General features: G+C 36.7%; 1 protein-coding gene across 2 annotated transcripts; it reads left to right on the top strand.

Annotated features, from left to right (window-relative positions):
- The first annotated feature begins 76,955 nt into the window (after nucleotides 1-76,955).
- Nucleotides 76,956-132,766, top strand: LOC145686050 (uncharacterized). 2 transcript variants are annotated; one of them, XM_081758932.1, is made up of 8 exons: nucleotides 76,956-77,149; nucleotides 90,328-90,848; nucleotides 92,800-93,335; nucleotides 96,689-96,870; nucleotides 98,551-98,717; nucleotides 114,477-114,644; nucleotides 127,953-128,363; nucleotides 130,058-132,766. In XM_081758932.1, the coding sequence occupies exons 2-8, from the start codon at nucleotides 90,395-90,397 to the stop codon at nucleotides 130,156-130,158; spliced, it is 2,019 nt and encodes a 672-aa protein (XP_081615058.1). In that variant the 5' UTR covers nucleotides 76,956-77,149; nucleotides 90,328-90,394; the 3' UTR covers nucleotides 130,159-132,766. The 2 variants fall into 2 exon arrangements, with proteins under 2 accessions (XP_081615058.1, XP_081615060.1); XM_081758934.1 differs by lacking the exon at nucleotides 76,956-77,149 and adding an exon at nucleotides 77,214-77,234.
- Nucleotides 132,767-137,619: the final 4,853 nt, after the last annotated feature.

Here is a 137,619-nt window from a genome sequence, read left to right as displayed (position 1 = left end):
GTCTACATCCAGTTTATGACATTCTGAAGTTTCGTGTATACTTAATTTCTATTTAGCCTTCTTCCAGTTGCAAAATCCTACAGTAGAGAAAGTTTTAGTAAATCCATGGTTTTAGTAAGAACTTTTTAAAAATTGTTTTTCAAGATGTCCATACAGTAAAAACAGAAAATGACGTTAATTTTGTTTGGATCGACGTTCAGCCACGGAAGGAACCAAGTTGGTACAAATTTCAATGTTCGACCTTTCAGACTGTTGTGGAAAATTTGTAGATACACTAAGGTCTAATTGGGCTTTGAAAGGTTCGAAGGGTGGGGAAAATCTGAACCACGTGGAGATTGAGAGGTTTCTTCTATAGACACTGATGGTGATGGTGACCAGCGTTGCCAGACTCTCAGCTCGGAATTATTCCAAAACCTGATCGAAATTATGCTAGATTCGGTCAAATTATGCTAGATTCTCATAATTACTAATTCAAGAGTTCTTAAAGAAAAACAATCTCTAACATTAAAAATAACAACTCAGGATGAAGAAAAATATGTCGTATAAATGAATGCAAAGTGTTTGTTTACCTATTTTGAAAGAAAATGACCTCGCAGTCTAAGGATTAAAAAACTCTGGGTGGAACTTAAAAAAAAATTGCATCTCTGGGGTGGACTGGGCCAAACACATGGCGAAAGGCCTTTGAGTCACCTGTATATGTGTGCTATATGTTTCATTTTAACGTCAAGAAGCTACCGTCTTCAATAAAATTCATTTTCTAACTCATTTTCAGAAACATTAAATTGTTTTTACTCCCACGCCCCTTCTCTAAAGGCATCGGTAAAGCGATGACCTCCGGCCGTTTCAAATTTGATACGAACAATAAGACTGCCTGTATGGTTTACCGACTGTATGAATCAATGGGAGAGGATACATTTCTGCCGTTCTTTTTCTCCCCACAACCAACTTCTTTCTTATCTACAGGTTTTGCAGCTTTTTGATAAACTTACTGAAATTATGCTAGATTTGGGCAGGATGCTAAAAGCAAGATGCTAGATGCTAAAGACAAGCAAATTACGCTAGATCTAGCATCATTATGCTCCGATACAAGATTTGAATTTCCATTGTCATTTTCAGGTTGTAATCCATCAGCTGAACTATCATTTGAATTAATTTTTCTCTTCTTTTCTTCAACAATGGCACTGCTTTAGCCCACGTGTTGTCTTCTTTTCTTTTTGTTATGGCAAATTGATCCATTTCAAACAATAAAACAACACTAAACAGAAACAAGAGATGAAAAACTTCACATCAACGTTACATTCACAGTAACACATAAGCACAGCTGTCTAAATAACGTTACTGTTGGAGAAAACACACTGCAAAACACGTCCTTTCTAAAACAGTGGCGCACTTGCGCACAGTCCAGTTGACGAAGTTCAACAATACATTAGAAAGAACACGTTACCCGCACACGAAGAAAAATTTCTTTTTAGGCAGGTTTTGAGTTATATTTCCGAAGCTAAACAGTGTTGTATGTCTTCCATCGATTGTCCAGGTTGGCACAATAATGGTGGTACTTTTACACGAAGCCGATAGAGCAAGAGTCGGTATATTAAATAAATAAATAAGTAATCATTCCACATTTTCTCTTTTCTCTTTGTAATACTATAAGTGCAGAGGGGGCCGCGGTGGCTCAGTGGTAGAGTGTTCACCTCTGGTACTTGGGGTCCCGGTTTCAAACCCTGCTCCCGCCAAGTGAACTTTGTGGTGGACAATCACCGTGTGCGTGGGTTTTCTCGGGGTTCTCCCGTTTCCTCCCACTTTCTTCATTCCACTATTTCATTCATCTCTCATCATCACTGTCTCCTTTAGCCTAACCGGCTTAATCGTGGGACGTAAAACTCAAAAATTTCATTTCATATTTGCTATAAGTGCAGAGGGAAAGGAATCTTTTTAGATAGAAAACGACATTTTTTTTTCCTTGCAGCTATCGCTTTCTTGGAAGGCTAAAGATAAAATCTCAAGGCAGAAATATTTGAAACTGAGCATGAAATTTTTGATAAGTACTAAGTCAAATTCGAAATATTTTCGCCTTGGAACCAAGTTGTAAATCTTTTACAAAGCGGTAGCTTTTCAAAATGAAAAGACACATTAAGAATTGCGTACTTTCAATTAGAATATTCTATTTTCATAAAGATACTAGCTCACACACACAATTAATTATAATGTCAGTGATAGGCTATATGGTGTTCATTGGGCCAAACACTCCAAACAATAAAGATTCATCTTACACTGGAGAAATAGTTATGTTTCGTTTTTCATTATTATTTGACCATGAAACAAATGCCGGAGAAATATACAAATGTGCGGTGTTGGGTTGTATAACTCGTTGAGATATGATGCTTTACTTTTTAAATTTTCAATACTTCCGCGTACTCCTAAAAATGTAATAATAAAGAAATAACGTCCATTTAAAAAAAATATTCAATTATAACTGAACATCTTCACAAAATTTGCAATCAATGAGTGAAAACGGCATCTTTCCACAGCTTGTAGTTTCCGAGATATCATTGTTTTCTCCCTAACATTTTCATACATGCTGAACCTACACTACATACAGATCACTATATCCAGATGGCCATACAACTTTATGGAAGTGATTACCGTCGCAAACATAAGCAGAACAAGACACTGATGTCTCACATGAAACTTTAGCTTCAAGAATTGGTATTATGCTAGCCTCGTTGGATTTTCGCATCACCCGCCATCAAACAGCGATGGAGGTGCTTGTGAAAGTTCATAGGAAAAGCACTGGTGCAATTCTCCTGTTTTTATGAGACACAACATTCGGTTAAAGACTTGCAACTGATTCACTGGAGTGTTCTCTCCTCGGACGTTGATGTGTCACTATTGATAGTGACATCAATTTATCTCGTCGATGCAATTGAAGGGTGAAGACTTTTTTCCTGTCATAGCTGACATAGCCTTCTTAGTACATTCAACTGCCACATCACAGTTCATAATATCACCTCGGACAATTCCACAGGAAATTTACAAGAGTTAATTGCTTGCAGTCTGAAATGGATTATGTTCAAATAGCCAATATTCAAACTTCTAACAGCTGTTCTGTCATGTCCTGTACGAGATTCTACATGTTGATCTGATTTTACACTGTTCATACCACTAAAAAGTGCGGCAGTCACTGGAGTGCAAAATGGTGAGGACATTGACCCTCTCGTAACAGTATTTTCTTTGAAACCACAGCCTGTAAGACTTCCGGAAGTCTTCATTGATTTCACTAAAACCTACTCGATGATCATGCCAGTCTTACACCTGACCACTGTCTTTTTGATCGACGAACTGTCAAATCACCACCAGAAAAGGATGAATGTTCTTCAGTTGAAGCATTTTCTTTCAGTTGAAGCATTCCTTGCAAGTATAGATCTGCATTTTTGGCATAAAGTATGTGACCTGCAACATGGAAATGAGGTAACATTTGACTTACAAAATATAAATGGCTGTTCCAGTCACCGGTCTCACATTTAGACGCATTAAATCTACCTGATGAAGATACTGAAGCCAGAGTGACACTTATTAGTGCACTTCCGGCTGCTGATATATGTGCAATATTACCTGTTTCAATGGTGAGAAGATATAGCACAAGATAGTAAATTATTTCCTTTAAATACTTCCATTCCAAAGTTTTGGAAAGATGATGACAGGGTTTCATCTATGGGTTTATGATGAACTGCTACTTTCGAGACTGTTGTTTGTGTTAATATATGTGCACAAAGAGCTCTTGCATATCAATGTCCTGACAACATTTTTAAAATAGATGATTTTGCATATATTACCTTCTACAGTCCCTCAACACTACTACCAGACATTATATAACATACAGTTTCCAGATAGAACATTAGGAGGTGAAACCATCCTAGCCTAATTACTACATTCAAGAGTTCGCCATTTTGCTTAGAAATTTCAAGAATATCGCAAGCTTTGAAATGTAGAGGTTGGTCAAATGTTACAAAACACTTGTGAACACGATTTTTACAGAACTGGGGCGCAAAGCATAGTGCACAGTACAAAACACTTGGATTAGACGGAGGCATTTTTATAAATGGTACCGGAAAAATAATTGAAATGGAAAACTCTTTTTATTTTTTTCTATGAACTGCATGAACACACGTCATCCAGGGAACGAATGCGAGCTTTTAAAAGATGTAAGTCCACAAGAAATCAAGAGCGTTTCCAATTGAAAAAGAGTACGGTTCAAATACATTGAAATTCGAAATATCTTTAATGCTTATTGTAGGCTTCTGACATGTATGCCAATTGCTACCTACAAAGGAAAATAAATATTAACGTTTTGTACAAAATAAATAACACTCTAGGAGTCCAGTTGATACCTAAAGAGAAGTGAGCATAAATTAGTCACTATCAAAGATAATGCACTAGCAAAATACAATCTACAAACAATCTAGTATACCTGAGATGAAATTGAGACCGACTTTTGCTGTAAATGTAACAAGAAGCAAGAAAAACACAACATTATGCTATCCCATCAGTATGCTGACAGCCATGTTTGATTATCCGCCACGCCATATTGGATGAAGCAAACGTGGGAGAGGCGGAGACTTTTAATATGTTGTTGGGTTTACCTTAAAGAATCCGTATGCAAAGTATCAGAAATTCAACAATTATGTCCCAGTTTGGCTTAAAATTATGCCAGCTATACTGAACTATTTAGGACTTGTGCCCCGAAATGATTTTTAGGACTTCTGCCGTTTAAGTCTTCTGCCGTTTAGAACTTGTGCCTTTTAGGACTTCTGCCGCGTCCCCACCTATGGCGCAATATCTTAAACGCCTTGGAAGGGGCAGGTAGCAACGGCAGTTTCAATTAATATGCATTTGTGGATACTATAAAAGAATTTCGAGTGGTACTTTCAAAGTCCCAGCTACCAGAAAGTAAACGAAGGAAAGCCGAGGGGACGCGGTACAAGTCCTAAAAGGCACAAGACCTAAACGGCACAAGTCCTAAAAATCATTTCGCGTCACAAGTCCAAGCGGCACAAGTCCTAAAAATCATTTCGCGGCACAAGTCCTAAACGGCACAAATCCTAAAAATCATTTCGCGGCACAAGTCCTAAACACCAGAAGTCCTAAACGGCACAAGTCCTTAACGGCACTGGACCTAAAAATCTCTTGTGACGCTACCATCGCGTCCGTGCCAAGAATACTGTCAATCTGTTAGTCAGTTTTAGATATACTGTTTCATATTACAGAACCTTAGTTCTTACAGGTAATTTGTATAAATACATATTCTATAGTTCTGAAATAATAAATAAATAAATGAAACCTATTGTCCTTTCTTGCTCTTTCCATGATATATTTCTATGGTGACAAAATTTTAACTTCCTACCAAATGTGATTCCCAGATCTCACATAATGTCTTTCTTTATTTCCACACCATTGACCTCATATTAGTAACATAATATTGTATTTTAGTTATGTACGTCATAAATTTTGCTTTTCTTGTGTTGTTTTGAAGTAAATTATTTTTACACATATATTTATTGTATTCAAGTCTTTCTGTGGCAAATAGTTGTCATACTCGTAATTAACTACTCCTTACTCGTTATCATTATTAATAATAATTTAGTATTACTAACATAGCTGTTACCGTTGGAATCCAATACGTTCATAACAGTATTGTGGCAACTATTTACTATTGAAATGCTTTATCGAATATTTAATTAAGTCTGTAGTTTGTAGCAGGGGTGGCCACAGAAGTTAATGGCTTATAGCCCATAGTGTGTCACTGAAATTTTAGAGGATATTTGTAAAGCAACTTAATTGAAATTAATGAGAAACTTAGATATATATATATTTAGAGTAAATTTATTTAATACAAGAACATTACGTTTAATCAATGCCGCAACCATGGTTGGGGAAGGAATGTATTAAAGTACGAACCATTGAAATAGTGTAGAAAAGTAGCTATTTCTTTTCTCTCTCTCTCTCTCTTTTTTTTTTTTTTAAGTTTCCGAGTTTCGCGTCCTTATACAAATTTGTGATTACGAAGAAGGGATTCGACTTTGTAAGATTGCCAGATTGCCAATGGCAAGAAGAAGTGGACCGAAGTGAATGAAATTGTGCACAGATACTGTACACGTAAAATGAGGGAATACGTGTTACGTATTTTCCTAGAAAAAACGGCTGGGTGGGGACGGAACCCTCCAAACCTTTGATTACGAAATATCAAAAATGCTCTAATAACAGTATGTCAGAAGTGCCTAAAGGACATGAAGAACTGCAAGGAAACTTTGTGTAGGGACAATACACAAAAAATAAACTAACACAGTTTTTTTTATTTTCTTCGGAAAACGGTTTTAAGCTTAAAAGCACCACTCAAAATTTTAAAAGTTGACGCCCGAAATGCAAGAAGAAGTATACCGAAGTGAACGAAATTATACACAGATATTGTAGACGTAAAATGAGGGAATACGAATCACGTATTTTCCTGGAAAAAAAAGAAAGGAAAAGAAAAGAAAGAAACTGTTGGGTGGACCGAAGCGTTGTGTGGCGGAAAGAGTGGACCGAAGCGAATCAAATTCTGTGTAGATATTATAAATGTAAAATAAGACCTTTCGCGTTCAACAAGTGTCTCCATCCGATTTCTTCAAATTTGGCTCATCCACAGTAAGCACAAACAGTATAGCGTATTTTATAGTATTTCGGGAGGCGCCTTTCATCTTACAATGTTTTCCCGCATAAAGAAAAACACGTGTCAATTTATTTTCTGTTTATTGTTGATGTGCCAAATTTGAAGCAAATCGGATGCGGACACTTGGGAAATCTGTTTACATCTACACACAATTTCATTTGCTTTGGTCCACTCCTTCCTCTGCTACTACGATAATTTTTTTTTTTTCGGAGGGGGTCTTATCCCCAAAACTGTTTTTCCGCACAAACTAAAAACACGTGTTCATTTTATTTTTGCACAAAGTTTCGTTGCAGTTCTTCATATCCTTTAGGAACTTCTAACGTACACTTATTTGCATCTTTCATATTTCGCAATCAACAGTTTAGAAGGTCAGTCCCCACCCAATATTCTTTTTTTCTTTCTTTCTTTCTTTCTTTCTTTCTTTCTTTCTTTTTTTTTTTTTTATAAGGAAAATACGAAACACGTATTTCCTCATTTTACGTCTACAATATCTGTGCACAGTTTCATTCACTTCGGTCCATTTCTTCTTGCCTTTCGGGCGTCAACTTTCAAAATTTTTGGTGGGGACTTTTGCTCCCTAAAACCGTTTTTCGCATAAAATTAAACAAAACTCATATTCGTTTATTTACTTATTTATTTGTTTATTTATTTATTTTGCGTATTGTCATTACACAAAGATTCGTTGCAATTCTTCATGTCCTTTAGGTACTTCTGACATACTGTCATTAGCACTTTTGATATTTCATGATCAAAGGTTTGGAGGGGCCGATGCCCCACCCTACCGTTTTTTCCAGGAAAATACGAAACATGGGTTCCCTCATTTTACGTCTACAATAACTGTTCACAATTTCATTCACTTCGATCCACTTTTTCTTGCCTTTCGGGCGTCAACTTTCAAAATTTTGGGTGGAGATTTTTGCCCTCTAAAACCGTTTTTTTCGCAGAAAATAAAAAAAAACACAGATTCGCTTATTTTATGTGTAATATCTATCTACCAAACTTTATCAAAATCGGAATGTTACCATTGGGAAGTGTTACATGTTGGTATTATATGTAAGTGAATTACAAAGAAGTTCTTCTTCAGTAGGAAGAGGGTAAAGCTTTTACTTGAAACAGTACTCCCTGCTTGTGTAGTTGCTAGCGTGTGTGACTTGCACACGGGATCTCAAGTTCGATCCGCATTGAGAGTTTATTATGCAATATTTTTCCTCAAATTTACGAGTTCTGTATATATTTGGCACATCTTTAGAAAAAATAAAATTTCAAGTGTTGTGGAATTTATTAATGTACAAAAAATTGACTGTTTAATATAAACATGTCTCCATATTAGAAATTTTAGTTTGGAGTTCATGATTCATTCCCGTTCTGCCTAAAGGCCCTCCAGCACTTTGTAGAAAATATTTTAAATGATCTTATCTTTAGGCGGAACGGTAATTTCCGTTCTGCCTAATCTTCGGAGACAGGGAATTTTATGCTGGAAGGATTTTTAAAGGAAAATGTAGCACCGAAATACTTGACTCCTAGCGTGTTTTTATGCACATCGGAAGTCATGTAGGTGCATATAATGGTTGTAGTAACGAGAGCAGGGACAAACCCCAAGTGATAAAAAATCCAAGAAAAATTCTGGTAAGGTGGACAAAATCCTGTGGACATCATTATATGAGTATATGTTTGATTTACCAGTGCTCGCCCTATATAATTATAATTTCCTTCAATTTTCATATTTTGTTTCTTTTAAAATACAGAAAACCCAATTAAACTTAATCCTAAAAATGTTATAATAAAAGGGTAGATCGGCTTTATTTATTTTCACACACTCCCACATGAAAAGTTCTGGGTACTCCTATTTATTATACATTTAATACATTTGAAATACGTTGAGCATGTTATTGTTAGGACCATTGATTTTAATTGTGAAAACTAACTGTGATGTTATGTGATTATTTTTAAACATTCATCTTCATGACGTAGCATATAGGAGTCTTATTTTGAGCGTTGTATAAATATTTATTTATTTTAATTCTGAAATACTGATCAAGATGTTTTTTTTTTTTTTTTTTTTTTTTTTTTTTTTTAGCAAACATCAAAATGTGAAATATAGTCTATACTTACTACAGACGTGTTCAAATTGTTGGACTCAACATTCAGTTTCTGAATATTTTACAGTTCTTACAATATTACAGAAAACGCCTTTCAACTTAGTCCAAATTACTGTTCTGTAACTCTGATCTAATTTCTTGTGGTCATGGCACATGCTTTTCAATATCAATTAAACAAATGCGTATGTGACATTTAAATATAAATGCTATACAGTGTGTGTACCTAAATTGGAAACAAAAAATGAAATGGAGTACTTACAAGAAAATGATCTCTCACACAAAGATTATTATTTTGTATGAAACCCGTTATTCTTTATTAAGGCTTTTGGCATGCTATATATATGTATGTATGTATGTCCCGCTCCCCCTCCCTTTTGTTGTGCCGACAAAGTGAAATTATAAAAGACATCCTAGGCTCGAACCTCATCTATGTTGAAAATTTGATTGAGATCGGTAGGATGGCTCAAGAGGTATAATGTAACAAACATAGTCATTTAATTTTTATATATATATATAGATTTCCAAAGCATGCATTAGAATTTTTCTTGTCATTATTTTAATATTTGGTCTAGGAATTAATTCGTGCGGGTGGACAAGAGATGGCGCAACGAACGGAGCGTCCCACAGTTCCGTGTATCCACACATGTGTTGCAAACCCCTGTCATCGCGTATCGTTCGTAGTATAGGGCAGTGGATTAAAGCGTCAACAACACCAGTTTGTAGTTAAGTGAACATGGCGCAATTTGTGCCTGATAAAGTGTTTTTGCGGGGTGTCCTGCTGCATTACTTTAACATGCAGAAAAGTGCGACTGAAAGTCATCGTGTTTTGGTGGAAGTGTATGGTGACCATGCTCTAGCTGAGCGAACGTGTCAGAAGTGGTTTGCACGGTTTAGAAGTGGTGATTTCGGCTTGGCAGACCAAGAGCGAGCTGGACAGCCAAAAAAATTTCAAGACGAAGAATTGACAGCATTGCTCGAGCAGGATTCGTGTCAAACGCAGGAACAACTTGCAGCAGCATTAGGCGTTGATCTCCAAACGCTTGAAAGCCATGGGAATGATTCAAAAGATGTCACATTGGGTTCCACATGAATTGAAAGACAGAGACGTTGAAAGACGAAAAACCATTTGCGAATTGCTGCTTCAACGACAGAGCAGAAAGGGGTTTCTGCATCGAATTATTACGGGTGATGAGAAGTGGATCCATTACGAGAACCCTAAACGAAAAAAAGCCTGGGTGAAACCAGGTGAACCAGGTCCATCACAACCAAAGCGAGATATTCACTGTGCAAAGGTTATGCTGTGCATATGGTGGGATATGAAAGGTGTGGTGTACTATGAGCTGCTGCAACCGGGTGAAACTATGAATGGAGAACGTTATCGACGACAATTAATGCGTTTGAAGCAAGCTCTGGTCAGAACACGACCAGAATGGGAGAACAGACATGATAAACTTATTGTTCAACATGATAACGCTCGCCCACATGTCGCAAAACCGGTCAAAACCTATTTAGAAAATGTCGGATGGGAAGTTTTACCCCACCGCCGTATTCACCAGACGTTGCTTCTTCGGACTACTACTTGTTCGATTGCATGAACAACGATTTGATTGGACAGCGGTTTACTTCTTCAGAAGATATCGAAACATGGGTCTCTGACTGGATTGCTTCCAAGGATGAGGACTTCTTTCGCCACGGAATCCGTACATTGCCTGACAGATGGGCGAAAGTGGTGGCTAGCGATGGACAATATTTTTCTTAAGGTATTTATGTATTTTGTGTTTGTACTACATCTTCAATGTGTGCGTACCAACCGCACGAATTAATTCCTAGACCAAATATAATTATGTGTTATTAATAAATATATACATATAGTAACATATAGAACATTCTACATTGAAGAAATCGTCGTGAAGAGGTTTTATCCTGACGACATTTCTTCCCAGGCGACACTACGTCTCGCTTAATTTAGACCAGGCGAGATTCTGTGTCGCGAGATCATTACAACGAGGTTTTGGTCAGGAGAGATATGGATTTGGCGATATTTTGGGGCTCGAGGTTTTGGAAGACGAGGTCTTGGCCGGCGAGATTTTGGCCCGCGAGGTTTTGGCCAGGCGAGGTTTTGGCCCCGCGAGATTTTGGCCCGCAAGGTTTTGGGCGGCGAGGTTTTGGCCAGGCTTTTTTTTTTATGCCTCCACTTCCCCCTGCCTTGGCCGATTACTTTCGGACTTATTTATGGCAGACGCAACTGCCTCTTGCCTTTATTCTCTCTCTTATACTTGATGTTTCTTTATTATCTCCCTGTCTTTTCGGCTGTCAAACCCCAGCAGATTGAGGTGAGGCACATTTCTTTTCAGCATGGCACCTAATATTTAAAACCATGCCCTTATATCTCTCTCTCTTTTTTTTTTTGTTTGTTTCGGTCACGGTCACGGTCACGGTCACGATAATGTTGAAGTTTTATGCAGAGTATCGGGCCAAAGCCCCTGACTCTATGAGTAGAATGAAAGAGATCAAAATACAGAGGTACAGGTGAAAAACTGGGTATTACTATTGAGTTGGTAAGTATGGTAGGCTACATCTGCAACTGTCGCAGAGTGGCTGATGGTGACTTTAGGCGAGCTTTATAGAGTCATTATATGCGTGGCATGCGATGGACGTTCCGGAGAGCGCATTCGGTGCCGATATTAGCAATAGCTGGGTTAATATGCCTGGGTAAAGTACGCCAGAACTTATGGTGGAGATGGCGTAAAACTTCTCTAACAGGGGGAAGCTCTAGATCTTCCAGAATTTGGCGGTTGAGAGTATATCTGTCGTGACCAGTGATGATACGGCCGGCTCTAGTTTGCACACTTTCGAGTGTCTGAAGGTGACTGTATGAGGCATGTTGCCAGGCAGGGCATGCATAAGTAAGTGTGGACAGGACTATCATCTTGAATATGTGCACTCGGGCCTCATGAGAAATTGAACTGCAGCGAAAAATTGGATATAATGCTGTGATTTTGCGTAATGCTCTTTGCTTTATGTCCTTGATGTGCGCAGCGAACGTTAACCCACGGTCTAATATAACTCCCAAATATTTAGCATGTGTGGCGTGAGGAATGTATGCGTTCTCATATATTAGATTTCGACGGGTGCGTATACGTCTTCTACTGTGTATAACAGTACAACTTTTGTCGGTATTTACTTTAATCCTCCAACGCCTGGCCCATTCCTGAAAACTGTTCAGTTGACGTTGCATATAGATGTAACACTGTATAAGTGAACTGCTTCTTATGAAAAAGGCGGTATCGTCGGCGTACGTTGCTAAGAAGCAATGTGGTAGGGTTGGAAGATCGGCTGTATACAGATTATATAAAAGTGGTGAAAGTACAGCGTCCTGTGGAACACCTGCTTTAATTGGTCTGGATGAGGATTTGACACCATCAATAGGAACATGAAATTTCCTGCCAAAGAGGTAAGAACAGAGTAAATGCAGAATACTATCCGGAAGACCTTGGTCGTATAGCTTATATAATAGTCCTGCTAACCAGACTTTATCAAAAGCTTTTGAGACATCCAGGTACACACCAAGAATATGTTGTTTTCTGTTGAAGGCCACAGTTAAGTGATCTACTACTCTTACGAGTTGCGTAGTAGTGCTATGTTGAGCACGAAACCCAAATTGGGGGAAGGGTAGAAGATCACTATTGTCGACATGCTGTTTCAGTCTCCAGAGGAACACACGCTCAAATAATTTACTCAAATGGGACAGAAGACTTATCGGCCTATGATTTTCTGGAAGCAGCGGATTCTTTCCAGGTTTGAGGATGGTGATGATACGTGCTTCCTTCCAGGTCTTTGGGAAGTAGCATAGTTGAAAGATGGCATTAAATAAATATGTCAAAAAGACCAATAATTTTCGGGTTGGGTGTTTTAGTATCTCACTTCGAATCCCGTCAGGCCCAGGTGCTCTTTTTGCAGGCAGACACTTGATATGGCGTTCTATTTCGCGTGGTGTTACTAAGGTGATGTCATGTGTAGGTTTTTGATTACTCATGCGATATAATGTGGTTCGGACATGCTGTCGGAAATAGGGCTCAAGAAGTGCTCTATTGGGCTGGAATTGTGCTTGCAGAGAGTCAGCGAATATGTCCGCTTGCTACTGAGGGTCTTGAGTCAGTCCTTGTGGTTCCTGTAGGACTCTTGCTCTGGAAGCATTTGAGGAACGTTGAAAGAATTTGGAGTACGTCCAAATTTTACGATCATTTACGGTGACAATTCTAAAAGTACTGTTGATTTTGTCGCTGAGTCAGCATCTTGAGCTTCCCACACAGTTTATTCCACAGAGTCTTGTATGCAGGATGAAGTGTGTGCTGCCATCTGCGTCTAGCCCAACGTTTTAAATGAAGATAAAGTTGCAGATGTAGACTGTCGCCTTGACCTGTGTATGTTGGAGAGATTCTGGTAGTGGAGCTAGCTGCCTCCGCTGTACGAAGTGCTAATGTAATGTGAGAAACTGCTTGGTCGATATCCTCGATGGTGGCGGGCCGATCTCGTAGGTCGATCATAGTGTTTAGTTCTTGTTTAAATACATCCCAATCAGTTTCTATTTTCTTGAATATAGGGGCAGAATGGGCGATGCTTCTATGTGAGACGTGAAAAATGACTGGGTCGTGATCAGATTCTAAATCCGAAATAACATAAGGATGGACAGTAAAAGACACATCTTTGTAAAGACCGACAGCAAGCACATCGGGCTGTCCGCCAAATTTTGGATGATGAGTAGGATCTGGTGGAGCACTGATGATGAAGTTGGACGTGAGTAGTTATTCGTGTAAAGCATCTCCAGCAGTGTTTGGAGTAATGGAGTTCCATTCTCCATGCTTAGCATTAAGATCTCCAGCTAAGATGACTTTTGGCCCCAGGAGAGCTATCACATCAAAGTCTGTGGGTTCTAGTTGTGTGGCCAGGGACCTGTACGCAGTGACCGATATTAATGAAACTCCTGGAGTTATTAACTCAACAGCAAGTGCCTCCAAAGTAAGTAAGGGTGGTATTGTAATCAATCTGACTGGGAATGCCTTTTTAACTATAAGTAACAACCCTCCTTTCTGTCTGCCCACTCTATCCTGTCGGTACACAATGTAATTTGGTAGGCGCCAAGTAGTGATTCGAGCAGTAAAATGTGTTTCCTGGATGAACATGACATCGACTCTATGTTGGGTTAGAAATCTGATAAGCATATGTTTTTGTCCCTCTAGGCCATCTGCTTTCCAGGTAGCAAGGATAAGTGTGTGATGCAATACGCTGGATTTAGAAACAGCCATCGTCAACCATTTCCGCTATTGTTTCTATTACTACTGCAGCCTTGGAAGCTGAGTCTGCAGCTTGTCGGAAACGAGTGATACCACGTTTGATATGGGTTAATATTTTGCGGAAAGGTAAACCCTTGAGTAAGGAAAGAACGGACTTTAAGTCGAGGTCTTCTTTAGAACTATCTTGAGGAAGGGCAGTAAGTGGCAGGGTGTGGGAAGAAGTGGAAGCTTCAGTATCTTCGGTATTTGTAATCATGGGTTGGATAGTGTCAGCAGCGGGAATTGAAGGTTCCTTTGCTGATGGTGTATAGAAACCTCGTTTGGTTATATTCTGTTGTTTCTTTGGCTGCTGTGCCGGCAATTTGAGAGCTTCAGAGTAAGATTTAAAGACTGGACAGCCACCGTAGTTTGCCGGATGATCTCCCTGACAGTTTGCGCAATTGGCAGGTGTGGATGTGTCTGTTTTACTGCAAGACTGCGTGAAATGTGATTTCTCTCATTTGAGACATCTCGGATGGGCTTGGCAGGTGTCTTGCGAATGTCCTAAGCGTTGGCACCTGTAACATTGCAGCACTGAAGGAGGTTTATATGGTTCAATTACGACTTTGTAATGTAGCAAGGTATTAACTGCGTATATCTCTCTGACAGCTGCGGTTCTTTCTAGAGCTACCAAGAACAGGGGCATCATTATTTTCTTGTCATCAGTCTTGCTTTTACGAGACATTTGGTGGACGCTGTTTGGTTTGTACCCCAGTCGGGAGAATTCTTCCTTCAGGTCGTCTAAATCTGTGTCGATAGGTAGTTTTCGGACATCTATCTTAATAGGTCGTTCGTTTTTTGCTACACCTGTGGCATATTCAGTCTTCGTTTGCTCGCAATAGGTTTTGATGGTATTATAGTCATCTTTGTTGGACGCTTGGATTCGAATGCGCTCCTTATTTGGCTGTGCTAAGGGAGGCTCCTTCAATGCCCGTGACAAGGTCTTTATAAAAGTATATGTATTTGTAATGCCGTATATGAAAATAGGAGGAGGCTTATGAGTGGGCGGCTGCTTTGGTGGAGCAGTAATATTGCTGGCATTAGCATTATCTGCTTGGTTGGAAGACAAAACATCAAACCTGTTGCTGACTGGGAGAGGCGGATAGTCTGCCTTGTTGAGGTTTTCCAATGAAGACCTACGTCGCTTTAGTGTTCCAACTACTGTAAAGTCCATATCTTCATGCTTATTTGAAGGAGACGGTTGTGAGGCACTTGATTGCTTGAGTGTATTTGGTTTCGATTTGAGCTCCCCTGGAATGGCTGTTTGCTTCTTCTTGTCCAAGGGCAGAAGAAAGTCTTCTGGTTTGTATGTGGCCCGGATTATTTTGCCCCTGGTAGCAGGAATCTTGATCGATTGCGATTTTTTCTCAGATTTGGTGGATGTCTTCTGAGAAGCCATCTTAATTGTGAGAGTGGGGGATGGCGCCAGCTTACAGGAAGGGTAGTGGCGTTCCCAATAAGTTTTATGACCTTAGAGCAGTGCTCTAAGTTTTAATTTGCCAAGGTGCTTTTCCTCCGAAGAGGAAGCACTACTAATCGTTAGCCGGTAGAGGTGCCAAAGTCGTCAATGAGGTTTTAGGTATCTCTGCCTCCGAAGAGGAGAGTATCAAAATAAATCGTTAAGCCAAGAGAAATAGCAAGGTCGTCAACAGATATTATCAATTTGATGTGTCTACCTCCGTGGAGGGTTAAAAATAATTCGACGGTTGTTTCCTCAACCTCAAAGACGCAAGTAATCCAACCGTATATACGAAGATCGCGATTTAATTCAACCAATGGGGATGGAAAACCTAAGTGACTAGTTTATTTTTCTCCGCCAGCTACGGATACCCTATTTTTTTAATTTTTTTTTTTTTACCTGGTTAGAGATTCCAAGTGGCCAGTTCGGGTTTGTTTGTTTTATTTTCCTTTATTTAACCTTTTGCATGCAGAAAATAACCTGAAAGAAGAAAGAAAATAATTGATTAATACATAATATAAATGATTGGGAAGCAGCGCATTCACCACCCTGAAAAGTAAAAATTTAAAAAGAAAAAGATAAACAAAACACAGTGTAAAAAACAACATCTTCTCATTTGGTGTTAACTGTCTTGTAGTTTCTTCTTTCTTCTTTGATTCTCTAAGCTTTTATTATATGAGAGCTCTCATATGTGTTTGTTCTCATATGTGTTTATTACACTAACACGCAGAACACTGACACACACACACACACAATGTTAATAGGGGTTATAGAAATAAAAATGACAAATAAATAAATAAAAAGAAACGTAAGTTTGTACTATAGTTCTGGGTGTTTGCCAGAACTTTAAGATTGTTTCTATTAGAATTTGATTTGTTTTGATTTAATTGTATCTTTTCAAAGTGCTATTTGTTCAATTACCTTCTTCGTTGGGTTCGTTCATTCCATAGGTTTCTCACTATATGCTCTGTTATTTTTTGAAAGTTATCGAATTTTGTTTTATCCTGCCGTAAGCTAGTCCAATCTTCATCACTAAGTTCATCTCTGAGATTCTTTATTTCTTCACTAGTTACGTAATTTTCACAATTCCATATTATGTGTTCAGGTGTTTGGATTTCTCCACATGAACACATTTCGTCATTTTCAATATTTAATCTTTTCAAATGTGTTTTGAAGGGTCCATGTCCCGACAGCGCTTCCATAGTTTCCTTCTTTATTTCACCAATTCCTTTCCTTACTTTGATAGTTGGTATGTATTCTTTGAGCTTTTCTCCTTTTGTTGTGGTGTACCATTCCTTCTGCCATTTTCTTTCTATCAACATATTTAGTTCATCTTCGTTGTTCGGATTTGTACCTAGAATCTCTATTATTTTTATAGTTTATTATTTGTTTTCCATCGTTTTACAGCTTCTCTTAGTATTTGGTAGTGGATTGGTTCTTCTAGTGCAAGCACCTGTAAGGATTCTATCGGTAGTGTTTTGATTATTCCTATTGTTCTAATTATAACTCCTCTCTGAACTCTGTTTATTTGTTCCCTTAATTTTTTATTTGCAAATATTCTGTGAGCCCAGATGCTGGCACAGTATTTTACTCTTGGCATTATTACAGCATTGTTGTACGTTTGTAGGGTCTTTTTGGGTATCTTATAGTCTTTTCTTGCAATTGTGAGTATTTTATGTGCAACTTTCTTTCCTTTGTCAGTTACGTTTTCGACATGTTTAGCATAGTTCAGTTTATCGTCAATCCATACTCCCAAATACTTGAATTCTTTCACTCGTTCAATTTTTTGGTTGTTAATCTTTAATATTGGATCTCTTTGTATAGATTGCCCGAATATCGTGTATTTAGTTTTATTTCCTGATAGTTTCAGTTTATTTATTTCGCACCATTTTTGAAGCGTGTGTAAGACTTGGTTCCCTTTCCTCTCAATTTCGTCTCTTGATCGTGCTGATACGACTATTGCGATATCGTCTGCATAGCCGACTACTCCTTCCGTATCTTCCGTAATTTCCAGTGTTTTTAGGCATGGTTCGATAACGATGTCCCACATCGTTGGACCGCATATGGATCCCTGTGGACATCCCTTTGTTGTATATGTGGTAACGTTATTATTTGGTGCCTTGTAAGTGACCTGTCTTTCGTTGCAGTATTCTAACATTAGTTGGTATAGTGATTTAGGTACTTTAATTTTTTTAAATTGTTTGAAAAGTGATGGCCACCACAAATTGTCAAAAGCTCCACTGATATCAACATAGATTACTACCTGGTACTTGTCTATTTTTCCATTTTCTATTAATTCTAAAAGCCTCCTTATAGCTGTCTCCGTACTTTTCTTCTTCCTAAAGCCATGCTGTAGCTTATCTCTTTCTATGTTTCGATATTTGCTAAGTCTGTTAGTGATTACAATTTCGAATATTTTTCCTATTATATTTAAGAGACAGATCGGTCTATACGCCTTAGGATCATCATTTCTTTTATCTTCGCTCTTTTTTATTATCACTAAGTTTGAGTGTTTCCATATTTTAGGAATTCTTTTCGTCTTGAGGCATAAATTGTAGAGTCTTGATAGATATGGTGACCATGTATCTGCATTTTCCAGGAAAATTTCTGATTTTATCATGTCTGGACCTGCTGCTTTCTTCTTTTTTAACATTTTTATGTAATTACTTATTTCTTGATTGGTTGTTTCTTCCATAATTTCGTCGTTTATTGGTAAAATTTTCATTTCTTCCCTCATTTATTTGTGCACCTCGTCATCGTCTTCTTTTTCGCCCTTGGGTAAAAGTTTTTCCATTAAAAATTTTATGGTGCTTTCCCATCCTTCAGTAAAACTTCCGTCATCTTTTCTTAAGGTTGAGAGAGTTGTTGGCTTCTTTATTTTCTGACTAATTATTTTATATGGTTCACCCCAAATGTCTAGGTTAGTATTTTCTTTAAGCTAGTTTTTCCAACTATTTACTTTCATTTCTTTTATTTTGTTTTCATATATTTCTTTTGCTTCCTGTATTTTCTTAGTCGTATTTGTTTCAATTCTATTTCCCACGTCTCTTGGTATAATTTCCTAGCTCTTCTCGTTTCTAGTTTTAAGTCTTTTAGTTCATTATTCCAAAAGGAGTTGTTTTTATTTGATTTTCCATTTAATGTTCGTATTTTAGTTGAACTTTTAATTGCTTTAATTATTTCAGTTTCCAATGTTTTAGCTATTTCATCAACATCGCTATCGTCTTCAATTTGTTGCAATTTAATTGTCTCCCAAAATTTAGTCCAATTTATTCGTTTTGTGTTATATATTACAGTTTTATCGTTTTCATTTAGATTGTTAGAATTTGTTTTGCTGCTTAACTCGAATAGTATTGCGTTATGATCACTTAGGGTAGCCGCGTCTAGTACCCTGCAATATGTTATTCTGTCGCTGAGTTGCAATGTTGTTAGTGTTATGTCTATGTTTGATTCACCCCCTTGTCTACTACTGTACGTGGGCGGATGACCTTCCTCATTTATTACTACCAGATCATTTTCTGCTATCATTTCTTCTACTTTCTGTTCTCTTTCGTCTGTATATCTACTCTGCCAAATTGGAGATTTAGCATTCGCGTCAGCGCATATAAGTATGTCTTTGTGTTTGTAAGTGTCACAGAATTTTCTCATGGTATTTAAAAAAGGTTCTATATCTAGACAATACTGACAGTAACAGTTTAATATCATAATATCTCCATTTTGTGATTTAAGTTCTATACAATTTGTCCATGGGTCACTAAACTGTTTTAGATTTAGAATCTTGTAGTTTTTGTTTCTGTTTACTATCACTGCCATAGGTTTCTCTCCAATGTGGTTTGAGTTTGGCTTCCCTCCTCGTGTGTTTTGTTTTTCACCTGTGTTGTTTATAGGTTTCTCTCCTGCGTCCACTATTTCTGTTTTTCCCATTACCGTTAGTTTTTTGTTTTTAGTATCGGGTTCTTGTATTAAAATTATGTCTACATCTTCCTTCTCAGCGAGTTCTTTTATCTCGTCCATTACTGTAATTAACCCACCTACGTTTATCTGCATAATTTTTATTCTTTCATCCTTCCTCGGTTCATCCATGCTTGTGGTCAGGGGTTATATATTTTAACGTGGGTGTGTGGCCACTCTGCTCTGTGGTCAAATACAATACGTCCAAACAGTTTGGCAAATTCCCTATACACTTTCTCTGGGATTATAAGGTGCACTATGCATGTATTTGTATCTTCTAAATCAATGAAACCTTCCTCTTTGTTAAAACCTTTTCTATGCTACTTATTGGTGTTGATTCTTCCAACCAAATTTCGAATTTGGTTATGACCAGGCGGGGTTTTGGCCAGGCGAGATTTTGTCCTGCGAGGTTTAGGGCCGCGAGGTTTTGGTCCACGAGGGTTTGTACCCAAACCCAATCAACAAATCGATACAAGAAAACACACTGACAATAATCACAGCATAACATTTTTATTATAAGATTTCAACATTAAATTTTCCGATTTTCTAAAATGCTCAAAATGGTGTTGGTCAAAAAACTATTCCCAGTACCGGACAGATTACTATAAATATCAAAGCGAGGAGTGGTGTAAATGATATGTTGTAGTTATGAAATACAATTTATTTGCTATGTTAATAGTATTACATAATTCAGTTCTTACAATATTAGCTGACAAGATGAGCTATATCCTCTATTAGTACTTTCGGTTTAAAAGTATGAAAATTGAGTAGAAAATTTATAACCGCTTTCCGTAGTCTGTCCTCCGTTGTCCTGTTAATGAGTATTTTCAGGAGACCTGGATTTACCTGGTTAAGACATTGAAGGACATCTTCAAAAAGGGATTACAGAATTTTTTCCAAATTGCCCGCCGGTCTCAATAACGAGATGAGCATTAAGCACCGAGAGGTTCGGATGTCTCGTCTCGAAAACCTCACGGACGATCAGTCACTCAGACCACAACGCACACAAACATTACTCGTACATGTAAAAAAAAAAAAAAAAAAAAAAAAACACATGGAAAAAATGCTACTATGCTTATTTATTAAAACACTTAAAAATAAATAATATAGGAAAGAAAAACACTCAACACTGAATATTTAATTATTTTCACTAATAAAATCACACTTCGCTTTTTAGTCCTTTTGTCACTTGTAAATATATTGTATATATGTATGGAAGATTATAATTAGGATTTCACTATAGATACTTTTCTCACACCATTAATGCACATGGGGAATTAGCACTGTGGGGACGACACCGGGATAATCTCACGAAGTAACTTGTGGCTGCTCCACAAATAAAAAAAATTGACGTTAGCCTCTAACAAAAACAAAGTAGAAAATTGCCAAAATTGAATGAAAATGTCGGAGGGCGCGTTTACAACTGACACGCACTGGGTTTGCGAACATGGGACTTCACTGATTGGGGTAAGCCGTAAGATACAGTACGTCCTTCACCGGCTAATTAGCTTGTGCCCCTGAACATAATGTTATGCTGGATGCCACGGACGTGGTGTCTTCTTGGCGATACAAAGTAACACTCCTCGAACTCAGAGGTTCGAGATACGAGCTGCACTGACCGATTGGTCAATGTTGGCAGTTCATTCCAAAATGCACTCTGGTTAAGTCACCTGGATGTATATGCAAAAAGAATATAAAAAAGAATTGACGTTAATTTTTAGTCCATTGGCCACGACGCACAACACATTGCGATGCCACCCTTGTGAACCTGCCCCCCCCCACCTCTCGGTACAAACGATTTCCGCATATCAATAAAAAGTAGTTCGTTTGCACCGGTTTGTACCACAAATATTTTTGTACTGTACTGCAGTATGAGAAATTAAGAAAACAAAGTGGGGGCCAAGTTCACGTAGCTCCCACAATGTCCTAGAACGATTTAATTGGCTCATTTGAAAGACTTTCGTTTGTACCGGATTGTATCGTAGTTTGTTTCGTTTGTACCGTTCTGCATTATGAAAAATCAACGAACAAAATGGGGGGGCCAGATCAAGCAGGCCCTCAAATCACGACTTAATACACCGGGTACACATGACTTTTGTATGTCATATGAAAGTACTTGGTTAGTACTGGATTGTACCACAATGAGTTTTAGTTTAACCATGATAGATTATGAAAAATTAAGAAAACAAAATGGGGGGCTGTATGAACCTGGCCCTCCACCACGTTGTACAAACGATTTAGTTTGCTTATTTGAAAGATTTACGTTTGTACCGGATTGTACCGTAGTTTGTTTCGTTTGTACCGTTCTGGATTATGTTAAATTAACGGAACAAACTGGAAGCCCAATTGAAGCAAACATTCAAATCAAGTTTCCAAACATAGGATACATATGAGTTTCGAGAAATTTGAATTTGTCATAGCAGGTGAACCTGAGCCGCACATCTTAGTTTACTTTCTAATTCGAATCAAAACATCACCAACAATTTGTACCCAATATGTACCAATTTATAGCATCAAAGTTAGAATTTGTACCCCCATCAATTTCGAGAAATTTGAATTTTTGATGGCAGATCAAACTGATCCACAAAACATACTTTTTTAATTCGAATGAAAACGGTACCAAAAATTTGTACCCAATATATGCCAATTTTTACCAGCAAAATAAGAATTTGTGCCATTACCAGGTTGTAGACATTTGAATTTCTGTTGACGGGTCCAGCAGGAACGCGCTTCCTTTTCTTTCCAATTCGAACCAAAAATTTGTACCCAATATATACCAATTTTTACCAGCAAAATTAAAATTTCTAACCACACAAATTCCGAGAAGTATGAATTTTTAATGCTGAGCTCAGAAGTTCAAGCTGAGCTGGACAACTTATTTCCCTTTCCAATTCAAACCAAAAAGCTACCAAAAACTTGTACCCAATATGCACCAATCTGTACCATAAAAATTAGAAATTGTACCACGTATATTTTTTGAGAAAATTTAACTTTTGTTGGGAAGCCAATGTGGACAGCACAACTCATTTTTCTTCTCAATTCCAATTAAACCGGTACCAAAATTTGTACGCAACATATACCAATTTGTAGCACCAAAATTAGAATTTGTACTACCACCAATTTCGACAAACATGCATTTTTGTTGGCGGATCAAACTGGCCCGCACAACTTATTTTTCCTTCGAATTTGAATCGAAACGGCACCAAAAATCTGTACCTATTGTATTACGAAAATTACAAATTGATCCCCCATGAATTTCGAGAAATTTTAATCTTTGATGGCGAGTCAAACAGGCTCACACAACAATTTTTTCTATTCAGTTCGAATGAAAACAGTACCAAAAATTTGCAAGAATTTTTACTCCCACCAATTTCTACATATTTAAATTTTTGATGGGTCACGCTGGCCCGCACAACTTGTTTTTCTTTCCAATTCAAATCGAAACGGTACCAAAAATTGATATGGAATTTGTACCACAAAATTTAGATTTGTAGTCCCACCAATTTTGAGAATTGTGAATTTTTGATGGCGGTTCGAACTTACCCACATAACTTATTTTTCTTTACAATTCGAATCAAAACGGGACCAAAAATTTGTACCAGATCTGTACCAAGTTGTACCACCAAAATTAGAATTAGCACCCGCATCAATATCTAGAAGTTTGAATTTTTGATGGAGCATCATGCTTGCTTGGACAACTTATTTTTCTTTCGAATTCGAATCAAAACGGTATCAAAAAATGTAGGCAATATTTACCAATTTGTAGTATCAAAATTGGAATATGTATCCCCACCAATTTCGAGAAATACGAATTTAAATATGCGGGTTAGACTGATCCGCACAACTTATTTTTCCTTAAAATTCGAATCAAAACTGTACCAAACACCTGTACCCTATATGTACCGATTTGTACCGCCAAAATTAAAATTTTTACCCTCACCAACTTCGAAAAAAATGAAATTTTTTTACATATAACGGGTGAAGCAGAGCCGAACAACTCTTTTTCCTTCCAATTCGAATCAAAATGGCACCAAATGTTGGTACAAAATATGTACCAATTTGTACGACCAAAATTAGAGTTTATACTCCAACCAATTTCGTGAAATTTGAATTATTGTGGTGGAAAGAGTTCTCCCGCACTGTTTCTCTCATTCTAGTTCGAATCAAAATGGTACCAAAAATTTGTATTCTATATGTACCAATTTGTGTTAACAAAATTAGAATTTCTACCCGCACTAATTTCGAGAAATTAGAAATTTTGATGGCGGGCCAGGTTGATAACAAGCTGCCCGGACAACACATTTTCTTTCCAATTAGAATCAAAACGGTACCAAATATTTGTACCCAATATGTACCAATTTGTACCACCAAAATAAGAATTTGCACCCCCACCAATATCGAGAAATTTGAATTTTTGTTGGTGGTTCAAGCTGGCCTGCACAACTTGTTTTTCTTTCCAATTCTAATCAGTAGAGTATCAAAAATTTGTACTCAATATGTACCAATTTTACCACCAAAACTAAATTTACCCCCGTTTATTTCGAGAAATTTGAATTTTTGGTGGTGACGTCAAGCTGGCCCTCACAACTTATTTTCTTTCCAATTCGAAAATGGTATCGAAAATATGTACCTAATATGTACCAATTTGTACCACAAAAATTAGAATTTGTGCAGCTACCAATTTTGAGAAATTTGAATTCTCAATGCTCGAGCCAACTTGACGTCGAAACTTGGCTCGCGCAACATATTTCTTTTACCAATTCGAATCAAATTGTTACCAAAAATTTGTGCCAAATAGATATCAATTTGTGCCATCTATAAACACCGAAGACAAAATTATTTGAATATTTTTCCAAATGTTAGAAAGAATAAAGGAGAGCATTATCACAAAAGGTAGGCGATAGATTAAATAGATAGCATTGGCATTTGTACAATTTGGTTGGGGGAGAGAGAGTCAAACATCTACATATGTTGAAGACTCCAAAATATTTATGGGTGGGTGATTTTTTTTCTCCAACCATTTGTGATCATGGACAATATTAATTTTTATTACAGAACTCATTCAGAGGATCAGTTCTGTGAAGTCGTTTCCATCCACTCATATCTCGGTTTCGATAACAGTCTAAGTTCTAATTTTGTTTATACAAATTTTTACAAATTCAGTTACCATCAATAATACACTCCAGAGTTAAAACGTTTAATGGAAATAGTCAAAAATTCGTTTGCGAAGTGGTGATGTCAAATTTTAAAAAGTACGATTCTGATGTTTACCTTGAGATCGAATAGAGCCACATATTTGAGTAAGCATTTCAAATTTATTGAATTGGTGCAGGTACAATGTAATATTTTTTTACAATTTGTCTAAAAATTTTTTAGACAATTTTTTATATGAATTCTGAATAAACCTTTGGCCTGGAAGAGTTGACTTGGTGATAAATTGGCCGTTCGTTGAATAACAATTTCTTATCTTTATTCGTACATGATTTTGCTCATGCAAGTTATAAGAAAATTTTCCGTTCCGTTTTTATGAATTGCGGGGAAGTTTGGTTGCACATTCTCGTTCGAATCGAATACTATTTTGATTCAATACAAAAAAATGGATTGCCGTGCCCAGGAAGATTGCAATGAAAAATGAAATTTCCAGAAACTGGTAGGATTGGAAATTCTAATTTTGAGAGTACAAACTGGTACTTACTTGGAACAAACTTTTGGTAACATTTTAATCCAAATTCGTAAACCAAATGTGTTGAACAAGCCAAGTTTCGACGTTAAGTTGCCTCCAGCATTCAAAATTCAAATTTCTCCAATTTGGTGAGGGTACAAATTCTAATTTTGGTGGTAGAAATTGATACATATCAAGTACACATTATTGGTACCGTTTTCATCCGAATTGCAAAGAAAAATAAGTTATGCGGGCCAGTTTCACCCGCCACCAAAAATTATAATTACTAGAAATTAGTGGGGGTACAAATTCTAATTGCGGCGGTACAAATTGGTATATATTGGGTTCAAATTTTTGGTGCACTTTTGATTCGAATTTGAAATAAAAATAAGTTGGCCGGCCAGTTTGACCTGCCATTAAATTCATATTTCTTGAAATTGGTTGGTGTACAAATTCTAGTTTTGGTGATACAAGTTGTTACATATTGGCTACAAATTTTTGATACAGCCTTGATTCGAATTGGAAAGGAAAAGGTTTTGTGCTCGCCAGCTTGACCTCCGAACAAAAATTCAAATTTCTCGAAATTGGTGAAAGTACAAATTCTTATTTTGGTAGTTGAAATTGGTACATAATGGGTACAGATTTTTGTAAGGTTTTTGGTTCAAATTGGAAAGAAAGTGTTTGTGGGTCAGTTTGACCCGCCATCAAAAATTCAAATTCCTTGAAATTGGTGGGACTAGAATTCTAATTTTTGGGGCAAAAGTTGTATACATCGGGTACAAATTTTTGAACAATTTTGATTCAAATTAGAAAGAAAAATAAGTTGTGGGCAAGTTTGACCTGCCAACAAAATTCTGCTTGACATAACCTGCGACGCTTCACGATATTTCTTGGGATACAAATTATAATTTTGGTGTTACAAATTGGTACACATTGGGTACAAAATTCTGGTACCGCTTTGATTTGAATTGGGAAGAAAAATTATTGTGCAAACCTACTTGACTCGGCATTAAAAATTCAATTCTAGCGAAATTGGTATATATCGTTTACAAAGCTTTAGTATCGTTTTCATTCGAATTGAAAAAAAAGATGTTGTGTAGGCCAGGTTGACGTCATACTGGTCCTCCATAAAATTCAAATTTTCTCGAAATAAGTAGTGTGTACAAATTCTAATTTTGGTGATACAAGTTGGCGCATATTGGATAATTTTTTTTGGTACCGTTGTGACTCGAATTTGAAAGAAAAATAGTTGTGCGGCTCTGCTCCACCCGTTATCAAAAATCCAATCTTTTCGAAATTGATGAGGGTAAAAATTTTAATTTTGGCGGCACAAATTTGTACATATAGGGTAAAAATGTTTGGTACCATTTTGATTTGAATTTTAATGAAAAATAAGTTGTGCGGGCCAGTCTAACCCGCCAACCTAAATCCGAATTTCTCGAAATTGGTGGTTGTACACATTCAAATTTTGGTACTACAAATTGGTAAATACTGGCTAAAAATTTTTGCTACCATTTTGATTATTATTCGAAAGAAAAATAAGTTATGAGTGACAGCTTGACCCGCAATCAAAAATTCAAACATCTAAGTATTGGTGGGGGTGCTAATTCAATTTGGTGGTACAGCGGTGGACACTTCTAAATGGTACACCTTAGCCGTAAATCTCCATATGGCTGTACCATTTAGAAGTGTCCACCGCTGTACAAATTAGTACATAATTGGTACAAATTTTTGGTCCCGTTTTCATTCGAATTGTAAAAAAAAAAAAAAAAAAAAATGTGCTGTCTGGGCCAGATTGTCCTCAATGAGGTTTACGCAGCCCCCAAATTTTGTTTTCTTAATTTTTCATAATCTATTATGGTTAAACTAAAACTCATTGTGGTACAATCCGTACTAACCAAGTACTTTCATATGACATACAAAAGTCATGTATACCCTGTGTATTAAGTCGTGATTTGATGACCTGCTTGACCTGAGCCTCCATTTTGTTTCGTTAATTTTTCATAACCGAGGACGGTACAAATGAAACAAACTACGGTACAATGCGGTACAAACGTAAATCTTTCAAATGAGCCAACTAAATCGTTTGTACAACATGGTGGGGTGCGGGTTCACACAGCCCCCACCCCAATTTTGTTTTCTTAATTTTTCATAATCTATCATGGTTAAACTAAAACTCATTGTGGTACAATCCGGTGCTAACCAAGTACTTTTATATGACATACAAAAGTCATGTGTATCCGGTGTATTAAGTCGTGATTTAGGGCCTGCTTGACCTGGGCCCCCATTTTATTTCGTTAATTTTTCATAATGCAGAACGGTACAAACAAAACAAACTACGGTACAATCCGATACAAACTAAAGTCTTTCAAATGAGCGAATTAAATCGATCCTAGGACATTGTGGGGGGGGGGGCGTGAACTTGGCTTCCACTTTCTTTTCTTAATTTCTCATACTGCAGTATAGTACAAACAAAAATATTTGCGGTACAAACCGGTACAAACGAACTACTTTTTATTGATATGAGGAAATCGTTTGTACCGAGAGGGGGGGGGACAGGTTCACAAGGGTTGCGATGCCTTGAGTGTGGAAACATTTAGATAACGAACTCGCAAAGCGATGGTTGTCGTCGTTAATGATGAGCAAATGCAAGACCAAGACCAAGACCGGGGTGATCTTGGTCTTAGTCTTGGTCCTGCACACCCAGTTTAGTCTTGGCCTTGGTCTTTCTTGCAAGAGTCTTCCAAGTCTTGCTTTTAAGAAATCTTATGCTTTTCATAGGTAAATTTCATTCTGGACTTAAGGGATATTCAATTCTCCTTAAGGGATAATCAATTCTACAATGCTCCAATAGTAAGGAAAATACAATGTACGATACTCGTATGTTTCTAAATGTAACATAATTTATCTTCGTGTACGATAATTAGAGATGCAAAAAAGCCGGCTTTTTTTGAATCGATGTTTTTTTTACATAAAAAGCCGGCTTTTTTGGGAAAAAAACGAGAATTTTGGAAATTTTGGCTGTTTTCATTTTCATGATTTTTCTATCTAAATAGCTTTCTTATAGTATATTCTATAGTTAGATAAGAATACCATGACCTAAATGCCATATTTCGCTCTGAAATTCACCATCAATATGGATGGAGCACATGTTTTACAAATTAAAGCTAACATGAAGAATGTAGTATTTGAGGGCAATTTTAGAGGGTATTTAACTTTATTTTAACTTTTGAGTTATCGACATCTTTTTTCTTCTCGAGATCATTTTAGTTTGTCATCCGTGTTTCATTTCTAAGAGCTTAGTACTCTAGCTTCTAGCGCCAAAGTTAAACTTGCCCGTCTTTCTATTTATCCGTCAAAGCGTACGTTTTTCCAGGGCCGCCCACAGGGGGGATGTATGGCGCAAGTTGCGCCATTGAGAAAAATTTTGGGGGGGATTTTTCTCTACTTTCGAACTAGCAATTTTACTGTCGGAATAGCATTAAAACACGATTTTGAAAAGCTAATTTTCAAAAATTTTCCGGGGTGAACCCCCTTACCCCCTGCTTCGATACTCGATGAGTGAAGTGCCGCGCAAGTAGCCGTATGAAAGGAAAGGTTGGTTCGTTTTAAGAGAGAAGGGCCGCCCACAGGAGGGATGAATGGCGCAAGTTGTGCCATCGAGAAAAAAATTGGGGGAATAAAAAAATTGGGGAAGAATTTTACTCTAATATCGAATAAGTAATTTTGCTGTCGTCAGAATAACATTGGAACACGATGCGATTTTTTTTTAATCTCGAGAATGAATCCCCCTACCCCCTGCTTAGAAACTCTATGAAGTACCACGCAAGTTGCTATATAAAAGGATGGCGCCAAGTTCTGTTGAACAACAGTTACAAACACTCAAGGAATCACTTTCAAATTTAGATTTGAAACTTGCCTATGTTGTCTGTTGAAAATTATAAAGTAGTTTGACATAATTGTGAGCTAGTGGTGACCATACAGACAACAGACAAGTTTCAAATCTAAATTTGAAGTGAGCCAGTGAGTGTTTGTAACTGTTGTCCACCAGAACTTGACGCCTATTTTTGTGATTTCAATTCTTTTTAAGGCCACTCGTACTTGGCTCTTTTACAGGAATGTTTTTTGTTGGATATCACTTCTTTTTGTAGGCTAATTTCGAGGATAACATTTTCTTTTGGTATCAAACTCAATAACTTGTAACTTGCGTCTTACTTTTCATGTACAAGGGAATTATATCAATATTTTGTAAAGAAAAAAATAATACTACTAATTGTAAAAAAAAGAATACCTGGCCATACACAGTGTGTAGAAGTTTTTATACCCTTCAATATCCTTATAGAACATATTTAGTATTGTGCACTACCAAGACTACTAATAAAAGTAATGCAATTTTATAATTACTACTGCCCCTACTACTACTACTACTACTACTACAAGCATTCTATAATACTACTACAGGAAATAAAAACAACAAAAATAACAATTACTAGTACTATAAAAACTACTGCTACACTGGGCAATTGTTTTTAGAGGACTTGAGTTTTGAGTCGGGAAGAGATTATTAGTTTTGGGGGGGAGTGCGCCATCAGCTTTGGGGGGGGATGGGCACCCCTGCGTTTTTCAATATATCCGTCAAACCGTACCTCCAAATTTCTGTTATACTGTAGTTGTGAAGTGATTTAGCAATAATTTTCCGGACACAACCTTGAATACCAATTTATACAAATAATCAGAAGCGGATTTAGAAAAGTACTTTAGGAGGGTTTTTTCTGATTGTTTCGTTTTCTAAAAAACTCCTAATTTTATTTGGGAGGTGCTTGAAGTTTATGAGTACAGGCATAACTAATATTTCGTTTCGTTTATATGTTTTGCAATAATATTCCGGATACAACCTTAAAGATCATTTTATACTGAGAATCAGTGGCGGATTTAGAAAAGTAGTTTTGGAAGGGTTTTTGTTACTAATGTTTAGTTTTTCTAAACATTTGTAATTTTTATTTGACGGTAGCTGAAAGTTTATGAGTAAAGGCATAACTAATAGATATTTCGTTTGTTGCAGACATTCCGTAACTTTGGGGTGCAGGCTTCAGTCCGAAAGACCGCCCCCCTAACCTTCGTAAAACTGTCACTGCTGGTAATTAGTAATAATAACGATTTAAAAACAATAAGAAAAGAAGTCGGCCAATTCACAGAACACGCACTATTTCTACTTCACAGATGGAATGAAGAAAAGCTTTGTCAGAATGGTCGAATGCTGGATTGAATCCCGGACTTCCCGATAGAAGCGCAAAAGCTAATCACTCACTCATGTTTGTTGTGCAGTTGTATTTAGCTTAACTTAAATATATTCCGTAGTCCTTTTTTGGGGGGCGGGGGGAGTTCCGTAATGCTATGTTGAATCCCTCTTGTTGAAAATTCAGAAAACTTGAGGATTGGGTAAACCATGATGGTGGTTATATAAAACTTAACTGTAGAATTTCAAGTATATACAGAACCAAAAGCTCTAGATGTGCAGCTTTTAAGTGTATCATATAAATCTAAGTATTTCTCTTATGTTTTATTTTAATTTTATTTTGTTTCAAAAAGAGGATATGGAATATTTTGAAGTAAAAATACTACATACAATTTTGCTAATTATTTGTGTATTTTTTAAAAAGAAATGTTTACTTTTAGGGTTGGCTGGTTTACCCCAACTTTTTTTTAATAACTGGTTTAAACAAAAAAAAAAAATAATAAATAAAAAGAACGAAATATGCGAATCGTGTGAACTTCATGGTGACGTTTCCAGATATCAAACCACCTTCAATAGTTTTATTTCCCTTTCATCTTTTAATCAAGGTGTCCCATGTTCAATTCTCGGTCGACCCATAACCCTTCTTTCATGCGTAAACCAAGTAGTGGTTCAGATGTCAGTTTAAGCGAAAGTCTTCTCCTTGATAACCTCGGTATTTCGTAAGGATGTTAATCCTAAACATACGAAACGAAACCAAATTGTATATTCCTGCATGCCTAAATGCCTGTTGTTTTATAAAGAAGCCAAGATTGCTTAAATATATTGATAGAAATTGGCAAAATTTATCGATTGCCTACGTAGCTTCCAACATCAGCTTGGATTGGACTTTCAATGATATCTACGCACTAAATTTGTAATTTAATACCTCAGTTTTAGCGTACTGATTATGATACGTTGACCTTGAAATTTTATATGCAAAGCAATAACAGGATTTTTCCGTTATTGTCTTACATTTCAAGTAATGACGGGATTTTCCCGATGGTTAGGGCGGGAGCTTCTCAATTTAAGAAATTTACTGACCGGACTTCTTTAAGCTTATGGGAGTTCTTCCGGCATAACCGCACTGTTGCATAATAACACCAAGGCGAAACAAACTTATTTCTGTGAATATGTAATACAAATACATAAAGCAAAGAATCTAAATAAAAAAAAACTGGTTTAAACCAAAAAAGCCTGGTTTAAACATCCACCCCAAAACGAATTTTTGGCATTTTCAAAACAAACCATGGTTCGTGCCAACTCTGCTTACTTTTGTATATAGGAGGTTGAAAAATTCTTATTATATACATTGGTTAATCCTTTGGAATTCATAATGTAAATACGTTGAAGAAAAATCGTTTGAAATATCTTTTCGAAATTCATAGTTTATTTTCGAGGTTTTATATTATTATCAGCATCAACCACTAATTAAATGACTTTTTGTGTTATAGAGAAGCAAAACAAAGTCTGCTTTATCAATTTAAAGCAGAAATTTGAAAATAGCCCAAAATTTCCCAAGCAAAAAAGCGAAGCAGAAAAAAAACGATTTTTTCCCAAAAAAGCCGGTTTTTTTCCGAGCCCTTGCATCTCTAATGATAATAGTGTACAAAATAAGTGATGACCTTTATTTTTTTATTGGGTACCCACGCTTCACTACTTATAAGATAAATCACGACGTTTCATAAAATTTTTATATTTTTTTTTAACATGTCCAATACTCCACTGGTTCCCAAAGTGGGAGGCTACCCTGAGACAAATGAAAGAAAATCAAAACGGTACAGATTATTGAAATACCATGAACTGCAAAATTATTTTTGCACTCTAAAGGCATCAGATTTTTCTTTTCAACCACGATTAGCTAATCTTTGTATTAAAGAAACTTATAATTAAATGTTGAAATTTTGTTTTACTGATTCCAATGGGGCAGAAACGTGGACATTACGCAAAAGCGGTGGAAAAAATTGCACGCTTTCGACACCTGGGCATGGACAAAAAAGGAGAGAATTAGCTGTGTTGAACGGAAAACGAATGAGAAGGTGTTAGAAATATTAGCAGTAGGAGAAAAAAGAATATTTTTAGATATTGATAAGAGGAGAAAGAGGAACTGGTTGGGATATTGACTGTGGAGAACGTAGGGTATGGTGAACGGAAAGAGAGATAGGGAGCAAAGGAGATTGTAGTTGAAGGAAGGTATTAAAACAGAAAATTGCTACCGGCACATTAAGACAAAGAGACTACCTGTAGCTGAGGACCACCGTACATCGAGGTTTCTCAGTTGCAGCAAGCAACCTAATGGCAGAATAGCTTTGATGATGATTACGATGATATGTTTAGCATTCGACCAAAATGGGAGAAAAAATTAAAATAATTATTATAATTGAAACTTAATATTTTAGTATAATTTGAGTGAAAACTAAAAACGACTCAACTGTCTGTCTTTTCTATAAACTCAAATTGTATAAATACTTTTGACCCATATTAGAAACATCAAACTACATGTTATTTAAAATAACTGTACAAAATGTCTCACTTGTGGATATGGATTTCTAGCATCAATTACCCACTTCGTTGGGTTAAATTTAAAATAATAATAATAATATGTTTCGTTAATCAATCACTTTCTATTATTACTAAAGCGCTTTCTGATATCGGTCATTTTCGATTATTTTTATATTTCTCTCCCCTCCTTCTCCCCAAGTTGCGGGGCTGAATTTGGGTTTAAACGGCATCAGAAACGCCACTGTTCATGGATTCGGCACTAATATCGGTCATTTTTAATAAATTTACGTATCTCTTCCTCCCTCATATTGCAAGGCATGACATCGGAAGTGTCACTGATCATCTCAATGGCTTTGAAAAACATGAATTTGACATTGATAATAATGGCCATTTTCGATCATTTCTATATATCTCCTTCTTCCCCCTTCCCAAGTTGCGGTGCTGAATTTGCATTTAAACGGGTTCGGAAGTATCATTGTTCACTTTAGCGACCCCAAAAACTATGAATTCTACACTAATAATTTTCCATCATTTTTAGATATCTCCCCTTCCGACGCCAAGCTACGGGGCATAATTTGGATTGAAACAGCATCGGAAATGTCACTGTTTATCTCAGCGATCCCCCAAAACTATAGACTCCAATCTTATTGGTCATTTTCGATCATTTTAAAATATCTCTTCTCTCCCCGGCCCCTGAGCTTCGCCGTCAAAGTGATATGACAGAAAGCATCGCAGGTCCAAACGTCATCTATCTTGAAAATGTGATCGTGATCGGTTGGATGGTTCAAGAGTTATTAAGTTTTATTTATTTTTGTACACTTCCCCTTCCCTCCTCCACCCCTAAGTTCTACCATCAAAGTGATATGATAGAAAACACCCCAAGTCCGAACCTCATCTATGTTGAAAATTTCATTAAGATCGATTGACTGGTTCAAGAGTGATGAACTCACAAAGACAATCATTTATACTTTTATTTATTTATTTATTTATTTTTTACATATATCTCCCGCCTCCCCATCCCCTATGTTGCACCGTCAAAGTAAAACGATAAACATCGTGCCAGGCCTGAGCTTCATCTATGTTGAAAATTTGATCGAGATCGGTCGGGTGTTTCAAAAGTTATTAAGTTTTATTTATTTTTACATATACCTCCCCCTCCCCTAGCTTCTACCATCAAAGTGAAACTATAAAAAACTTTCGAGTTCTGAACCTCATACATGTTTAAAATTTGATTAAGATCGGTCTGGTGGTTCAAGAATTATTAAGTCACAAACTTAGTCACTTTTATTTTTATTTATTTTGATTTTTGTATACCTCCCCCTCCTCCTCCTCCATACGTTGCTCCTTCAAAGTGAACTGACAAATAACATTCCGGGCCCAAACCTGATCCATATTGAAAATTTGATCGATCTCGAGCAGGTGGTTCAAGAGATTAGGAGTCACAAACATAGTCACTTTCAATTTTATAATATAGATTTACTGTTGTAGTATAATGTTATATCGCTCAATCCTCGATGTGCCGTATACCTAAAGAGTCTAAAAGTTATATTGATAAACAATTATTCAACGTATAAGCATCCGCCCATGAAATCAAACTTGCAGTCAGATGCACTAAGGCCGTGTCCAAAAGTTCATAGTGCGCACTTCGAGGATGCACACTCGAAGTCTACAAATGGAGTGCACACTAAATAGTGTACACTTCGTAAAATTAGCTTTTGATCACCACTTTGTTACAGCGCGTCGTTGTGGTGGAATATGGAACATTGATAACAAAAGAAGGGAGAATTTCGCGTACTAGAAAAAATTAACATGCTTTTTTTCTTTAGATGAATGACTTGCCAGTTATTTTAAAGATAAATATACCGCACAGATTGACAATATGGGGTAACCATAAAATGACTTAAGAGTTTCTTTCATTTTATGCCAACAGCTTCAGCTTTACCGTGCCTGCAAATATTTGTCATTTTGGGTCTTTCACGCGCAGATTAACAAGAGCGGACCGTAAAGGCGTGTGCGCGTTGTCTTATGTGCACAATAAACTCGTAACAGCATAAAAAACACTAACAGCATTGGCGATATTCTACTTTATTAGGCATGCTTGCGGAGGGAATATTTAATAATCTCCCGAAAGAAGAGTAGCACTGGTGGCTAGGGCGCTGACGACACTTTTGTGAAGCAGCTTAGGAATTTTATTGCAAGTGAAAGTATACAACTTACAAGAGAGTTACGACACCGAGAGGAGCGGTATTTACAATAATGTGGCTCAAAACTACTTTGGGAGAGAGATCATATTGAGTATAATTGCTTCCTGTACGGTAGATTATACAACAATGACACTATAATTGTTGTAGTTCTAATGTATTCTTTCAGTTCAGACATACTGATTGGACTTTTTCTACCATATTGCGCTAATATTGAAGTTCCTTAGATGTTATTATTCACTGTGAATTTATTGATTTTACCTGCAAATCATCGCAATAGTGTCTCCGTATTCTTAATCTACAACAAAAGTTAACACATAGAAGGATGACAAGGAAAGAAGTGGTAACAACATGAGGACCAAAATTACAGGAAAAAGCTATTATGTCGCTATGAAATACCAATTTATAAGGATAATGTATACTCAAGGTGGATAACCCTAATTAAAGTAATATGGTAAAAATAACAAAAATGTAAGATTACTATCTTACAAGCTCGCTTGAATGGAGTTCTGTACATTGTATACACTTCAACATTTACGTGCACTTTACTACGCTTTCGGCGCCCTACATCTCTCTTGAAATATGCTCGCTCTCTCTCCTACATGTATTTTTTATTTCAGAAAGGGGCGAATTTCAGAACTAAAGCAAGTGAATGAAAAAGGCACAAGACCTAAACGGCACAAGACCTAAAAATCATTTCGCGGCACAAGTCCTGAAAATCATTTCGCGGCACAAGTCCTGAAAATCATTTCGCGGCACAAGTCCTTAACGGCATAGAGTAAGCGGGGGTAAAAATCCGCAATTTGGTGTTTGAGTTGCGCTGGAGGCGAAAGATATAACGGCAAAATAACGAATTTCGCACAGAAGTATAAGTGAACATTCCTCTATATTTTGAAGCCTCCTAATTTAGTACTTAATAAGATACACCAATTTAAAAAAGAGTGGACAAATTCGGACTTTTACTGCAGTATAGGGGGCAAAAGTCCTATCGCAATGGGGTAAAAGTCCGCTGAAATACACGAAATAGGAAATCGACATATTGACATTTTTAATGAATTATTTTTTTTTTTACAAGAATCTTAAGATAAACAAAGAGCATACGAAGCATGAAGTGATTCTTCGCATTAAAAAAATAAGTTATACTAAGCAAAAAGATTAGTTTATCTCACTTGAGTAAAACTCAATAAACATACAAAGTATGGAGTTATTCTTCGTATTGATAAAGTTAAACTAGGAAAAAAAAAGAAATTATCCCACTTATTTACGAATACCACAAGAACACACGAACTATGGATTTTTTCCTCTCGTATTGAAAAGTTACACTAAAAGAAGAAATTAGGCTATCCCAGCTATTTATTTAAAAAAACACAAAAACATACGAAGCATGAAGTTATACTAAAAGATAAAATAAGTCCTCCTTACTTTAGAAAAGCTCAATAGACACACAATGCATAAACTTTTCATTTCAACAACAAAGTTAGAGTAAAAGAAGAAATTATGCCATTTATTAAGAAAAGCACATAAACTTATGAAGTAATTAAAAAACCAGGCTTGGGTCTAGGCATTTGTCACATACGAACTGGCCTCCTTCATAAGCTGTGCAATCATGATGCCACCATTCTTCGCACGAATTACACATTATCCAGTCCTCATCCGGTGGATCGACATATTTGCCTTTACACAATGGGCATAAATATTCCAGTACTTCTGAAGTTAAACTTTCAGCGGATGTAAACAATTTCTTCCGTGAGGCTGACTTCTTAGGACCCTTCTTCTCTTTTTCTTCTCGAACAGTACCAGCTCTTTTTGTAGTGTTTCTAATAGCGAAGGACAAATCTCTCTCAGCACCGATGAACCAAATGACTCCAAAAGCACTTTTCACACCTCAACAGATGGATTCAGCAATACAAACAGTTATGTGTTAGCACTACTGACTATTAATCCTAGGCTCTGTTTACACCGCTGAAATGCGAGTAGTGCCCTTGGTGAGATCGGTGCACTAATCAGTGTTGAGCGTGGCTTGAACAAATCCAAAGATCAAACTCCATACAGGCCTACATAGCTTTAGTTAAGCTAAAGAAAGCCTACGTAGCAAACGAATTTAAATAGGTGTACTGTGAGAAACTGGAATTTAAATTTAAGAATAAAATTATTTACAAATTTAAGAGCTGGGGCAAAAGTCCGCGTTCGGATTCTTGCCCCACTAAAAAATCAGACTTTTGCCCCATTCGCATGTTTCAATTATAATGAAATGCTGACTTCATAACTGATGCCGGGAAAAGGGAAGGTAGTGTATATTGTTACTCAAGAAGTGTTTTCATAAGAAACAGCAATAAAATAAGTCGTAACTTTTCCCACGGACTGTAGTACTATTTCCCAGAAAACAAAATATTACTTCAAAGTAAGACAAAATATAACTTACCTCATTGTACTAATATCACCGCACACCTTTACTAACATGGACAGTACAAATTTAGGTCTAGTGCCTATATTTTTAGGACTTATGCCGTTTAGGACTTGTGCCTTGTCTAGGACTTATGAATCATCCCCATAACGAAATGACCGTCCGGCGGATGGTAGAAATGAGTAACCACTCCTTTTATTGATACAACTAACTGCTAGACACAGAAGAAACGCAAGTAAACGTTCGTAAATCTGGAGCAGTCTAGATCTGAGTAGTGACTTGTTTTGTTGATACGAAATTGAGGGAGAAGATTACTCCAGTGTAGTTACTCCGATTGTCGAGCAAGACTTCTCAGGAATAGTTACTTATTTTTATTGATATCACCCATTTTGTAAATTTTTATTGATATCAAACGCGGAGTAGTTACTCGGCTCGAGAATAGAAGTGTGGTTTCTCCAAAAGGCGCGGCTTCTCCGAGGTCAGCCGAGACGAGTAGTGTTCAGTTGTCTTTTTATTGATATCAATGCGAGTAACTACTCCAAAATTGGGAATAATGAGTAACTTCTCCGTTTTATTGATATCACTCAATGTCTTTCGTGATGTATGGTTGAATGAAGCACTCATTTACTTTAGAAACGATCGAAATTGAATGCTTACTTGAGTTTAAATACATAATAAAAATATTATCTTGTCCCTATTTTAGAAGTTAATAAATATTATATGAGAATTGAAGGGACACGATGTTGCACACCATTATCCCAAAATAAACCACGGACACATCGTGGGTTTTTTCGGGGTATTCCCATTTCCTCCCACATTTTCATTTCTCTAATTCTTCCATCATCATTCATTTGCCTTAATCATCATCTTCCTTAGTCTTAAAGGCATAATTGTGGGACGTTAAATTCAAGGAAGCTTTTATTATTACTTACTTTTTGAATTCGTTTCTAATTACACTATTACTAAGTATGTATATTAATGTAATCGAAAGAACGCACTGACAAATTTAAATGAAAGAAATATGTTGGACAATTTTGGTAATAAGAATTGCTTTCATTGCTTTTGGTAATATGAATTCCATTTTTTCAATGAATTGAATTCTTTGTTCTGAGTAAAGCATTTAAAATCAAGTTTAGTAATTCTGAATGTAATGAATACTGTATATGATCATGCAATGATAAATTCATCGCCGTTATTTTCCCCATAACTATATGATTTATGCTCTCATCGGAATTTAAATAATGTTATCAAAGTGAAAAAATCATTGACGCCCCAAAGCCGAGAGGGAGAGGGGTGAGTCGCTTTCTCCGTCACTGGCAATATCATTTCCTTCTTGTAGAACTTTGGAGCCGCAGTTGACTTGGCTATGCCGATGAGTTTATTTCACTTTTCATCTGTAATTCAAATGAATCATCTAACGAAGCATGTTGTCATTTGTTCTGTCTGTATATTTACAGTGAATATACGTGCCTTGATATAATAATCATGTCTCTTCCGTCTATCCATACGTACAACTGGATTCCTAAGGAGGTCGACAATGCAAAATGCCTGAAAATTACTGCTTTATTCGTTAGTTCATATAGAGCAGTCTCTCCTGCCACGAGATATCAATGGAAGTATTCATACAATACGTAAACAACTGTATTGTTCTAACTCGTCTGATATTTTATATGTATACCTTAAGAGAGCGCGGAAAAGGATATAAACATCCGGTGACATACGATAATTAATGTATAGCTAGCTGTCAACAATATAGCCTAATAACATAATATAAAATATTTCTACTTATAAATATGCGTCTTGGACTCTGCCCTTACCAACAAAACATATCTAAATGATTTTCACTATGCTAATGGCCATTAAAAATGCTTTTTTCCAGGAATAATGACAATACGCTAAGAAACTGGAATAACAGCTTCCGTTCACAATACATTTCAAAATAATAGGATCTATTCAGTTGGGGCGTGACATCTTCACATTGCGACCTTTCACTAGCTTTGAATTTTGTGCAATTTTTGTGCGTACGAGAAAAAAATATTGTACATTTAAATTGACAAAAGAGAGCCAAAACAAAATTTAATCCATTTTGATCACCTATACTGTGACATCTACAAATTCGAATTTTAATTGGTTTAGAATTTATGTGGCCTATCCTATTGTAACACCAAGACAAAAATTTGTACCATTCAAACAAACAAGGGAAGGTCATTTGAAAATTTGGCCAATTCCATCACTTTCAATACGACATCTTCAAATTCGAATTTTAACTAGCTTAGAATTGTGTAGCCCCTACTACTTTTGTATATACGACTCGAAAAGTGCATTACCACTTGCTTTTCTCCTTTTCCTGCAATAGTAGGCAACCGAAAAGCTCGGAATATCTGTTGCTTGAGAACTCGAAAGGCGTTGGACCAAACCTCAGTTCTGTTACAAATATATCAGTGAGGCAAACTGCAACAAAGAGAATAGAGTAAATTGTTAAGAATTGTAAAAATTAAGCTTAGTTTCGTCACCCAAAACAAGTCTTAGGGGCCCACTATGCCTCGCCACTCCAAGATCGATATCGAAAATTAGGACAAGGATATATCGATGTTGGTATATTTGCGATATCGAATGTTGATATGTGTCAATATTGATATCCACGATATCGATATATCGCACATGCGTAGATTCGAGAAATGACGCTTGGAATATACTGGAATCACTAATCAAAGTCTAAATATGTTCTTGCATTCCGTATCCAACGTTGACGGGGGAGGGATGAACCCGAACAAACATTTTAAGCCAAAAAAATTTGTAAAAATAAAAGTAGTTATACTTCCTTCTTAATAGGAAACTATTACTGTAATTTATCTTTTACCTCTGTTTCAGATTTTCATCAGAAATCAGAGACAGTCCATATACTTTACATAGTATAGAAATATACTCTATGATTTTCACAACTAAGCAAATAGGGATGCGCACGAGACGAGTCGAGACAGAATTTTCCTGACAAAATACGAGTCGAGACACAGCTCTTCCAACAGAGAAGAATATATTTGTCGAGCGAGACATCACTTTTACAACACATTTTCGAGACGAGACAGCCTCAAATCTTGTCTCGTGCGCATCTCTATAAGCAAACCGGAAGATGAAATTCTTGTGATAATAAAGTGGAATGTTTTACAAAGTAATCATAATTCATTGTTCTTATTTCTATTCGTAATTTTGACACAGACTCAGAACTACAAGATTAATACAACTAGAAATGAAAGATTTAATTCCTTTTTTCTCTCACACTAAAAGAGTCTGCATTTAGCTGAGATTGTCATTTTTTAAATATATAAGTCCCCTACCCCGGGCTAATTCTGGCTACCAGGGTTTCGAGGTAATCGGTGCCGGAAAGTGTAAAGTTTGACTCTCAGATCTCGACAGTTTGTTAAAAGAGATTTAGCAATTCATGTTGTTATTTCTTCGTTACAAAACACTTCTGATTGACTATATTCATGGTGAATTACTGAACTTATACACTCCGCAAAAAAAGCGACACCTAACACCTTGCAGCTAGGCCATCCAACATATACTTTCTCCCCAACAGCACAAGTACATAGCAGGCATATGCCTATCATGTTTCCTCAGTACATGGGAATGTGTTCAGAATGTGCCTTATATACTTCTGAGAAAGAAATAACATGTATTACAAGTGATAATCACAGTCTGTCCGTCCCTAGGGATATGCCTGACATGTACCTAGGGAACGTGCCTAGTATGTTCTAAGTATGTTCCCCATGCCGTAAGCGTCAATGAACCACAAAATTACTCCCCCAAAATATCTTAAACCACCTATATGCGTAATGTGTTTACATTAAGGTTAGTCTAAACAACACTTTAAACAATTAAAAAATGTAGGGCTACCCTAGGGTGGGCGCGAACCACCAACCTTTGGATTACTAGCCGCGTGCTCTTCCAACTTGGCCACAGAGACGATGAAAAGAACGTCGCTTGTAGAGGGATAAATTATTGATGTCTTTTGCATTCGGCTAATAAGAGTGCTTCTTTACCGCATATATTCGACCATAACCGTTTGGAATCAGAAAAAAACTGCTCGCCATGTAATTTTATAGCAACTCGACGAGTGTCTACTTTATTTCATGGTTCTTCAATATTCACTTGCAAATGATCGGCGACATTTGCCATCTAATAAAGTTGATGCGTTTATTGCTTCTAGTACACAATCGCTTAGAAAAAGAAGCAACAAAGGTATCAAACGTGGGAGATGAATTTAGAACACCTAAATGGCGAATGCCTAGCACATCTTGTGCTGTTAAGTTATCTGAAACAATACGTACCGAAAGGACGTACTTAGAACATGACAGATATATGTCCCAAGTGACAACGTAAAAAATGACTATTAGAGTGCGAAACTGAGCCAGGTATATAAATGCTATATTTGTGGTACGTAGTTGCAAATATCAATTAGGTGTAACAAGTGCCTAAAACTGTAGGTAGCTGAAGTACACACTTAGCACATGAATATCATATGTGCCAAGTGTCGGGTACCTAAAAAGTAGCTGGGATACCTAAATGGCACATGCCTAGCACATCTTGTGCTGTTAGGGCTTATCCCACAATCGTGTCTGGTGCAGAGACCCCTCTCTCTCTTCCTTTCCTATCTCCCATATTAAAATCAGCAACAATATGAGCACAATTTTAATTTCAAAATATGCATTATTAGTGTCAGAGAAGAGAAAGAATAAAAATGAGACGAAACGAGATTAATAAGTTGATGTAGAGAGAAACTTGAACATATTTCATTGAAATATAAAACCAATAGATATCTGTTAGAGGCACGGAAGTGAGACAGAGAGAGAAAAGGAGACAGAAGAAGTAAAAGAAAAGGGATCACAGATAAAAATATTGGATTTAAACGTAGTAAGAAAATAATCTAGCATTATAAAGTTCCGTTTCCAGAAATCCAACAGTAATGTTGAAATAACTTTTTTTAAAGTTTTTGTCAGAACTATTCAAATAAATACGTAGAGAATGTTTGAAAAATTCATTAAATCACTTTCAAAATGAATACCAAACTTGGTGATGAAATTAAGTACTAAATTTCCGTTGAAAGTGAAAAGTTCCGAGACACATCTAGGTTCATGCCAAAACTTTAACACACATTCTGTCTCAGCGTGGTTTGGTTGCAAATTCGGTAATGTTCATTAAACGTACAGATCTGAAATACATTATAATAAACCTAGTAGGTAGCGTAGATCATACCTTCCATTTCAGACTATTAATGCAAACTGACCCAAAAACAAAAAGAAAAAGAAAACATAGGACAGAAAGAAAAATTGAATGAGTTCTATCAAAAAGACCCTACATTAAAAATCGAAATTGTATCATAATGAAAAGTTACAAATGTTTAAAAGGAAAATTGCATGTTGGTTCCTTATAGACGTAGCAAATCTTACATAGTTCGCATTTCATAGGTGGGTAGAACAAATTGAAGAATTATAGGATGTAAACGAATTTTGTGTGAAATTAATATAAATAAAATCTCTCTTGAAATAACCCAAATAGGGGCCATCTTCTAGTCATTTCTGAACATTTGTCTGTTCCGAATATCCACTCTCGATTTCACCTATTGTGAAAATAACGTTGTAATTCGCAATGATAGAATGAACACACTAGGGTTTAAACGGGTCATCGCAGTGACACTATGATTTGATTGAGACTCAGTAACCCAAAGAAAAAAGAAAAAGAGACTTTACATATTTCCTTGACATAGAATATGTATTTGTATGTTGTGTGTTTGAGAGAGAGTGAGAGAGAGAGAGAGAGAGAGAGAGAAGAGAAAGATGCAAAACATGATAAGGAAACGTCAAAAAAGATGGATAGAGAGAGAGAAAGATAGATGAATATAAATATGAAAACTACTTATCATTACTCCATATGATGAAGACTGCACACACTGTTTATTCGGAATCTTGCGTTGTAACTTCACTATCCAACGTTGGTAGCGAATGTTTTATGAGGAAAAAAACATAGTACCTGATAGGGATTCGAACCGAGATTTTCCCTGTGGAAGTCTAGGACGGTATCAATACACCAACGATTACTCTATCCGAAACATATTTAACAAAAGGTGTAGTGTTTCTTTCTAAGAATAATAACATGAAAAGTGGATACTACAGACCAATTAAGTGTTTCGAATTGCCCTAGTAGCCCCCATAGTTATTATTTGCCCTTTCCCAACCAACATTTGTAAATCGTCTCTATCATGATACAGGTGTTTGCTTCCACATTGTTACGGATTGCTTGTTTAGTATCTGAAGTCATTCTTCGATTCTTCACGATCACTTTGTGGAAAAAAGGACCTTTATATTGATCAATATTCGAACCTACGTTTTGAACCTATACTACTATTAAGTCCAGGACGTTACCCCTACCCTACGCTGCCACCTGAAACTGTAACTCAAAGATTACTTAGTTCAGTTCTGCTCTTTGGAACGAACCAGCTTCTTTCTGTAGGGTTATTTACACCAAAGTGCACGCCGAAATTCATTCATTCGAGGACCTGAAGAAGACAAATTAGTGCCCAGAATACAAAAAAATTTTTTTTATATTCTGGAAAACGTAGTTTTATATTACTTGACCTACACTACAGTCCAACTTGTCTGGGGAGTCGTTGCTGGCTGTGGACACTTGGCCTCCTGTTCCCCCTCTGCCATTGTTATTGTTCTTAAATTTTCTATTACTCAGGGCATCGCTAACGTATTCTTAACGTATCGCTCAGGCATCGTAACATCAAGAATAGATTCTCCAATTAAAAAGAATGAGATGAAAGAAATTAAGTAGATAGATTATTCGTAAAGTACAAGACACTCTTAATAATTAAGTTTACACTTACAAAAGCTGCAAATTCCTATGCACCATACACATTTCAATATTTTTAGTACATGATAGGTCATGTAAGATGTAACATCGGAAAGACAGTTCTTCCTCCGAAAGTTCTTTCTGCACTGCGATGAAGTATATCAATCAAATACGTGTAGCTCTGCTTCTTACGAATTCTAACAGTGTTCTTCTAACTTAAACGATGTACTTCGATTTTTTCGTTGTTATTTGATTGTTGATTATTTTCGTCATTCAACTTTGAAAAAATACTCCAGAATTCTCCAGTCTCTTTGGGGGGTCACTCTTTCACCACCCTACACCACATTCAGTTGTGTATTAATGGAATCTATCACAAAAACAATGAACATTCTCTCTTACCCGACTTCTATCCGACACTGTTTTCGAGTTACAGCTGTTTTTGAATTTTTCCGACAAATTTCGGCTGGTCATGGTGCCGAAAGGAAATATTTCTACACCCAGATTGGTCTATACTTTTCGTCTTATCTTGGTGTCAGGAATCATATCCCAAACATTGTCGATGTTGCTTTAAAATATCCTATGTATATAGAAAAGGGCCTCTTTATTTTGTCTCTAGTATCCACTGCATAGGCTTCATTAAAATTGGTTGTGAGGTTTTTCGCCTCCACAAACAGGGTACAATATTGATGTTGGAGGGGCACTTTTACTCCCTCCTATATCGCAGTTGCCGATATAAAAGAAATTATGATCTCTTTATTTTGTATCTAGTTTTTACCAAGTTCCATTAAAATCGATGTATATTACCTGCTTACCTTCCCTTGTTAGTACTGCTATATCCTTACTTATTTGTATATTATGAGAGTGGATCAAAATGTAATGACTTCTGTGACAAAAAAAAAAATAAATAAATATTAATGGACATATAACAGCAAAAGCTATTACATGTCATAACTTGAACTATCCTCTACACAAAACTACCGTTCAACATAGTCTTTATGATGATTTTGAACATATTTGCGCCATCGTCGAACCCAGGCATCAAAACCGTTTTGGAAAAATCCATGAGTTTGCTTCCTGACCCATGATTTTAAAGCTGTTTTAGCACAAACTTTGTTATATCCCAAGTCAGCAATTATTCCTTTTACAGAAACATATGAGACTTTCAATGCATTAGTAACATTCTGAACTGTGATGCACCTGTCTCTTCGAATCACTTAATCAGCGCCTTCTCGATCTGTATGTGTGACTGGTGTTGTTGGCCGGCTGCTTCTCGGTTTATCTGCAATTTCTCTTTCTCCGTTTCGAAACTTCTTCACTCAACGCAGCACATTGCTGATGTCCATTACAGATTCCCCATAAACACTTCTCCAATGATTATGGGTTTCTTTAGACGGACAACTTTCTTTTGCCAGAAATTCAATGACGATTCTTTCTTTTAGCTTTAGATCTACGATTTTAATCAGTCAATCTGAAAAAAAATATTACACTACTAGAGGAAGGTTATCCCTATAATACCACGCGCAATAGATAGTTCAGCTGTAGTAGAAACAAAATTACAGGCAGGGAAGCATTACTTTTTGATCCACCCTTGTATTTATTTTTCCCATTTATAATAGTATTAGTGAGTAGCATTAAGTCATGCAGCACACTTATTACATTGTCGCTTTGTTGGTAAAGCTGTTCATAAATGATAAGACAGAAGCCGCATTTCCCAACTAGGTACAAAATTATCATAAACTAAAATTGATATATTTTTTCTAGGAGTGAAATATAGTAGTGACTCCTCTGTTGAATACAAAAACATGATAAACAAAAGGGTCCTATTTCATGTCGGTTTGCATCAATGAAACGCAAAATTTGAGTTTCTGACAGGAACTTGTTATACCGTAAGACGGGGTTACTTTGCACCGGAATTAAGGAATTTTAAAGGAAATTGCATGTAACTTACAAACGTAACGATTTAAAACGCTATATTTTAAACATACAATAGCTAGGTATATAAGGAAAACATTTGTACAAATGCATTAGTAAACATTTAGTATAACCATAGTTATTGAAATATAAACTTTGGAGCAAAGTAACCCCATAGGGGGGGATACTTTGCACAACATACAAAAAAGTATGTTCAACATACGAACATAATGTTTCTGTGCAATGTTTGCCCTTAAGTATTTATACATTTCACTTCCTACACAAAACTGAAGGCAGTCTACAAATATTAGAATGATGGTACTGGTAGTACCAGTAGGGCCTACTTAGTATGAATTTTATCGATATTTGTAAATAAAATTATTTTACCTTTGTGTTTTCTGGTACCGGTACAGGAACCACATTCTGATAGTTTAGAATATGCTCCACAAAAATGCCAACTCAAAAACAGAAAAAAAAAATCCCCGTGAACTGATCTGCCTGGGTTGCACTTATGTCCGAGAATATCATCACAAATGTAATCAGTGAAATATGGGGTTTGGGACTTTCACATTGAAGCCCAACCAAATTGCATGATTAATTTTTTTTTTTAAACTAATGTTAGTCATTCCTATGCATATAAGCTTCAAGCACAAAGCTACCCAAAAAGTCTAGTTATTTCTTTCTTTTTTTTTTTTCTAATGCTTTTGTAAGTGAAACTCCTCTCTTTTTGGATCCGGCACTGTTCGTAATTTATTTTGCAATAAGAAATTCATTCCGGTATCTACCTAAATAGGAAATTTATCTAAAATTAGAAAGCAGGAGGTACCAGCAGTAAAATTTCCTATCTAAGGAGTTACTTTGGACCTTTGCAAAGTAACCGATTAGAGGCTGAAACCGCCTTCTCCCAATTTTATCCTTTTTATGACTTTAAAAAGTTTCACACTTCAATTTCAACTATTGTTTCAAAGTCCCATTATACATAGTAGTATTCTACGAAGCTGACTTAACTTTGACGGACATTTTTGTAGGTGATATCTTTCAAATTTTGTCGGCCTTTACAGTGACTGCTTTCCATATCTCTACAACAACAAACCCTTTGGGTAATTAGAACTGATGATAACCGCCAACATTATAGCCAAAATACAGTTAGATATTCTATCTTACGGTGGCAGTTGAAACTTTCTCTTTCCAGTTCATGGTTTTACCGACAGAGTACTGTAAAACTTTTTTCATATGTTCTGCACAGTAACCCCTGATGTGCAAAGTAACCCCGTCTGGGTTACATGCACAGGACCGACACTGCGTAGGGCCGACACGGCGTAGGATCGAAACGGCATACGACCGAAAGGGCATTTGGTCTAGAGGTGTACAGAGATTGATTGATTGATTGATTTTTGAGTTTAACGTCCCGTTCAGCAGCGAGGCTATATGAGACGTGGACCTTCTGATTAACGTGGAATCCGAACCACATGAGCTCCCGCCGGGAATCGAACCCGGGCGAGGTGTATAGAGAGTTTTAATAAGCGAGTTTCGTTTCACAGTGTGAAACTACGGGATACTTCCAAACTATGGCAATTCACTATTCAAACTTCAACTACAGTAGTACATCTATAACTACGGGTTGCAATACATTAATAAGCTCGAAGATAGAACTTGCTCCTCGGACGCTGAATCCATATCAGAAAGCCATTACTAGCTGTGCCATACTGCTTTTGTTCTATGATGATAAATGTTGAAACCGTAAATTGTTAATTTGAACCACTTCCGGTTTGAATAGATGGTTCAAAAAAAGCAATAGAACCTTTTCTTGGGAAGCTGAATCGACTGTATCGAGAATAGAAAACTGTATCTTGATATAACTAACCACTTCCGTCCTATGGAAATCAGTATTGAAACCGAAAGTAGCAGTAAATTTTAATCACTTCCGCTTTGGGTAGAGTGTTTACGGGTTGTGATGTTATGTTTTCTTCAGAATCTGAAAAACTTGCAGAAAAACAGCTTGTCGCTATCTTAACCATTTTTGTTCTATGGCGATAAATGCTGAAACCGGAAATGGTAACTTTTAACAATTTCCGAATTCAAGAAAAGATTAAGGGAAGAGATAGAACCCTTGAATAGCTGAATCAATTGTAAAAAGCTGCTCCTCGATCTCTTATCATTCTTACTCAACGGAAATCAGTATTCAACCCAGAAGTAGTAGAAAATTACAACCACTTCCGGGTTTGTAAAGTGTTGCTGATTGTGAGAGTATGTTGTCTTGAAACCCTGAATCGATTGCATAAAACCCATTTGTCTCTATCTATTACCGTTTTCGATTTATGATGACAAGTGTTGAAACCGGAAATAGTTAAGTTAAATCACTTCCAGTTTGAATAGAGGGTTAATGGACAAGGCGCAACCTAATCTTGGAAAACTGAATCAACTACAAAAAGCTGCATTTCGATATCAGGTTTTTGCTCTATGGAAATCAGTTTTAAATTCAGAACTAATAGTAAATTTCTACCACTTCCGGTTTTCGAAGTGTTGGGGGTTGTGACGGTACGTTCTGCTTCACTCTATTTTGTTCTATGGAGATATAAAGGTAACCAAGAAAGTTATGTTGCTTTTTCACCCACCACCTTCAAACGTCTATATGTCATCTAAGACGTACCTGGAAGATCAAAAATAGTCCCCATCAACATCGACGACCTTCTGCCAATGTTCTGGAAGACCATGGATTAAATCGCGGTAAAACTTGGTGGACCGTGAAGCGAAGAAGATATCAAGTGCATTTTGCATCTCTACTAGGGATTTAAACTGGCGCCCTCTAAGGTGATTGTCCAAGGAATAGAACAGATTATAATTGGACGGTGTAATGTCCGGGGAATATGGCGGATGCAATAGTGTTTCCCATTCAAGATGTATAATGGTGTCCGGATAATCCTAGCCACGTGGGGCTTAGTATTGTCCTGTAACAGGAGGACTGCTTTGCGATTCAGAAGTGCAGGCTCCAGAGTTTTGAGTTTTTCTTGAACACGGCTCAGCTGCTGACCAGTGTTCGAAGTGGAAAGAAAGTAAAGGTGGTATATTTTATTTTGATTTTGACACGACATACTGACTAGCTAAATGTTGAAGAACAGTGAGGGTATGTTGACTAAAAGATTGCATTTCTATTTACATAATGACTAAAAATCATTGGAGAGTTTCTCTGTAGTTACGAGAGGGATGGACATGGAAAGACTTTGATTCCCCGATAACAACTCTGAAAAAAATAACAAAATATCGCCTTATATTTCATTATAGAGAATTATTCACGAAAACGTTCAAAAACTGAGTTTTTATATTAACAATTTCCTGCGGGAAACCTGCCGTCCCCCCAGCTGGCTGAGGGGTATTTCAAACCTCCGGAAGATCCGTCCATGCTCAAAACACGACATTTATATGCATTAAGGCAAGAGGACACACACATACATAAGAAAGAAACAATTCAATATGGACCATTAAAATATAAACTAGATGAACTTCTTTGAAGACACTCCATTTTAAAAACAAAAGGTAGGAAAAAGATAAAAAAAATGTCGGTGTTGTCAACTTTGTCAAATTATTTGTACATAAGAAATAATCTTTTTACGTGCAAAGCTATTCGTCAATTATTGTGTATAAAAATGGATTTATTAAAGGTATTTAGCATTTACTCTCCAATGACTAGGGATGGTACCGAGACCGAGACGGACTTTTATATACCGAGACGAGACCGAAACCGAGACGGGCTTTTACATACCGAGACGAGACCGAGACCGAGACAGACCTCTATAAATCGAGACGAGACCGAGACGAGACCTTGCGCAGTCTCGAAAGTCTCGGTCTCGTCTCGAATATTGACAGCTATTTTGCCTTTACTCAAAATTGGTTTCGTTGCCGTGTGAGATAATATTGGAATGGTTGACTGATGTACAATGGCGTATTTAGGGGGTAGGTGTCGGGCTCAAGCCCCTCCCGAAACAAAATCCACTGCTGTTGTATATAACTCAATCTCTCTCTCTCTCTATATATATATATATATATATATATATATATATATATATATATATATATATATATATATATATATATATATATATATGATCGATCCAGGATATGATCAAGGGAGGGACTAAATCATACTTTACCAGTGTAAACCAGGATTGAACCTCATTTTATTAAGGGCGTTAAGGGGGGATATAGCCCTTCCCTTGGATCCGCGCCTATATATATAATTAAATATGCTGAAAATTTGTACCATGTTGTGTAAAATATTGAAGGAAAAATTCTTCCAGATACTCTGCAATACCACTAGATAAACAAGCAGTGTTGCCAACGCATAATAAAGTTGTATTTTTTCAAATTGCACTATGTAAGGTATTACCTATTTTTAATTTAGATCTTAAATAAAACCACAATACCACATACATTATTCAGTGTAACAGTGTAACAGTATCACCGACATCAACATTTTGGAGACCTCTAATAACTCAAATGGCATAGACGGTGCAATGCGCATCATTTGTATCTTAGCGTCAAATACTATGATCGTGGTATAATTTATTTTGAATGAAGGAAGGAACAAAGTTACCAGAAATGGAAAATTTAACTTTTTCTAAAGACTTTACTTCGATAACGAGCTGCCATATCACGTCTCATCGTAGATGCTTCCAAAAGACTTAAGTGATCATAATGTCATTTACAACAATTGTTATTTCAAACCGTTTCAGAGATAGCAAACACATGGATAGTGATTGTTATACTGCTTAAAATAACGTATTTGTGTTAAATTTTTATAATGATTGTTGCTTTAGTTTGCTTCTATAACATTACAACAATAGCTTTTGGTGATTTTAATTACAAGTCACAGTTCCATTATTTTAAGTAGTGTTGCCAACTTAAATAAATTGCTAAATAATATTCTAAATATAGTGCAAATAACGTAGCTAAACTGTAAAATATTTTAAAATTACTCGTAATTTGTTTTATGGTGCAAGATTGTTTTCAAAGGACGATTTTTTTTCGTAGTCTTTATAATGTGAATGTTAATGTCAAAGTTTTGGTTCCAGCAATGCGTCTAAATGCAAATTGTAACTAAAATTAAATGTAACTGATAACTTTTCAGTATCAGTCAAGCGTGCTAGCCACTAGACCAAATGGAGGTCCTCACATTGTGTTGATTTAAATCATTGAGTCAGTGTTGTCAGATTCGAAGACCAAAAACTAGCGTGTCTGTGCTCCAAAAGTAGTGGATTTGAACTATTTGTAGGCCAAATATATACAGTAGAAATGAATTATTTGGCAACTAATGACTGGTACTAATGAAATGATTTTTAACATGGACTAGAAAATGTGCTGGACATATTGCAAGAAATTATGATCGATGAACAAAAACAATTCTAGACAGGATACCACGAGATAAAAACAGCCTAGAAAACGTCCTTGTACAGCGGAGGATACTTCTAAATGGTACACCTTAGCCGTAAATCTCCATATGGCTGTACCATTTAGAAGTGTCCACCGCTGTACAAGAAGGTTTGACGAAATCAAGTACAACTGGGGAGTAACCTGAAAAAGAATTGCTCAAGATAGATAGTTGTAGTGAAGAATTGAAAGGATCTTCATCCAGCAGTGGGTTGATAATGGTTGATTATGATTATGGTGATGATTTTATTATATCTGGACCTCAGTGATAAACTAAACCAAGTCATAATTTCCTAATTTTACAGGAGAAGCGAAAAACCGGTTTCTTAAGTAAGACCTATAGTACTGTTTCTCAAACTATACGAAGTAGTTACAAAGTAATAGGATGCTTTAAGACTTACAATTATTACACCAGTAGAAAGAACATAGTATATTAAAAAAGTATTGTTAACTAAAAATGGGACCAAAAAGTGACTTAGCATAGTCTATCTCTAAAGTTCATACACACATACACACAGGACCGTATCCACCGGGGTCTAGGACCGCCCCCCTAAACTTTGGCTGGCTCCCTAAAAGTTTCACGGTAGGCTTGCAAATGAACTATAATATGGTGGAGTATAATATGATTGGGTCGGGCCCCTCTAACTTCTACCGCCCCCCCCCCCCCCAAAATTTTTCGACTGGATACGGGCCTGCATACACACACACACACACACACACACACACACATATATATATATATATATATATATATATATATATATATATATATATATATATATATATATATATATATATATATATATATATATATATATATATATATATATATATATATATATATAAAGTAGGGTAAAAACGGATCCAAAATTTAACGAAATTCGTACAGCGAAAAAAATATTTTTGATTCTTCATATTGCAGCAAACTACGAAAATTAATAGAAAAGAAAACTAGAAAGTTAAGAATCACTTGTTTTGCCGGGACAGAGAAAATAGATACATATAGCTCCAATTACCTATATACTTATATAATATGTATGTCCATGTTTTGCAAGTAATTTTCAATTAATATAAAATTTCAACATAATGAACGCACGATTAGTTTTCTCGAATAAATACTACATGCACGGCTGAGAGCTCAGGAATAAGCTTAATCTATGTTACGGCACTGGATATATGCTTATGTAATACATTACGACCTTATGAACTTGTATAAGAAACAGAATGTACTTAAAAGTGAGAGGCGAACTATACGAAACGTCGGACTTTGAATCTAACTTGTTTGGTGATCCAACTCGAGACCACAGATAGCAAAGATGAGTGCCGTAGCTCCCACCACAAGGTTAAAGAAGTTCCTGTTTTAAAGTGCCACTTAAACACTGATATGTGAAACGGTAATAAAGCATTTGGTCAATTTGAAACAAAATATAATGTAGTAATAATTTACTCCATTTGTTAAGATAATGAACTTTATATTCTGTTTTTAAAATGACAGTCAAAGCAGAATGTATTGGATAGAAAATAATAGCTGAGAAATTGTAAATTTCAATTTCGGCGCGATTAAATACATTCGTACTCCTATGTGTTGCGTTATCCGTTAGGAGGTATTGAACAATTTTGATGCAAAAGAAGGAAATAAACTACTTTATAGTACTGCAGTTAATTTAATAGAGTTTAATTGTATAGGCAGTACTGAGGCTATTTGAGACAAAGTCTATTGCTGAAAGTGAAATATGGGTTACTATTGTTGCTTTATCCCAGGTATGTTATACTCACTGATGATTAAAACTGGAACACACATGGAAAACATTAGCGCTAGCAAATTAGCTACGAAGAGATACATCACACCATAATTCTAAGTCAAGAATGAAGGCAAAAAATAAGAAGCGGAAACGACAGACTGTACGATAATAATACTTTCACAATTTTAATTTCACACTATTTATTTCGAGACTTTCGAGACGAGACCCGAGACGAGACCGAGACTTGGCCTTCGAGACCGAGACAGAGATCGAGACAAGCATCTGTTGACCGAGACGAGACCGAGACCGAGACGGCGATTTTTGACTCGAGACGAGATCGAGACCGAGACCGCTATTTATCAACCGAGACGAGACCGAGACTGTATAAAGTCTCGTCTCGTCTCGTCTCGATACCATCCCTACCAATGACGGTATGTCTTGATCACTGAAAAACCAGAGGAGGTATGGCATACCACCACATACCGTCTCACTTTGACCACTGCTGCTGACAGTACACAGTTGCATTGAAGCTCTGACCAGCTGGTAGTAGTTCCCGATGCACGATGCCGCAAGCAGTTCATCAAACACACAGGAGGAACTTTTTATGGTGCAGTGCTGGTATCGGTTGTTTTGGAACCGGTTCACGAGTTGCTAACCAATGATGACTTCGCCGTGGAGCTTCGTATAGGCAAAGAAAGGAACAAATATGTCTGCTCGCGTTGCCTTCTGGCCTGGAGTCAAATCATGTGAACCCGTCGACTCAACTTGTATTGCTTCCCAAGTTGGTGGAAGTGCTGCCGAATAGTTTCTCCACTCACAGTGATTTGTAGTTCCATTTCCTTACATGTCTGGCCACTGTTCGCCTCAATTGCTGCCTGAAGATCTTAATTTTGTACATGTGTTGGTCTTCCGGTACGTGGTGCGTCTTCGAGTGTTTCGTCACCGTCCTTAAACTTCTTAAACAACCACTGCACTGTCCGCGTAGTTACGACACTCTCACCAAAGACCTGGCATATCTTTTGACCCGTTGTAGCGGCGTTTGACCTTTGTTTGAACTCGTACAGCATACACGCCTTTATGACACTCTGTGGAGGTACCATGTTCACTCTGTCCTTGCGCACGTTCACGGTATAACTTAACTGCCACAACCAGGTAGCATGTAGGATATACCCACACCAACAACTGACCATCGCCTTATCTCCATTCGCATTCAACGTACGGTGTGAGAGGCAATTGAACACAGACCTCCGTAAAAGCGACTGAACTTTTTTGATTACTTTTATATTGTTGAAACCGGAATTGGATTATTTTAATCCTTTCCGGTTTGAATATTAGTTTAACGGGTTAGATGAAACCTATTCTTGAGACGCTAAATCAATCGCAAAAAACGCATCTCTTACCGATTTAATCCTTGAAAATTAGTATTCAAACTGGAAGTAGTATCAAATTTCAACCATTTCTGGTTTTGTAGAGTGTCCGGGATAGTCGTGGTACGCTGCATTGAGACTACAAATCGTTTGTAAAAAGAAAACAGTTATCGCTATCTGTTACCGTTTTCGTTCTATGGTAATAAACGTTAAAACTGGAAATGACTAATTTGAATCACTTCCGGTTTGAATATAGAGTTAATGGAGTAGGTAGAATCTATTCTGGGGATGCTGAATCAATTTTTAAAATCCCATCTCGATCTTTTTTTTAAAAAAATACCTGTCGGTAGACGGACAGACATAGCCAACACTTATGTATAGCATAGCTTGAAAGTCTAACAAGCGGTTCCGCGAACGTGTGAAAATTTAACATTCGGTTCAGGCAAAGTGGTTGAGTAACATAACTGCGTATGCCACAATTTTACATCGGTCATAAACTTAAGCACCCACCATCCTCATCTGACTTAGCTCCAAATGACAAGCAGTTGCAACAAAACTAAAAAAAAAAAAATCTCCATGAGGAAATGGTGGCCCAGAGGTAGAGTTCTCACCTGATATGAGTATTCCTGGTTGGATTCCAGGTCTTGTGAATTTGTGATAGACAACATCGCGTCCGAGCTGGGAACGAACTAGGAAACCTTACGCACCGCAACCCCAATAATAATCATATATATTATTACTATTATTAGTAGTAGTGGTACAGAATTCATTTCTAGCGTTAACTGTTCTTTGTTCAGTCCCAGCTCGAGAGGGATTTTGGTGGACAACATCGCTCTGTATTTGAGTATTCCGTTTCCTTCTACATCCTCATCTCACCAATTCCTTCATAATCATTCCACTTTCATTAATTATTCGTCTCATTTACTCTACAGGATATAATTGGAACGTTAAACTAAACATTTCATTTGTTATTATTATTATTATTATTATTATTATTATTATTATTATTATTATTATTATTATTATTATTATTATTATTATTATTATTATTATTATTATTATGCAATGGCATACGTAAGGAGTGTTTTGGAGTTTGAACCCCCTTCAGCAAAATATGCAGAAATAATCTTTTACAACATTAATATACTGTATGTAACTATGCAAACACCTGAGTTACATGAAACTAGCATAAATTACCCGCTTTGCTGGATTAAATTAAGAAAAAAATAGTAACATGTTCTGTTAGTCAGTCACTTATTACTTTTACTAAAACGCTCTCTGGTATCGGTCATTTTCGGTGTTTTTTTTTTTATATCCTCCTCCTTTCCCCACGTTGTGGGCACGGCATCGGAAGTGTCATTATTCATCTCAACGACCCCGAAAACTGAATTCGACACTGATATTGGTTATTTTGATTATGTACGAGGGAGGATCAAATGAAAACCTTAAAAGTTTATTATAAATTTCAAATGTTGTGCTATTGCTTTGAAAGTTGGCAATATTGTTTCTAACAGCATTCTTTTTCTTCAGTAGGTGGCAGAAGAGTCTAGTCAAACAAGCGCCAGCACAGGAGCAGTTTCAAGATGACCGCCCCACTGTCCACATGCACCGCATTAGAACAGCGTTCGGTGATCCGGTTTTTGAGTAGTGAAGCTGTAAAAAAAATTGAAATTCATCGCAGGATGGCAGCAAAGTATGGTCATTCGTGTTTGTCCCTGCAGCAAGTATACCAGTGGTGTAGGAAGTTTAAAGGTGGCGTAAAATCTGTGGAGGATGCTCCTCGACCAGGACAGGCTCACCGCGTAGTAACCGACGACAACATTGCGCTAGTGGAATAGCTTGTAAAGAACAACAGGCGTATTACCCTGAAAGAAATCACAACAATAATGAAGATTAGCTTTGGTTCAGCTCAACACATTGTGCATAATGTTCTGCATTTCAATAAGGTATCAGCAAGATGGGTCCCACGTCAGTTGACTGCTGAATTGAAAGATCGTTGCGTCGACGCCTGTGAAGAACTTTTGCGTCGTTTCAACGCCAAGGGTGATGCATTTCTGGACAGGATTGTTACAGGCGATGAGACCTGGGTTCACTATCATCAACCAGAATCAAGGAAGCGAGAAATTAATGGCTTTGGTCTTGGTGCCAAATTAAAGATAAAGCATTGTTTAAGTGATTTCAGCCAATATTGTTCTTAAGTGTTGCCACCATTTTTAAATATGGTGGTTATTATCTTCAAAACTAATTTACTCCGTTTCATTTTATTTGTTTCAAATCAGGTTACTATGAACTACCAAATACACACAAATATACACTGTCTAAAATGAGAAGCTAGGATTGAAAATAGCAACACTTTCTGAAACTTTCTGCCATTATTTTTTCCGTTTGGAGCGTAAGAGAAAGCAGAGCTTTACAAAAGCAATAATTTAAGTCAATTTTCTAAACGTTGAAGGAAAAGGATTCACCAAACAAATAATATAACATTTGTCAAATAGGAGAAAAAACAAAAGCCGGGAGGAGAGAATAAAATTTTTTCTTGCACATCACTTACGACCCTCTTTAAAATACTACCCCCTCCCCCGTTTTATGTATCAGCGTTGTCAGGGATAAACAATATCGTTGCATGTCACTTTGTAGAGTTTCAGTGATTGATTATTTTGGTAGTTATTGGTGCACACCCCTCAGAAAATTCTGCATCCGACCCTGCATTCATACGAAATATTTTTAGTATTTTAAAGTAATATTGACATCGGTAATTTACTTGGCTTTGTAATGGCTAAAAGTCTGCATTTTACATTATGATATTATCAAACCAAATTATTATTTAAAATAGCAAATATTAAACATTTTAGTGTTATAAAAAATAACAAATATTTAAAATTTTGTTTAACAACATAACACATACATTTAATCAAATTTAGAAATGATTTACTGCATCACAAATTACATAACCTAGCTCTCTACAATTGCATTTTCACTGTTTCATTCATTAATGTTTCTGAATCGTTTAGAAGATGGTTTTGAAGTTTCTTCAATATCATCACAAATATAATCGTCGTCTTCTAATGATTTTAATACTAATTTATTTGTGATTTATTTTCCCGCACATTCTCCACACATTGATGTACAGTTGAGTCAACACTGTACGAGATGCAGTAGATTATCTTTCGCTGATGGCAAAGTCGATGCCACAAGTACGTACTGTCCCGCCTCTTATTTTCCATCTCCATTTCTCAGGCGAAAGGTGATTTCCCTTCCACTCAGGGTTGCCACACTCGAGACTCGCGATGATGCCAAACACGGGACTCAATTATGCTAGATTTTTGTAAATTATGCCAGATTTTCAAATTATCTTTCCTAACTAATTTTAAAGACCCGCCCGTACTTATCTTCATTATTTTAATGAAGAGTTTCAACTGTATTCATGTACCAAGCTAATGTGACGCTGTCAGGAATGATAATCAAATAAATTGGTAAACGGCACATTATAGGGGAGGAAGGTCGAATTTATTTTTTATGAATGGATAACATTTTAAGAAATATATACACAACATGCCGCTTCCGACACAGGTCTGAAGCATTTCTTTTAGTGTATTACTAGCTGTCCCCTGACATTCATATCCCTCCCCTCTCAAGTTGTAAATTGAAAGGGACAGAAACATCCCAGATAACCACACATTCAGGTTTCAGTTGACAGTACTAAAACTATGGGTAAGTAAATATGTTTTACAGAGTCACGTTTTGCTATTTTTGAACATTTCTGTGAATTCAACAATAAATTACAACCGCGGAAATACTGACTGGTCTCATAGTTCCAACCATCGCTTCAACTAAGAATAATTCCCGACGGTCCTTGAACCATCTAAATTTTTGTTCTTTTTCTTTTCATCAGAGGGAAGAATGAAATTATGCTAGATTTGGCCAAGATGCTAAAGTCAAGATGCTAGATGCATGTGAATTATGCTAGATCTAGCACCAAGATGCTAAATATGGCTTCACTGCTTCCACTCTTGTATCTGATGGTACGCTCCAAAACTATGCTGGCGCGCTGCTGCTGAATTTGGAGGGAGGCTTGTGAAGTTCATGATCTATTTATAATTAACTGTTTTTTCGTAACAGTTTGGATATATTTCTTAAATCTTGTCCTGTCGAGTCAATTTGTTATTTTTCCGCCATACAATTTCACAATAAACGCTTCTCTTGCAAAAATGAAAATACGTTTAATTTAATACAACGGAAATTCACCCTTTCCTTTAAAAAAAAAAAAAAAAAAAAAAAGTAAGAGGAAATTTTTTTAGTGTGTTATTGGGAAAACATTTTAAAGAGTGATCATCAAACGCAAAACCCAAGTATTCACATTAGCTGCCTTGGGGAGAGAATACGTTATTTCTTGACCAGGATCCGGTGATAGTCAAATTTGATTTATTGGCTGTGTTTGGCAATAACTGCTCTTGTGAAGCGGGCACGACGTCAATTCTGATACTTTCAGCTTCGTACTACGTGGTCACCCAAGAGATCTTCGTATATGCAAAACATATTTTGTACTTGGTTCTTCATACCCGTCGAAATCAACGACGACATTGGTTCCGTAATGCAGTGGTGCCCACCCTCCCTCATGTCCATGACGCACCCCCCTCAATTGTCTATCCGTAGGTGTTCTTCCATGAAAAAAAAAATCTTTTCGATTAATTTTTACATCCCCTCAAACATATTTATATAGATTTTTACTCCCTCCCAAATATTTCAATGCCGCAGTTTGCGTCATAGTCCCCCTTTGTGGGCACCCCTGCGTAATGACTATTTATGTATTCGAGGTACCTATTACTAATTTCACCATAGACAGCAGGGCAGGGCCAATGTACCTGATGTAAAAGATCACCACCATTGAGAATCTTGGGCAAGGTATTGCTTAGGTCACATATCTTGTCAATGTTATCTTCGACTTGGTTTCTTTACCCAGTCCAACATTAACGAACAGAATTTGGATAAAAGGAGATTATTCGTACTTCAATCAAAGTTCTGGCTCACTCCTTAAAACGCAGGCAATACAGTGAAAGAGTTAGTTTGGGTTGACTATCACCGGATCCTGGTCAAGAAATAATGTATTCCCCCTTGGTACCTAATGTGAATACTTGGGTCTTGCGGTTGAGGGGTCACTCTTTGAATTGTTTTCCCAATAACACTCTGAGAAAATTTCCTCTTACTTATTTCTTTTATTTTATAATGCAGTAAATGATTTCTAATTTTTTATTAAATATACAGTATGTGTTATGTTGTTAAACAAAATTTTAAATATATGTTATTTTCATGACAATAAATTGTTTAATATTTGCTATTTTAAATAATAATTTGGTTTGATAATATCATAATGTAAAATGCAGACTTTTAGCCATTACAAAGCCAAGTAAATTACCGATATCAATATTACTTTAAAATACTAAAAATATTTCGTATGAATGCAGGGTCGGATGCAGGATTTTCTGAGGGGTGTGCACCAATAACTACCAAAATAATCAATCTCACTGAAACTCTACAAAGTGACATGCAACGATATTGTTTATCCTTGACAACGCTGATACATAAAACGGGGGAGGGGGTAGTATTTTAAAGAAGGTAGTAAGTGATGTGCAAGAAAAAATTTTATTCTCTCCTCCTGGCTTTTGTTTTTTCTCCTATTTGACAAATGTTATATTATTTGTTTGGTGAATCCTTTTCCTTCAACGTTTAGAAAATTGACTTGCTTTCCTTGGAAGTTTAGAACTATTGCTTTTGTAAAGCTCTGCTTTCTCTTAAGCTCCAAACGGAAAATTAATGGCAGAAAGTTTCAGAAAGTGTTGCTATTTTCAATCCTAGCTTCTCATTTTAGATAGTGTATATTTGTGTGTATTTGGTAGTTTCATAGTAATCTGATTTGAAGCAAATAAATGAAACGGAGTAAATTCATTTTGAAAATAATACCCAGCATACTTAAAAATGGCGGTAACATATAAAAACGATATTACCTGAAATCATTTCAATCATGTACCTTTAACTTGGCTCCAGAACGACGTTCTTATCTCAGTTCTATGATGAGATATTATCATATAAACATAAATCAATGTATTTGCATGGCCGCCATATTGATGATGTCACTCTAGGTGGTTGCTCATGTGCTACTTTTGACGATTTTCTCAGGAGTCTCAGCGGTTTAAAAATGTGTTAAAAGTTTGTTTTCCAAATGTTTTTTTCCGAATTTAGTCGTAAAATTATTCTCACGTGTTTAGCGTAATCTAAGTGCCTGAAATTCAACACCTTGCGCTACATAAAATGGACTAGTTCGTTAATTGTTAAGATACAGAGATAATATTGGTATCTTTAGAAAGGTGAGATTCTACTCTATAACGTTTACTTCGAGGTGTTTTTTCCGTATATCTTATAGTTTCATATTTGGTCTAGGAATTAATTCGTGCGGGTGGACAAGAGATGGCGCAACGAACGGAGCGTCCCACAGTTCCGTGTATCCACACATGTGTTGCAAACCCCTGTCATCGCGTATCGTTCGTAGTATAGGGCAGTGGATTAAAGCGTCAACAACACCAGTTTGTAGTTAAGTGAACATGGCGCAATTTGTGCCTGATAAGTGTTTCTGCGGAGTGTCCTGCTGCATTACTTTAACATGCAGAAAAGTGCGACTGAAAGTCATCGTATTTTGGTGGAAGTGTATGGTGACCATGCTCTAGCTGAGCGAACGTGTCAGAAGTGGTTTGCACGGTTTAGAAGTGGTGATTTCGGCTTGGCAGGCCAAGAGCGAGCTGGACAGCCAAAAAAATTTCAAGACAAAGAATTGACAGCATTGCTCGAGCAGGATTCGTGTCAAACGCAGGAACAACTTGCAGCAGCATTAGGCGTTGATCAAACAACAGTCTCCAAACGCTTGAAAGCCATGGGAATGATTCAAAAGATGTCACATTGGGTTCCACATGAATTGAAAGACAGAGACGTTGAAAGACGAAAAACCATTTGCGAATTGGTGCTTCAACGACAGAGCAGAAAGGGGTTTCTGCATCGAATTATTACGGATGAGGAGAAGTGGATCCATTACGAGAACCCTAAACGAAAAAAGGCCTGGGTGAAACCAGGTGAACCAGGTCCATCACAACCAAAACGAGATATTCACTGTGCAAAGGTTATGCTGTGCATATGGTGGGATATGAAAGGTGTGGTGTACTATGAGCTGCTGCAACCGGGTGAAACTATGAATGGAGAAAGTTATCGACGACAATTAATGCGTTTGAAGCAAGCTCTGGCCAGAACACGACCAGAATGGGAGAACAGACATGATAAACTTATTGTTCAACATGATAACGCTCGCCCACATGTCGCAAAACCGGTCAAAACCTATTTAGAAAATGTCGGATGGGAAGTTTTACCCCACCCGCCGTATTCACCAGACGTTGCTCCTTCGGACTACTACTTGTTCGATTGCATGAACAACGATTTGATTGGACAGCGGTTTACTTCTTCAGAAGATATCGAAACATGGGTCTCTGACTGGATCGCTTCCAAGGATGAGTTGCCTGACAGATGGGCGAAAGTGGTGGCTAGCGATGGACAATATTTTTCTTAAGGTATTTATGTATTGTGTGTTTGTACTACAGCTTCAATGTGTGCGTACAAACCGCACGAATTAATTCCTAGACCAAATAGTAATCTACTATAAAACAAATAAAATGAAACGGAGAACATTAATTTTTAACATAATAACCACCATATTTAAAAATGGTGGCAACACTTAAGAACAATTTTGGCTGAAATCACTTAAACAATGCTTTATCTTTAATTTGGCACCAGAACGAAATTTGTATCTCAGTTCTGTGATGAAGTATTACCGCATAAGCATATGTAGTCGTAGTAGCGTTTCCGCCATATTGATAACGTCATTTCATGTTGTTGCCCACGTGGGATTTTTTGGGACTTTTCTGTGGAGTATCAGGGGTGTCCATAGAACGTGTTAAAATGAAAATTTGCTTTCTAATATTTTTTTTTCGTTTAGAGCAATTTTTGGCTAATTTTCCTATGCTATATGTGCTAAGTTATCAAATGAAGTATAAACATTACATTGAAGCTTTCCAGACAACATTATTGGCGTGGACAGTAAAATGTTCAGCGAAAAGAAAGATGGAAAGTGAATGGTTAACTTTAAAAAGCCTGCTCCAGTTGATGTGCTTATACAGACACCGGCAATGAATGACACGGAAAATCAGTCGTATTAACAAATGCTGAAACTCACTAACATGTCTGCTCACTACTAACGTATCGCAGCATGTACCGTACGATAACATGTAGCCAGGAGAGAATATATAATTCAGATTTTGAGTACAGTTTCAAAAGTTCGTTTCCGTAAACTGTAAAAGGCAGTGATGTTCAAGCAATAATAATCTACTCATGTTCTATTAAGTCCACTTGTTCTATTTATTGGATATTACAAATATTATGCAAACTTGCAAACCAAAATGAAATATAACAAAAATTGAAACAAGATGATAATTGATACAAATGTAGATGATGGATATGCCCGAGTATGATGGAAAAAGACGTTTGTTTATTTCTTGGCCAACCGCTAAGAGCATTTATAAATCCATATGCTACTTTGTTATGCGCAATTAGTACATTCAAATTCACGAACGACGACGAACTGAAGGGTATGAGGATACCGTTGCGAGTAACTATAGTCACAATAATAGAGTTCAATTAAGCAACGGTGAAAACAGTGGGGAAATTAGAAATGACCAAAACTGAATAGTTTACATCGCTCATTTCAAAATACGGCTAGCAGATTAAACTTACAAGAAATGACAAAAATCAGTGAAATTTGGCGTTATACTAAGCATGGTTTGGGGGAGGGGGAAAGCGAGCATCCCCGTTGGGGTACTTCAGATGATTTCTTTGGGGGGAACAAAATGTGATTGAGGGGGAAAATCCCCCTCATCTCCCCGGTAATTCGCACCCTGTATATATATATATTCCCCTCCCCTCCCCTCCCCTTCTTTGCACTGTAAAAGTGAAATGAAGAAAACATCCCAGGCTCTAACCTTATCTATGTTGAAAGTTTGATCGAGATCGGTCGGGTGGTTCAAGAGTTATTAAGTTTTATTCATTTTCATATATTTCTTCTCCTCTGTAAGATCTACTGTCAAAATGAAATGATTTAAAAAAAAAAAAAAAACTTCCCAGGTATGAACTTTATATATGTTGCAAATTTGATTGAGATCGATCGGATGGTTCAAAAGTAATTAATTCACGAACATAGTCACTTTTATTTTTATATTTATTGATTTTTGTATAAAGCCCCCACCCCCTCCCCTGCGTTGCTCCGTCAAAGTGAAAAAATAAAAATCATCCCAGTCCCAAACCTCATCTACATTGAAATTTTGATCAAGATCGGTGGAATGGATGGCGAAGCCAAGGGAGGGCCTGGAGGGGCCAGGCCCTTGCTCAAATTTTTGGCCCCCCTAGTGCCCCCCCCCCACACACAGACTGCTACTGCTAGAGATATCAGGAGTTTGTGGGACTGGTCCACAGGTATTTCATTCAGTAAGTTCAGTCAGTGAATACCCACTTTTATCACAGATTTATATTTGTTCGTCAAAATATGCATTTCTGAAAAAAATGAGCATTAAGCATTTCTGAGAAAATTACATTGTAGGAATTATGCAGAGCAGTAAATCAGTGGTGACATGAATTTTCAACAGGATATACTAATTAGCCCTCCTTCAAATCTAAGTTCAAAACTAACAATATTAATTTAGCATCTACTACAGGATAGTAGCGTTGAGTTACTTCAACTACATTTGAATTTATTTTAAGGCTTTGAAACATCCGAGGCTCAGGGGATAGAAATGAGGGAAATGAGTTAATAGCGCGATAAAAAAAAATCCATAGTGATACCGAAAAAGAATCTTGGTAAACTCCTCAGTCGAAATATTTACCCATGAGGAATCGATCGCACCATCTTCCGAATCTTAAGCTGATGTTCTACCGCTGAGCTTAGGCCATTCGTTGTGGGTATGAAATGTTTGTGTATTTGAATTCACTCTAAATTCTTTTTAAAATTTCTATTCACTTAATTTTATTTAGTGAATAGAATTTTAAAATTCTATTTAGGGATGCATTCGAGTCGAGTCGAGTCGAGATTTAAGCCTGTCTCGACTCGTCTCGAGAAAATGTTGTCTCGACTCGTGTCTCGACTCGAAAATATGTTTCTGTCTCGACTCGTGTCTCGACTCGACAATCTCTGTCTCGACTCGACTCGAATTCGAGTCGAGACGTCTCGAAATTCGAGTCGAGACAAAATGTACGAGTTAAAATATACGCACACATCAGCCAGACCATCATGACTACATACCTAATTGTCAGTATGTCGACTTTTGGCATGGATAAAAACGGCGACACGTCTTGGCATACACGCAATGATCCTTGATAGGTCGCTGGAGAGAGCTGGTACCACATGTGCTCACTCAGGTCACCTAATTCCCGTAAATTCCGGGAAGGGGGGCGATGTGTTCTGACGTCACGTTCAATCACATGCCACAAGGGACATCACTCAAATGTCCGGCTCCAATTTCAATGAAACTTTTTTGCTGATAGAAGGCATGTATGCATCATTACTTGTGATGACAAATTTTTGCCATGGTGCATGTTTTCTATTTTTTTTTTTTTTTTTAATAACTTTCAAGAGTTGTGATGTGATTACGGAGCGTTAATGAAGAAAAGTGAAGAAAAACCATGTGGATACATATAAGTCCTGGGGAGAAGTCGTATGGCAGATATGACCTTGATGGCAGCCATCTTGAAATCCGCCATTTTGAATTAAGGTCAAGTTTTCAAAATGGGAATAGGGTAATATGATACATAATTTAGGGCTAGAATTTAATTAGAAAAATAATGGTGAGGTTAGTTTTAAGATACACCCATTTGGGGGAAAGTTACAGGCATATTAATTGTTTTTACTTACTGTGTGCGTAAGTCCCTTCTTACTTTCGTCTCAAGATCTGTAAATCGATCGCAACGGCAGAGCCCGGTTTCGCACTAGCGTTTAGAAATCTTTAAACTCACTTGAGGCAATATTTGTGGATTATTGTATTGTATTTTGCCTTTAATTAAATTTGAACTCACTTCATGATCTTGTGTAAAGTATCACTAAAAGAGAATTTCTGTTTTTATGGAGAACGTAAGCATGGCAATTATAAAAGGTGAGTAAGGTGCGTATGTATTTATAAGAAAGTTTATTTTACGAGTCTTTTGTGGTTCCGCCAACCTATTCTTTAGTTGTTTTTTTTTTCAAAATACTCATATCTCATAAATAAAAGAGCTATTATAAAATCTCTTACCACTATTCTTTAATACTTATAAAATTTTATTTATTGTAAAAGCACTGGCGAGATATTTCTTATCGCCCACTAAAATTATGGTGGAGCTCCTTCGTGGCTACCGGTTAGCATACTTGCCTTTGGCGTGGGAAACCTGGGCTTGATTCCCGGTGGGAGTTCATGTGGTTCGGATTCCACGTTAATCAGTAGGTCCACGTCTCACATAGCCTCGCTGCTGAACGGGAGGTTAAACTCAGAATCAATTCAACTCAAAATTATGGTTTTGACTTTATTATGATGTTATTAGTTTAAACGCCCAACTGCCCAGTAATTATAAACATTGACTACATTATAAAATTGTAATTTGTGACGACTAAAATATCAGAAATTAAAGATTATTCTTTGGATTTTGGAACATTTTGAAAAACGTGAAAAGCTGGTACTGCACCGATACAACACGCCTTTTGGATTTGTCATAACATGTCTTACATAGCTTTGGTTCGATTCTCAACACGGACTGCAACTACCCGTTAAATTGTGCATCCGAAAGGCACTCTTTGTTAAACCTCGCTTATCACCGCTCATCTTAATAATATATATAACTTCACCGCGAAGCAAATGTTGCATTTCTCTCTTTCATCCTAACACAAAACAAAACTAACCACAGCTGTGACACGAAGGAGCTATTTCGAAAATAAACAAGCTGTGCTTCATAGAGATGTGTACCAAATGATAGAAGTATAAAGTATTGTTTTCTTTCCTGTTTATTGATATCAGTTGGTGTTCTTAATGAGTTTACTCATTAGTTTAGAAAGAGTATATATGGAATTTGGACGTATGGCAAGATAGCCCCCCACTTTCGAAAATTGAAACAATGACTAGGTCACTCGTTTGTACTACGTTTGTACCGTTTGTACCGAAAAAATTTCGATTGTACCATTTTCCTTATGGGGTTACTTGAGAGGTCGACTGGGGGGGGCTATCTTAGCGCCAAGATAGCCCCCCCCCGTATCACAGCACAAAAATTTGAAATACACCATTCCAAAGCAAATCGTTTGTACCGTTTGTACCGAAAAAAGTTTTGTTTGTACCCTGATAGTTTTCGAGAAACAGGGGATGATATTTTGGGCGGGGGGCCCCTGTTTCTCGAAAACTATCAGGGTACAAACAAAACTTTTTTCGGTACAAACAGTACAAACGATTTGCTTTCGAATGGTGTATTCCAATTTTTTGTGTTGTGATACGGGGGGGCTATCTTGGCGCCAAGATAGCCCCCCAAATGTCATCCCTTGTTTCTCGAAAACTATCAAGGTACAAACAAAACTTTTTTCGGTACAAACGGTACAAACGATTTGCTTTCGAATGGTGTATTCCAATTTTTTGTGCTGTGATACGGGGGGCTATCTTGGCGTCAAGATAGCCCCCCCAGTTGACCTCTCAAGTAACCCTATAAGGAAAATGGTACAAACGAAAATATTTTCGGTACAAACGGTACAAACGTAGTACAAACGAATGACCTAGTCATTGTTTCAATTTTGTAAAGGTGGGGGCTATCTTGCCATACGTGAATTTGGACATATGTTGTACGTATTCTCCTGAGAAATTGATAAGACCAGAAAAGTTATAAGGACAGATGGAATAGGTTTAAGCGCATCTACGTGACTTTATCAAATATTTATTCTCCATAATGGTACCACGCGGAAAACTTGATATAGGCCTACTTTTATCTTTGCCTCCCTCTGTTAGCTGTTTCGTATCATATATATCGGATGGTTTTGATATTTCTTCTGATCATTAAAACAACAATGGTACCTGTGTGCGTGCAGAAATGCAAAAGCACAAGGTAACTTCCTATTTGTTTTGGAAACAACAAACACATTTCACGTGTGCGAGAGAAATTGAGCACAGCGAGATCGGGTGTTTACTCACGGTCAGTTCGCAGCAGGAGTCCATGGTAAAAGATTTGGCTATCTCGAAAACACTCGCAAAACCTTACAAATACAAAAGACAGCGCTTCAAAGAAAGTTTAGACACAGATGTTTCAATTTTCTTTTAGCATCTTTCTTCAGCAAAAGAGTCGGTTCATTGTATTCGAAAAAGGGAAGGGAGAAAGGGTGAATTTATATTTTATGTGGGGGGTAACGTTGTAAGTAGTATAAACAATACATACCGCTTCCGACTCTGTACTGAAGCACTTCCTTTAGCGGTATATCACTAGATCTACCCTGACCCTCATCCCACCTCAAGTTGTAAAGTAGAAAGGGACACAAGTATTCAACATGACTGCGCACTTGAGTTTCAGTTCACAATACGAAAACCAGTGAGCAAGTAAACAGTCTTTTGTAGGATCGTGTTTTACTTCTTGAATTTATTTTTGAACATTTCTGTGAATTCAACAACAGAACGCAGTAGAAATACGGACTAGTTTTTACTCCAACCATTACTTTCGCTCCAACCCAGGGATGCCACATTTATGATTTCGTACTAGATTTAGTGATTTTACTATTGAAATAGTGATCTAGTACGTACTTTGGGTAAATAGGCACATTCTAGTGATTTTTTTGCATTTTTTTCTGATGCAGACAAATGAGAAGGAAATGGTTCTTAAAATAAAAGAAAGAAGTATATTGCAGTTCAAAACAAATGTAGAAACCTTAAATTAATTTTCTCTCTGACTGAATGAAACCCCTGCTGTGTAACGACCTTAGGTAAACAACGGCTATCTTTGGCCCGCTACCTCCTTTTGTTAGCCGACATGAGATGGGTTACTTTTTTTTTCTGGAAGAAAATGAAGAAATAATTATCCAGTACATTTACGTTTTGTCAGGCACACAGGCGCAGTCTGTACTTGTTTCCTAACGAATTTTAGCAACATAACATAAATGAAACATATGTACCAGAAAATAGAGGCAGTACAAACGGAAATTTTCATCTGTGACACATTTGATGAGAAATATAGTTAGATGTCACGTGCAAGCACTCTAAACATGTCCTATCCTGTAATTCTATTCGTATGTTTATGTAGGTGAGACTGAGAACTCAAGAAACAATAATAACTTTTTTTCCTCAAGGGGAAAAATCTAAATGTGAAGGGGTGTTACACTGGGACTTTAATTGCGTCCTTTGTACAAGATTAACAAGTAATAGCAATTTTTTAATTTATTTTAGTTCTTGGGGAGAGGAAGATGGAAGCGAACCCTCGTAAGGACCTCTGCAAGGAAACATGAATACTATCCGCCACTGTTTGTTACATTACACAATATATATATATATATATATATATATATATATATATATATATATATATATATATATATATATATATATATATATATATATATTGAGTTTTAGTCAGGGTTTTCATTCTGCAGGAGAGGGGGAGATAGTAATACCTGACGAACATTTTCTATTCTCAGAGTGTTGCAATGATAGCATTTCCTCCATTATAACTTGGCCAAGCTAGTTGCATTATATGTATGAAGGATTAAGTTAGCCTAAAAAGCTTAAATTTCTATGGCTGTTTTACTCTGTACCCATGTTTCTCATTTTCGGTCTACGGGACTCTGTGTCCGGAAATTTTCGATGGCTTCCAAGTCGGAAAATAAGTGTATCAAAGGCATATATATTATATCTATGGTTATATGAGGCATGGATCTACAGTTTAAAGTGGGATACCGGTAACAACTTCATGAGCTTCCACCGTAAATCGAACCAGAGTCTCCCGCGATCAAGGCGTATGTGTTAACCATACAGCCACGAGGAAATTCACATAAGCACACACACACATATATATTGTTGAGTTGATTTTGACTTTACCGTCTCTTTCAGCAGCGAGGATATATGAAATGTAGACCTACTGATTAACGTGGAATCCGAACTACATGAGCTCGCGCCGGGAATTGAACCCGAGTCTTCCACGGCAAAGACGCGTACACTAGCCGCGAAGTTCACACACACACACACAGAATCAGAGTCCTCACACACCAAGGGTGAGAGCTGTGCCACTGAGTCACAGCGGCCACGGGGCTAGGTCGAGTGCACTTTACGTTCATAGTTTCTTAGTACATAAATGTTATGATTATGAAATAGATTTTCCTTAATGAGCTGCATAAAAACAAAAGCTTTCGAAATGCATTAAACAATTAGCTCGATTTGAGTGTGAACTTAAAGTTATATCAGAGTGTAAATACGGATACACACCAAAGCTCGAAAACTTAATACACTATTTCTCCTATATAGTCAGCATGTATCAAGCAATCGTTCAGCTTTCATTTGAGAGGAGGAAATCTAAGGCCCCTGAACAACTATGTTACTAATGTGCGGAATGTATTTATCTTACAGTGAAATGCTTTGATGCCAAGTGGCCTAACTCCAAAGTTGAAATTTTCCAGGAGTGAAAGTTGAAGTTCAATATCTCATGAACAATCCATATTTTTTTTATGTTGGGAACCAAAACCATAACTACTGTATGTAGTTCATTGTTTTATAACTTAGTGTTTACAAAAATCCTTTTAAAAATACCTATTCATAAAAGTGAATGGTACTTATCTGTACTAGTTCTTGGCATCCAAGCAGTCCATTTATTGTAATACTAGCTTAATATACCCATTCTTCGCATGAGGGTTGTATTTGGAAGTCAACACCTTTGGAAGTATCACCATTCATTTCAGTGACCACGAAAACTATGGATTTGACACTAGTATCAATCAATATGGGCTATTTATACATGTCTCGATATTCCTGACCCACTGACACCCGGCCCGCATACGGTACTAGCTGAATTTGCAAGTCATCGCTGATGGAAGTGTCACCATTGATCTCAGCGACCGTGAAAACTATGGATTTGACACTAATGTCGATGAATTTGGATTACTTTTACTACATGTCTCGCTAAACGCCCCCCTGAGACCCCCTAGTTCCAATTTTGACAAAAACGCTTCGCCTTAAACTGGGACCTGAACCAAGGTATCCGTGACCAAAATTTGGTAACTCTCGGTCAACTTGTCTGGTCCCCAGGTCGGTCCTAGTAAACGTTCCCCCCCCCGAGACCCCCTGGTTCGAAATTTAAAAAAAACGCTTCGTCTTGATCTGGGGCCTGGACTAAGGTACCCGTGACCAAATTTTGGGAACTCTCGGTCCACTCGTCTGGTCCCCAGGTCGCACACAGACAGACAGACAAACACACAAACAAACTCTTTATTTTATTTATATTAGATAAGATATACTATGTAAAATAGTCTCGTATCATAATATGTGATTTACAACAAATGTTACATTATATATTATCCGTAGCTCGTGATATGCTGCAACATATTAAAGCCTCAGAATATTTGGGCAAGCGAATAATCCAGAAGTTACGTAACCCTATTGCGTTCATGGGAACGAAAACACAATAATTATAACTATGCTAAATTACTATAGACTACCAACTGCTCATTCAGAGAATTATGAAGTTCACTTTATCACAATAGTTTTATACAAACTAAATTTAGACTACGGATAATAGTTTTATACAAACTAGATAATCAATTATTATTATTAACCAAATACAACGACATTAACTATTAGTTCTAATTAACTGAATTGAGCTGAAAATTAAATCTTGATCTTTAAAGATTAATTATTAATTTTATGCGTTCTGTATCTTTCTGAAGGAATAAAAGCTGGAATTGGTTTCAAGGCTGTTTCTGAGTGAATACTTTCTTGAAAATAATATTAAAAATTATAGAAAGATTTTCGAGACATTCGAGTCGAGTCGAGATTTTTAAGAGCCGTCTCGACTCGACTCGTGTCTCGACTCGAAAATTCGAGTCGAGAAATACGTTTGTCTCGACTCGTCTCGAATTTTACAAAGTGTGTCTCGACTCGAATCTCGACTCGAATTCGAGTCGAGTCGAGTCGAGATTCGAGACATGTCTCGACTCGAGCGCATCCCTAATTCTATTCACTAAATAAACTAGTGAAGGTAAACAGAAGAAAGAGTTGATTTTAGTTTAGCGTCCCTTTCAGCAGCGAGGCTATATGAGACGTGGACCTATTGATTAACGTGGAATCCGAACCACATGAGCTCCCGCCGGGAATCGAACCCGGGTCTCCCACGCCAAAGGCGCGTACGCTAACCGCTTAGCCACGGAGGAGCTCACAAAAGAAAGAAAAAGGCCAGGTATACTTCTTTTGCTGAAAGGAATTCCCATTGAAATGTCTGTTCTGACACTGTTTGATATTAGGAAAAGAAAAACATTTCCTTTTTGCTTCAAAGAGTGTTCACTTCATCATTTTAATGAAATAAAGGCAAATTCATTACTCAGTTTTAGAGCTCAAGGGTAAAAATAACCAAAAATAATTGAACTACGGTTAGATCAAAACAAGGGGCAGCAACCGGGGCAGTTGCCCCGGGCACCAGCAAACTAATTTATATGTTTATTGGTGTAGATCTAAATGAAGGGGGTGCTAATCGCAAAATTTGCCCTGGGCGCTGATTAGGCTACTATATTTTCAGAATGTGAAGTCCGGAAATTTTTCTGAAATACATGATAATTATTCTGAAATACGTGGAATACATGATAATTATTGGCAATTTACTTTAAACTGAAACTTAAGCTTCAAGAGCAAGGTTTAAAATTTAAAGTGGGTTGGGACGGCAAATCAATGTCCTGTTAGAGTTCAGTTCCTGTTTCTGTGCGACGTTTGTCTCTTAAGAACATTTGACTGTGTCCATCACTTTTTACTTTATTATTATTAATAACAATACAGTTTATATACCAAACAACTATTTATATTATTATGCGGTATTAAACCAAATCTGGAACTTGTGATATTTATTTACTTCCAGCATTCCATCCGGCAAATTAGTGTAATCTGTACAAGAGGAAATGTTTTCGCGCTGGTAAAGTTTGAGATGACTGCTGTCATGCTATAACTTTGAGCTTCGCCTTATCTCAAGTAGATACAGACATATCGGAAGGTTTGATTGTTGTAGATACACTAGTTCAAACGCTGTCAAAGATGAGGTCTGGAGAATATGACTTGCAACAAACAACATTCGAACAAATTTATAAAGAATGTTTGGAGATATGCAAAGAAAATGGTCTTGAAATTGCAGAGCCGGAAACAGATAGATTATAGGGGTTCCTTCTGGAAACGAACTAGACATTCGCCATCGAAATATCACAAATTCATTTTGGATTAATCTCTTCCTTCATAGGAGGCAGAAAACGAATTTTCTAAAGATAATATACTAAGAGACATTTTTCTACCTACTATTGATAAGCCAATCACTGAGATGGAAAACTGCTTTGGATCGTGTGGTAAAATCATTAGATCAATCACCGCTCCACATCCAAAAAGTGAAAACTTTCTAAATTACAACATTGTGGAACAACGGCGCCGATTTTCCAAAATTAATGTGGGTGCATATCAATGGTGGAACGTGATATTTTTTGATTAATTGTCCTTTATTTAAAATCTTTTATGAACACTGTCATAAAGGACTGTGCTCGATTATATTCACAATATAGTTTCTATTTTTATTATTATTATTATTGTGGGGACTGCGTTTGACAAGGCCAGAGACAGACAAAGAAGAGGGCAAGATATTGCTTGGTTGCCTTTTCATAGACACATTTGAAACAAAAAATTGTGTTTTAGAGATTAGAAATTTCAACTTGCATCCCAATGTTTTAATTGCTTATTATTTTTTGATAATGAGAAGTGAGAAATACTTATTTTATATTGTTCCTATCAAACTAAAAATTTTGTGGGTGCGCCGCACCCACAAGATTATTTGTGTGGGTGCTGGAGCCCCGGAGCACCCACGTAGTCGGTGCCCATGTTGTGGAGCCTATGGCCCAGCATTATGAAAGTGATCTGGAAATATAAAAATGTGAATTTAAAATCCTCCCAAACACAATTAAGTTGTATGAAGACGAGAGAAAACCAAAGTTGATTTCTTGATGAATTTCATTGATCTTTTTGTGTCTACAAAAACGCACTCCTAGAAACCTATAAGTTAGATACCATTTGTGTGACTATACTACTTTCTAGTGCTACATGTGAAAGGTCATTCTCATGTTTGGGAAGATTAAAGACATATACGCAATTCAATGACTGATAGGTTAAAAAACTTAGGATTATTTTATATGAAGAAAATTGCTAAATCGTTAGAACTTGAAGAAGTTGTTGCTAAGTTTGCTGCTGCCCACAAGAATAGAAAGATCCTCTTAAGTAGAGGCATTAACGTATAAGTTATTTATTTCCTTTACCCGTAAAAGTGTATTTCTCTGCTTCCACTTAAATCAACCAGCCACACAAATTTTTAAACGCCGTGATTAAATAACTACTTATTTATATTAGAAAACAATTGTGAGCTAGTAATGTATCTTAGTTGTTTGAGGTAGTAAACTCTTACATTTTCACTGTATAAGAGTAAAATCATGAACAACAAAGATGAAAACATTCACCTTGAACACACACACAATATATATATATATATATATATATATATATATATATATATATATATATATATATATATATATATATATATATATACCCTTGACGCTCAGGTATACAGTGGATAAAATGAGCTTCAATCCTGCTTTACATTGGATAAAACGGCAAACTATGGTTTGGCACCTCCATTGATCATATCCTACATCCGCCACTATATATATATATTCATGTGAATAAAAGTTTTCGTTCATTGGAGATGGCCCCCTCAAAATTTTCTTGGGCCCTTCATTGGCACCCCCTGAAAAAAAATTCTAGCTACGCTACTGAAGAGTTATAAGGTTTTATTTATTTTTTCTGCCCTCCTTCTTTCCCTCACCTAAGTTCTACCGTCAAAGTAGATAACTAAAAACACTCCCAGGTCAGAACCGCATTTACGTTGAAAATTTGATCGGGATCCGTCGGGCGGTCCAAGAGATTAAGAGTCACAAACCTAGTCACTTTCAATTTTATAATATTAGGCACTTACTAGAACTTTTCGCAGTTATACTACCCATATAGGCAAAAGCTGGGTTCCTAATAAGCACACAAATTTTTCAGAGTCCACCCATTGTCGAAAGGCAATTGGAGAGCTGTCTACATTGAAAGAACTTGGATCTTAGTAGAAATAATGATAGCGTTAGGTTTTGAATTTAAGGTTTCTGTTGAGTTTAGTTGATATTTAATTTAACGTCCCGTTCAGCAGCGAGGCTATATGAGACATGGACCTATTAATTAATGTGGAATTCGAACCACATGAGCTGCCATCGGCAATCGAATCCAGGTCTCCCACGAAAAAGTCGCTAAGCTAACCGCTTAGCTACGAAGGAGCTCTTTTAGGGTTTTGTGTTTTACGTGCTAATAAAACATTGGACAGGACCTACAATTAACGTGGGCTCCGAATTACGACCTCATGGGTCCAGTGCAATTAGCGGATGCATAGACCATCATGCAAGATCAACCCTCGAAGCATGGACCGTTTCACATTTCTTCTCCAAGAGAATCCCGCCACTAATCTCTGCTGGTAGCGTCAGGCCCGCATCCAGGGGGGTCTGGGGGGCCGGCCCCCCCTAAATTTTTGCTCCCCCCTAAAATTTTCACGGTAGGCTTGCAAATGAACTATAATATTTTTGGGTCGGCCCCCCCCTAACTTCAGCCGGGCCCCCCTACATTTTTGTGCTGGCTACTGTCCTGGGTAGCGTTGCTGATCGAGGCACTGACAGTGGCGGCATTACAGGAGGGGCAACCACCATCCCAATAATTTTTCTCTCCCCCATTTCTCTATATACAACCGGTGAATAATAATAATAATAATAATAATAATAATAATAATAATAATAATAATAATAATAATAATAATAATAATATGTACAACCGATAATAACAATAATCAAAGCAAAACAATTGTGGTTGACTCGCCACTCCTCTTGCCCCTTTCTATTACGACACTGGCGCCGCCATTGGGCACTGACCACGCATCGAACAGTTCATCACACGCCATTAAGTTGGCAATATGGCTGTAATGTCCTTAGGAAAACACGTATATATGATTTAGTGCAACAGTACAAACATATGTTCTGGGATCGAACCAGGGATCCCTTGCACCAAAGGCGAGTGCTCTGCATAATTTAGAGGCAAGAAAGTTTAAATAAATGTGTCACGTTTCTGGTTCCTTAATAGGCTTTGATGCTCCCTACGACCACTCTTACGGAACGAATACTGGGATGCTATTTTACGATTCAGTGCATTGACCTACAGTACAAGGAATTGAACTGTACAACAAAAAGCATAGACAGAGACTATTTGATTATATGCTATTTTATAGAGTAATAGAGACTTCCATAATATCCTAATTTGTATCCACAGACATATGAACACTTATGCAACATCTAATATTAAAAATAATATTACACTAACATGCCAAAACTAAACAACAGGATACTGACATCTTTGGTTGATAACATCGAGACAGAAAGGTTAAAAAAAAAAAAAATAAAATAAAATGTAAAGGAAGTATTTATAACATAGTAATAGCTATGTGTAAAGTCTCCTTCAATATATAAATGTGTCGCTTTTGATATTTCTTGTGTAATTTTTCTCATTACAACCTAAATTGATCATTTTTTCACCTTGGAAACAAGAATTAAATTCAAGCAGAATGAACTTATGTGGGTGGGCACCAAAATATGACGTCACAGCATTACTATATGAACGCTTGTTTACTTTCACTTGTTCACGCAAGGGACGCTGGGATACGTGGGACGCCATCTAAGTTATTATCAAGAAAGCAAAAATTGTGACATTATGGCGGAAGTTTCAGCGATATTCAAGGGCATTGGAGGTGCATTGATGTAAAGAATTGTTACACTTGTTATTGTGCAACTTATAGTGAATAATTGAAGTGGACTATATCGAGATTAATAGAACGGGTAAGACACGTAGCTAGAAGATGCAGAATCTAGTGAATTGTTTGTATAACGGCGGAGAGAACCCGCTCAAGTACCTGTAGCCAAAGTAGGTCTATTAAAACTATCAAATTTACATTTTTTTACTTTTCCAGAGAAAATTGTAAGATAAATAGTTGCGTAATTGGTTATGTTCTGTGAAGTGGTTATTATAGCAACTTTATTTTCACTTAAAATAATTTGTGCGGGAAAAGTTGTTGACAGATGTTCGGCAGGGGGTACATAGTTTGTGTGTTAACAAATTGTTTTGGTACATATATTTTGGAAAATCTAGTAATAAAAGTTTCATTCTAATTATGTGAGTATTATCAAAGGTCAGAATATTAGGAAGGTTTTTTGATCTTGAAACTATGTAAATACCGTGTTTTGGCGGAGTTACCCCCGTGTAGAACGCCTTCGGATACTTGCAAATATTTACTACCGAACTTACCATCGGTACTTAGGTTTATATAACCTTAAGTCCAGTGGTCGGCTTGTGCAATTTTTCATTTCGTGTTTCACTAAACATTTAGGTTATCCTATCAAGTCATCGGTAGACCAAAACACATTTAACCTTGAGCAGGGTCACGTGATAAGAGTATTTATCGTTTAAAATTCCTTATCATTTCCTGATAATGTTTTATCAGTCAGATTGTATTAATGACTGGGAATATTAGAGAAAGTACATTGATATTACAAATTATCTCTTTACGTAATTTAGAAGGTTGTATAATTGATATAATCTAAAATTAAGTAATTATTATGCATGAAATATTGATCGATCGCTGTTTGTCTTCCGGTGTCATTCCCAAGTACAAGGGTAACAGTGTTACTTTTAAAGGTGTTTGTGCGTTGTATGAACAGTTTCCTTATTCTAATTTTCCAATATTTCGGAACATGTTCATGAAATTTTTCGGAAGTATTTTTTCTTTATTATAATAAGGTCCAAATTGATTCGAAGCGTTAATGAGAAACTTTTGTTATAGTTGGTACTCGGAAGTGCGTGCGGCAATGTGAGACGAATTTGGCATTTTGGTTGTAAATTAATTAAAGGTAGATCTATTCCATGGATGTAGTTTTCAAGTTATGTAATAGGTCAACTTTATATTAGCATAGAGTGGTTAAGGTACATACCTTCTTTATATATATATATATATATATATATATATATATATATATATATATATATATATATATATATATATATATATATATATATATATATATAAAAGTCTGATATTTAGTATCTCCCCTAATCTTGCACATATAGGATATTCAGTGTTACCTAGTTCACAAAATGTAGCTGAGCGAGCGAAGGGGGTCAGAAGCCCCGCAGTACTCGTTTTTTCTACCTTTATGACTATAGGCATAACAAGGTACTCGGTTCTGGAGCCATGAATCAAGTTGTGGAAGATATTTAATGATGAAAAAAAAAATCACGTTGCAGATTGAGAGACTTGTGTAGATGCCGAACATGTACCTCATGTAAGTATCAACGTAGATACAGCACTGAGAGAAGTTCATTCTATTATATTCATATAGCACTGTGCATTTTAACTATGATTGAACGTACGTATTTAGCAGTATAACAAAGGCAAATTTACATTTATACAATAATTATTATAACAAACTTGTCTTCACAGAATATTTAAATCGGTAATGTACACAAGTAGAATATTTTGCAGGAAGTATAAACCTTAAGATAAAGAAACTAGCATATAGAGATGTTCATTGAAACTACCGCCATGTTGGCGAATGAACACTCAGTGTGTTCATCTCTTGAGTAAACAATGCCCAGAAGGTCATTTTATATTTAGGACTAAGTTTTTCTCAAGAATATTTTAGGGGTATAGAAGCAAAACCTGCTAAATCCATTTTTCAATTTTGTCCAGAAACGAAACGAAAATAACTCTTATGTTTCAGAATTGTTGAACGGTTGTTTTTCTTTAGTGGTAGATTTCATTCATCTATATTTAAGTAGTGACCACTAAACAAAAAAATCGTTCAACAATTCTGAAACATAAGGGAGTGACTTTTGTTCCGTCTCCTGACCATTGAAAATTCATTTAGGAGGTTTTGCTTCTATACTCCTAATTTCCAGTTTATACTGCAGAGTATTTTACCGTGCCGTAAGGAAGGCAATTGTAGAGGGACTAATATTAGTGATGTTGTGTATAAATATCAGCAAAATCGAAAATATCAGCTACCAGACGTGGGGTGCATGAAGGTTATATATATATATATATATATATATATATATACTTTTTTAAAATGTCTAACTAGCTGAACCTGCGCTCTCTACACAGCGCATCATTCGCATATGAGCATAAACATCCTTCTCATTCCTCACAACATATGTACATGTCCCTTTACAGACACAAGTGAAAAACGTCTTGATTAAAAAAAATCGGCAAGGGGTATTATAAAGGGGAGATTTTTTCGATTATTTTTTCTCAATATCTCGCACCGTTTGCAAGATTTGACCCTACTTCCGGTTGGAGTTTCTAATTCATGTATGACCAGTGTTTTCTTTCTTCTTGCATGCACTATGTAATAAGCAAATACATTACATATACAATTAATTATAATGCCAGTTATATATGGTGTTCATTGGGCAAAACACTCAAAAAATAAAGATTTATCTTAGACTCGAGAAATGGTTATCCTTCCTTTTTCACTATTATTTGGCCATGGAACAAACGCCTGAGACATGTACAACCCCAATATACAACACTGTGGTGGTGGAATGTATAACGCATAGGATATGATGCTTTATTTATTTTTTTTTTTTATTTCAACGCTTCCAGTGTACACTAAAAAATGTAATAAAGAAATAATGGCCATGTTTTTTTAAAAAAAATATTCAATTAGAACTGGACAATCTACGCAAAATTTCCAATCGATCAGTGAAAACGTCATCTTTCTAGAGCCTGTAGTTTCCGAGTTCTCACTATCGAAAGGATTGACCACAAACATATAAACATAGTTTAAAAGAACTCGGAAGATGGAAGCACAATTCACATGCATTGATTTTAGAGAAGGCTTATTAAAATACAAAGGCTTTGAACAATAATTTTATATCATAAACTTTATGTAAAAGATATAGTTAACTAATTTAGACTATTTAAAGTACAAATACTCAAAATGTTTGCCTCTGGTAAACGTGAAATCACACATAACCGTAAATGAAAGATTTGAAAGCCAAAGTTATAGGTTGGAGCTCAGGCGCTTTTAATTGCTATTGTAGCATTTTAATAGATAGATACATAGATTTGTTGCTGGTGACCAACTAGCACAGGTTAGTTCGTTGACATAAATAATCGTTTTTATGATACATCAGTTACGAGCATACTTTACCGTCGCTGGTACACCTACAGACCCATCCCGCGGTGTTAAGTGGGCCGATCAGATTCACCCTGTCCTGTACTGGTATAAATAGTATTCTTGCCCGTAGTGACCAACTGGCGCAGATTGGTGCCTGTGTTTCGTATAAATAATGTTTTTTCTAGCATTTAGGTCGGAGGTATATTATCAAGTCGTACATAATTATTCAGAAAATAATATTTGAAACATAGTTTATTATTTATTTAGAGCAAGTTGGCGATGTTAAAAGCTTAGTAATTGCCCCCCACATTCTTAATCTGTACCAAATCAATTTTGATATGAGAAGAACAAGAGAGAGATATCACGAAAATTGGATACAGTGGAAGAGATAACGTACTTTGCCCCTCAAAGTAAATTATAGTTGCAACTGGGCTTACGCTTCTCCGACACTTTCTTGTATGTACTACAAGTAAACAGAAATAAAACTATATGATATACAGAATCTTCTGTGAACAAGCGGATAATAAACATAAGAAAATCATTTAATTAGACCCAGTGCCACATACGTAAATACAGAAAGATATCACCAACAGGATAACTGAACTATCCAAAGAAATAGACCAGCAACGAATAAAACAAGATATAAAATCTGAGTCCCACGCTTATGCCAGGTAGGCTAAAAGAGACGATGATTATGAGAAATGAATGAAATCGTGGTATGAAGAAGGTAGGAGAAAACGGGAGAACCCCGAGGAAACCCACGCGCGCTGTGTTTGTCCGCCACAAAGTTCACTGGGCGCGAGCTGGGACCTCTCAGAGGAGGTGAACCCTCTTCCACTGAGCCACTGCGGCCCCCGAATAAAACAAGAGTTAAGCTAAAGGTGAATACTAATGATGTCCATAACGTTACTGGAAAAGTAACTATGAAAATAAGAATAATAGATTTGAGTGAAGTGCCTGGATGCACTTCGAAGCCACAGAATTAACGTTAGGTATTAAAAGCATCAGGCAGTACATTGATTGTGCCTACAAAGTAAATAAAATAAAAGCAAGCCTATACTACTAAAAACAACGACATTGTTTTAGACCCTAACATCTAACACACCTTAAAACAGGAAATATGCGTGGCATGTTGCGTAACAAAAGAGAAAATTACAGCGCATCTGACTAGTGAATACGTTTGTTTTGTAAGAGTCTCTGCTGTGTTTACGTCGAGTGAAGTAGTGAGCGGGGCGTTTAGACGGCTGATATTGATAGTTTTTATTTATTTATGTATTTATTTACTTATTACTACTTGATCTATCTCAGAGCGATTCCTGCAGGTAAATTGTCCCACAAAACAGTATTCTGAGTGTCACACTGTTTGCTGTCGCTATGAATGGTATATTCTGTCTCAGGTCCAGACTCATATATTTGGTGTGCTGTGTCGATGATCCAGTTATTTTACCGCCGCTCCAGGTACCTTCGCGACATAGCTCGACAACTTCAACTTACTGGTACATTAAATCGTCTTGTTCGCAGATCGAACGACTGACTTGCAATTTTCTGGCCAGCGGTCATTGAACTTGTCTTGTTAAGCCGGACTTATATATTGGTGGTACATGTGTGTCAGTTTGTCACAGAGCTATGTACTTTCCCACCGCGTCTGAAGTGCTGATCACATTGTTCTATTGCGATTAGATCGTACTGTAATTTGGTGCGAGTTCGACCACGGTTGTGTTGTTTATTTATCTGCTGTTTCCTCCCTGCTGAAACAACTTGACCCTGTTCACCACCTGGGGATTCGGCTAGCTACTGGTGCATTCCTACTAGTCCTGTTGGTTAGCCTTTGTGCAAAAACAAACTAACCACCATTGACCTACCGCGTCCATGTTTATTGTATTTCTGACCACCCCTGCAGCCTTCATTTGCTTATTGGGCATATTTACGACCAGTATGCAGCATGTGCATAGTACCTAGGTACATTCGTGCGTATGAGTCTCACTGTAGATGAATTTATATTGCCGCCATGTCGTTTGCTACTTGTTTGTGGAACTTCACCATGACTGTTGACTCCATCAAGGCTCGACCTTCGACTATCATCATATACCAAACAGCTCACTAGTACCCGTGAATAATGGTAAGAGTTCGGAGCGTTACAGCAACTCCAATTTTTATGTGTTTTCTACGGATGGTTCAAACAGTGAGAATTCTTGTGGCTGTACTTTCATCACAGACGAAGGCAGTTCTGAATTTAGTCTACATTGTCTCTGTGTTCAATATTTACTGCAGAATTAACAGCAGGTAAATTTCCTCTCGATCACGCGCTTTAGTTTTAGCTGCATCGTGTGCTTATATATACTAACATAACAATCGTTATTATAACGTTGCAGAATGTCTTTACTAAACGTCCTTTAGTGCAAGACATTCTTGAGAAACGCCAAGGACTACAGCAACGAGACTGTGTCGTCGTTATGTGTTGGTGTTCGCATTCGGAATAATGAGTGTGCTGTTACAACAACCTCTCGGTGTAACACTGGAACACTACATCAACAGGTGTGGCACTGGAGCACTTTCTCCTGTGCTTAAATGTAGTTATTTCTCCAATGGATACACCCTCACTGGCAAGCGGACTGAACCAGGTTGGCAGACATCGTGACGTATGTATTGCTTTCCGAGATTGAAGTGATCCCTATACGCTTGCGTATTGGATACATTCATCTCATTCATTCCTATTTAGTGCGTGGCGCTGACGGTTGGGAAAACTGTTTCGTTCCACTGAGTTTGCCACATTCTATAGAATGTCCAGAATACTCAGACCTCAGAGAACATTTGGGAATACCTAAAGATCTAAATCAGATTTTGGGGAACAATGCGGTCTTTAGTGACTATATCGTCACCTTTATTCATACATTGGAATGGTTAACGTGCTCTGATACGAGTTTTTGTTATTATTTTTTGAGTAATTTTCTTGTATATTTTAGATTTTGTTATTTATTTCTCTGTTATCTGTTTCACGGCCTCTGTATTAATGTGTATTCTATTTTGATTAATCTCTTAATTTGTAGATCTTATGTTTAATATGCACTTTTTAGAAGTTCTATTGTGAATTTTTAATGCAGAGCTTGGGTTGGCAATTGGCTTTATCGAGACGGGGCAAATGGCCTCACTGTTGACAGCTCCCATTAAACTTTAGCCAATCATCAGTCGATCCAGAGTTGGTCATCCAAGTAGCGCAAAGTGACATTTCTGTCATATACTATTAGTTAGCATGATTTTAGGAAGGAAATAGTCCGATCCTAATTAGACCATTCTTTGTTAATTCAGATAAGTAACCAGTTTTTATTATTCAGACATTTTTTTTTTTTTTTCATGACATCCACAAATCTTGAGAACATCATCCATTTAAATTTTAAGTATTGAGTTATAGTTAAATACTGTATATACTCCAATATAAGTTTTTGTATGTTAGTTTCAAATGTAGAGCTAAAATTCTTGAAGGGTGCTTATAATTGCACCGTGCGTTTTTGGACAAATGAGAGAAATATCAGTAGACGCTGTGTAATTGATTTTTCTTAAGGATGTTTTATTCGTTTTTAACTTACTCTGTTTTTCACTGTAGGTATACATAGTCCATAGTAATAATAATAACAGTGAGTACCAGTATTAATAAATTACAGTTAAACAGTAGTCACACTGATTGACACCTTTTGTTAGTTCATTACCATAGATAACAAGCTATCGCGATTCACCATGAAAATATGCCAGTGTATTGGTATCAAACTCCTACACAATTTATAACGTTTCTGTTTCTTCATTCGTAATCTGTTCGAGACAGATCGTTATTTGTATACCCCTCCCTTGTATCGAATTGCCAAGTGTTATTATCTTCATCTCTGCCTAAACATTGGAAATTCATGTTTTTAGGAAACTTCTTTCAATTATATCGGAAGCTATTGGGTTCTATTCATCAAATATCCAATGGTGGCCTCGAAGTTTCTTCCTCGTGTCACTTCTTTAGGTCCTAAAGCTGTCTGGTTGGTGTAAAAGCGTCGGAGGTTATCTCACTGAGAATTCTTGTGGCTGTACAGATATTTTTATTGACACGACCAATGGTAATTGCACCTATGTCAGTCCACTTCGAGTGATGGGTTTGTCGAGGTTTTCACGTCTCATCACAGGTGTTCTCTAAAGCCATCCAGAACAATGACCTCTTTCTGAGTAACACTTGTGGTTATCTTTTCTAACTTGTAGTCAACCAATCGTTTATCACCTTTTTCATGTATTCATATTTGGAAATTTCGTACTCGGCAGCGTCTTTTAAAAATGAGCTATGTGAGGAACTTATTACCGTCTGCTGTGATATCCAGCTTAAACTGAAGTTTCTTTGCACCAGTTGTTTTCATAGTAACACTTGATGCTCACGTTTCTTCAGTTGTAGTCATATCGAAAAAACTGGCGTTTGATCCTCGTGTTCTGTCTGAGATAAAGGATGGGTATGTATGCTTTTGTCGCATTCTGAAGATAATTTTGTGGAATTCTTTTATCTTATCCGTACAATCTTTGAGCAATTTTTGACAAAGGTGTTCTTTGCCTGCATATGGCTAAATTTTTACGCCACAAGTACCTTATTGTCCAACCCGTTCTTGCTTTAATTACATCCTATGAAATATCACTGCTGCTAGCAGCTCCTTCGTCCTCCTTTCTTGCATTTTTTGTATGACAGTGCAGCCGTTATTTCTTAGCTCGCAGAAGTATTCCATTACCTTATTGTCGATGTTTGAATGTCTTTCCGGTTTTGATCCTTCGAACGATGAAGTGTCTTTCCTGACATTCTGAATCTTTCCTTATTTAATCTTCAAGTCTGCAGACAATTTCTGTACTGGCAAGATGCTGTCTGATAACCCTGTTCTTCAGCAAAACTTTACCTTCAATCTTTAAGACATCGCAAATGAGAAGTGAGCACTAGTGGTGGTGTTACTGTCTTTCCACGGTGGAAATTTATATCCAACAACCGACCCATGTGGTGACATAAAGTTTACGACTAGTTCATTTCTGCAAGTCACCAATCACAGTCATATACACAGACCACAAACATTGTAGGTTGTGAATCCATAGTTTTCGGGATCGCTGAGGTGAATAGTGACCTTCTTGATGCCATTTTAAGTCTAAGTTCAGACCCCATCAGCATCCGCGGAAGGTGAAAATAATCGAACAGAACTGATATTAGTGTTGAATCCATAGTTTTTGGGATCCCTAAGTTGATTGGTGACAGTTAAGATCCCCTTTAAGTCTAGCTTCAGCCACTAGTGGGTGGTAGGCTAGACTCCCTAGAACATATAAGAGCAATGGGAGGGAGTGACACAGATTATCGAGAACGACTTATGTTAGTGTCGAATCCATAGGTTTCGAGGTCGCTGAGATGAATAGTGACACTTCTGTTTAAAGTTAAGCTCAGCTCCTATTAGCACCACTGGGAGGGAATGGTGAGATATAAAAATAATCGAAAACGAGCGATGTTAGTGTCGAATCCATAGTTTTCGGGCTTCCTAAATTGATTGGTATCAGTTTCAATGCCGTGTAAGTCCAAATTCGGCTCCCGATGGAGGTAAGACTCGAAGCACCCTAGGAGGGCGTGGGAAGTAGGGAACTTATAATAAAAATATGACCTATATTAGTATCGAATCCATAGTTTTCAGAGGCCCTGCGACAAATAATAATATTTCTGATGCCATTTAAATCCACGTTTAGCTCATTAGCGCCCTCTTGGGAGTGAAATGTAAAAATAATTGAAAATAACCGATATTAGTGTCGAATGCACAGTTTTCGGTGTGTCTGAGATCAATATTCCCACCTCCGGTACCGTTGAAATAAGTTCAGCATCCATCAACATGGGGACGTATGTGTGTGTGTGTGTGAGAGAGAGAGAAAGGCTGAAACATAAAATGTCTCAAATGGCCCAGACTAGTGACGAATCCATAGTTTTCGGGCTTGCTAAGCGGCAAGTGGCAATCCCGATGACATTTAAACCCAAGTTTAGGCAAGAAGGGTCATGCCGACTGGATTGGGAATTCACAGGGGCAACGTCGAAGCTCCAGGCGTTGTATGTAGGTATATTAATGTATTCTAGCTTAAGTCTGGAACGTCTGGACCAATTTCAATCAAACTTACATATGCTCATATGACTTACAATCAAGAAAAAATGCAATGGGAGTAAGACAGCGGATAGGAGTTGGAGTCCAAGTCCAAGTTCAGCCCCATCGGTAGAGGGGCGGGGGTGAAAAATATCAAAAATAACTGAGATTAGTCAAATTCATAATTTTCGGGAAAATCCGTTTGAAATGACTTTTGGAACCCAAAAGTAGAGTATCGTCTGTATTTTTGATTACACTTTCACTGAAATACATACTCTGAGGGAATGGAATTCATATTATTGTTTATTATTAACTTATTCCTCCTGTGCGAAGAATGGGCATTTTAGCTAGTATTATAATGGCCTTTGCAGTTTCACGAACTGTAAAGTAGAGAATTACGGTATAATTCGATTTCAGATACATCATAATGAATGTTTGAGCAGCACATACATATGGAAAACAAGTATGAATATTCTAATTACAATACTTATAATGCATAATAATAATACAGAATGTGAAGCTTATGCTGGATCGAATTAGTGTGAATATTGATCAGAAGGAGAAGTTATAAATGATTACATGATACATATATATATCAACAGATACTAGTCTATGATGGATATGTTAAAATTACTGCCCTGGTGTAGAAATGGTTACTGATGAAGTGAGAGAAATTATTCTGGATAGTTGAGTAGTCTATATCCAGATGTACTAGCACTACCAATGTGCATAGTTCTAGTAAGATCATTGAACGTCTCTTCACAAGTCTCGAATGATTATGATCCATCTGAATATTTAAAGCAGCCTAAATTCAACCTCTGTGATACCAAGTACATAACACTAGTTGTTTTTGAGGAATTTTACGTTCGTAGTTCAGGATGAGATACAAAATTATCATTCATTGTACATTCAAGCCATTTCACGTGAATTACATGATCAGTGAGAATCCAACTTTATTGCTGTTTATGCAAATATTATGCCGTCTGAGGAAAGTTTTACTTTCAGTCACAGAAAAGTCAGTGATGGCGATGGTGAACAGTATGAAAAGAAAAAGAATCTATTGAACCTTCACCATCATGAGTCTGACGATCTATCGGCTGAATGGCACTTTTTTGCTACTGCCTTTGACAGACGTTTGAGATGACAGTAGAACCAAACGAAAAGTATAAAGGGTAAACACAAGCCAGATTCTGCTCCTTTCAATTGAAATTTTTGTATAGAGTGTCTGCGAAAGTTATAAAGCAACTTATGTTGTCTTCGAAGAAAGGTTTGCCATATGCAAAGAGTGCCTCACGCTAAGGCAAAACGCAAATTTGCATCTCATATCACTAGTACGCTGCGTTACTGCAGAACATCAAATTCTTGTGATTACGAAGATATATTGCTTACTAGAAATGCACACGCGCACGTCCTCTGTTTTGATTTCACGTTCACTACTCCATTGCTTTCATTTGTGATCATCAGTGATAGTAGGCAGTGATTGGGGAACATAATTAATCTGTACTTGCTATTTTCAAACTAGTGAAATCAATAGCATAATTTGCAAACTAATCTCGTACATCGTGGGTATTATTGTTACAGAATTTGCGAAAATTTACACCTTACATCACCCATAGAAAGAAGCTATCAAATTACAGTCAAATTGTGCACAGGAATTTCACTGTTGTAAGCTTCATTATTAAATTACTAGTTTCTATTGTTATTCCGGTTTTTGTCGGTCATCATCATTTTCATTGAAGCGTGGCTAACTTACTAAGCATATTTTGAAGCAACAACTTCATAGAATATGTAATTCACATTTCTAGTACGTTGCCTATATATTTGTGCTGTAGCCAGCGACCACATAAGCATTTTAACGTCAATATCGAAGAACTTGAGCTCTCGTGTATTGTAATGTCTGCAACGTGATTCTGCCTTCATGTGGGTGGCTTAAACTGGTGAACAAGGCTACAGCCGAAGCGGCCGAAAGCGCTTAGGAACAGATGTAATCAACAGAATTAGTGTTTTCAATTTTTTAAAAAATAATTTGATTAAAAATGCGTCAATTTGTATTTCTAAGTAAAAAATATTAATTTACATTGCTGAGGTAGTAAATAGACATCAGTTTATACTTACATAGTGTTACGGCCGAAAGCACTAAAATCTAGAGCAATGGCAAAAGATTGCAATTTTACGAACAGTACTGAGAGGGTGCATATTCATAATTTACATTACACTCAAAAAATGTAGCAGTCATTAACACCATAAAATTTATTCTTCCTTTGTACAAACCGTTACCTTAAAAATTTCAAATAGTGTAACAAAGAAGCCAGTGTAGTTGTAAGGAAATAATAGTTGTCGAAGTTCTAATGCAGACTTCTTGTTTCGAAAAGAGTACTCTACCCACATTTACATTGCTGTACAGTAGGTGTTTTGTGTTCTTAGCGAGTGCGGGGGGGGGGGGTGCGAGTCCAACCCTATTAAGCGACCACACCTCTTACCAGCAGATTTTCAGTATATGAAATGGTAATCGCTTCAGTGAAGTTGGACTATGTTGTGAAAAAGAGTGTGAAGGCAACAGAAATACATAACATGAAAACTACTCTGGGAGCTTCGGCTTCGTCATTTTCAACTGTTGCCATGTGGACACCTGAGTTTAAACCCGGTCTTGAAAGCCTGGAAAAACATCCGCGAAGTGAATTATCAAAATGTATCTCTACATCGTTCACTATTTAAAAAGTGGACAATATGGCACTCCAGAATCTCCGATTAACAAACTCGAAGCATTTCAGGTGAGTGAATATTTTACATTTTGATCGAAGAATTGTGTATGAGGGAACTAGAGAGAAAGAGAGATGTCTGTAAGATATGTACTGTGACTGCCTACATTTGACCAAACACGACTCAAAATCAAATATTTAAGGACACTTAGTCTGTTTTAAGAAAAAACTCAGCCTGTCGATTTATAATCACTGATGAAACATGGGTACATTACACTACTACAGTTCGGACATCCAACAGTAGTGATTATCATGATTCTCAGGTTTCAGAGAAGAACATGTGTATGTGGTCTGCAGGAAAGATCATGACTTTAGTCTTTTTTTTAATGCAGAAGGGTGCGTTTTTATTGATTATTTTCTACCTCGGAAAACTTTCACCACTAAATACTGTGAAAAGCTTTTTAATCAAACTACGGGTAAAAGTACTTGATCTATCAGAAAAGAAACTTCTGTCCCATCACAACCGTGCTCACTTTCCGTACCAGTATCATTCCAAAAATCAAATCCAACGAGTTGATTATGATTTGCTGTACATTCTCCCTATGTACCAAATTTGGCTTCCTTAAAACTTCTGAAAATTAAAATTCCTGATCGGACTTCGATTTTCTTCAGGCGACGAGCTTAAAGCGTTGGTGAAGGAGTATTTTGAAGGCCTAGAGATAGCTGGGTTTTGTGATAACATACAGACTTTAGGACATCATTGAACCAAGGGAGATTATGTTTAAAGATAAAAAAGAATCAAGAGGTAAGAAGTATTGTACGTCATTTTTAGAAATTTTCATGTGACCTTCGTACTATATAGTAAACTCGAAACAGTGAAACAAATGTTTTCAGGAGCTGCAATTTAAAAGTGGCGTAATGTTTACCGTAACAAATGATTAATGGAGGCGATTAAAGCATTTAGATTTACTTAGTCCAGTAGTATGTCTTGGGAATTAATGTATGCTATTTGTTTTCTCATTTTCAGTTGCGACAAAACTTTTGGACAGCTTCTTTCTGTTGTGTTGTATTCAAGAAGAGATAGCAAACTGGATATGAGTGCTGCAGTAAAGCCTGTTCTGCCCGCTTCAGGCAATCAGGCTCCGAAAGTTACTTCTAACGCTTCGCCTGTTACGGCGTCCCCTCCAGTTAGTGGGAAAATCAACACGTCTCCTTCAGTTCCAGCAAACAGTCCTGCCAAAACGTCGCCTAATGCTAATCATGCAACACTTCAGGATCAGAAACCCGTGACGGGAGGAGGGACGTCAATTCCTACTGCGGTTCCAAATGTTTCGCCAAAACCGCAGGAGAAAAGCAAAGATCTGACAGTAAAGCCCACATCAAATGGGGTGGAAAATCTCGAGAAGCCGCCTGGAGCGGATAAAAGCCCCTCAGACAAAGTTGAAGAGCCAGCAGCGCCACTTCCAGCAGTGAACAACTGCACAGAAACATCTTCTGTTCAGAAATCAGTACCAACTGCAGCATCACAACCATCGGCTGCACCAGCAGGTAAGTGACAACAAAATGCATATCTTGCTCCCAATCATGTTTATTTATTAATGTGCTTAACATCCTACGATTATGCACCGAGCTTAAGGAAGATGATGATGAACTCGATGATATAGTGGAATGACGAAAGTAGGAGGAAACCGAAGAACACCGAGAAAACCCACGTACACGGTGTTTTCCACAACAAAGCCCGCTTGCCGGGAGCAAGGATCAAATCACAAACCCCACTCCCCTTCTTGTTAAATGAATAATCGTGTAATCTTATAGTTTTCTATATTGGATAGTGCAGTTCATTCTCATATGATAAATATGTACCTTCCTCCAAAATATAATTGCGCGTGTAAATTTTTCTAAATTTCTTAAAATAGTAAGTTCGGCAGTAACACATTCGAAGGGGAAAGATTCAGAGCAGTGAAGCATTCCTGACACATCTCGCTGTTTTGTGTTAGTAGTATTCAGCACCTATTACTTAATAATGCAATGCAGTTTCAGAACAAAATAGTACCTTGGCATATGCAGAAAACTGTTGTAATTAAAGAAAATTCATATGCTTTCCTGCCCTGCCCCCAAAAATCGAAAAGAATGCCCGGAGAAGCAATCTCAGGAGGAAAAGAATTTCAATTGTTTCGATAGCCGTGGAAGTTGTTTCTTTGTTCTGGGATTCAGTACTTTTGAACCTAGTTCAAATCTCAGTAGGAAATTTTATTTTTTTAAGAAAAACTTTTCACTTGTTCGTAGTTGAGTTTTTGATTTTATGATTCATTTCCTTCTATGTTTCTTCAGGAGTCTCAGACGATTTCCCAAACAGAAAGGAGACTGATAATATCATGACTTTTATTCGTTTTCTTTTTTAACGGTACATAGATTCTGCTAAATTGTTACTAAAGTAAATTAAATAGTTTATTCTTCCCTGTGTGCGAATTAGTGGGGGGATGCCAAGGATTACCCCCTGACGAAAATGTATCACCTTGCAGAGGAAAATTTTCATCCCGGTGCCGTTTTCAATTTTCTCTGTTTAATTTTAGGAGATAATACGTTTTAGCTTGTGCAACCGAAATATTGATTTACGTGTTTGGTCTTATTCTCTGTGTTTCATGAGTAGGTTTTAGTTCAAGCAGAACATAGATTTGAACTAAGCACAGGTACAATTAAAAATCATTCTGCAAAGTGAAATTACATTAAAAATTGCTAAGTAATTTAATATATCAATCAACTCAAAGGTACTCACTTTTGCTTCTCCAAATTATGGTAGATTGTTTTAAATTATATTACACATCGAATTTTCACTCTCAGCTATCTTCAAGACCTTGATGAAGTCTCAGATTTTTGTCTGTATTTTAAGTGTTTATTGAATGCAGAACAGTTCTAAAATATGAAAACAAAAGGTCAAAGGTTGCTTATCAGGCAAGTGGGACTAAACATTGTAACAAGCACAGGGCGAAAGACGGACTCTACGAGCTATAAACGGTCAAAAGTGTGGGTAAATAAATCTTTCAAACAGCTTAGGCTGACAATAGAGACCTTGAAAAAGCTACACGAATAATTATGCACAGCCTTGTATTCTTTCTCTCTCTCTTAAATACTCATGTCTCAGAAATGGGCAGAAATCTGGGTCATGGCTGGAAATCTTTACGGTACTCGTTAGCTTTTGTGCACATAGATTATGCGAGCATCGAACATGGTTATCTTCAAGATTTGTTTTCCTCTAGAGAGAGAAATGTCCTACTTGCGCTTATTGAAGTCTTGTATTCCATCACGTGTAATGGAACTCTTCTAGAAAATTATCGCCATATTTTGAAATAGCTCCCTGTATACCAATTAAATGTTGACCAATATAAAAGTATGAGATAATTAGCGGATATTTATTTGTTCTTGTAACATCTTCGTGTGTGTAATAGTATGGTTTTCAATTGCATTTGTGCAGTGAATTGATTTGCAATCTTACTTCCAGTTCCAGCTGTGCAGGTTAATGATACAGCGGAGGACAAAGATAGTGTCGTTAACCACGCAGAGCTTCCAGTATCCCAACAAAACAAAACCACAGAAGAGGAAACCAAAAGTCCAGCAGAGCAAGCATCACAAGCACCAGCTAGTAAAGCTCCCAGTACCCAACCACCAGCAGCAACTGTTGCTGCTAAAACACCTTCACCTGCTTCTACAACAACAACAACATCATCATCTTCTTCTGTTCAGTCCTCCACCACGCCTGCTTCATCATCCCAGAAGCCTACGAGTGTGGACAAAGCCCCTGAAGCAGAGAAATCCTCCGGCGCTGCTGCTTCAGTTCAGTCTTCTACTCCTTCCACAACTCCAGCTGTTGCCTCTTGCCCAGCTCCTGAGGAGCCACCTCCTGCCTTAACTACATCTTCCCCGGCGGAAGGAGTTAAAGAATCTCCACCAAAAGAAACAAAGGAGGCGTCGGCTCCTGCACAAGAAACTAAGTCAATAACAACACAACGAGCCACCAAAAGGAAGAGGGAACAACCGGTGAGTAGTGCATGTTCTTCCTTTCAACTAACTCTAGAAACATTGCAGTTTCTTAGTTACATGTCTGATCTGTTGTAAAGTAGATACTATTCCATTACCACTTAATCTTTGCTATAATTGTTTTTACAGGTATACATTAATATTATTTATAAGTGATCTACGCGCAGTTAAATTGGCAAGTGCATTTGTATGCGGATGCCTAATGCTGCATTTAATGAAATATATTTCCTACTACTTTGCTATCCATAGATGAGTCTAATTATGCAAAATAATATATCGTTAGACAGACAATAATATTTAGATTAGTCATCAAAGATAATCATACTGTTATTTTTAAAAGAAGGTATGTTCATTTGCCAAATAATTCATTCAGATAGTGTCAAATTGGCCTTTTGTTTCCGAAGTTACTAACAAAGGAATATAACAGAAAAGATAGGACATACCTAGGCGCTTTGCTGGCAGCTATACACAAGTTTGTATTGAATTCTTGACAAGTAACTTTTCAGTTGCAAGACGTTTACAGTAAGTTGTTGAATACGTAGTGATTTCTATTGAATTAAGAGATTCATTAATGTATAAACAATTTATTACATTCTCGGATTTTCGCAATGAGGCGTGCCTTTTATGTCTGTAAAATTAGCAGTATTTGCGATATACCAAAAACAAATCGTTAATATCGGATTACAAATTACTAATAGTGGATTCGTCTTCTAACTCGAAGCATGCCGTCATTCCTAATTACTCAGCAGTAGTACACCGGTCCGACATCAACCAAAGATCAGATCATCCAATACAGCAACTCTAACGAAGAAATAATGATAACTTTAATATCATGTTATTCCTCTGTTACACACACGTTTATTCTTATCTACGAGTTGCCTTTACATCAAAGTAACTACAGTAACAAACTTTTGTCTCTGTCGGTTATAATCATACTCTATATATAGATATACTTCTAAACCAGAATCACAATTCTGTTTATTTTCCTATTTATTACATTAAATTCGTATTAACCGAAAGAGCCTAGAATGTCATTTATGCTATCCTGTTTCTTCTTCTTTGTGTTCTATTTAAGTGCAACATTTATTTAATTAACATCTACTACCAATGAATTACAACCTTTACTTGACATACAGTTCAAAAAAATCAAATAATACATAGAATCGCACTATAATTATGCGTTGAACAAAGTATTCCTATTCAGTTTAAATGAAATTAAATCTGTAGATTACCATTCCAGGGTTATATCTTAGTTAAGTTAAAAAAGAACGATGAAAAATATTGCAGTAAAGATCATATTTTACCTTCTAGAATGATAGGTAGGAAGTGAATGATTGTGGAAGAATTAGTGGAATGAGAAAACTCACGAACATAATGTTCTGTACTACCAATTTAATTGTCCTGATGGGATAAACTAGGGGACCCTCGCACAAGAAAGAAACGCATTACCACTGAACTACCGTGACTTCCATTGTTTTATGTATGTATGTATATACCATTTCATACTTAGTGGTGCTTCAAAAGCTCTGTATGATGTTCTGAAGTAATATTACAGAAAATTAGGCGTGTGTTCATCTCGCCGGTTCTTTTCTTGCAAACCTGTGTCTTAAGGTTATAAGCAGTGGCGAAGGGTGATAGTTTTAAGAGGGTGTTCTTATTCTTCTTCTTCTACTACTACTACTACTACTACTACTACTACTACTACTACTACTACTACTACTACTACTACTACTACTACTACTACTACTACTACTACTACTACTACTACTACTACTACTACTACTACTACTACTACTACTACTACTACTACTACTACTACTACTACTACTACTACTACTACTACTACTACTACTACTACTACTACTACTACTACTACTACTACTACTACTACTACTACTACTACTACTACTACTACTACTACTACTACTACTACTACTACTACTACTACTACTACTACTACTACTACTACTACTACTACTAATAATAATAATAATAATAATAGTAAAATGAAACAGATTAGACAAATATTTTACTACGGAAATACAAGAAGACGAATTCACATAAATTTAATGCAATTGTAGTTAATCGACAGCACTTATTAGATCCGGATCTCAATTTTCAGAATGAAATTGACATAGATGATCTTAATTCGCCATAATGCAATTTAATTGTTTTAATTGGCGTGATCGGGTGGGGAAGATGGACTATCACATTATCTGCGCTTCACAAGAAATATATGTTATTTAGTCTACATGTACTGAAACAAACTCTGCTTGTAAAATTTTGTCTTTAATTATATTGTTCAAAACACATGACAAGCATTCAATCAAGATATTTTGTGTGTCACTTAATTCCCCTTTAAAAACAGAATCAGACTTATATATATTGTACCAATGCATACAGAGCTCTCTTGCTCTCTGTTTGTCCTATTTTCAACACAGGCGTTAGTCTTCGTTCCTTAATAACACATTAATTCCAAAAGACCACTCACATAGAAGGTTCTTTAATAGGAATTACATTACTATATTCATATTCTCCACATACTGACATTTTTTCTCATTCACTTTTGCAAATGTAAGGAAAAAATCACTCAAATCTCAAAAAAACACACTCTTTCTAATTAACTCAACGAGTCTGATTTCGTACAGGTTTGCGCCAACGCAACGGAATAAAGGGGCATTAGTTTGCGATAATAGGCATAGCACCTTTAGAATTTCTTGTTCCAGTTTTTGCGTTGCGTTTGAGTCCGCAAAATTAAGCAAAGTTGGAACGGAATGGAGCCCACGTTATCTTGCTCTTTATTTGTTTGATATATCGAATCGAAATCGAAGGTCTCGAGAGAAACTAGTAGGTACAAACGAAAGTCGATAAGCGCTGAGGCCGGTCTCTTCCGCAGGTTATACGCTGGTGAAGAAAACGTCATTTCCAACACGTTCTCTCGCGGGATTTTCTGAGTAGCTTGGCGGTAGTTCTACTGCGCCTGAGACACTGCTCGGTGAGCCTCCCAGCAGTGGTGCCAACCACGATTTCTTTATCGAACATTTTTTTTCAACTTAGAAAATATCATGCATTCTGTGAAAGGAAAATGAATTAATTATAAATTATAATTTCTGAAAGTAAATGGGTAGGCCGGGCCTCAGGGCCTCTTACGACCCTTCGCCACTGGTTATAAGTAAAGAGCTGTAGGAACGAAAGTGGTGTGCGATATTTAGATATGAGTGTACGTAAAGATATGAATTTAGATTGTCAAGCGGCAAGTTTCTATTGCTTTATTTCTGAATGTGACTGTATGCAGTACTTACGATAATGTAACATTATTATGCTTATTTTGTTTGTTTATGTATTTATTTTAGGTTGAAGCTCCAGTTGAAAAGAAAGAAAAGTTAGGGGAAGGAGAACCTGTAGAAGAACGTAAATCAAAGCGAAATCGAACTCAGACACAGCCTTACCAAAGTCCTCTTCCTGAGATGACGTTCATCCCGAAATTTAAATCACAAACGAAAGCGCCGGAAGACAAACTCATAGTATTTTACAAGTAAGCTTCAACAGCTTCGTCATTTTTTATATTTATTTCAGATTTAAGCTGTTACTGGCTTCGTTTAATGTATATTATTTTAACTATACACTTATTATTACTATTATTATTTGTTTCTCGTAATTTTTTCAATTATGTCAATAAGAAAATTCGAAAAAAAAAATGTTTAATTTCGTGTACAGTTGAATTTTATGAACATTCGTATATTTTAATTTTTAATATAATATGATTAAACTTCCCACTTACATGATTAGTTAATTCATAAAGCACTAACTGTTTTCAAATACGGTGAATTTTTTAATGATTCGCATTCTTGAACAGTACAAACTTATGCCTTTCGCAGCTTACTAGAAGATTTATCATGAGATTATCAGCAAAATATAGGTGATTCTGTAGTTCAGTGAAACGAACTTGCAACATTTTCTTGTGAATTTGTTTTACACTTAAGATATTGCTCCAATACCCACTATATGTAAATTAAACACATCATAAATATATGTTTTCTATTTTTTATTTTTATTTATTTATTATGTTTAATTAATTTAATCACATTCACGTACTAGGTCAAAACTTGGAGCTAAGAGTTATACATAATAAAACAGTCTGAGATGCAACTATTTACATACGGTATGTAGAATTTAAAATATTGCACTTCATTTCAGATTTTTTTCATTTCATAGACACTGCTTAAATATATAGCTTCTGGGCATAGCGTAAAAATTGTGATACCTATACAATTTGAAGTCACAGATTTGTGGTTTTGAGTGAAGCTGTTTATTAGTGTATACTAGATCATATCGAGGTTGCCCTGATCCAAATTTCGTGTTCTGTTTGGTCCTAATGTAATATGACTCGAAGATCGTGTACTAGTAATGACACTTTCTTAATTTGACACTAAATGTCTAGATGTTTTGATAAGCCGAAAACCACAGAATTCTGATCTGCGTCTCTTATTTGTATCTTTATTCTAGTTGTTTTCCCCTCTTAGTCATCTGTATACGCATTAAAGCAAGCCCAGGATGTCATCATCATTGTGGGTGTTCTGCCATTATTTTCACGTCCTTTGCCGCGACTGAGAAACTTTCTCTTACATATGAGAAACTCAGTGTGTAATGTACACAAAATAATTTTTTTAATTAGGAAAATGCTTTAAATATTTATGGGTGATTTGCGAGAATTTCGAAACCCATTTTTTTTTCGCAACTTTGTTCAGACTGAATGACCATCTAGACCAATATAGAAAGGAAATCCACTTATTTTTTGACTTCGGTACGATTTGATGAGTTGAATTATGATATAAATTGAAATCTGTTTTTCGTAATTATGTTCAGCTAAAATGAGCTGATGTCTGGTGACAGGAACTTTCTTCGAGCGTTAAATAACATTTGAGGTTCAATCATACAGAATTTTACTTTAGGAAAAAATCAATGTAGTAGCATTGTATCAGACACCACGTAATAGTTGATTTTACTAATAGGAAGAGCATAGAATATCCTTTTATACATGGCAGAAGATAAGATCAAACCCTTTTACGCGAGTAAATTGACTAATAAAATTAATAATTGTAATGTGCAAAAGTGTGTACAGTATATTGTTAATTTTTGGATTTTAATGATGTGGTAATTGAAAAATATTCATTTCATAGCGAAAATCAGATACTAATTAACGCTCTGTTCATAGGAATGAATTCCTGGCAGTTCGCAACGCAGAAGGCAGCTTTTATGTGTGCCAAACAATGCAGAACATATACAAAACAAGTCCTCGTATTCGAATTAGGTGGTTGTCCCAGGTAGAAACGGACGCAAAGAATGGCGATATATACTCACCAGATTTCTACGATTTTACAGGTAAGTTGCAGTAAATAACCCTTACCATATAATTATTGTGTAATTATTTATTGTGCCAATTCAGAAAATTTTCCATTAGAATAGTGTATTAGATTGTTTACCCATCCTTTGTAGGGAAAGAATTGCTTTGAGGGTCGCAGTGGATGAGTGCTTTTTATCTTCGGATTGCGAGTTTTAGATATTTTGTGGACTTCTGGATGATAAATACTCTTTATCACTTCAGTCACTTTAATCATCGTTTTATCATTGTCTTCGTAACAGAGCATGAGTATTGGAAACTAAAGTGAAATTGTATGTTGCAAGTATAATTGCGATGGAACCAATCTTAGATTTTATTTGGAATTTAATATACTTTTCATTTTAACAGTAGTACAAAGTTGCAAAAGATCAGAAGCACAAAACTCAACTCATTTGTAAATAGTTGTATGTAAAGAAATTAGAACATGATGTAAACTCTTTGTTATACCATCACATCTGTTAATTCATTCTGGGCGCTGATGACAATTTTACTTACATAACGAATGATATTATAAAGTTGATACAGGCATATTTCTTTCTTTCTTCCTAAATTCCAAAATTTGTTCTAGAACTTTTAGAACCGGGACTCAATACAGTTCTCACTGCACGTGACTTTACGTCACGTCCATAGACATTTACGTTATCAACCTCAACAAAGTTCCTAATGTAAAATATTAAATTTCAAAGATAGCAAACAATATGACACATGATCTATGTCTAAAGTCATAGGGACGACTTAAATCCAGTAGTATTCTGTGATTAACGATATATTTATTAAAACAAGATTAAATGAAAACAAATTTAGTTTTAAATTATATCAGATATAGACTGGTCTCTTGTTAAAGTAAAACTTTACTCAGATTAAGTGCATTGCCACCGATACAGTGAGTGAGTGGCATTATTTATAAGAGATTAATAACGGAGATTAATAAATTTTTTCTTTATATATTTTATTCTTCTTCTTAACCGCTTGTGCTCTTTTAAATAGCACTTTTGCCCGTAAATAGAAACAATACTTAGAAGTACATACAAAATATACATTATCGTTGTATATATATATAAGACAATTCATTAGGAAATACATCAAATCATTCATTCTAATGTAAAGCGTATTAAAAATCCTTTGTTGGATTTACAGAACCCGATAATTATATAATGAAACTAATTTTATTGTGAAGAAAGGGAAGATGTTGGAAAGAAATGATAATATGCTAACAAAAGACGAAACCTTTGTCTTCGAACTGACAGTATTGCATCCTTCACGCTAAGCATGACGGAAACTAGGACGTCATTCACTCGAGAACGGGAGACTGTTGTCATGGTAACGCCATGGCACAGCAACCGAACATTAAATTCTGTTTAACCGCCGCCAAGTGAACTTTGTGGTGGGCAAACACCGTGTGCGTGGGTTTTCTCGGGGTTATCCCGTTTCCTCCCACTCTTCATTCCACCATTTCATTCATTACTCATCATCACCGTCTTCTTTAGCGTAACCGGCATAACCGTGGGACGTAAAACTCAAAGATTTAACCCTTTGGGGATCCTATGGTACAATTTGTACCATACGCGTTTTTCATGGTACATTGCGTTATTTCTCTTCTATTTGAGCTTTTTCGTCCGGTTTTTTTTTGTTTTCCAAGTCCAGAGGCCTTGTAGAAGACATTACGTATGGTTTCAGACCGTCCAGCGTCCAGACATAGGAGGTGATGACGTCATAAGTCAAAAATTTCTTTTCTCATTTTCTAAGCCTATGTTCAATATTTTTTGGCGGGCTTATTTTTCTACGTAGAAGATTGAAATTTTGCACAAACATTCAGTCCACCGAGTAGTATTTACCAGATTTTTTGTTCCGATGTCAGTGCTAAAACAGGGGGGAACCAGAGGGGCAAAGGGTTAAAAAAAGGGATTTTTTACCCCAAAAATCCCGTTTTTCGTCATATTCCCGCCTCACATACATGATAGGACCACGTGAGTCATACCGTCTGAAAGGCAGTTCCATTCTGAAGAGAACGACGGTCGGATTATTATTCTAGGGTAATTAGGGCCGTCTCAGTGAATTTTTATCCAGATATACTTCTGTATAGGGTAAAAGTGGGGCATGGTAAGGAAATTTTATCTGGCGGGCCAATTTTTTCACGTAGAAGATTGAAATTTTGCACAAACATTCAGTCCACCGAGTAGTATTTACCAGAAGTTTTTTTCCGATTTCTGCGTAAAAACAGGGGGAGTCCAGAGGGGCAAAAGTTGAAAAAAGAGAAATTTTGCCCCAAAAAATCCCTTTTTTCAGGAATTTCCCGCCTTAGATACATTATGGAGACATGTGAATGGTACCGCCTGAAAGACAGTTCTATTCTGAAGAGAATGATTGGCGGATTATAGTCCTAGGGTAATTAGGGATGTCTCAGGAATTTTTTTCCCTGAAATCATAGTGTTTTATGGTAATTTGGGGCATTGTGGGAATTTTTGATAAAAATTCTCCCGCCCTTACTATTCAAGATAGAAACTTGAAATTTGGCACACACATTCAGTATACCAAGTACTATTTATCAGATTTTTTTTAGATGACTACGATCACACAGGGGGGTCCAAGGAGGGGCAAAGTTCGAGAAAAAAAATTTTCCCTCCGAAATTTTCACTTTGACATTTTTTTCCCGCTTCTGGTATATGGTATGAGCATGCAAGTGGTACCATTGGAAAGCCAGCTCTATTCTGAAGAGAATGAGGTATGAACCATGATCCTAGGATAAATAGTGACGATACAGTAGCTGCTTGACTGAAAGTCTAAAAAATAGCCCAAAAAGCCAGGATCCTTTAAGGGTTGAATTCTGTTTAAAACTCGGCTTAAATGCAACAGAGACTGTGAAAATTATGCGACATGTGTATAGAAATACTGTTTCTCGTGCACAGATATTCAGATGGTACGAGCAATTCAACTGAAGATGAAGCGAGACGTGGGCGTCCAATTTCAGTGCATACAGAAAACCTCATCGCAAAAGTGAGAGAACATCTCACAGATCAATGTGTGACTGTTGCAGAGGAGTTTGATGTATGCCGGGAAACTACTCGTCACATCTTACTGCAAGATTTAGGCAAGAAAAAAGTCGCATCTCAGTTTGTACCCTATTCGGTGTCTGCTCAACAAAAGAATGACATGTTCTTTATGCAAGGGACATCCTTGAAACTGCTCAAAGAAATAGAAATCTTGTAAATTACATTGTTGCGGAGGACGAAACATGATGTTTTCGCTATTATTCAACAATAAAATGCCAAAGTGCTGAGTGGAAGTCACCAACATCTCCAAAAGGGAGTTCGTTTTCAAATCCCGAAAGTGAAGACAATGCTGTTTTATGTTTGCAACGACAAAGAAATTATTAAGCATGAATTTCTCCCAGAGGAACAGACCGTCACTGCAAATTATTGTGTGAGTGTTTTATAACGTTTATGGAAAAGGATTCGATGTATGCTCCCAGAGTAGTCAACACCAGACAGCTACTTCCTGCGTCATGACAATGCACCCACTCACTGGACAGTAGCCGTACAGGATTTTTTAATTCGAAAGCAAGTATGTGTGCTTAATCACCCGATTTATCCCCTTGTGACTATTGTCTGTTTCCCAGACTGAAGTTACCGTTGAAAGGGCGACTCTTTGACGATGTTCAAGATATCCAAAGAATTGTAACATCAACTCTTCGGGACATACTGCAAACAAATATGCAGAGATCGTTCCGGCGATGATCGATCGTGCCACCTGTGGTATCAATTCAGGTGAAAGTACTTTTGAAAAAAAAGGTACCATTCAATTGTCAAGATTATATATTGTCGGACTGTGTATAAAAGTTTATTAATATGCCTCTCCCGAAACATCCCCAAATCGAAGACTAAAGATTAGAGTAAATCTTATAATTTCACATGATGGAGATGCTGGGTAAATGAAACATGTATTGCTTTTTTGTTTGATACTTGCTCTGATGGCTCTAAATACATGTGTGTTTTTTGGTTAAGTGTATGTAGTAGCACGTAGATCTCCCTCTCTCAGCTAATCTTTCTATTGATGCCTTCCTTTTATTGGAACCTGGACACAGTTCCTCAGTGGATTTGGATGAATTTGAAATCTACTGAACTAACTACTGCAGTAAGACTTAGTGTGCAGTGTGGCACTAGGTGGAAGCTTGTTTAATACGACTTCCAGGCTGATCACTCACCCTGAGGTTTCCATATCCTCAGTATTTATATGGCAGCAAAATGAACATTCTTTCTAATCGTAAACGTGAAAGTTTATGGCTCTTGGTATCTAAATCTAAAATTTCGATGTTAGCAGTAAATTGTCAGTTAAGGTGATAGAATTATGTGCCAATCTGTTGTTTCTTCTGTGTTGAAGAATAAATGCTTACAATATATATATATATACATATATATATAGTCATTGAAATTTTGGTATATGGTTTATACACTATAAATTACGGAGTTTAAATTGATCAACACTATTCATGAATCATTTTAGCGATTATTTATTTCTTGAAAGTGGTTTTATTACCAACACCAATTCATAGAAGACTTCATATCTTGCATCAGTTGTCTCACCATTGAAACAAAACAGATGATTAATGTTAATTGAATCTCAGCCCTCTTGTAATACAGTACACGTTGATCAAGTCATATTTAAAAGTATCTATGCAAGAGAATCGTTTAGCAGCAGCAGGTATTGAGTAGAAAAAAGTTTTTGTGTCTATTATTGTAACAGAGAATAGAGTTCTTTCGATTTTCAGACAGTTGATACTGATTACAGTCTGCATCACCTTACCATCCAATCGATGAAGTCCAGTTCCCCATCTGATAATATGATTCCGAATCTCGTTACATCGATTCCCATCAGACAGTTGATCCATTAACATCTCAGGGAATTATTCACCAAACAAATATAATTCGCATGACGTTTTAACTTTAATGAAAGTTCATTGCTAACTGATCTATCTGCTGCCTTGTATGAAAATTGCAGTTCTCCACCCTGGTGTTCCATTTTCTTCAATAATATTTAGTAAGCAGGCCATAAAATTCGTTGAAAGACAGCTCCGCTACAATTTTAGTTGTAGCGTATTCTTAACAATTTTCATTACCTTTTGCTCTCACAATAAATACAAAGAGGATTTTAAAGTTTCTTGAATCTCTAATGGCATTTGCATATTTGTGTCATTTTCTCTAGAGAAATTATTATACAGCTCTGCATACAGTATTACGTCACAGGCTCAGGATTATATGGTTTAAAGGTACGTAACGAGAATCTTTGCGCCATCTTAGGTTCCTAGTCGTTCGTTGTCAGTTATAAAAGTATAAATTGTCAGCTGAGTTTTCGATATATTATCGGTGACAATCAGTCTTTTCCAAACAGCTTCGAGAATATTTATTTTTCTAAATTAGTGAAATATCCGCTTCTCCATCACTTTAAACACATTTTTGTACAATATATCATGTGAGTAGCACTTTTCAAAACAATTGATATCTAATCGACATAATCTCAATAAGTTCTAAACTCCCTCGTGGCTGTATGGTTAGCGTAGACTCGGGTTCGATTCCCTCTGGGAGCTCGTGTAGTTCTGATCCCACATTAAGCTGTAGGCTCACATCTCATGTAGCTTCGGTATTGAACGGGACGCTAAATTCCAGATAAAACAACTCAATAAATGTCAATTAACCACTCAGTTGCGACTACTACGTCCTTCCATCACAAATCAACCCTCCAGCTTTGTTTGTTCACTTCTCGTACTTCCATTTACGCCACTACCCAGGTACCAAAGCCACAACGATTAAAAGTTAATAGAAGCATACAGGAAAAGCAAATCATCTCTGACCCCATTAACCCTTAATATTTGAATGGATTACATCTTCCTTAATATTATTGCTTCAAAGCCCATACACTCACAACGGTACTGGCATATCTTTTCTTAATTTATGTAAGATCTGGTATATTCATCTCCCGTATTTAAACTTGCCACTATATTAGCACTGGTGGCGTTGGGCGGAGGGGAGCTACATATTTGCACAGCAGCGATGGTGCCATTTCAAGTCGCCAACCATTGTGATTCAAATGTGTTTCGAGAATTGTGACTCTACCAGTCGAGAATTGTGACTCTACCAGATAGGGTTGTCTTTAAAAATGAAAATTGTTCGATAGTTGTCATAGTGTTCGAATATAGGAGAATACTACACTAGTAAAGTGAGCGGTAACATATCTCCACGTCATTCAGCCGTTAGACATATTAAGGCCTAGAGAATGTCTTGCCGGAGTTCAAGAATCTTACACACAACCTTCAGTTCCATCTATACAAAATGGTTATTGTACAAGAATGTAAGGAAATAACGGCTTAAATGAAAAGCGTCTTGTTAGGCAATTTTTGAAAGTGTTCCCGTGGATATTGTTCTTCGTAATGACAGTTCATTTGCATTTATCAGGCCACACCTCGAAAACTCAGCGACGATCGTCCCACAATAAGCAAATGCAGAAAGAAAAACTAGGTGCGGATATATATGGATTGAATACACTTTTCTGTCGCTATGTGTGCTTTGAGACTTTCGCTCATTTGTGTGACAAACAAATCTGGAAAGCTTTTATTTTTAAAGATGAGATTTTCTGTTGTGTTTTCTGAATTCATGAAAGATCTTGTTAAAAAGAAAAATGTGTGTTGGCACAGTCAATAGTATGACATTCACTTCTATTTTTGTACCACAATATGTCTCAATAGTAATTGTTCCAATTCAGTACTTGATATTTCTCTTGACTTGACAAATATTTATCTTCTACAAACTTGAATGAAAAGTACATTCATTCTCTTCTCCAAATATAAGTGTATCCTTCAAGAGTATGAGTATATTCTTTCAGTTATCCTGTATAAAAAAGACAATTCGTTAGTATTATTCTTACAGAAATTAAATTAGAGAGAAAATATTTTTGTAAACTGAAATCATTCATTTGCGTTATAGAGACGTCAAATTTGTTGTATAGGGTGCGGCAGAAATAGTTAGACGGTGTTTTTTGCAAATTAAATATTTTAATGACCTTTTATGAACAAAAGTTTTACATGTTCAGAATGTATATACAAAAGCATTACATATGGTAACTACGTCTTGAAAATTATGTCAGTGAGGTGTGCACCATGGTTATTCAAACAGATCTCTACACGTCGCCTCACAGCACCCAGAGCTCGTTGAACCATGTCCAGCGGGGTTTGGTGGACTCCATGTTGAATGGATTCACGCAAATCCTGTAATGTTGCAGATTTTGTTGCATACATTTGTTGCTTCAAGTAACCCCATAGGAAGAAGTCACATATCGATAGGTCGGGCGAGCGTGCAGGCCAAGGAACATTGCCGCGACGAGAGACAACCCGTCCTGGAAACATCCTCCCAAGAATGTTGATCGATGCAATTGCTGTGTGTGACGTGGCCCCGTCTTGTTGGGACCACATCTGTCTAAGGCGACGCCATCGCAGTTCTGGGAGTAAAAAGTTTTCGAGCATTTCCACATATCGAGCACACGTGACAGTTACAGTGTTACCATCCTCGTCGTTGAAAAAGTATGGTCCAATAATCCCATCAAAATAAACACCACACCATACTGTTACTTTAGGGCTATAAAGGGGCACTTCATGCAACAACCTTGGATTTGTGGGTGCCCAGAAACGGAAATTCTGCTTATTTACACACCCATCAATGTGAAAATGAGCCTCGTCGGACATGATTAACCTCTGTAGAAAGTTTGGGTTCTCATTAATCATTTGCAACAGCGTATTGCATAATTGTACGCGAGCATTAAAATCCTCAGGGAGCAACTTGTAAATCATCTGAATTTTGAATGGGTGGAAGTGTAGATCCTGGTGTAATATTCGCCGCATACTCCTATCTGACATACCAAGTGACACAGCATGCCGACGAGCTGAACGCCTTGGACTTCTAATTAATGCTTCTCGAACCCTCTCTATGTTGCCTAGTGTTCTCACTGAACGTCGACGACCTGGGGATTTCTTTGATCTTGCAGAAGCCGAAGCTCGGAACTTTGTAACCCAATTAAGAATAGTTTGTCGTGTCGGTACTTGTCCATTTCTGCCAATGTTAAAATGATTCTGAAACTTACGCTGCGTAATTGTTGCAGAGTCTTTGTTGTTGAAGAAACACTCCACTGCGAAAGCGCGATGTTCGTCCGACCAACGCTTCATGGCTACTGACGGAAGGCTTACGTAATTCTTCCAATACTGCGCATGCGCACCGAACAGTCGAACAAACCTACATGCATACACAATGCTTTGAACCATTCTACAAAACAAAGCAACAACAATGAGTACGTTATCTATCGGGTTACATTTTCTATGTTCATTTTACATCGTCTAGCTATTTCTGCCGCACCCTTTATTTAAGAATTTATAAAATAAGCAATATTGTAAATTTAATCGCATATATAAATCTGTTTAGGTGCTAGCGGTCTCGGGTTCGATTTCCGGTGGGGGCACTCGGTCGAAAAAGTTTGGAAAGCTGTTTCAGGGCAGCCATCCTGAATGAAGTTTTTCTGGGTTTTCCTCATTCATACCAGGAAAATGCCGGGGTGATACCTAACGTACAGATCCCAGGCCGCTTCCCTTCCTCCCCAATCTTTTCTTCCTTCCTTTTCCCCGAATAGTGTGCTCGCCGAGGGACGTCGTTCCTCATACATGACGGGCTAAATGGCCATAGATCCAAAAGCCCAGAAATCTAAACCCTAAATCCTTATATTCTCAGAAATTTGTATCTGTGGTTTCAAGATGGAACGATCGAGTACGCAACAGAAGTATCTAGAAGATTCTGAGAAAATGATTAAAGACATTTCATTTCTCGATATGGTGCTAACCTGTGGTCTCGCACTCATTAACTCTATTCTCTTTGATGATACTTATTTTTAAACGCACACCCCAGATAATGGGCGACTCTTGAGGATTATTCATCAGGAAACCTCTGCGATACCGTGGCCGATAGCAAAGCGAGCGCTGTAGAACTTTTAGAGTGAATTTTCGGGAGTATATGGGTAGCAAAACCAAATACGAGGGTGATTAGGAAAGTTTTGAGATACAGCCTAACAGATACTGTGAGAATAAAATTTTCCTTGCATGAGGAGCTTCCTTTGTAAGTGAACAGACCCAGTCTCGCGACAATCATGCCATATGACGTGGTGAGCGGTGTTGCCAAGCGGCCGGAGTTGACACAATTTGCACTGTAGCGAAAGTTGGAAAGAAGGAATTTTTCAAGCAATGATTCTGTACAACTTGAAATGTAATTTACGGAGTCGCTGGAAAGCCTTTGGAGAGAGTGCACCATCATGTGCCGTAATGTTTCGTTGGTTTCGAGAATTTAAACGGGATCGGACCTCATTGGAAGACAAGGGGCACAGTAGAAGGCCATCAACAGCAGTGACAGAGGAAAACAGTGATATCAGAGAGCAGATGATTAGGGACGATCCGCGAATGACGCACAGTGACATCGAGTATGCCCTTGGGATTAGTGCGCCGAGTGTTCCAACTATCCTGCATAAACACTCGCGTATGAGAAAAGTTTCATCTCGGTGGGTGCCACACAACTTGACTGAAAATTAAAAACAAACAAGAGTGGAAGATGTCAAGACATACTTCAGAAGTATCAAAATGAGGATTCTAGGAGGGTTTCAGACACTGTGACGGGTGGTGAAATCTAGATATACCAATTTGACCCCAGTATCTACAAAAAAACAGTTACGTGCACTGCTTGAAATACAGTGGCACTAGTATTTCCAGGATTGGTTTAGGAGGATGAGACGTTGTATGGAATGTAGGGGAGAATACTTCGAAAAGTTGAATAATTGAAATAAAGATGTGTGTACCCAGAGCTGTGTCTCAAAACTTATCTAATGACCCTCGTATTTGTACATTATACATGTTTTTAAACCATATTGCTGTGCATTAAATAAAATGGCTAATAGTATGCTTTCTTATTTAATAAATCTTTTTTTTTTCCCTCCAAATCTCCGGGAGTTCATATCTTGCGCTGTACTTTTATTTACGTTGACCTTTCTTTTTCAAGCAAAGAGTGTTTGGGTTTCCTTATCGTTTGATTTTTGTTTTCATCGCTTTTTCTGCATCGCGTTTGCAGTATATGTTTTCTAACCTTTCAAGATGAGTCCAACGCAGATAACCACAGAGGCGTGCAATCTTCCTACCTAGCACTATGAGTCGCATTACCCTTCATACGGATGGATTTCGAATTATTGAAATTATGTTGTACGTATTTTATTGGTTAGCAATTTATGAATTGGTAACATTTTATGAAAGGAAACAATTGAAAAGACAAGAAATGTAACGATAATAGAAAAAAGAAAATGAAAGGCCAACTTCAAAACTCAAAAGGAACTCACCTTGCTCTTCTGTATTATGTAGATCAAGCAATCATGTTTGTTAAACGTAGAATTTTCGCTAAGAGTTGTCAGCATTAAAACATAAGTAAGAAAATGTTTTATTAGTGATACGATGTATGAGAATTATGTGCATTTGAAATTAAAATAAAAGAAAAACAAATTAACCCTTCTTACTGCTATACAATGTACTCATCGTGAATCTTCGTGTTTCTTCTGTGGTTAGTGGCGACGGTAAAGGTATCAGTTAGCTTATTCTAGCTGCCATCCAGAGTGCTCAGGTGTGAATTTAATTTGGATTCCTGCATTCGAATGAGAAAGGTCTTGTATGCGTATCTTTCTGTGAATTATAAAGATTTTTTTTGATCATTCCATTTTATCAGTGTAGTGTTTTATATCTTTCAATTGTTTCGAAAGATCCGATGTTCGCGTATCGTTGTGTTTGGTATCATCCTGAATATGTTCTTTACATTTAGTTGTGTATATCTGTTCATCATTTTCATGTAAGTATCTTGGTGTGTACAGTTGTTAAAAAAAATTTGTCCATCCACCTTGCTTTAAGAGGCCGTATTCGCACATAGGAAATTCCAACAGTTTGGCTTAAAAAAAAAAAAATATATCAAACTGTAGCTTACGGTACAGGAGTTCTCGATGAGATAGATGGCCAGGTTTTATTTTGAGCAAGACAGTGTGAAACTTCATAGATACATGCTGAATCCAGCGCATTGTATCTTATTCTGTGCTGTTTAGAGCATTAATCATGTGCTAAAATTACGCTTTCTGAACATTTTTTGTTATCTGTTTGAAATTGAACGAAATACAGACATCCTGTTCATTCAGATATCGTTTATTTTAATGTTGTTTTGAATGATATTTAAACCTGATGTAATATTTTTTTAAAGAGTTGGTTTTCCAGAAACTCCTTTATATACATATTTGAGTTATTAGCGAACGCGCCTTTGGTATTGGAGACTCGGGTTCCATTTCTGAATAGATCTGATGTGGTTCGGATCCCACGTTAAGCCTAGGTCCTTGGCTCATATACCCTTGCATCTAACGCGCTAAAGGAACGCTAACCAAATCAAATCAAACCACAAGTGGAAGAAATCATTCACTTCCGGTTTTAATGTTAATCACTATAGAGTAAAAACAGTGGTATATAGCGAGAAGCATATTTCCTGCAATCAGTTAAGCGTTCCAAGAATATCTGCTATCACTTCTGGTTTCAGTATTAATTGAGAAAATATCGCGCCTTTACTAAAAATCGATTGTCATAGCGGCACTAAAGTTTTTGAGTGGAAAATGGAGGGTGAGGGAAAATACATTGTTGAAAAGAGACTGGAGGCGGCAGTATAAATTGCACGCTCATTTTTAACTGTTGTTCATTGAAACATGAATGTCCACTATAAATACTTGGCCTAGGATCAAACTAGTGTAGGAGTCCATTTTTCAGCTTATTTCCCACGACAATTTTTCTGTAATATTTCAATATTTTGTTGTTAATTTAATAGTTTATGACAGTTAGTTATTTTAGGGCGTTTGGATTGTCACACGCTTATCGTGTGTCATACCGTAGAACGGAGTGATACCGATCATGCGGGGTGAAACTGATCATTTCCAAGTACCTGCATTTAGAGAGTGCTGTCATCTAACGTTTCAAGCTGAGTGTAGGAAAGATATCATGAGAAGAAGGGTGATTTAGACCCAAGACCTGTGACCATAGAAAGTCAGAGTATGATGCATACAGATTGCGTGTATAGTGCAAATTTGCTTAATGGTAAAAACATAATTATTGCGATACCCTGTTTCCGTTATATTGGTGTGACTACAGTATGTAGTTTATAGCTTTTGGTAGAACACTATATCGTAGCAAGGTAAATCAACTTACTTCGTTTAAGTTTGCATAACAGTATCAAAACTGGTGTAGTGATGGTGGGTTGCTTTACAAATTTATGCCAAGCTTTGGAGGTGAAACCGACCATGCCGAGAAAGTGTTTGAAACATGTTGGTTCGCATGCTCTGCGTAATTATAATGTAAAACAACTTGAGGAAAAAATGCGAAAGGTACAGAAGGTTTGAATAAGTATCCGAAAGGCAGGAGAAATGTATAACGTCCAATATATATAAAATTTTGTGACAACGCTACAAGTAAGTACAGCAATATATATATATATATATATATATATATATATATATATATATATATATATATATATATATATATATATATATATATATATATATATATATATATATATATGGTTGTCAAACAGTTTTCACTGAGGAGGAGGAGATGCATCTTGTTGAAGGACTATTATTTGATAAATGGCGTGTAAAATTCCCTGTGAGCAAAACCCACACACGTTACTTTTTTGGACAAGCGACGCAAGTCCTTGAGTTCAACAGGTAAGAGGTAAAGTTTCTTCGTAAAAAATGTGGAAAAATACAAGTTATATTTGTGTTCCTGGATATTCATGATGAACCTGACTGATCTTTACCAGATTGTCATGATTGCGACTGAAAGATGGGTGTGTCGGCGAGGTGTCAAATTCCTAGGTCTCCATGTTCAAGGTGTGGAATAACTGTGACAGCAAACGTTCTTTTTACCAATATTGTACGTCTCTATTTTTTGTAGTGTGTTCTGTACTCTGACATTTACTGATAATATATGTTGAAATGTTTCTTCATGCTCTGTATCACCTCCCGCTCAGTCTTATACCGATCATCCGCAGCAATACATGAGTGATCGGAATCAACCCACTATGCGGGGTGGTACCGATCAATAATTCGTATTTAATATCTTATGCCGTAACGTAATACCACACGTCATCTTTTAGGATCGGGTTATTTTGACAATATTTAGTTCTAAATATCCGTGTTTATTAATTGAAAGTTTTCATGGAAAATCCGATGATTATAAAAAAGTTAAAAAGATTACTTTTATAGTGTTGTGAAGGTTTGTTTTCCCACAGATTTAAATAGTTCTTGTATACATGTTTCCATGGCAATAGTCAGGTGAACACTGATATACAACCAATTTTAATTTTTTGATTGAATTCGAGTGTAGGAGTACTGGAAGAAATTTTCGACATGACAAAATTCCTTCACTGGTGTACTCCGCGACACTGCAGCTTGTTTTCTCAATGTTTACAATTTAGAAAAAAAAAATCATGTAAGATATTTTGTCGTCATTGGAACAAAGAATTGAAGCACTGTGAAAGATTTTCTTCCAATTGTTAACTATTGTTTTTTAAATATATTCGCATGAGTGCCTACTGTATCTTTGCGGTGAACCTTGATGTGGAGTTCGCTTCATTCCTCTATATGGCCAGGTCCAGAAAATTTAGACTATGTTGTTAGTAAATTTGAGTTCCGTTTGTAACTTTCATGTTGGGGTGTATGGATTCTAAACTGTTTTAAGTAAGTTCTAACTGAATGTCTTCCTTGTGTAAAAATAACCTTTCGTATACAGCGCGGTAGTATTTTGTGCATAGCAGTTCTGAAGATAATATATTTGTTAAGGAGAAGGATACCCCATGGTCAATTTGTCAGTCTGTTTATAAAGTTGGTCCAAAAATTGAAAAAACTTCTTTTAGACAGCACGGGATTTAGAAAGGAATTTAGGATTTCATACTTCAATTAAGGGAATTTTTTGTTTTGTTAATAAACTCGAGTACAGGCTGGTGTCAAAGATACGGGACGTAAAGACGTGCATATTCTCCACATCCATGAACGCTAACTCCATGTTACTCGCATTTACGGTCGATGTGACCTCTTCTTTGATAATGCCGTTATTGCCCACTGGATATTTGAGTTTTCATGAATGATTTAAAATTTAAGATACGTGAATTGTCCAGTCGCAGTAAGTTTTTATTTACCAACTTAAATATTTTCGTTTTATTTATTTTTTAAGTTATTTTTTCGTATGTAATTAATTCCCATACATCATATCTCGACTGAAATCTTTTCTTACCTATGTCTTAACAGAAGCTGACAGATGTCAGCGAAAATTCGATGTTTTACATTTGAACTTAACTACAGGATACAGAAGAGCAAGGTTAGTACCTTTTGAGGTTATTGATAAGATTGCTCTTCAAGTGGCTTACATTGTTTGGTGAACTCCGTTCACTACGTGATTCGGAATTTAGCATTCTTCTTTTTGTATGTGTTTATGTACGTTTTCCTCTACGATCAGATAGCTTCCCATGATGTTTAATAAATAGTGCTAATATCAGTATCGACATTGCTTCTCGTGACTAACGCACATGTTTTCGTATTCAATTTCTGGCGGAATACTTATCGTCAGATGATACAGACCCTAGTAGTAATGCGGATTCCATTTAAGGACTATCTCGGAAATAAAGTGACCACTAGAAAATATATGACAGAACTCTACAGACGCTCCAGTAGTATCTCATAGATGGCTCTGAACAATGCCACATAACTGTAGTTGAAATGCCATAGCAAAGTCGTCTGTGTATGGAAGTGAGCGGTCATGCCACAAATTAATGAAGCGAAGCGAAAATTAATTCTGCACAAATGGTGCACTCAGAAGGGACTTTAAATGCGAAGGATCGCCAAGTCGGTAAATGTGTCGTACTCTGGTGTCAGAAACGTGATACTCAAGTTTGGAGAACATTATACTATTAAAGATTTAAAAAGGAAGAGGACGAAAACTAGGTATATCTACTAAAACTTTGGAGAAAAAGATTCTGCACATTTTGAAGAAAACACATTTGTCAGTTCGTGAACCACGAATCAGCTGTGTTTCGTGACGAAAGAACTAAACCCACCAAACGTTCCCCAACTTCGCTCCATCGAACGCTACTGGGCAACTGTGAAGCGAATTCTCAGGAAGAAGGGTCGGGCTGCCACTAACCTCCAGCAATTCAAACAAATGTTGAACAGTGCAGTCCGTACTATCAGTGAAACGACTGTGCGCAATTTAATGCAAGGTATCAGAAGCAAAGTTCGAAAATTCTTTCGGGAGCAGTAAGAGTTTATTTTATTTTATTTATTTTTTTATGGGTTGTAATATGTGTTTGGCTCTAATGTTAAAGTCAAAAAGAACGCTGAGTTCAATTTGTAAACAATGTAGTAGATAAACACAATTCCAAGTGGTTACTTTATTTCTGAGACAGTCCTTAAATTGTAGATCCCATATTGGATATTTTCGGTACTGAGAAGGGATGAGAAGATCAAATGGATCCAGTTCAAGTAACATAATCTTTCTCCCTGGATATGCATTAGATATGCACATTACTTTAAATAGATGGTTGTTACAGTAACTCATAACTTGCACAAGAAAACTGAAGCTGTTTATTTTTTCTCTCTTGTAGATTTTGATTGTATCTTGACCAACTTGAATTTGGAGAAGCAAGAACGTAATAAATATCGATTACCAAAAGTGGAATTACTTCGAACACAAAATATTTTAAAAAGAGCTTTAGATGTGGAAAAGGGAGTTACTGAGAAACCTTCAGTAACAGAAGAACATCCTGATGGGCGTAAGTATCTTTTAGTTCTTACATATATCTTCTCTAGAATTTAGAATATTGTTCCAATTATATAATTTCATGTCAAACACAGAACTGACTCTTCTTAAATTAGTGGTTTAAACATTTCTGCAACAGTAATTCCTATTAACTTGGCCAGTTTTAAATCCATCTTATTTTTTAGAACCTACAGATATCCATAAAGTATTATAAGGGTAAGAAACATTTTGTTCCTGATCGAGCGAGTAATTTATAAAGATTTATATAGAGTTTAGTACGTATGAAAGGCAAGCCATATACAACGATATTTGGTCCTCTTAGAAAGATTTTTAGGCTTTTAAACGGTCCAGAGAATAAAGGACCGAAGTTCGTATCACTGTATCACAACGAAGTTGTATCACATAACAAAATTTTAGCTACTGACTGATTCCAGGAACATCTTTTGTTCAAATACAGTACAAGTTAATAACAGCGATATTAATACCTTGTACCAGTACGGTGCTAAATACAGCGGCCAGAAATGAATAAACTTATAATGCTTAATTTGACATGAATTCCTTCGTGGGTAAGCTGTTAACGTACGCGCCTTTGGCGTGGAAGCCCCGGTTTGATTCCCGGCGGGAACTCATGTGGTTCGGATTCGACGTTAATCAGTAGATCCCGTCTCATATAGCCTCGCTGGTGAAAGGGACGCTGAACTCTAAATCAACAACAACTTTATCTGTCATAACAATTATGGTTATGGGAGCACTGAAATATATTTATTAAAAATACAAAAGAACATGTTGTCATGGAATTACAGTATATAACTTGCCGTACATTACACAGCCACTAAATACTGTATATATCACAAACAACGCTAATACATTGAGAATAGATAGATAATTTCACACTTTAACTGCACATTAATATTTTTATTCTTGTATATTGTATTTTTACCAATAATTCCGTGAGTTATCGATTTCGCGACGCTGATGCGTGATTCAATTTCTGGCACTTTCACGGACGTAAAATAATAACATAATCTCAAATGACACTATCCTTGGACTGGTCCATATTACTGCTGCTTCCCAGGTGTGATAATTATAGATTAGAATACGTCGCAGATACGATGGTTGAATATATCCTTAAGTACACATCATGATTAGTTATTGGTATCTACTATAATATGTTCACTTTTACACTATCACCACGCAAATACTGGATTGTCATAGTTCCAAACTGGAAGCAAAGTATATTTTGAACATATAAAGTGATGAGTACGTTTCTTGTCACACAAATATTAGATGAAATTAATTTATTAAGTCAAGTGCCAGTAGTAGGCGTAACAATACACTTTACATGAGTTACCTTCTGTCGAGTCTCTTTGTTCACTGCAACCACTACATTTTTAGTTTCCCGCAAGTTGCACAGAACACAAGAGGAGAAGGGAGGAGTAAGGTACATTGTCATTAAGAATAGTCAAATTCACTCACTTTTCACTGTTTTGGAGTCCATATTTAAGGACTGCTTATTCCGGACCACTTGGGGAAGTCCCGAAGAATTCTAGCCACTTGACTCTGATAAGAGTAGAAAAGAAAATGTTATTTTTGGAAGTGACGTAAGTATGTCATTGGTAACTTCTAATATACACGCAAATTATACGAAGGCTATTCAAAATGTTGAGTTTATTATGTACAGGTGTCCTATGACACCTGCAAAGTGTCATAGTATACGGTATATTATTAATTGCTTTGTGAGATGGCTATCTATCTCGAAACTTGGCCGCAGTCAGAGAGCTTTATTTCTGTGTCTCTAATGTTAATGTTAAATTCGTCCCTGTATCTGCCACTTGAAATGACGTATTGTAAAATAATCTAGTCACGTTTATTTCTGAGATACATTGCCTGCATCAGCGTAGTATATATATATATATTGTAATGATTTTGGTAGAGTCAATAATGGTCCGAGATTTATCCCTTCACCAATTTTATTATAAAATTTGATAAATACAAAACGTCTTTGATTACAAAGAGAATAATGCTGTTTCCTCGTTAATGTCCAAGTAGAGGAGTATAGGTGTTTTGCACGGTGCCCCTTCTCTCAAAGCAGTCTCCAAGGCACCTGCCGGTTCGGTGAGTTTGGAAGGATAGCCCCCTCAGCTCAAGGCAGCTTCGCAAGGCTTTGTTGTTGAGAGGATCCATAGTCCAGTGCGACCTCGGGAAGGATGGGTGTACCCCTAGTCCAGTGCGATCTCAGGGCGGTGTAGGTGATTTGATCAGTTGGACGACTGATGCTGGGTCCCTCGGTGTTCCTCCTTTTATTTGTCCTCTTCGGGTCCTTCCGTGAGGTCCGTCTGCTTTCGGCGTTCCTCGGTGTTCCTCTGCGTTGGCTTGCTGTCTGCTATGTTGTTTATAAATAATAGCACGTGTTGAGTTGAAACGTGCGTCTGTTGTGATGTAGGGATCCTTGCACCCCCCACACTGGAAAAAAAATAATCTGGAAGATTATTTTGAGAAAGTACACAATCGTAATTAGTAAAAGGTGACTGCACCAACGCTGACACACTTGAGATACTGTTTATACACAAGAAAACACTATAAACACCATAATACACCAATATCACTTATGAAAAACTTGTTGTGAAATATACACATAATGGTAATAACACTGTGGTTCCTTCCCAACTAAGCAGGATCAAAAACAGTTTATCATTTCCCTCAAAGTGGGTAGAAGTATCTTCACTGTGATGAATAAATATATCAGTTTATTACGGATCGGTCACATCCGGTATGGGTAGTCTATATCAGTGGAGTCTCTTTCGGTGTGGTAGTAGGCGCCAGTGGATTGAGTCTTCCTAATGGTGAAGATATGTTTAGCCCATTGGTTAAGTTTTGTTTTGTAACGGGACTTGTGAAAGGCGAGGCACAAATTTATTATTAGAACGAATGAAAAGAGAAGAATCAGTTTTGGAATTTAATAGCTTCTTTTCTTAAAAAAAGAAAAAATAGAGAATGTGAATTTTTGGTCACTCTATATAATGTTATCAAGATCCTGATTTTATGAACATCCTGTATAAGGAGAAAAAAATGACGTAATAAGCATTCATGTACGTTCGTACTGAAGAGACGATGTTAGAAACAAGAAAGCATTGTATTTCGACCTTGCAAAGATTAATGACTTTTGAAACTAAAAAAGAAAGAGAAAAAATGTTGATCTTGCATTTTGCGAAGAGAACGGAAACACAAATTGTAATGAAGTTAAGTAACAAAATGAGATATAGTTTATAGTTGAAATAAAGAAGTGTGAATTTATGTCAGTGCATCTCTCTCCTTTTTTTTTTTCTTTCTTCGGTTCTTCTGGTGTTAGTTCCTCTTCTACTACGGTAAGTACTAGGAATTTTGTTAAATTCTTCTTTTTTAGATTTGTGCCTCTTTCCCATTAATTTTGTCTTCCCTCTGTTTGGTCTTCGTAAAATGGTTTTAAACGGTCCACCGCAATTTCTTGAATTCTGTCCTTGAATTTAGACGGTAATTCTACTCTATACAAATTTGAATTAATCTTCTCCAGGACGCGTGCCGGGCCGTCGTAGTGAACTGTGAAGTGTTCGGGTAAGCCTATTTTCCTTGTGGGATAATATACCAAAACAAGGTCCCCTGGATTATAAGTTGTTTGTTTATGGCGCTTATGGTAAAACTGCTTTTGTCCGTTATGCACCTGTTCCAGGTTGTTTCGTACTTTCTTCCTGATGGTCGCTAGTTTATCTCTGTCAATTTGTATATGTTGTCTTGATTTTAGCGTACATTCTGGCGGGGTCCTGGGTTCATAACCAAACAATAAGAAACTTGCAGAATATTTGGTCCCTCCTTGTACGTACGTATTGATACCAAAGATAACGTGCGGTAACCATTTTTCCCAATCCGTATGGTGTTCTTGCACGAAAAACTTTAGACAATTCTGTATGATTTTATTAGTTTGCTCTACCAATCCTATGGAAGCATGATTATATGCGGGTGAGTACTTATAGACAAAATGTACTTCTGCGCCAAATTTTGTAAACGAGTTGCTCCATGTACTGGGTGTCGGTCCCAATATAATGTTGTAAAAGCTCCAAATTTGAGAATAATATCATGTTCCAGAAATTCCTCTGTTTTCCGCGTTTATGGCGTCTACTGTCTTTGCAAGGACATATCGTGTGGCTAGTTCCGTGGCTACTAGTATGTACTTATTTCTTCCTTCTCTGCTTGGTAGGGGCCCTAACTCGTCGTATATCCATGTTGTTGCTATCTCTCCCACCGGGTGATGCAAGAGTTCGGCTTGTTTCTTCGGTGCTAGTTTCTTCAGATGTTGGCAATCAGTACACGTGCGTATCTTATGAGCCAGCTAGTTTTTCAGATATGGCATATAAAATTTCTTGATAGCGGTCTTGTATGATTTTGAAAATCCAAAATGCGGATTGGTCGCCTGGCGGTAAAAGTTTGTGAACCAGAAATTAGCTATGGACTTCGGTATGCATAAAAGATGTAGTAATCCATAATCGGGGTGGTTTTGTTTTCGATATAAGATGCCGTTTTAAAGACAAAAAAATCTTGCTGATCTGACTGTAGAGATCTTTTCCGGCTCCCTTCCCTCTAAAACGGAAATGATGTCTTTGGAATTTTCATCTTTGCGCTGCTCTCTTGCGATATTCGGTAAAGGCTCGTTATTTCCTGCTTCTACAGTATTAACTTGAAGGCTATTTGATTTAAAAGCATAGTAGTCTTCCCCCTTTTCTTCGTCATTTTCTTCTTTTTCACCTTCTTTCTTAATATCTTGGGCCTGTTCTAGCCTACTGATTATATCTGCTGGGTGTTTGGATCCAGGCAAATATTGTATATCAAAATCATAATCAGCTAGAAATAACTTATATCTTGTGTATTTCCCGACTTTGTCCGGCTGGGTATTCATCGTCGCGATACACTTTGCGTCTACGTACAGGTTAAATTTTCTATTAAGTAGAAAGTAGCGAAATTTGCGCAGTGTGTATATGAGAGCGTACAACTCTTTTTGCCAAATGCTTGCTTTCTCTTCACTTTTCGTTAGCCTCCGGGAACAATAAGCAACCACCTTCTCAATGTCAGTTTTTGGGTCATAGCAGGGGAGTAGTCCTTCTGCCTGAGTTTGACTGCAATCGCTATAGACGCGAATTTCTAGCGAATCGTCAAAGTGAGCAACTGATGGAGCGTTTAGTATATCTTCTTTTAATTGTTCAAAGAGAACATCATGATTTTCTGTCCATTTAAATTTAGATTTGGATGTTACTAACTGTTGGAAAGGCTCAATTTTTAACGTAAAGTCTTTAATGTGGGCCCTTAGATATGAACATAAGCCGATAAAGCTTTTGAGAATCCGCTTTGTAGTCGGTCTCTTAAAATTTCGTATCTTTTTAGCTATCTTTGGGAATATTTTAATGGATTCCCCACTAACAAGGTGTCCTAATACATTAAGTTCCTGATAGCCAATGTGGGTCTTCTTGGGTGATGCTCGAAAATCGTGTCTGATTTTATGAACGTATCCCCTAAAATATCCAATGTCATCAGGTGCATATGTAAAAACGTCTCTATATTTAAATAACAAGTCATAAACTGCTTGCTTTTGTTTTCTGTCCAATTCGGGATTGACGTCAAAAAGTTCTTTATTGAAAAGTGTTTTTGTGTACTTTAAACGTTCTTCTGTTTCCTCTTTTGTCTTAAATTGGTGTGCCTTTTCAAAGAAATCGGGTTCTTCTAGGGCGTTAAAAGAGATTTCCTGCCCTTTCTCAAGAACCGCCACTGGCGTGTTCCTCTTTATAGTTACGCTCTTGCCATTTGGGTTTGAAATTAACATTATCAGTTTGCTTGTTTCTATCTTTTGATCGAGGGCATTTAAATTATGTTTCTCACGTAGTCTAGGAAGCAATGATACATATAGGAATTCTCTGTCAGCTATTTTTTTCTTTCCTGCTACTTGTACGTATGTATGCGATCTTTGAGGCAAAGTTATTTGCTTAGTCAGGTATAAACAATTGTGATCCGTCTGCGATACTATCTGAGTCGTTAAAGCTGACAATGTATTCTCTGTACTTTGAACTGGTAACTGCGGTTTCCTCGGTCGTTTAAAAAATCGAGCTTGTGTTCCTGTTTAAATCAATGGTGGAATGCGAACGTTGGAGAAAATCGATTCCTATTATTATTGGCATTGTCTTGTCAATTACTCTAAAGTAATGAGTGAATGTTGTCTGACCTATTTTAAATTTTATTAATGCTATTTGGTTCAAATGAATGTTATTGCCTGAAATTCCTTTTATTATTGTCTGAAATGGAATTATATTTGTTCCAGGGGGAACGATTTGGGTGGGCCATAGGGAAACAGTACTCCCTGTATCAATTATCGCATTCTGAAGGCCTAATTTAGTTTTAATTGTTAAATGCGACCTGTTATTTTCGTCCTCTAATGCAATATTCTCCCATCTTTCTGCCAATTGTCCTGATTGTACGTTTATTACAGGAATTTCGTAGTTTGTGTCAGTTTCTTTTAGGTCTCCTCGTTCCGTGTGATGGTAACTATCGGCCCCCTTGTCAAGGGGCTGCCTTATGCGTTTTTTTTTTTTTTTTTTTTTTAACGCTTGTAGCAAGTAGATGCCCCATGGCCCCGCTTCCGGCATATTGCACACACCTATATTTGATCTTCCGTGGGAGCCGCCTGTTGATTATTCCGGGGTTGTTCCTGTTTTTTCTTCCCATTATTATTTATTGTTTCTCCTTCCGTTGCCCTGGTTCCTATTCCTCTGATGACTTTTATAATTCGTCTGGGCTATCACCAGCGACAATTCTGCCATTTTATTGGCCAAGGTAGAGAGGTCACTTTGTGGAGGATTTTGCTCTTGGTGGGGAACGGTCTTAGGTACCTGGCTTGAGGTTTGAGTTTCTTGAGAGTTGGGTTGAGGAATTGCCATGGAAAGATTATTTTGTTGTTGACATCCAGGTATATAGCTGTTCATTGGTTGTGTAACAGGTTGCATCTGCACAGGATAGTTATGATGGTATGACTGTTGTCCAGTATATATTGATTTTGGTTCGGTTGATAGGCCATAGGATGTATTATGCAGGTTAAGTATATTATTCTGGCTGTATAACATATGTAATTTTTGTGATAGCTCTGCGTGTTCTCTTTTCCTTAAAAGGTCATTAGCTGCTTCCAGTGTGTTTAATTTATTCTGTAGCGCTTCTACCGTTGCAAACCTTTCTAATGCTATCTTATTAAGGAAATCCCTCTGCAAACCCAAAGATAAATGGTGGATCTTTTGTTCTTCAGTTGCTTCCGGTAATAATTGCCTTATTGCTCGAAGTTTACGTAAAAAGTACGAGTCTATTGGCTCGTCCATTCCTTGTTGTACCTCGAATAATTCCTGCTCTGCTTTATACGATGGAACCTTTGGTCTACATAAAGCTACTAAGTTAGATTTTAGATTGTCATAAGTCATTGTATCAAATTGATTTTGATTTTTAAGCTGTAATACGAGATCTAGTGCCGTGTCTTGTAAATATATAGGTAAAATTTCCTTTTTCTTAGCCAGGTGACCATGCCTGCATTGCTGCCATATGGTCGAATATCATAAAAAAAACCTGTCCGGATTTTCGTGGATGTGTCCCGCATCCTTCGTTAAGGGTGGCATATTAAAGGATAAATTGGATGCACCCTCTGTCATATTTGTGTTATTCTCTCCTGATCTATATGTCTGTTTACCCGATCTAGTTGCCGGCATAAATCGCACTTAAGGAAAGGAAGAGAGAAAAATTTGATAATTAAATTTAGAATTTTGATAGTAAAACTTAGATAAAATAGATTCTGATACTGACCTTGTGCCTGTTAAAAAAGTTAATAAAAAGAGCGTCCCGTACAAAACTCCGGTGCCTATCACCATGTAATGATTTTGGTAGAGTCAATAATGGTCCGAGATTTGTCCCTTCACCAATTTTATTATAAAATTTGATAAATACAAAACGTCTTTGATTACAAAGAGAATAATGTTTCCTCGTTAATGTCCAAGTAGAGGAGTATAGGTGTTTTGCACGGTGCCCCTTCTCTCAAAGCAGTCTCCAAGGCACCTGCCGGTTCGGTGAGTTTGAAAGGATAGCCCCCTCAGCTCAAGGCAGCTTCGTAAGGCTTTGTTGTTGAGAGGATCCGTAGTCCAGTGCGACCTCGGGAAGGATGGGTGTACCCCTAGTCCAGTGCGACCTCAGGGCGGTGTAGGTGATTTGATTAGTTGGACGACTGATGCTGGGTCCCTCGGTGTTCCTCCTTTTATTTGTCCTCTTCGGGTCCTTCCGTGAGGTCCGTCTGCTTTCGGCGTTCCTCGGTGTTCCTCTGCGTTGGCTTGCTGTTTGCTATGTTGTTTATAAATAATAGCACGTATTGAGTTGACACGTGCGTCTGTTGTGATGTGGGGATCCTTGCAATGTATATATATACTCGTTCTTCTCATCTTTTCGGAACATAAAATGCATTTTAACAGTATCCTAATAGTCTGCAACAGATCAGTAACCAGGGATGCAGGTAGTTCTTATCAGTAGGAAGCCTGAGTAACTTTACCAAACTTCAGAAGACTGGGTAATATATTGCGTTTTATGATTGTCGTTGGTAAGAAAAGAACATATATTTGGCCGATATAGTTTTTCAGCTAATTCTTTGTAACTAACCAAGAGTCACAAAACCTTTTTTCTTTTATAACTTGTTTTTTGATATTGGAAAGTCTGTTTGTCTGAGTAGTAGGAACTGACAGTTCCAAGTTTGCATACTAAAATGGTTTCGGGAATACTTTGGTGGTTTTAGGATGTTGGATTTACCAATAAATCATGACTGTAGTAAAATAAAGTATATACAAGAATTAAGTCACGAGTGATGGCAACTATTTTTTTCCCCTTAGAATGGGGTATAACATGTCAGAGTGAAGATACACGTTGGAAAGCGTATGGCATGGTCCATCAAATGGTCTTACCAGAGGAAGGTTGGATGAAGGAGGCCCTCTTGAGGAACAACCAAAACACACAACTGGACAACATTAGTTTATAATCGTATGAGCAACGATTACAAAAAACTACTTATACAGACTTCACAGTCGTACACAGTACAAGTCTTGCATGTTATCACTTTGGATGTTTAGCAACCTTCGAAGTAGTCTTCAGGTTCATCGATGGTACGTTGCCAGTGATGAGGAAGGCGTTGAATACCATCTACTTTATGTGAAGCGCTAACGTTGAGCGACGTTGCGTCGAAATACTGTCACAATGTCTGGTTTGTTAGCAAAACGTTTCACTTTGGGAATCAGATCTTAATCGGGTGAACTAAGGTCAGGAGAAAAGAGCAGGTGTGGAAGAACTCCCCATCCCAATCGATGTGAAAGATGACACTATCTGCTCTGTGTGCTGTTGCGTTATCGTGTAAGCTAAGGGGGTTGTTCAAAAATTCCAATCGTTTGGTACATACTGCAGTAACGATACGCATTTACAGTGTTCCCCTCACGCACTGGATGGCACACAAGAACACCTTGACTGTCATACTTCCGAATGACGATGAGCTTTGTTAGTGAAAGGGTTTATTGAAACTTTGTGTTTCCGCAGTGACCCTAGAGAACGCCATTCACTGGACTGTTTGTTTGAATTCATACGTACGTACCGTGTTCATCAACTACAATTATGCGTTTCAACATGGCATCCCTCTCTTCCTGAAATACTCCAGATTAATGCGACATGTTTCGTAGCGAGTCCACTTCCGTATCTCACTTAAATGTTATCGCCGTATATTCAGGTCTTCTGGTAAAATGCAGTGCACTGTCTTTACCGGAATCCCTGTTTGCGCTTTTAATTCTGCAAGTGTTCATCGCCTATAATCGCGAATAACATGTCGATATCTGGGAACCTCTGAAGGTTAGGAGCATAGAATTTAGTATTTGGACTTTTCATTTGAAATAATTAGGTGTGTACTTAAGCGTTTTTTGATGTATGTCTTAGAAGGGAAGAAAAGGGGCGGGGAGAAAAGACTTTTATATCTCGGAATACTGGAATGTTAGAGAAATGAAACATTTATTTGAACAAAAATTCGTTATGAAATGAAATCCTTGAGTTTTACGTCCCACACTTATGCCGGTTAGGCTAAAGGAGACGGTGATTATAAGAAATAAATGAAATGATGGAATGAAGAAAGTGGGAGGAAACGGGAAAACTCCGAGAAAACCCATGAGCACGTTGTTTGTCCGCCACAAAGTCCACACGGCGCGAGCTGGGATCGAACCAGGAACCCCAAGCACCGGAGGTGAACGCTCTACCACTGAGCCACCGTGCCCCCTTAAAAATTCGTTATGTTTGCAGGCGTATGATGTGCGAGGCCGTAAACCGAGCAAACGTGTGTACTGGGGGGAAAGCCCCCATTTATTCGCACTGAAATTCGGTGTATCTCGGGATACCGGAATGTTATTACACACAACTTGATATTTGAGATTCGGTATGGTTGTAGGTTTACGAGGTACGAGGTCATAGGCCGATCAAATGAGATATCAGAGGGTCTAAGGGCAAATCCCCAGACATTTCTTTTTAAATTGATTATGATTAGAGGCTTTTGTGGTGCGAGGCCCTAGTAACGGGGGTCTAGTGGCGAAGCCCCCAACTAGCCGAGGTCTATTAAGTATATAAATGTATTTGCGTAATGACTGGAAATTGCATGTATGCCTGTGGACAAAATTGCATAAGTAGCCACGAGAAATGACAATCCTTTAAAATAAAAATTTTATAAAGCCACCAAAATGTACTCTTGAATGAGTTGTATATTATGTTTACGCAGGGGCAAATCCAGAACGGACTCTTGGAGGGGGCGGATGGATTCTTAGGGAGCGGTTGGGGATGCTAGCAGTGAAAAATTACTTAGATGATCTGAAATTGCCACAAATTACTACTAAAGTACACTGTTAATGGTGGCGCTGGGTAGGGGCGAACGACTTTTCGTCCTCCCCCTGGATCCGCCTATGTGTTTACATGAATGATATAGCTCCTTATACAACCTATGCAGAGTTAATAGTAGTGGATTACTAATTACAAAGATACATGTTACTGCTCGAGGCTCCATATGGTATTTTGTGTACACATACAGTACATTAATACATTGATTTTCATACATTAATTGCCATTTAGAACTTTACTACAATTCTTAATTCTAACTGGAGTGGTACGGTCACAAAGAAACGTATTTTTAAAGAAAGAAAAAAAAAAAAAGCTCATCAAGAACAAGAAAAGGAAGTTGCTCCTTAATTTGATTTTATCTATATTTTATGGGCTGTTCTATTAGCAATGGCCTAGCCCATCACGACTAGGAAATGGCCTCATTCAGTGACCACAATAACTCAGAAAGAATTAGAAAAGTAAGCAGCCTGAGCCTAATGAAGAAGCTTGGGCTTGAGACTAAGGTTTAATCCCAGCATTTGACTAGTGTTACAGAAAACAAAGGACAATTTTTTCCACTAGAATCGAATCTGACAATGAGATTGCTCTCATCAAAGTTGACAGTTTTACTCAATTAAATTTGGAGTAATTGTGAGATATTAAGGCACGAAAACCAAATATCAACAGAATGAAGAGAACGCAAGGCTGTCACACGATCAGATACCAAAAGTGTCTTGAAATCTTATTTTAAGCATAGGAATAAAAATCACTTTGTCAATAATTTCGAAAATTTTGCTTATTCGGAACACCCGAATTTTCTGACACGGAGTTTCGAATCCGGATCCAAGATCCGAAATTTCTTATCCGGATCCAAAAATATCCGGATCTGGCCATCCCTAATTGCTACATATTAGCAATATGCTAAATGTGTCTTAGCATTTTTTCCCGAGGATTAGTCACTAATTCTCACTATTATTTTTTTTTTTTTTTAATTTCCTTTTTCCTATCCTCCCATGTCCACTCTTTTTTTCTTTGTTCCCTATGTGTTTGTTCTTCCCCAGCGAAGCTTAACTGCGGAACCTTGCTATGCTCCAGTTTCTTATAACGCAAGCTGTATCAGCATTTTCTTTCAGCAGTATTGACTGGCCATTGAGGTGTGTTGGTATGCAGCAACTTTCCCAGCGCTTTCCAATATTGCTGTATATAATATGCAGGGTTCCCACGCGTCCTGGAAAACTTGGAAATAAAAGTGTGTTGTGAAAACGCCCGGGAAAAGTCATGGAAAGCAGAAAAAAGATAAATCCTGGAAATTATTTATGAACTGGAAAAGGCCTGAAATTTATGTTGTATAACAGTTGTTAGAAATGTATATACAATTTGCAGAGCTATGATGAATGAAATTCTTTTACATTGTTTATTTGAGAGGGAAATACGTTGATCATTTTTCTTTAATCAGTAAATCGTTTATTTCAATCAGTTTCTTTTTTCCAAAACAATACAGCAGGTCTATTAAGTTTAAAATGGAAAAGGTTATATATACTTTTATTCTGTATTAATCTTTATTTACTTATTTATTTGTGCTTCAGAGCATAATATTCTGTTGTATAAACCAAACTGTCCTATATTTTTTCAATGTCCTGCTGGGAGGCCTGCGAACATAGCCACTAAGTAAATCTTTCAAGTAATGCCTCATATGTTCAGATTTAAATCAATTTGATACGTAATAGGACACATATATAAAATGATAGCTTTTTTCTAAGTACAATCATATTAAAATAGACCTGAAATAATCTTTTATTTAGAGGACATAAACTATGTATTCAGTCCACACTTTCTAAGTACGTCTGTCGATTGTGTGAAAACTGCACATCACGTGGCAAGTGTATTAAGGTGTTTCATATCTTGCTATTAATAAAATGTTGCCTTACTGTGTGTCATTAATTATGGAACATCAGAAATGTAGACTTCAATTACACTACCGATGGAAGAGATTAAATATGTGTAAAAAAACGTTTTACTGACACTTTTTTACATCTTTGATACAAAATCGAGAAATTGAACAAATCTTTTTTCCAAAATGTCTTTATCCTTATATCAAAGTAGAATTGCAACATCTATATGCATATATATTCTTTACCTTCGAATATTTTATAGAAAGTCTCTTTCTAAACACGTTTTCTATGCTGACTGATAAAGACCTTTTTCTAGGAAGCAGGGTATCAAGTTTTAATTATTTTGAACATGTCTACAGAAGCGATAAATTGGAAATCTTGGTCAGGTATCATTTACCTTGCCTTATTAAAATAAGTTTTATGTATTACCTTGTAGTTGTTACTGCATCATGTAGATATTTTATAGTTGTTTAATATATTTTTCGTGTATTTTGCTTTAGTGGACTTGTCATTATATAAGGATGAAGCACAATTGAAAAAGAGAAAAGCAGTGAAGAAGAGCACAAAGGAGGAACAAGGGGAGGAGAAAACTGAAGAGAAGACAGAAGACAAAGCAGAAAGCAAAAGTGACGCAAAGCCAGACAAAGAAAAGCCCGCGAAAGAGAAAGAGGCAGACGAAGAGCAGAAAGCTGATAAAACAAAAAGTCCGGAGAAAGCCCCCGAGAAGCAAAAGAAAGAGGAAAAGCCGAAAGAAAGATCAAAAGAAGCTAACAAGAGAAAGCCAGAGGCATCTGAAGACAAGGAAGAGAAACCTCAGCCAGAGAAGAAGCTTAGAGGGGCATCGTCACCAAGCAAAAAGGCAGAAACGGTGCCAAACAACAACACAGCTCAGAAATCAACCAGGTTAAAAAGTAAGTATGGATATACCATATTTTGAATATGTGCGATTTTAAATTTTGTGTTTAATTTTTAGAGAAATATTTTTAATTATTTGATGTTGACATGCGTGTAAATAATGAACCAGTTATTAGTCATTAAAGTGATACAACAAACTCCAATACAGATTTTACCCGGTGGTCTAATGGATAGCATGCGCCCTTGGTGCAGCAAGTCCTTGCGGAAGAGCCTTGAAATCTGAATGCACTACGATGGTTTGGATTCCACCTTAAATTGCAGATCCATGTGTCATATATCGTTGATTTATTTATTTATTTATGTCTTTATTGGGGTGTAATGGAAACGTCAGCAACTAAGCTATTTGTCTTCGTCACGAACGTCTCATATAGCCTTGGTGCTAAAACAGGCGGTAAACTTCAATTTAATATAGAAAACGTAAGTAAGCAGCTTGTCATCATTTCTTCGCACAACCTTTCGAGTGACAGGCGCTGTCGTTTATGTACATTTCTTGTAATAAGCGCCTCCGTTCCCTCTCCACTATCATTTTTTTTCTTTCTTGTTTTACTCAGTCATCATATCTTTTCCTTTGAAAATATTCCGTATCTAGAAACAATATATTAGGATATAAAGTGGAAAATCGTATATTATATTGTTCTTCCTCACAAGTTGTTGAAAAGGTATGCGATGTGGAGCTTTCTAAGTTTGCGACTACTCCACTTCTTTAATACTAGCTAGTCGTAGTTGTAAAATATTTCGAAGCAGTAGAGAGAAAGAGAAAACCAATAATAATAATAATAATAATAATAATAATAATAATAATAATAATAATAATAAATGAACTCTTTATGGAACTTTACATAAAACCGAAGTTGGCTTCGATGTAATATATTCGTATTGATAGATATGAAAGTAGTCCGATGTTTCGCAAAGTAAATTCAAGGGAATAATGAAATCAGGGATTAAATCATCCAGTAGGATACTGTAATGTGCACGGCCTCCTTGAGTAAAGTTTTTCTTGATTTATAAATGCCAGAATGATGATTGATTCTGTCTTAGTCTTGGTGTCTCGAAGACTTTCTCGGGGACCATTATCATATTTTTGAAAAACACAATACCGTTTGTGTGTTACTTCGTGACCAAGTAGCAAACAAAAGTGCCTTGTATGATTATGGTTCGCGGATTCAGTTCCCGGTGGGATATTGATTTCGGATACAAATCCGAGTAGAGGTTCAAATGCATTAAGCAATTGGTCGTTTCTCATATAACCTTCGTACTGAAATGGAATGTTAACCTCAAACCAGTCAACAGAACAACCTGTAATATATAGTAACATGGGGGAGGGAAAACTTCGTATGAAAGATATCACCATTATTCCGAATTAAAAGTTACGAATGCATTTCTCTTTAGCTACAATCGAATTTACTTCATGCAGCATCATTTCGAAGTATTTTCGTACTGAGATGAATGTAAATTCGTAGCAGAAATTGAGAATAGATAATAATCAGACGTACTTTTCTGTTGAAATTCAGACTAAAATACACATCACTTACGAAGCAAAGCTTTCATTTTAAGAAAGGCGATCCGGGCCTGCTTTTAAACCTGCCTTTGCTAACAGGTGATGTATGATTCATCAGAGTAAAAAGAATACAGTAATTTTACAGTTGTACACGTATGTATAATTAATGTTTTCAACTATTATTATTCGTAGGTTCGAGAACTCCTCAGAAAACACCACCTGTAACGAGGACCAAGGAGAGACGAGCAGTTACTGTCAGCAAAGGGAAAAAGAAACCTGGAAAGAAAGCATAAGACGTGTAGTTCTTCATGACATACAAAACAAAATAAAAGTATCGATTGCACAGGAAACCCAATGTCGGTTTATTGCAGAAACTGTGGTGAGAAGTTAGCCTACCTTCTCAAACTGTCTTTTAACAGGAACAGTAGCAAAACAAACCACCCTGCCACTCATTACTTCATTTGTACCTCTTTGCTACAGATCTTAGGAGTTTTGTATTATAAGGAAGTGTGCAGAGTGACTGATCATAAACATGAACTATAAAACGCTTCAGCACATTTTTTTATGTGCTGTAAGAAAGTAAACAAAAATTATATAAAATAGAAAAAAAGGTTCTTGTAAGGTGGCTAGTTGACAGTTAACGAAAAAGTATATAAAGATATAAAAGAAAGAGGAAACTCCCCAAGAGTTTTGTGTCCATGTAGCACGCATTGAGTTTTGTGCAGACATTGGTGACATGACATCCATGTAGGATTTGATATTGTTATTGTCGTCGTTTTCTGCCGTGATGGCAATTTTCATTGGACTCTTGTGTCACACTGGATGTACTTTAACTGATAATGTTTCAAGTAGCATTATGTTGTCTTGCTACGAAAAAAAAAATTGTTTGTTGTGTTGGTGTCAACAGAAAATGAGCATTATCCTCAATAATAGTATTAATAACAATATTTTGATAGGTTCAATGGGCATACAATTTTTTAATAAGTCATATTCTTACAATACAAATAAAAATTTCGATTATCTGTTCAAGCGAAGAAAAGTTTTTTTTCTGCGGTTGTATTTAAAGAGCTTTATAATGTTTTAAATTTAATAACTAGTTTATGTATTTTTTGGTAATTTAAACTTGTAAGGTGCTTTGTATACTATCTTTCAGATGCTTTTTCCCTTAGGTTTACTGGTTAAATCATGGCCTGAATCCAATAAAATAATAATAATAAGAAAATTGATGAATTCTAAAAATAAAGTTCGGTACTGTATCGGAAGTATTCGAACATATTAATGAATTTCGTAAGTTGCAACCTGTTTCCAGTGTCCACTTTTGACAGTGTGTGAATGATATTTTTTATTGTTCTGTTTTATGCGTATTACAGTGAAATCAAGGACAAAAAAGAAATTATTATATATATATATATGTGTAAGAAAAGTTATACCTTTTATATATATATATCATATTTGGACTGTAATAAGATGTGGGTACAACAAAATTAATTTAAACTCAGCACACTCTTAATGTATGTACATTGGGGTTTGTTTCTAATTGGAGTCATATGACTTGTATATTTAATAGGATTACAGTTGTTGCCACTGTGTAGGAAAAGATGAAAGAACTTAGGTTGTGAGCGAGAGGGAGAGTAAGGGAGAGAGAGTGAGAGAGAGAGGTCCCACACATACAGACACAAACACACACGTATATATAGAAGATATATATATAAAATATACACATGTACACAAAAAGAACTTTTTAATTCAAACCCAAATGTACACATTGCATGTGTCTGAATAGCTGTTCGCTGATGAAGCCTCGTTTTTTAAAAACTTGTAGAATGTATTTTATGTAGATCAGCAGACATTGTAGTATGTGCCATGTTTCCCTAAATAAAGTTTAAAACAAAACAATCGATGTCTTGAAATACATCACAAAAATCAATTCACCTTAAACAGTTTGATGTTTTTTCTTTATATATATATATATGCATATATGTAATATATACATATAAAAGACATGAATGATTGGATGTTGTACCATACAATGTCTGTATGAATTTTCTCGTTTAAGTGATAGTCTTGGAATATAGATCTGTTTCACAGTTTTGACAAGCGAAATAAAATAAAAAGAATAAAAGGTTTAAACTTTAAAAAGTTGACGAAAAATAACGATTTATAGATCACATACATGTATAGATTATTTTTATACTGTTACAGACGTACGTGGTAGGATTAGATATGCATTTGCTGCATATCGTAAAAGAAAAAGAAAACAAATCCAAAAGTTGATTTTAAAAAAGATCATGTGCTTTTTAGAAAGTAAATTCTTTTATTATTATTATTATTTTAATACAGCTCTGGAAATGGAGATTTGGAAAAAAAAAAAAAGGAATAAAAAAAAACGGAGGCAGCATCACAATCTCATTTACAAATGGGGCACTGTAAGTTTATTCTCTCGATAGTAGATTATAAGATGTACTACATTAGGTAGTCTGTTTTAGGTAATGGTGAAGTAGGTGTTTGCATTGTAAGAACTGTGGTGAAAGTGTTTACTGCTAATCGTGGAAAAAAAAAAGTAATAATTTCTATGTTCATACTTTACTTTCGGACGTTTAAGGCAACAAAAAAAGATGTTCACAACTTTAGTTACCAGTACAAAAACATTTATTAGTGACCTGAACTGCATTAATAATAAAGTTATTCAGACAGTCAATATTGTTTCTTTAAACAAATATATTGTTCTAATTTGTTCTCTTGTATAAGATTCAGTGAATTCCTTTTGTTTTGTATTTTGTCCATTGAAGGCATGGGTTTGACCATTTTTTTAACTGGTAATTGAATTCATGTGGAAAATTAACTGTTGAAATTGGCAAACATTAAAAGAAGGAAATAAATTGGTGCAGGTAACCCTTAAAATTGATGATTAATTGTAATATTTGTGGCACCTTCATTCATGTTACATCAGGTCACTTGTACGAATGTTTATTTTTTTTAAACCGAAGCAGGAGTTACGAAATACCTTGGAAATGGCTATGCACCGATCCAGTTATTATTATTTCTTCTATTGAAAATATGTAACGTAGTACAGTCGTGCTTAAAAGAGCTCTTAAGAAAATTTGTATTCTTATTTGTGGCACCGTTGAAAGCAAAGACGACTTCTTATCGTCAAACATTTATTTCAAATTAATATCAGAGCACCAATTTTATATCTCTTGCTTTTAAATTATTTCAGTCCTACATACGAATGTTGATAGAAAGCCATTTGAAGCGAGGTGGTATGTGTTCACCTTGGCTGTACATTTTCTGTGAAGTGTTACAATAGCGATACCGTTATCGGTCATCATGTATAAGTGTGTTATTTAATTAATTTTAGAAATTTAATGGAATTTGCGGTTAGAACTGGGAAATTAACATGATCTATTTTCCCTTCACGTAGTGTTGTGTTATTTTTGAAGCGATTGTAACACTTCATGAACGATAGTTAAACTTCATCCATATTCTGAGATTCTTCCCACTTGTTCCATATAGGATAAATGCATCATAAATATAGCCGAATAACATTAAGAAAACTTAATTGCTTTCTCTTTTAATGTAATATTTTGTATTAGCAGAAGTTGTTGGCTGTTAATGAGTTAACAATAAAGAGGTAAGGATTTCCTATTTTTAGTTCATCTGTAGTTCAGTTAAACAAAACTGAAACAAAAATTTGATGCGAATACGTAATTAAGATGCTGTGACAATGCGTATTCAAGCAAATTAATTCAAAGAACTTCGAAGTTATCCTACTAGCAAAAAACACCTAAAATTAATTTCGTACAAGCTGTTTTCTGATTTTTTCCTTCAATAGTTGCGTATCGGTAAAAGTGAAATTTAAAACTAGGAAACGAAAGTTGAGAATTAAAATGATCAGGTTGTGATCGATGCTTTTATCTTCTCACCTTTCTAGTGACGCTGGATAGGATGGTGTACATTTTCGATCTGTCTATACTCACTCGATTTACATGAAGATATGACTGTTATTCATCCATACCGGAGTATTGGAATGGGCATCGAATACGCATAAGATTACCAGAAAGTGAACCATACGTATTTTACTGGAAATTAAGTTATCTTGAAGTGTTCTCAAAACAGAAAACAACATTTGAAAAAGCGTTATTAATATTGTTTTGCTATGAATGAGCGAAGTAGTGTGTGTATGCGCGTGTGAGCGAGAGGATGCGTGGGTAAATTCGTTGTCAAAGAATTTGTCATATTAAACAAATACGAGAATCTGATTGAATTAGATTTTTCTGAACTGTGTTTGCCAGACGGGGAAGTAAAAACAGATCTTTGTAAAGTGACAGGACTTTCATCGTAACAAAACATATAAATTTGGTAATAGCGTATGTTAAAAAGTTATCTCCGTGAAACGTTCGGCCATGATTGTTGTAAATTTCCTTCGTGAACGAAACACACAAACTGCTAGCAGACTGTTTACACTCAAGATAATTTTGTGTGTTAAATTTATTTGACCATATTGGAATTGAATACAAGTTCTTGATGTTTACAGTGTGTTTTACTATAACATAGTTCGATCCAACATCGAACATCAGAACAAAAGTACATGTCAAAAATTATTTTAGGATTTTCAACTGCTATAAAGTCTTAACATGTAATAATAATGTATCAAATAAATTTGACTTTTACAGCGATTGAGGAAAGCTATTTCAGGACGCTAACAATCTAGCTCATTGCAAACTTCATGTTAAGTCCGAAAATGTCTCGAAAGCTTTTACAAATATAACAATAGCTGAACCGGTTCTTATTCGACTAATCCGAAAATGTCCCGAAAGCTTTTACAAATGTAACAACAGTTGAATCGTTATTCGACTACAATCTTTAGCAGTATTTTGCAACTGGATGTTCCGTGACGATCACAGTTTGCTGCTCGGATTCTCAGATAATCTCTTCCAGAGTAAGCAGAAGGAAGCAAACTTGGCGTTCATACTTGTACAAGATAGTGGAGACAGGCAAATAATGACACTATTCGTGGAATCGTGACTAGTCGAACTTTTCCCTCCCCTTTTCTTGAACTTGTTCCTTTCTCCTGGTTCTAAGCCTGCTCTTACATCATATATTGGCGAGTTGGAAATGACTAATCTTCAAGATCTGATGAAAAAAATTAAATTCTGCTATTACAACAACCAATGATTATACAGGGTGTCCTAGGAGGAAGGGGTAATATTTTGGGAAGGGGTAGCATGGGTGATTCTAAGCAAAAAGGTTCATATGAACATTGGTCCTAATCTCAATGGTTTGAGAGCTACAGGTTGTGAACCATTTTTTATTTTATGTTGCGTATTGTTCACCTATAATTATTCTACAGTAGTGGGACATAGCAGATTTGAAAGGTGATGGAATGACCTTTCCATTGGTGTCTTTGAAAAGGAGGTTATTGAGGGAAAGTTAGGATTTTGTAAAGGAATTGGATGGTAACACTGATCCCCAAATTTCCTTCAGTAACTTTCCTCCCAAAGACACCACTGTGATACATTGCGTACCGTGGAAAAGACAAGCCCATCACCTTTCAAATCCATCATGTCTCTCCTCTGGGTGTGTAATAAGCAACATGAAGTAAAAAATGGTTCACAACCTATAGCTCTCAAACCGTTGAGATTAGGACCTATGTTCATATGAACTTCTTTGCTTTCATATGAACCATACTACCTTTTTCGAAATATTGTTCTTTTCTTCTGGGACACCCTGTGTATTCGTCTTCTTACATATCGATTTTTCATGTATTGGCACGATTCGTTAGAACCTTTAAACCATAGACAGGTTTTTGCATACGATTAATTTTAAAGATATAACAAAATCGCCATTCATCTGCCCAACTGAAACATGTTTGAAACGTGGAATCATAACAGCATAAATAGAACATAAAATATTGTGGTATAATAGCTAACATAGAAATTGTACTGTAACAAAGCCATTGAAATAGGTCCGCGACTGTTTATTTCTAAATATGCATGGGCTAGAGATGCCTCATGTAACGAAGCCTATACATGGAAGAAACTTCGTAGGATTATTTTAAAGTAAAAGGAATAACTGAATCATAAAAGATATTAGTAGAGCCAATAGAATATTTTAAAAGAAAAGTAATTGCTATATTTATATACCGCGAAGAGTGTGTACAATTTGTTATTTTTCATTATTATACAAAATTTGTATTCCTAAGTGAGCGTTCCGCCTGCGTGCTCCATATTACTGATATGAAATTGAAAGCCCCCCATAAATGTTCATTCTTTACCATGCAGTGGCGTGCCGTGGAAAATCAGCGCCCAGGTCGGGAGTATACAACAACCCCGTACATATGACAGGTCGACAGACTAGCCGCGAAGCGTAAGAAAATTTTCAAAAATAAATGCTGCTTTTCCTTGATTTTGAGTACTTTTTATTACTTTTTCCTTCCATTATATATATATTTCCTTCCGATTTTTCGTCTCTTTACTTCGGCGCCCGAGGCCATCGCCCCACTCCCTCACGGCACGGTACTGTTACCATGAACAAAAATAATTTTTAAAATATCCAAGTAACCTCGTAAAAAATAATTGATGTTCAGTATTTCACTTGCTGAAATTTGATTCAAAAACGTCTTTCCCGTTTACTTTAAAATCGACAGTCCAAGTCGTAGTGTTTTTCTACTTAGTTCACTCACTTCGAGAGTTGGTTGCTCTTCAGTGTTGCCAAACCAATCCTAATATTTTTAGTTTGTTCAACAATTATATGAGAAGATATTTATTTATAACTGTCGTACTGTTGGTAATATTTTCCTACTTATATCAAAATCAATACAAATAATTTTTCAAGAATAAATACAAGAAGTCCTGTCGGTTTTTGATCGTATAAAGATAAAGATAGGGAAGTAAGACATCCCTGGAAAAATTAGGAATGATGTCTCTCACCGATAATAATCGGTTTCCAACGCTCGAGCAGACTATGGAACCTATGGTGTTAGTACACACCGGAAAGTGAAATGAACTCTTTAGTTTTACGTCCCACGGTTATGCCGGTTAGGCTAAAGGAGACAGGGAAAGTGAAGTAAACAAGGCGCCCAGATCAGTTCTTACCGTGGATTCGGAAACTACTCTTAGATGGTTATCTAACAAATGGAACATGCTAAATCCTACGGTATAATGTCTGGGGATGGATATGCGTGTGTTCGTTTCTGTGGCTCCTACAAATAGTTGTTTATCCACATTAGAAAACGGGAGGCTAACAATTCAATAGAGAATTTAAAGTCAAGAAGAAAGAAAAATTTTAATGAACGTAATTGATTTCGTTCAAAATATATTGAACCACCTAAATCATTTCCATCCACAGAAATGGGAAGTTTCAACTAATTTCCAAATTTCACTTTGTTCAATGAATTTCTCAACGTATAATTAAATGGAACATATATTACTGTCAAGTATTATGACTTCATGTTTACATGTAAACTAAGGATTTACTGTGTGTGATAATCGGTTCATTCCCAAAGGTGGTAGAATTTCCAGTGTTGAGTATATATCAGAACTGGGAAACATTTTTAATTAAGAGAGACACTGCGTTTTAAAAACGCAAATATAATGGATGTGGGCTGAGTAATGAGTGAAGAATCCAGAATACTACTGTTATTTCTTTGTACTTGATCATACATCATTGCAATGAAAGTAACTTTATCGCAGGGTAGAGACATTCATGGTCTGGATACTGCAATTATTAACTGAGTGTATGTACAAGGTAGCTCG

This window comes from Thermobia domestica, chromosome 5 (assembly GCF_964235325.1).
Source record: "Thermobia domestica chromosome 5, izTheDome1.hap1.1, whole genome shotgun sequence".
Classification (NCBI taxonomy): Eukaryota; Metazoa; Arthropoda; class Insecta; order Zygentoma; family Lepismatidae; genus Thermobia; species Thermobia domestica.
This window is presented reverse-complemented; position numbering and strand designations above follow the sequence as displayed.

What these genes read in the sequence shown, in the direction of transcription:
- LOC145686050 (XM_081758932.1), top strand. Translation starts at nt 90,395, where the DNA reads ATGAGTGCTGCAGTAAAGCCTGTTCTGCCCGCTTCAGGCAATCAGGCT. An exon ending in ACCATCGGCTGCACCAGCAG is followed by an intron (nt 90,849 to 92,799) that starts GTAAGTGACAAC and finishes TCTTACTTCCAG; the next exon opens with TTCCAGCTGTGCAGGTTAAT. An exon ending in AAACTCATAGTATTTTACAA is followed by an intron (nt 96,871 to 98,550) that starts GTAAGCTTCAAC and finishes CTCTGTTCATAG; the next exon opens with GAATGAATTCCTGGCAGTTC.